General features: G+C 41.4%; 2 protein-coding genes across 9 annotated transcripts; one reads left to right on the top strand and one right to left on the bottom strand.

The window, feature by feature from the left end:
* Positions 1–14,333: 14,333 nt before the first annotated feature.
* Positions 14,334–92,959, bottom strand: LOC117660687 (E3 ubiquitin-protein ligase MARCHF8-like). 8 transcript variants are annotated; one of them, XM_034408824.3, is made up of 7 exons: positions 92,653–92,959; positions 67,868–68,045; positions 65,868–65,902; positions 63,842–64,111; positions 62,204–62,384; positions 45,317–45,464; positions 14,334–15,271 (listed from the first exon to the last, which is right to left on the bottom strand). In XM_034408824.3, the coding sequence occupies exons 2-7, from the start codon at positions 67,958–67,960 to the stop codon at positions 14,982–14,984; spliced, it is 1,017 nt and encodes a 338-aa protein (XP_034264715.1). In that variant the 5' UTR covers positions 67,961–68,045; positions 92,653–92,959; the 3' UTR covers positions 14,334–14,981. The 8 variants fall into 8 exon arrangements, with proteins under 8 accessions (XP_034264715.1, XP_034264717.1, XP_034264713.1 ...); XM_034408826.3 differs by having other exon boundaries at positions 92,699–92,789; XM_034408822.3 differs by having other exon boundaries at positions 92,507–92,704.
* On the top strand, positions 48,081–50,307 carry LOC148114787 (uncharacterized). Its single transcript, XM_087891204.1, has one exon. The coding sequence runs from the start codon at positions 48,141–48,143 to the stop codon at positions 49,386–49,388; it is 1,248 nt and encodes a 415-aa protein (XP_087747330.1). The 5' UTR covers positions 48,081–48,140; the 3' UTR covers positions 49,389–50,307.
* Positions 92,960–122,107: the final 29,148 nt, after the last annotated feature.

The raw sequence follows: 122,107 nt of genomic DNA, 5'->3' as shown, positions 1-122,107 counted from the left end.
TCGCCAGCCCAATCCGCATCGGCATAACATGTGAGGATGGGCTCTTTGACAGTATTAGGTTCTAATAACAAACAGAAGTCTAAACTATTCTTCAAGTATCTTAATATCCTTTTGACAGCTTCCCAATGGTATAGTGATGGTTTGCTAACATGTCTGGACAATAAGTTGAGAGGCAAGGCAATATCAGGTCTAGTCCAATTGGAGATATAAAGAAGTGAACCTATGACTGACCTATAAAATGTATTGTCTTTGAATTCAGGGGATGATTCATCTGTATTTTTCAAAAAATCAATTTGCATTGGAGTATTGCAAGGCTTAGCATTACTTAAATTACATTTATTCAAGAGCTCTATGATTTTGTCCTTTTGAGAAAGCTTAAATCCTCTTCTGGTTTTACTGATTTGAACACCAAGATACTTATTTACTTTACCCAAAGATTTCAATGAAAAATGTTCATTCAGTTTTGTTACAAATGCTTCTCTCCTTTCATTATGTTTACCTATGTACAAAATATCATCCACATAGATCAATACAAATTCTAGTGAATCATCCTCTTTTTTGACAAAGAAACAATTATCAGCAGTGGTAGCATTGAAATTCATAGTTTTGAGTACTTTTACTAAACAATCATACCATTGTTTACCAGATTGTTTCAACCCGTATAAACTTTTATTTAATAACCAAGTTTCATTTTTGTTTGTGTATTGACTGTGGGGTGCCCTCACATATATTTCTTTATCTAATTTTGCATGTAAATATGCAGTCTGTATGTCGTATTGGAATACATCGAGGTTGAGTGCTGATGCTATAACCAGAGCTGTTTTGACACACTCTGTTCTTACTGTGGGGGAGTATGTATCTGTATAATCCTCGGGATATTTCTGTGCATAACCTTGTGCAACTAATCTAGCTTTGTATAGGGTATTGCCTCCCTCTAAATTTTTAATTTTATATATCCACCTAGTGCCAATGATGGTTTTGTCCTTTGGTGCAATTGTAGGTGTGAATACATTTAGCTTTCGTAAACTATCCATCTCTTTACTCATGGCTGATTCCCATTTTTTCTTTTCTTCAGAGGGAAGTTTTAACACTTCCTCATATGTGTTAGGTGTTGGTGATTCTCTATCCATATGCATTACATAATCTTTGTATTTGTTTGGCACTTGGTTTCTGCTACTTCTGATTGCTCTTTCTGGTTTAGTATCATTGTCATGCATATACCTTGCTTCCTTTTTTGTTAATGAATCTGTTCTTATTTTATATTGACTATTTGTCCATGTTTTGACTTTATTTTTATGCGTGTCGTTATTATGTTCTTCTCTATTCTCTTTTTCTTGGAGTTTAGTGCCTGAGTTGGTGTTTGGGAATATTTCGTTAAGATGTATTCTAGACCAGTTGGCCTGTTCATGGAACACAGCTGTTCTGGAAACTATAAATTTGTTATTACTATCGATAAATCTGTATCCTTTTGTACCTGTCTCGTATCCCATAAATCTAAGTCTTCTGGATACGTTTTCACCTTTGCGCCTCAATTGTTTAGGTATGTGTACGTCTGCAGTGACTCCAAATATGTGCATGTGTGCTAGTTTTGGTTTTCTGTTATACATTGCTTCATATGGTGTCTTATTTATAATACTGGACCAGGTTCTGTTTTGTGTGTAATTAGAGTATTGTAGGGCTTCTGACCAGAATTGTTTACCTAAGCCAGCATCCTCTAATGTGCATCTAATCATGGTTTGTAATGTTGAGTTCTTTCTCTCTACCACTCCGTTCTGGAATGCAGAAAATGGGCTAGATGTGTAATGTAACATTCCTTTGTCTTTTAGCCATTGGGAGAATTCCTTAGACATGAATTCACATCCCCTATCTGTCATGATTTGTTTTATTTTAATATTGTGTTGTGTTTCTATACGTTTGTAAAACTCCTTAAATTTCTGAAAGGTTTCATCTTTATGTTTTAATGTGTAAATAAATCCATAACGACTATAGTCATCCACAATGGTTAGAAAGTAACGTTTTTTATAAGTAATTGATGGTGTTAATGGACCAACTAGATCCATGTGTACCAAATCAAAAATTTTGTTAGTTGATCTTGTTGACTTCCTAGGTCTGGGACTAGTTTTGAGTTTTGTAGATTTACATACTGAGCATTCCAAATAATTTTCACAATTTTTTATTTTAACACCTTCTGCATGTTCAGTCATCTTTTGCACCACAGGAAAACTGGCATGTCCTAGTTTCCTATGTAAAACATGAGCACACTCATCGTGAATTGGTTTACCTATTTTAGGTTTTTTTTTTATTGTGTGTATCTTTATGGTTATGAGTTACTTCATGTTCCTCATTGTCACTGTTACTATCATCCTCATTATCTATTTCATTGTCATCTTCCATATTTGAATCAATGTTGTTTAACCATTTCTCCTTTGTCATTAAATAAGGTAGACCTCCTTTGATTATTACTGTGCCTATGTTTGTTCTGTTTTTCTCTAATGTTGCCTTTCCTTTTGAGAACACAATGTTAATGTCAGAATCTCTGCTTAGTTTTATCGCACTAAGTATGTTATGAGGTATCTCAGGTATTAATAATACCCCCTCTACTTTTCCTAGACCTGGTAAGATTACATTCCCTCTACCTATTACTTGAACCTTTTCTTGATTAGCTACTTTGATTACAAATTTATCTTCTACAAAAGAAGATAATATATTTTTATTATTTGTAGTGTGATTGGTTGCTCCAGAATCAATAAGCCAATTGTTGTTCTCTGGTTGTTGTATGTTAATGTTGTCATGTTTGTCTAGTCCATTCAGTGAACCAGACTTTCTATCCTTTGAAGTGTTTCTGCCCCCTCTACGTTCTCTATAGTTGGGTGGACTTCTATACCTATGTCTATCAATGGAAGATTGTCTGTTGCTGTACTTGTTTCTATATTCTGACCTGTGTCTTTCTCTTAGAATTTTAGGACAATCCCTCCCATTATGTTCTCTGGACCCACAATCGTGGCATCTAAATGGTTCATAATATCTTTCTTGAAATGCTACCTTTTTATATTGTTTGTGTTCTATGTGGTTGTTATAACGACTCCTCCTTGAATTGTCTTCAGCTATTAACTTGTTAGATAGATTTTCTATGGATAAGTATCCTAGATTGATTGAGTCTAAATGTGACATATAATTATCCCATGATGGGTCAAGTGAGTTGATGATAACACTTTTCATCGTTTGATCTGAAATTACCTCCCCCCTTAAGTGCAGTTCTGCTCTAATTTTGTTTAAAGATATTAAATGTTCACTTATGGAAACCCCTGGCTTTATCCTAGAAGAGAAGAAATCTTTAGACATTCTTGTGGTAGTGGCTACACTTTCACTGTGGAATAAATTAAACATGCATTGAATAATTTCTGAGACAGTCAGATTTTGCTTAATACTGTGATACATGGTTGGGGATACACTGGAAATCAATAAGAAGAATGCTCTATGGTGTAGGCAATCTAACTTTAGAGTCCAAGGTCTTTTTGGGGGGTTAGTAATAAAGAAGAGTAAATTTTCTTTCATAAAGACAACCTGGAGCTGCTGATACCATTCTTGCAAATTAATGCCATCTATTCTCAGCTTTGGAAAGTCATTGGGTAAATTCCCAACATTGTTGGGTCCATTACTTACAACCGGAGGTAGTCCGTGGTCTTGCAAATGATGAAAGTTGCAAAACGGCGTGGGGATGCTTGCGACGAGTTTGCATGATTCTCTCCGCATCTCATGTCTCCCGAAGTTGTCTGCGTAGTCTTGCGCATGCGCGTTGCTCATTTCGTTTCTGGAGTCATCGTGAGAGGTTCTCGCTGCTGCAGCTCTCTCGCTCTGTTCTTCTCCCGATGAATCAGTCTCCGGCTCGATCTTTGGAGTCCTGGTGATAGCGGGCGTTCGTTTTCTTTCGCTGAAGGTGCTGGTCCTTGGATTAGTCTGCGGCGTGGGGCGGTATCTGCAGGGCTCTCTGGGCTCAGGCGTCGGTGCTCTCGCCATCTGGATAGGAGCGGGTAGATTTTGAGGCGTTGGCTCGCTCGCTTGTTTTTTTGTTGATCTTTTAGTGATCTTCAGTTTCGGTCCAAATGCTGCAAAAAGCGTTTTCATTGCTGATTTTACTTGCATGTCTATTGAATCTTCTTCGTTCTCTGTGTCTGATTCTTCTGAGGTATATATTTTTTTCTCTTTCATTTTTGCATCGGGTAAGGCTTTTCGCGCCAGATATTTTGAATCCTGCTTTCCGATTGGCTCTGCTTCGCTCATCTTAGGGGTCTGTTGAAACCAAGATGGCTGCCATTCGAAAATTTGTGTGGGATTGTTGGTTTTCTTCGTTGCGTTTTCATCTGCAATCATATTACTCACTATTTTTGAGTCTTTTGATTTTTCAGTAGCGATGTGCTTCTCTTTCGCTGCTCCGTTGTTTTTTAGTATATCTTGGAGATTCGCGACGAGACTTTCATTGCTCTTTTGGCTTTTTAAAAGTTTCAGTATCTCTGACCTGAGTTCGTTGTTTTCTATTTCGTTTTCTTCTTGGTCATCATCTTCATTTATTATTTCTTCGTCGTCTGTGGTGTATTCTTCGGATTCTCTCGAAATTGCATTCGTGGACTCATCGATTATTTCTTGATCCGCTTCCATTTCTTTGCTGTATGCCCTGGTGTTGGGCCTATCTCTTTTAGACATGTTTAAGTTTTTATTGAGTCAATTCAACCATCCTCTGCTACCAGATTGTTACGATATTTTCAGGATCAGATTCAATAAATAAGTTGAGAGTTATAAATTCAAATAAATCACTATTTATTTACATAAGGCATTCTATATTCACTGAATATTCACAGATAGAAGCACAAAATGGACGTATGCGGCTCCTTATATATACAATGGGTGGAGCTAGATATGGGAGTGGTGAAATATGAATACATTAAGAGGTGAAGAATAAGTTAACCCCTGATACCCTGTTCATGTACTATTTACATAATGGAGAATAAGGCATTTACTTGTGACATTGCATTTATTTCTTGTCTGCCTTCCTATAAACAATAAATTGATTCTACTCTCAAGCAGCTGACCTCCCAGCCGGGAGTTTTGAATTCAAGAAGGGAAAGCTCTGCCTTTCAGCAATCCTTAAAGGGAAAGGCTTCTTTTTCCTTCAACAATCCTTAAAGGGAAAGGCTTCTTTTTCCTTCAGCAATCCTTAAAGGGAAGGGCTTCTTTTTTCTTCTAACACTTTTATCTAAGCTGAAGTTATAACCTTGGGGCGTACTCGAGCCTGTCGAAGAAATGGAACTGACTTAATAAATATTGTTCTTTCTATCTTAAAATCTGACTTTCACTTTTATTTTCAGAATAATTTATTTCTTTAGTGTGCTTTAATTGACTATGTAGGATGTATTTCATATCATCTGCCTACAGATCCTGGGTTTACTTGCTTAATGATTTTTTCCTCTTCATCTATTGTTTTCCTTCTCCACTATCACAAGCTCTTTGTTTTTCTGATGGGGGAGGAATGAGAGGAGTGATTGCTTATAAAGATCCTCATGATGACATCTGGAAAGTTTCCTCTCAATGTTCAGAATTGTCTATTGTTATTTTAGCTTTCCACATTTTTTCTCAACAGATTTTTAATCTGATCTCTGACTCTCAGTATGTGTGTCAACTGATTTTTATGATGATCTTCTGTCCATCTTTTTAACGTTGCAACAGCTTTTGCACTTCAGAAAGAATCAAATTTATATTGCACATATTAGGAGTCATCAGTCTTTCCCAGGTATGTTATCAAAAGGAAATGCTGTTGCAAACAACGAAGCAGCATGTTTTATCTGTTACTCCATGGGAAAGTAATTCTATGTTTTATCAAAATGCCAAAGCTCTTGCAAAACAATTTCACATTCTTTTAGATCATGCTAGAGCGATTCTTTCAGAGAAGTATAGTAAAGAACACACATATTTGATAATACATGTAATAACGGCGGCGAGAAATGTATTTGCACAAAATTGGAAAGCAGAAAAAATTCCTACAAAGGGAGAGATAATTAAGAAAATATTGGAATGTGCGGAAATGAATAGATTGACATTGGCAATTAAAGGGAAAGAAGAGTCGGAGTATTATAACATGGGGAAAAATTTATTGATGGATAGAAAATGAGTAAAGACAATAAACATGGTAAACATAAGAACTTTGGGATGATTAAATTGTAGTATATTAAAATTAAATGAAAAAAAAAGACAAATGTATGTATTAAGAAATGATGATAAATTATGAAGAATGAGGGCACAAAAATGTTATACCCAGATGACACATGGATTGATTAATAATGTACAGGATATAATTATAAATATAAATTATAAATATAAATTATAAATATAAATTATAAATATAATTATAAAGTAAAAAAGGAATTTGAAATGAAGATGTATGTGAATAGAAATTGGGGCTGCTTGAATACCAACTCAAATTGAATTGAAAAAGGAAACAACAAGGGAGTAGAAAATGGGAGAGGAGTAAAGAGTGTGAGGGAGGAGAGTTGGGAGGTGAGAAGAGAAGAAAAGAAGAATGGGAAAAGGAGGGGAAGAAAGAAGGAAAGAGGAGGAAAGAGGGTAAGAAAGGGAGGAAGAAGAGAGGAGTGAGGAAAGAGGAGAAGAAGTAGAAAAGGGAAGGAGAGGAGGAATGAGGAAAGTAGAAAGAAACAGAAGAGGAGAGAGAAGGGAAGAAAAGGAAAGGTTGTATTAAATAAAGGAAGGAGATGGTAGAAAAGCAGACCCAAACAACTAATTAGCAAATGGAAATTAAAGAATAAGATGAATGAATAAAGATTAATAATGGACAAAAGACTGTACATTTGAATATGTTGATAAAAAATAAAAATAAAAAACTTTTTTTTAAAAAAACTATTAATTTACTTATTTGTATCTCTTTTCTAACCAATAGTAAAATTGATTCCATATCTTTAAAGTATTCTGAATCTTCTCTTTCTTTAATCATCAAAGTCAATCTATTCATTTCTGCACAATATATTTTTTTTAATTACTTCTCCTTACAAAGGTATTCTCTCTGCTTTCCAGTGTTGTGCATAAACAATCCTTGCAGCTGTTATTACATGTATAAACAAATAGATATTTTCTTTGCTAATTTTTTCTGGCAGGATACCCAATAGGAACAGTTATGGTTTTAAATCAATATGTCGTTGTATCAATTCTTCCAGCCATATCTTAATTGTATTCCAATAATTTTTTGCTTCTGGACATGTCCACCACATATGGTAATAAGAACCTGGTAACTTGTGACATTTCCAACATTTAGCTGATTTATCTTTAAACATTTTTGCCAGTTTCTCAGGGGGCATATGCCATCTATAAAACATTTTATATTGATTTTCCTTATATGCAGTGGACATTGTTAATTTATAATTCCTTTCCCATAGCTGTTGCCATTTATCTAGATCTATTGGATTCTATCAATTCTTTGCCCAGCCTATCATTGTTTCCTTTACTTGCTCCTCCTCCAGTTATATCCTATAAAAAATTATAGATTTTTTTTATTAATTTATCCACTGTTCCCATGAGTTAGATATAAGTCCTTATATCTAACAATAAAATTATTATTATTTACATCGGCCACCCCTTTCCGGACATCTCCGTTTTTCTCATTGATTTTCCCCCCCAACCATTACTTTCCCCAAGTCCTTCATTTGCTTTCAGCCTGCTTTTTTTTTGCCTGTGTGATTTAAAAACAAAGATTTAGAAACACTGGGCTTTAAAGGTTTGTCTTTGTATTAGATTGGTGGATAAATCCCAGGCATGAATATGCCTATGCATTTAAAATGGGAATAGTATAAATTCTTAAAAGAAATTTAGCATGAAGCAGGGGAACTGAGATTTGTTAGCTTTGCTTTCTTTGCTGCATTGCCTTTATTATGTTGTGCAAAAAATAATGGTGCACCAGTTAAGATTCTATGTTGATGCTGATTAAATTTAAAATAGGACAGATATGTACTGTAATGTAGGGAAGAAATGATAAAATGGAAAAAAGCTGTAGTGCTTCTTAGACGCAGTTTACTGCTCTAAGCCCCAAGCGGCAGGAGACAAGGGCTGCCTTGGCACCACTAGCTGGCGCAAATATATCGTGGTGAAGACGAAATGCTGGTGAGACGCAAATGCAAGTAGCGCTTTGCTCCCACACCTTCCAGCCACCGCCACCAATGCTTTAGCCCGCTTGTGCGCCGCCCCCCCGAGCTCAACAACACCATTACCTCATTCCGGCCAACGAGGGCTGCACTCCTTTTTTCACGTTGCACTACCTGCAAAGTTGCACATTGCATGTGCCACCTCCTATGCCAGAGGTTTCCAGCCCCACCACGGGCCTGTCCCATATTCCAGAGCTGTGGTAGTCACAGGCCTGGCCCTTTGGTCATCCCGGAGCAGCTCCTCCACCCCGGCCTGCCAGGGAGCGGGCTGGGGTTGCGCATGCTGATGCCATGTGGCCTATCCCCCCGCATCTGTAGCATTTCAGTGGAGTTCATGGGAAGGCTGGTTTTGGGGCCAGCTGTGGTGCGGTGGTTCCCCGTTGGCTGGGTGGTCTCTGGTCTGGTTGACCTCTCTCTTTAATGTCCGGTTTTTATCTCATGTCATTGGCCCACAATCTGCCATCGACTTTTATGGCTACTCGGAACAATCGGAGTTGGTTCGGGATGTCCCGGTAGATGGTTACCTGGGCAATTTGCTTGTCTAGGTTTGTTCTGAAAAAATGAACTAACAACTGCAAAGGGGGTAGTTTCCCAAAGACTCTCCTGAATTCACGGATGTGTTCCTTGAAGGTTTCTGAGCTCATCTTCCGTGTATGGGTCCCCCTCTGCCTCCTCAAATCTGGCCTCTAGTAGTCGTAAGAAGTCATCTACGTCTTGCAGGTGGGGGGCCATTTCCTTGCTTCTCCCTCTAGCCCCTCAGCTATTCACCATGGCTCTGGGGGATGGGTAGAGGTGTCCATAGCACTCTAGGTGGATCTCAGCCAAGTCAAGGAATAGAGCTAGCTTGTCTGAGTCCCCATCCAATTTTCCCCTGAAGCGGGGCGGTTCATTCAGCACTGCTCCTCCCTCCTCCTGTCAGCCCCTGTAAGCCTGCACTTGATGTGGCTGGCCATCTTCCTTGGCTCTAGTTTGGAGAGAGGGAGGGGGTTGTCTGCACTGGGCGGCTTGCCTGCTGCGTGGAAGAGGCACTGGCTGCAGCCCCTGGCTCCTTCTCCTTCTGGTGGGTGGAGAAGGGGGGCTGCATCTCCTCACTTCAAAGGGATCAGCTGCACCTCCCCTCTCTTTTGGGCAGCATGACAGCCCCTCATCACAAAGGGTGGCTCGGTCAAATTGCTCCCTCAACTGCTCCATGGAATTCCCCCGAGGCTCCATCAGGGGCTTTGGGAGCCTGGCCTGTGCCCAGTTCTACATCCAATCCACTCTTCCCAGCTCACTCAGGGGCCTTCCCCCTTTCTGGGCAATGGGGTGGGGGAACTCAACCTCAGCTGCTTTAGGGGTTATTTTCCACCAATAATCATTCCTTCTTACTGCGATTGCTGGGGCAGGCATCTCCGCTTTGATGTTCGGGGAGGGCTGCACTCCAGTTGCAATTAGGCTGCTGGGTCCTGTAATTGCCTGCTTGGAGGTGAGCTCTGCCTCCCTTTCAGTCATTTGGAGCAGGGTCTCTTCAGATAGTCCGCCCTCTGCCATGGTTACCTGAGTTTCTTTCCAAGTACCCCAGATGTCGGGGAGCAACTGGAGAGGTCGGCACCCAGGAAACCCGGTAATCTTGATTAGTTTAAAAAGAGAGCTGACTCGCTGTCAGGGTTCCGATGGATGCCACAATTAATTCATGAGCCTCGAGCCAAGTTTCAAAAGAAATCCAATTATCTATTAGGAGCAACATGTTGGCACATATCCAAGTGAAGTCAGCTCTACCCCATGTAATTTACGTCCTAACTATGACCCTGTTTCCTCCCTCCTCCGAGGGTGTGTCATAAAGCACTCTCCAATGGAGCACTTTGGCGGACTATAGAGAACACACTTCTCTGGCTGGCTCTGGTAACCTAGGATGCAACTTTGAGAAAGGTATGCGTGGAATATGCTTCTGGTTGCTGCCGTATTGCTCCATCAATTTTTTCCCCCTCCTGCCTATGGCAACTTGAGAGCAGGCCAGGAATGCTTTACGAGTTGACACTCGATTCTTACAGTCCTTGCAACCATCTAAAAAACTTGAACCAAAATTTGTAGGACCATTATTAACCCGGTCACAGTGGAACTGCAATTACCCAAGTCAAGATTGCGGCAAGTGCACCCAATCTTCCATTGCAGCCTATTAAAACCCAAAGTGACCTCGGTCTTACGACCCACATACCCCTCTTATCACAACCCATTATGGTAGAGGGCAAAAAACACTTCGAGATTAAACAGACCCTTGATTCAAGATGGCACCAGGGGTCCACCCAGTATTTAGTGGCCTGGAAAGACTTCCACACATCTCAAAATGCATTCACAAAAAACACAGAGCCCCTAGATTAATCAAGCGCTTCCACCAACTCTACCTTGACAAACATAATTCATTGTTCTTATTGTCTTTCCCTTTATTATTTTCTTTGTCTCCAGGGGGACATCTCCTTTTCTTAGGGGGGGTAGCATGTCAGGTCCCATTGATCTCTATCAAGACCTTGCCATTCTGGAGGATGGGGGGAGGATTCGGGCTATGCTTGCATGGGATTTTCCTTTGTTCCTGTTCTCTGCTTTGATGTACCTTTAGGATGTTGGGAGGGGGGAAAGAATGTGCCTTGGACCATCCGTTTTGTCTCACCACTGGAAGAGTGAGATCATGGCACCTGTTATCATCTTCTCAACCCAAAGTTCTCACAACATCTTCACACTTTGGGATTGGCTCAAAGGTGAACTGGATATTGAAAGTTTAATGGTTTGATGGTTTAACCTAACACTCCAGCATGCGAAATTCAGATTCTGCCTACACTCTCTCTACTATCAATGTCTTCCAATAAAAGATCCTTTTGAAATGCCATTCGTTTCAAGAGTTCTGCTTTCTTGAAAAGGCTGGTGAGGCAGGACTCTACAAGCACATTTAATTAAAATTGATAAAATGTACCAATTCTTCTTAAACCTGCTTTAAATTCTCGGATGGAAGTATGTCAGATAGAATGCATACAATCAGTATTGTATTTCAAATACATTACAAAACAGGTGTAATGCTAGAAAGAGAGCCAGGTAGTGATAAAGACTTGGAATTTTAGTCCTGCTTCAAGCCCAGAAACCAGCTGATGACTTTGGGTGAGACACAATCTTTCACCCTGAGGAATGAGGTAAGAGCAACCACTTCCAAAAATGCCAATGCAATCACCAGCAGCCAAGGCTGACTTGAATATATGTACACATATATAAAATATGCTAGAAATTGCAGCACTAAATTTTTTTGTTAAAATCACATCAATTAGCTTATTATAGTATATAGCAGTGTTGGTGAACCTTTTTCTCGTGGCGTGCCGGAAGTGTATATGTGCGCGCGCAACAGCTCACGCGTGCCAGCACCCATAATGCAATGCGAACCCTCCCACATGCGCATGCGCACATGACCCCCCCACACATGCACCCCACATTGCGCATGCGTGCCCCGCACATGCGCTTCGCCCCCCCGCCCCATTTTGGGCCTGGAAGGTCATTATTCTGAGGGCGGTCCGGGTCTTTCCTGTCTCCCCGCCTGAGCCGACTTCTGGCATAGCCCCGGGCCTCTAGGGGGAGGGAGGGAGGGAAGCCTTGGCCTGCTGCTCCTGCCGCTGCCACCCTCTTGCCCCCAGCAAGAGTGGTTCTTGTGCTGCCGCTTCTCCAGCAGCACCAGGAGCAACTGCCGGGGCAGAGAGGGCAGGGGCAGGCTGTGATGGCAGGCCGTTCTTGCCTGGTAACAAACAGGCTGCTCCTGGAGCAGCCAGGAGAAGGAGAAGCCCCAAGCAGGGAGGTGACCTGCCCCAGGAGGACCAGAGGAGAGCGCAGCTCCTCACTCATGGAGATCCACCAGTGGGGAAGTGATCGTGGAAAGCAGTAAGAGGTGCATAAGCCAGGAAGCAGTCATGCTCCCTGGCAGGAGAGGGCTGCACACCTGTCTCTTAGCTGGCGAGAACGGCCACAGTCTGCCCCCATCCTCTCTCTCCAAAGTTCTCACGGCAGAGGCAGTGTTGCTTACCCGCTGAAAGCACAGCCCTGGCTGCTGTTTCTGCCTCTTCTCCAACCACTCAGAGCCCTGTGTAATAGAGCTGCTGTGTAATAGCGCCTGCTTGAGGTAGCTGCAGTTTGGACTTCCCCCCCCTTCCTCCATCTTCTCCTTGAGGAGCCTCGCGGCATGACCGAGGCTGAGGAGGGGCAGGATAGTAGCTGCACGGATCCCCCGGCACCGCGTGTGTCCCCTGCGCTGCAACAATGAAGCGCTTTGCCAAGGAAAGCAGAGTCTCAGGCTGCTCCTGGAGCAGCCAGGAGGAGAAGCAACCAGTGGGGAGGTGAGCCGCCCCAGGAGGACTGGAGGACAGCGCAGCTCCTCACTCATGGAGATCTACCAGTGGGGAAGTGGTCGCGGTAAGAGGTGCGCTGGCCAGGAAGTGGTCATGCTCCCTGGCTGGAGAGGGTAGCACAAACCTTTACTGGCGTGAACGTGCAACCTTCTCCTGCCAGGGAGCATAACCATTTCCTGGCTTGCGCACCTCTTACTCTTTCTGCGACCACTTCCCCACTGGTGGATCTCCATGAGTGAGGAGCTGCGCTCTCCTCCGGTTCTCCTGGGACAGCTCGCCTCCCCACTGGGGGCTTCTCCTTCTCCTGGCTGCTCCAGGAGCAGCCTGTCTGTTACCAGGCAAGAACGGCCTGCCACCACAGCCTGCCCCCGCCCTCTCTGCCCTGGCAGTTGCTCCTGGTGCTGCCGGAGAAGTGGCAGCACGAGAACTGCTCTTGCTGGGGGTAAGGGGGTGGCGGTGGCAGGAGCAGCAGGCCGGGGCTTCCCTCCCTCCCCCCCGGAGGCCTGGGGCTATGCCAGAAGTCTGCTCGGGGAGAAAGGGAAGCCCCGGACTGCCCATCCTTGCCACCACCGCCTCCAGCGGCAGCGGTTCTCGCACAGCCGTTTCCCTGGCAGTGGCAGAAGCAGCTGACAGGGGAGAGGGGATGGTGGCAGGCTGCAGCAGCAGGCAGTTCAAGCCAGCTAAGAGGCAGCCGTGGTTCCTCTTCCTGCCCGCCTCGAGCTCAGCTCCGGGCAGCATCCAGCCAGCCATACCTGGCCTCCCCCTGTGGCAGCCCACGTGGATCCCAGGCAGCACAACTTTGGGGCCTTTCCTCATGGTGGCGGTGACGAGGCCGGCAGGCAGCCAGGCGCACGGGAGCGACTAGGTGCAGCGTTCCTGGCTGGCAAAGGGTGGAATCCTGGGGCTGCATGTGGACAATGACGGCATGGCCGGTGCACACGGGCACTAAGACGTTAAGGCCAGCTGATCGTCGCACACGCATGCGCACCAGTAACCAGTAGACTAGCTGGCTGGTGCGCATGCATGCCCTGGAAACCCAGAAGAGGAATGGGCGACTGCACGCATGCTGGGCGGCATGGCTCTGTGTGCCACTTCCGGCACGCGTGCCATAGGTTCACCAACACAGGTATATAGTATAGCCTTTATTGTCATTGTACATCATGTATACAACAAAATTGGTTTTAGCCTCACTAAAATCCATGACAAAAAATACAAACAACATAAATAGTATAAAGAATAATCCCTATGCAAGTAATTGGGGAGGGAAAAGAAAAAGAACGAAAAACTAGTCATACATTTCCACGTGTGCGTGGAGTGATTGTGGTTGCGTTTAAGAGTCTGACAGCCCAAGGATAGAAACTATTTTTAAACCTATTTGTTTGGCTGGCTATGCTTCAATGTCTTCTGCCCGATGGTAGAAGTGCAAAGAGACACTGACCAGGGTGTTAATCATCTCTGAGTATCTTTCTTAGTCTGCTAAAGCAGCAAGATCTGGCGATGTCATCCAGTGGTGTTAAGAGGGCAACCAATGGTTTCTTGTGCCAAATTGATCACTCTCTGTAATGCCTTCCTGTTCGCAGCAGTTAAACCAGTGTACCATACTGTAATGTAGTATGTGAGGACACTTTCTATAGTGGACCGATAGAAAGAGGTCATCAGCCGTTGTAATATTATTATTCTAATATCACAGAGAATACTGATAACATTTATCTCTGTCATTATTTTCTGTTCCACGATCAAAATATGCAGTATTTTTTAAAAAGGGCAAACAAACAAATGTCAAGAAAGTATTTATTATTAGACTTAAGAACATTTGAGGAAAATTTTAGTACAAACCTATTTGTTTTAAGGCAAATGGTCAGGCCTACATATCAATGTGCTTTCAGTAATTCAAAGGAACACACTGAACTGAGACTGTTTCAAATTTGTTATAATATAAAAACAATTAAAAGTGCTTCATGCTTTGACATACCCTACCCTAAATGTGATACAGTTCACAGACACAGTTTAGGCAAATTCTTTACAGCAATACTAGAACTACATACTATTTACAACATGTAAATGGGGTCCTGTACACTAGAGAGGTATGTTTAATAGTATGTTTATGTAAAAACATGTTTTTTCCTCCTTCGTATCTCATTTAATAGTTTCATATAGTAGAGAGAAGACACTTTAATTCTTAATGTAACCAAGACATATTTGAGAATGATTGATAGAAAAAAAGACACTAAAACTGAATTGTTTTAAAATGGAGAGAAAATAATGCTCAACTTCATTCATATTCATTTATGTTCAAGCAGACTTTCTTCGATTTATCTTCTGACTGATGCTCGGTTAAAGAAGAATATTTCTACCAACTCGGTCTTAAGTTAAATATCTGAAAATAGTAAATAATGCTGATCCAAGTCTTTAAGAAAAAAACATGTCAAATATGAAGAATGTTAGCATTCACATTTTCAGTTTCTGTGCAATTTGAATTGGTAGTCTCTGTATGATGGCTTCTAAGGATACTTGAATATTCAGCATTTGATTTTTCTAATCTGCTCTTTTTGCTTGTATCTGGGCAGTTCTGTACATATATCACACGGTTATAAGCTTTAAGTCTTTTCCACAGTTGTACATAAACTTTGCATTGAACATACATGAAAAGAATTCCACCGGTGAAACCAATAGCCACTACTACTAGCTTAGTCCAAAATGGCCATTCTAGAATACCTGGTGTGCAGAAGGATTCAAAATGCTCAGAATTAGAATTTAAAGTTAAATAAAGCTGTAAGTCACTAGAATATTCAGATACATGGCTGCTAAGATAGCAGCAAAAGATTTATGTCAAGATATAAAAGCGTTAAACAAGCATTTAAGAGAAATACATTGGAAAATGCACACACACACACACACACACATATATATATATATATATAATTAAATTTTTCTTTCTTTTTTGTAGGCTTTTATGTGCATATTCTTTCTAGCCAGGTTTTACCTACGTAAGCTATGATGTTAGGCAGCCCTGGTTCTGTGAAATCTCATTCACAAGTTTCTGGGCTTTTTGTTTCTTGCTGACAGACAGCAGACTCTGTGCTGCCCTTTGGGAGACTATATATATACACAGTGGGGCAAAAAGTATTTAGTCAGCCACCAATTGTGCAAGTTCTCCCACTTAAAAAGATGAGAGAGGCCTGTAATTAACATCATAGGTAGACCTCAACTATGAGAGACAAAATGAGAAAACAAATCCAGACAATCACATTGTCTGATTTGGAAAGAATTTATTTGCAAATTATGGTGGAAAATAAGTATTTGGTCACCTAGAAACAAGCAAGATTTCTGGCTCTCACAGACCTGTAACTTCTTCTTTAAGAGGCTCCTCTGTCCTCCACTCATTACCTGTATTAATGGCACCTGTTTGAACTTGTTATCAGTATAAAAGACACCTGTCCACAACCTCAAACAGTCACACTCCAAACTCTACTATGGTGAAGACCAAAGAGCTGTCGAAGGACACCAGAAACAAAATTGTAGACCTACACCAGGCTGGGAAGACTGAACCTGCAATAGGCAAGCAGCTTGGTGTGAAGAAATCAACTGTGGGAGCAATAATTAGAAAATGGAAGACATACAAGACCACTGATAATCTCCCTCGATCAGGGGCTCCACACAAAAGCTCACCGCGTGGGGTCAAAATGATCACAAGAACGGTGAGCAAAAATCCCAGAACCACACGGGGGGACCTAGTGAATGACCTGCAGAGAGCTGGGACCAACGTAACAAAGGCTACCATCAGTAACACACTACGACGCCAGGGACTCAGATCCTACAGTGCCAGACGTGTCCCCCTGCTTAAGCCAGTACATGTCCGGGCCCGTCTGAAGTTTGCTAGAGAGCATTTGGATGATCCAGAAGAGGATTGGGAGAATGTCATACGGTCAGATGAAACCAAAGTAGAATTGTTTGATAGAAACACAACTCGTCATGTTTGGAGGAGAGAGAATGCTGAGTTGCATCCAAAGAACACCATACCTACTGTGAAGCATGGGAGTGGCAACATCATGCTTTGGGGCTGTTTCTCTGCAAAGGGACCAGGACGACTGATCCGTGTACAGGAAAGAATGAATGGGGCCATGTATCGTGAGATTCTGAGTGCAAACCTCCTTCCATCAGCAAGGGCATTGAAGATGAAACAGGGCTGAGTCTTTCAGCATGACAATGATCCCAAACACACCGCCCGGGCAACGAAGGAGTGGCTTCGTAAGAAGCATTTCAAGGTCCTGGAGTGGCCTAGCCAGTCTCCAGATCTCAACCCCATAGAAAACCTTTGGAGGGAGTTGAAAGTCCGTGTTGCCCAGCGACAGCCCCAAAACATCACTGCTCTAGAGGAGATCTGCATGGAGGAATGGGCCAACATACCAGCAACAGTGTGTGCCAACCTTGTGAAGACTTACAGAAAATGTTTGACCTCTGTCATTGCCAACGAAGGATATATAACAAAGTATTGAGATGAACTTTTGATATTGACCAAATACTTATTTTCCACCATAATTTGCAAATAAATTCTTTCCGAATCAGACAATGTGATTGTCTGGATTTGTTTTCTCATTTTGTCTCTCATAATTGAGGTCTACCTATGATGACAATTACAGGCCTCTCTCATCTTTTTAAGTGGGAGAACTTGCACAATTGGTGGCTGACTAAATACTTTTTTGCCCCACTGTGTGTGTGTGTGTGTGTGTGTGTGTGTGTGTGTGTGTGTGTATACACACACACACACACAAACATACATACACACACACACACACATATACATATATCATATACATATATCATATACATATAGGTAGATTTTCACGGGTAGAGGTATACAAGTTTTGGTGTATTCGGGTCTTTTCCCATGTAAGATTGAGAGTATCTTGGTGACGTTTATAGAGAGACAGCAGCTCCGATCACGCTTTCCTCGCACAAGCACGAAGCCGAAGACACCAGCCTGAAGATGACGAGTGGGACCTCGTCAAAATGTTGCCAAGATACTCTCAATCTTACACGGGAAAAGACCCGAATACACCAAAACTTCCATAGATAGATAGATAGATAGATAGATAGATAGATAGATAGATAGATAGATAGATAGATGATAGATAGATAGATAGATAATAGATAGATGATAGATAGATAGCACTTAATTTGCAATAAATTCATTCAGCTTTCATTATTTGAAGAGAATGTTATGCTCATTTCTTTATGCATAGTTTTCAACAGAGGATGACACTGAATTAGGGCAGCTCAGTTCTTGTACACTGTGGTGATCATGAAATTAATCCAAATAAGTCAGCCTGACATATACCAAGATTTGGGGGTTTTTTTGAATCTTGGGGCAGCTGGGACATGATCTGGTTATAGAGGACATTACCGTCAGCCCATTACCATGGACAAATCACTGGCTGAAGCCTTTCAACTTACCAGTGCCACCTATTCTCAGAGGGAGACAAGACCTATTAGTCCAGTCTGCTCAAAACAGCTTGGGGTTCCAGAGGGAGTGAAAGCTTTGATGGGTGGTTTGGCTGCAGCTCTACTTGTTGCCAAAAATTGAGCACACTGATGAGTTCAGGGGTCCTTGGTGCTCTCTGAGCTTTGTTGTTTTCTTGCAGATGTTTCATTACCCTAACTAAATAACATCATCAGTACTAGTGACTAGCACTGATGTTGTTACCTAGTTTGGGTAATGAAACATCTGCAAGAAAACAACAAAGCTCAGAGAGCACCAAGGACCCCACATTTCAACCCTGAGCAACCTCCTTCATTGGTACAAGTGATGATAACACACATTGGATTGCTCCTATGTAGCCACTAGCTGTAAGTCAATCTCTGGCACTCCCTGGTTTTTTGAAGAACTCCAGGAAATGAAATACAGCAAAAGATGCCTATAGTACCAGGGGGAAGACAAGAGTGAACCCAAACAATCACAAGTAAGAGCTCATACTAAGGATTGCACTGTGGTGAAAAGAACAACAGTTACTTTTTGACGCCTAATGCCTAATAGTCTCGCACAGGCTGTCTTAACACATGGGCCTGATGGGCACTTGCCCATGGGCCCAAAGAGCATAGGGGCCGCATACCAATTTGTTGGAAGTGCCAATAAAATAAATATGTTTAATTTTATCAACCATTTACATTTTTATTCCTGTGAGTAGCTGTCATAGGGGCCCCAGTACACTGCTTTGCCCAGGGCCCATAATGCTGTTAAGACGGCAGCACAGAATATGGCACCACTTGCTCCCTCAAAATAATATTAATCAACCTAGCTATTGACTCTATTTATAGCTTCCTGAAAGAGCCAGGTGGGGCCATGATCCATCCTATAGGGGAAGAAACTCATGCTGCAAAGACCATGTCCATCTCATCAGAGTCAATAAGCTCATAAGCATCTCAGATCATTTCACAAAGTATCACTCCAGTTACTTCCTTTGGCTCTGCCAATGAAGCGTCAAGATTTGAACAAGTACAAGTGATGGAATCAGTAAATATTTCATAGCAGTTTGAATAAAAGCTCTTTTGAGCTAACTTTTCTTTGAATAGTATAGTATAAGTCATCTTAAACAGGGCTGCTAAATGACTTTCTGCTGGTGTAACAAGGTTGGTGAAATATAAATACTACACTGCTCTCATCACCACAAGTAGGCCCAAGGCTCCAACTTGCATTCAATCATGTTCATTTGCTATAAGAATCATTTTTGTTCCTGGAGATCCTGGGTAAACCATTACATTTCTTGGGAACTGTAAACAGGGAGACATCTCTTAGGGGCATTGCCCTTAAAGTTGCATATTTCAGAGTTCAATGAGTGATATAGCTATTACTCATACATATAGGCGTGAGTACATCTGTCTGGGAAATGCCCACACTTATTGAAAACTAAGCAGATCCATTCAATACCTCAGGTGCACAATCTTATTATCATATAGAGGTAAAAACTAAATGAAGGCTGATCAGAAAATGTTCTATGACCAATAAGATGTTCCCCTTTCTTTTCTTTTCTTTTTATTATTATTTTTTATTATGCAATTTCCTTTTGACAGTATGGTAGTGTACTGTTGGGGTACAATCTCTTTTAAACACAAATAATAAATCTTATACACATAATAGTTATAACCATTATGTTCACTTATCCTCATTAAACATTTTCTGTTATTTAATTAAACGCTCTGTTCAGTTTTGTCTACAATTAGTTAATATCGAACTTTATAAACATTATATAAACATCACATTTGTAACCCTTGTCCTCCAAGTCTATTAATCATGTTTACTTATCCTCATTATTCAATATTCATTATTTAATTACACACTTCATTTTTATTTACATATCCTCCTTAATTCTAAATGTCACGAGTGTTTCCAGGATTGCTGTGGCTACTTGCCTACTCACAAACAGTATGGTTTCAATCAAGCCATCTCCTGTTTGTAATTACCTGCAAGCCTTCCCCGCCCTAGTTAATTGCAGGTTAACTCCCCATATAAGCAAGGACCTTTTCGCTTGCTACTCGGGCCTAGACTCCTGGTTTAGGCCTAAATGCACAGCTCCTGCAGGAAGCTCAGTGCAACGCCGCAGATGGGAGAAGAATGCAGATAAGGTCTCCAGACGCCGTTGCAGAGAAACTCCCATGGATGCTTGCCTTTTGCTGTTTTGAAGCACGCAAGCTATCATCGGGACTGCTGCTGGACCTTTTTCCTCCCACAAGCTTCAAGCAATGTTTGCTGTTTGAACTGTTTTTACTTCAGGTGACTTTTAGCTGTGAAGTTTGTGCTGCCCCCATTTGGATTGCCTTGATGATGTATCGACGCCGAAGCTGCTTACCTTCATGCTAGCTTTATTCTCTTGTGAACTGTTTCGGTATTGTGGAGAGGGATCTAAGGTGATAGCCTTGCTTCACATACTCAGATAAGACTTTGTTTTTAATGTGCTTTCTTAAAGACATAGTGCTTTTTAAATGTTTTAAAGTAAATTATATTTTACACAAGACGCCTCTGTCAGAATTATTTCAGTCTCAGTGTGTTTGCTCATGAGCTGGTTCACGGTCCGGGGTACCCCTCAACCCCATTTCACAACACTAAATTTCTAAATTCTGCTTCTATTTTCTAACCATTGATAGAATAATTCCCAAGTTAAAAAGTATTATGTTTCCTCCTTATCCTTAATTTTCAATGTTAATCTATCCATTTCAGCACATTCTAGTATTTTCTTTATTACATTTTCCTCTATAGATATATTTTCATTTTTCCAATTTTGTGCGTACACAATTCTTGCTGCTGTTACCACATGTAAAATTAAATATGTATTTCTTTTATAATATTTCTCTGGTAGGATGCCCAACAAGAACATCTCTGGTTTTAAGTCTATTTGTTGTTTTGTCATTTCTTCTAGCCACATTTTTATTTTTAACCAATATATATTTGCTAAAGGACAAGTCCACCACATATGGTGATAAGAACCCGGTATCTGTTTACATTTCCAACATCTGGGAGATATGTTTTGGAATATCTTTGCCATTCTTGCTGGTGGCAGATGCCACCTATAAAACATTTTGTAAATATTTTCGGAGAAGGCGTGGCCAGTGTCACAGCGGTACGACAAGCTCTTTGAGGGCTCTCAAAGACCCGTCGATATCTCAGCTGTCTGGGGGTCCCCAGTGACCTAAGTCGTCCTGTAGGAACGACAAACAAGAGGAGCACAGACTAGTCAGCACAGGGAGATCGCAAACTCCCTGGCTGGACCGGAAGAAGCTCCTCAAACCGGGCAGTGCAGAAAGCGACTACAGAAGTCGCTAGGAAGCTGGGGCAGCCTCAACAGAAGAGGAAGAAAAGAGACAATGTGTGACATCGAGCCGAGAGTGATTTGGCTTTTTTTCTTGAGAGTTTCCCTTCAAATCCACCTGAAAGACCCATAAGGTGGAAAAAACTAGATGAGAGTGAGGGCGGGTGTGTATTCACTCTCACATCCGGTAATTTGGCGGCGAGGAAAGCAAAACTGGAAGCTTTTACTTTATTTTTATTGATTAAGAAGGACTTGGGGAATTTTTAACCTTTTTAAAATTAACAAGAATTTGGATAATGAATTGAAGATTGAATCCCATTTGAATGAAATGTTATAGAATGGTGGTGATTGATAAAAAGAAACTTTGAAACAACAAACTTTAAAGGAGTGAAAGTACTGTTTTTTTTTTGTTGTTGTTGAAAGTTAACCTGCAGTGCCATCTAGTGGCAGAAGAGAAAAAGATTTTGACCATGAAGAAATTCTAACTGCGATTGACCTTGGCATTTTGGCTGAATGATAATAGAACAGATGTGGAAGAGAGAAGACTAGACTTTGAACTTGCTTCTGAACTTTTTTGGGGGGGCTTTTAATCTTATATTATTTTTTTCTTCTGGGGTGACTAGTTTTCTGTATAACTTTTTGTGAACATTTTGAAGTACTCTGTTTTGAGATTTGCTGGTGGAAAAGTGAAAAGCTTTTTTTTTTTTTGAATTGCCTTTTATCTAGATGCTTTTTTATTACTGAATTTAACAGAATTAGAGTGCTAAGAATTTGGATTATGACTTGAAGAGTCAGAAGAAAAAACCTTTTTTGTTGTTGTTTGGATTTTTATTTTGAACTTCTACCTTTTGTAGTTTGCTTTTCTTCTTTTTTCTTCTCTTTTTTTTCTCTCCTCTTTTTCTTCTCTTTTTTTCTTTTTGATGGGAGATTTGGAGTTTTGAATTTTTGGAGGGAGGTGGTTGATTGGGATTTTTTTTTCTTTTATTTTTGCTAATCCAACCATCCGGTGGATTAGATATTTGGATTATAAACAAACCACAAGTGGATTATAAATTATTTGGAAAAGTGGAAATGAAGAAATTTACAGCTCATTTACATTCAACATCAAGTCCCTCAATAACAGAAACACAGAAAACTTTGGAGATGATGGAACTAAAAAATTTTATGCAGTCGCTTCATGATGATTTAAAACAGAAGTTAAAAGAAATGAAAGCTTGATTGGGAAAAACAGAGAATCCAGAAAGTAGAAGAAAAAGTGGAAATGACAGAGAAGGTGGTTGAGGAACTAGAAGAAAAATTGGTGTCAACTGACAAATTACAAGAAAAAACAATTATACTGTTGGAAATGGAGTGTTCTGAATTTTACTTAAGATTTCAAAATATAGAGGAAGAAAAAGGAGAAAATTTACCTGAGGTGATTGCTGAGATTTTGTCAGAAGTTTTGGGACAATCCAAGGAAAAGATTTTAAATGAGATTGATGAAGCTTTTAGAGTATATACAAGATATGCAATGAGGAATAAATTACCAAGAAAAGTATATGTAAGATTTACAAAGAAGGCAGTGAAAACAGAGATATTACAAGCAGCAAGAATTACAGCACTGAAACATAAAGAACTTGTGGTTTTAAGTCAAATACTTAAAAGAGTCAGGGATCCGAGGAGAGAATATCAGTTCTTAACAAAAATTTTAATATCCAAAGGTTTCAGATGGCTAATACCTGAAGGAATCTTGGTGACATGGCAAGAACAAAGACATAGACTTGATTCTATTGGAAAAGCAAAATTATTCTATCAACAATTTTGTGGACCATTAGAAGATTTGGGAACAGTGGGAAAGACAAAGCAGAAAGATGAAGAGAAAGACAAAGATGAAAAAGCAAAAGAAGAAAGAGCATTAAGAGAAAGGGCAAGATCCAAGGATCCAATGGAACTAGGGCGATGAAACTAAAAACTAGTAACAAGTAAAACATGGAAGACAAAATTAAAGCAATATCACTAAATGTAAATGGACTGAATGCGGCGATAAGAAGAAATAGAACTTTAACCAAATTAAATAGTTTGAAGATGGACATTATATGTTTACAAGAACTACATATTAGAAAACAACATTTAAAACTACTACAATATCCAAAGTTAGGAGTTTTATTTACATCATTGATACAACAAAGTAAAAGAGGAATGGTTTTATATATTAAAGAAAAATTAGAACCTAAATTACTTTTTGAAGACGAAGAAGGCAGGATTCTGATGCTGGAAATAAAAATGAACTTTAAACTAATACTTTTGATAGCAGTATATGCACTAAATGAAAAGCAAGAAGAATTTTATTGGAGATTACACAGGAAAATTTTAGAATTGGACTATGAATAAGTATGTATAATGGGTGATTTCAATGCTGTAACAGATGTAGATTTGGATTATAAAACAGTCAAGACAAATAAAAAATCTAGAAGAACATTGCCAAAATCCTTTTTTATAATGATAGAAGAATTGAGCATTCAAGATATTTGGAGACAAAAACATTTGAAAGAGAATCAATATACTTTCTATTCAAATAGACATTTATTTTGGTCGAGGATAGATATGATATGGATGTCAACAGAACTTATAGACAATGTTCAAGAAGTAAATATTGGTTCAAATATTTGGGTGGACCGTAGACAATAATATGGAAAGGACAAAAGAAAAAGACAAGATGGACTTTGAACGCAACAATATTAAATGAAAAGGACTTCCAGTAGTTTATGGAAAAAGAACTAGAATTTTTCTTTAAAATAAATAAAAAAGAGGACACATCACTTCAGAATGTATGGGATATAATGAAAGCTTATATTAGAGGTCTGGCAATAATGTATTTGGGGAAAAAAGAATAAAAATAAAGGGCAAAAACAGATAAGACTGGAAGACAATTATAAGAATTTAGAGAAAGAATTCCAAAAAGATATTCAAAATAAAAAAATTAAGAAGTTGATGGAATTGAAAAAACATGAAATAAATTTAAATGAACAGGAATCATTAGCAAATAAATTAAGAGCAACTAAACAGAACTTTTTTGAAAATGCAAACAAACCAGGAAGGAGCTAGCATATAAATTAAAAAAAGAGAAGAAGAAAGTTATAAAACACTTACAAGATGAAGAAGGGAAATTACATTATAGAAATGAAGAAAATAATTCAACAATATTATGAAAAACTTTACTTTCAAGAGAAAATTCCAGAGGAAGAGATAATAAATTATTTGGAAAAATCAGATTTACCTAAAATAACAGAACAATATAAGGGAATGTTAGAAGAAAGAATAACAATGATGGAATTAACAGAAGCACTAAAAAGACAAAAAAGTGGGAAAGCACCAGGACCAGACGGTTTACCAGCTAAATTATATAAAATATTACAAGAAGTGATGAGTAATGTAATGTTGGAATTATTTAATGAACTTTTAATGAAGGCAAGAATGCCAGACTCATGGAGGGAGGCCTATGTAACACTTATACCTAAAGAGGACACAAAATTATAGACCAATTTTGTTGTTAAATGTGGACTGTAAGATTTTTCTTTCAATAATGGCGAATAGGTTAAAAAAACTATTAAATGAATATATTCATATGGACCAAAATGGATTTTTACCAAAAAGGCAAATTAGAGACAATATGAGCATAATTTTGAATACTTTGGCGTATTATGAAACACACTCAGAAAAGTAAATGCCAATGATGTTTTTGGATGTGCAAAAAGCCTTTGATAATGTGAACTGGCAATTTATGATAAAACAATTGCAGAGAATGGATTTTGGGGAGAGATTTATAAATACTATAAAAATGATTTATGACAGACAATCCACTAAGATAATGATGGAGAAATGACAGAAAATGTCAGTATCACGAAGGGCACTAGACAAGGATGTCCTCTATCACCATTGTTGTTTATTTAGACCTTAGAATTTTTAAATAGAAACATTAGGCAAAATGAAGAGATAAAAGGGATGAAAATTAAAAAAGAAGAGTACAAACTACAAGCTTTTGCAGATGATTTAGTATTCATCATAGAGGAACCACAAATAACAGGCTCTAAATTACTAGAACAAATAGAGAGTTATGGAAAGGTGTCTGGCCTAAAAATAAATAAAGATAAAACAAAAATCTTGGTGAAAAATATTACAGAAAAACAAAAAAGAGAGATAAAAGAGAATTTAGAAAAGAGTTAAATACCTAGGAGTATACTTAACCTCAAGATGTGTAATGGTAAAAGAGGACAATTATTATAGATTAAAACAACAAATTGAGAAAGATTTGGAGAAGTGGAAGAATCTTCAACTATCACTTATGGGAAAGATTGCAATAATAAAGATGAATATATTACTAAGATTATTATTTTTATTTCAGACAGTACCGATAAAAATTGAAAAGACTTATCTTAATAAGGTAATTATATGGCAAGGGAAAAAAGCAAGAATAAGCATAAAAATGCTTCAAGACACGAGATTACGCGGTGGATTTGGACTGCAGAATTGGGAATTATATTACCAGGCAGCAGCATTGACGTGGTTGAAGGAATGGGTTGAATTAAGAAATAAAAAGACTACCGTATTTTCCGGCGTATAAGACGACTTTTTAACACATGAAAATCTTCTCAAAAGTCGGGGGTTGTCTTATACGCCGGGTGTCGTTCTCCTGTAACCAGGCAGACCAGCCCGAAAGGCTCTGACGAGCCTTAAATGGCTCTGATGAGCCAAGCTCTGACCATCCCAGCTGAGTTGCTAATCAGGCAACTCAGCTGGGATCGCCAGAGCCATTTAAAAGGAAAAAACTTTTTTTTTTACATGGCTCTGGCGATCCAAGCTCTGACGATCCCAGCTGAGTTGCCTGCTAATCAGGAAACTCAGCTTGGATCGCCAGAGCCATGTAAAAGGAAAAAAGTTTTCCCCCTCCAGCTTGCTTACCTTAGCTGCTAGTCGCAACGCTTGCCTTGCTTCGCTTGCCTGAATCCATTCCATCAGCAAGCAACTCTGGAGCCTGGATAGCTCAACAGACTAAAAGCCTGTTATTAACATTCAGCTGTCTGCAATTATTGCATGTTCGAATCTCCCCAGGCTCAAGGTTGACTTAGCCTTCCATCCTTTCTAAGGTAGGTAAATTGAAGACCCAGTTGTGGGGGCAATAAGCTGACTTTGTATAAAATATACAAAAGTATGAAGGCTATTGCTTAACGCATTGTAAGCCGCCCTGAGTCTCCGGAGAAGGGCGGCACATAAATCTAATTAAAAAAAAAAAAAAACTCCCTGCCTGCAATCAAGCAGGCAGGGAATTGTGGACTTCAACTCCCAGAATTCCTCAGCCAGCAAAGCAAAGCTGAGGAATTCTGGGAGTTGAAGTCTAAAAGTCTTAAAGTTGCCAAGGTTGGAGACCCCTGTTCTATTGGGTAAGGTTTTTTCCCCTTTGGGAGCTTTAAAAAAAATAGTTAATTGGGGGTTTTTTTTAGTTGTTCTTTTTTAGACCTAGCCATTTAAAGTTTAGGAAGTTTTAAATTTAGCTTTCATATAAAAATAAAAATAAAATAAAATAAAATAATATTTGTGCAGCTTTCTGAGATTTAGTGTGTTTCTGTAGTGTTTCACTCTAACTACACAAACACACAAAATCTCACAAAGCTGTATGTGGAATTTTGTGTGTGTAAAGTGTGAACGTTGGTTTTTTGAGCTTTTTGTGGCTGTGTGAGGTTCCTGCTTGTTGCAGGGGCCATTCTGGGTCTAGCACAGCTGCTTTTACATTGAGGGTGAGCCAGTTGAGGTTTTTTAATTTTTATTTGGTGTACGTTGGAAGAGGGGTAGTCTTATACGGCGAGTATAGCCCAAACCCTATATTTTAACAGGAAAAGTCGGGGGTCGTCTTATACGCCCAGTCATCTTATACGCCGGAAAATACGGTACTAACATTGGAAGGCAATGATTTACAACTGGGATGGCATGCATTTTTGTGGTATGGTAGAAATAAGATACATACGTACTTTCACAGACATTATATAAGGAATGCACTGTTATTGGTATGGGAGAAGGTTAGAGACAAATATTATGTGAAAATACCAATATGGTTATCAACAATGGAAGCTTTAATACACCCAAATGTTTTTAATTTTGGAAATATTGTTAGATACAAGGATTTATTAACAGTAAGGGGGAATTGAAAGGGAAACAAGAACTGGAAGAACAGGGGATTGAGACGGATTGATATATGTACATGCAGATACAAACAAGATATGAAAAAGATGCTAAATTATATGGTTTCTATTTAGAAAAGACAGAGCTGGATAGGATATTCACAGGAACAGAGGATAAATTAATTAAAAAATGATATAATTTCTTTGTCAGCTCCAGCACGCTGTCGGCATGGAGCTGCCATTCTTGTGGGGGAGGAACGCACAAACCTCATTTCAGCCCAGCATCTGCTTCATCGAGCCTCCCAGGAACTGATAGGATTGACGAAAGGGAATAGCTGGGAGATGACATCATCATGGCCAGCCGGAAATAACAATTGGATTAACTGTTTAGATGCTGGTTGCAAATACTCAAGAATTAAACATAAGCCAACTTCCGGGTTACATGGGAGGGAGCAGCATGCGTGATTGGGTGGGTGGTGATAACTAATGGATAAATGGTGGTGGGAAGTACAGGGCAGTAGCCCTAACAAGATGTTCATCTGCGATTGTGAGTGCCAGTAAAGTGATTAAACTAAGGTAGCAGCCATCCAGGTTTGTCTCCTTTTATTTCCTTCTGTTTGGAACCTGACAGATTTGTTACGGCTCATTTTTTTTCAATGGCTGAGGGTACGGTGCCAGGTTAGGGGCAGCTGACCTTGAAGAGTCAGTAGTTCCAACCAAAGCTACTGTGCTCGAGACCTCTTCTCCTACAGAGGAGTCTGTGGCCACGGTCAGGCCAAAGGACAGGTCAGGTGGGAAGAGCTCACTGGACAGAAGCTGCAAGTAGCAGTAGAGGCACAGCAAGGTGATTCCAGAGATTGGTGGATTGACACCAAGACAGCAGACCGTCGAGGGCGGCCACTTCCTGGACCACTACTCACACCTTCGGGACAACACTTCACTCAATGGAGAGAGAAACGAATCTCCGAGGACGATGACTGGAGTTACTCCACAGCGCTGGGAAACCAGACTATTGAAGTGCTCCAGGAGATGTATGGAGTGAACGTTGGACTGCCTTGAACGTTCCTTCTATGTGCGCTGCAGGAGAGTCCAAGCATGGGTTAATTCAGTCTGACTTGTCATCACTGAGTTGGAATTTCTTTGGCCATGCCTTCCTCTTCCAGCTGAGTCTCAGTTTTTCCCAACGAAACTGGAAACAGAGAAGACACAGTCCAAATCGAAGAACGACCACTCCTGGACCCCGGACCAGCACAAACCAGGGTGGGATTGGACTCTCCTACAGTGCACATAGAAGGAACGTTCATGGCAACTCCAACGTTCATTCTCCTGAGCGCTGCTTGGAGAGTCCAAGCATGGGATATACCCAAGCTAAATTGATGTTGGGCAGGAAGCAGATTAGTCCAGGGTCCCCTCGGCCGGCAGGATTCTCTGTAAGACGCGCCTCCCAAACGCTGCTTCAGCAGATGCGTACTGATCCAGTTTGTAATTCCTCACGAACGGAGAAGGGGAAGCCCAAGTGGCAGCCCTGCAAATTTCCAAAATCGATGCCTGCGTAGCCCAGGCCGCTGTGGTGGCAGCACTTCGAGTAGAGTGCGCCGTGATGTGACGGGGCACAGGATGAGCTTGTTGTTCATAAGCTAATGCAATACACGCCTTGAGCCAACATCCAATGGTAGATGGTGATACCTTTTTCCCCATTGAAGTGGGCTGGAATGACACAAATAAGGCCTCCGTCTGCCTAAAAGGTGCTGTCCGCTTAATGTATCTTTTCAAAGCCTGGCGAACATCTGACGTATGCCAGCGCTTTTCCCTCAGATGTCTTGGATTGGGACAAAAGCAGGGGTGAAATGCTCCCGGTTCAGACTGGATCGCCCAATCCGGTAGCGATGGCGGCGGGTGGTTCAGAGAACCGGTAGCAAAAATCCCTGCGCCCCCCACCCCATGCTCAGCTGAGTCGCATAATCATCAGAAGCTTTTTTTTTTTTTACTTTTAAAAGCATTTTTTCTACAACCTCTTCTGATGAAAAAATGCTTTTAAAAGTAAAAAAAAAAAGCCTCTGATGATCGCGCGGCTCAGATGGGATCCTCAGAGCCTTTTCAAAGCATTTTTTTCTGCAACCTCTTGGCCGAAGAGATGGTAAAAAAATGCTTTGAAAAGTCTCTGACGATCCCAGCTGAGTTGCCTGATCGTCAGAGAGGCTTTTCAAAGCATTTTTTAAAATGCCTCTCTGATGATCCCAGCTGAGTTGCTTTGAAAAGTTTAAAAAAAAAAAAAAGTTGGCCACGCCCACCCAGTCACATTACACCCCTCCACCAAGCCACGCCCACATAACCGGTAGTAACACATTTTACATTTCACCCTTGGACAAAAGTCCAGTAGAATGACTTCCTGTGCCCTGTGGAACCAGGAATTTATTTTTGGCACAAAGGTAGGGTTCAAACGAAGAATGACATGGTCTGGGTGAAAAACGCGTAAATCCTGGCACATTGAAAGCGCCGCCAGCTCAGATATCCTATGTGCAGATGTAATTGCCACTAAGAAGGCAACTTTAAAGGTAAATAGTCTAATTGTAGTAGTCCACAAGGGCTCGAAAGGAGGTAAGGTGAGCGCTTGCAAAACCAATGACAGGTCCCAGGTCGGGTACCTATGGACTATTGACGGTAACAAGTTGGCAGCTCCTTTTAAAAAGCTGCAGATCTTTGGATGATGGAAGAGCGGAACAGGCCCCTCACCTGGTAAAATGGTCGCCAGAGCTGCAACCTGTCGGTGAAGCGTATTAGTGGACAGTCTCTTTTTCAGGCCTCATTGCAGGAAATCCAGGACCTGTGGGACGGTCGCGGATGTCGGTACCAGATTGACCCTAGTGCACCAGCGACAAAACGACGCCCAGGTGGCATCATAAATCCTGACTGTGGAGCTTTCCTAGATGCCAGAATGGTGGAGATCACCTCAGAAGAGTAAAGCTCCTTCTGGAGAGTCTCCCGCTCAAGTGCCAAACAGCCAACTTGAACCACTGAGGGTCTGGATGTTGAAGGGCCCCCTGACTGAGGGCGACCTTGTGCGGTGGTAATATCCAGGAGCGAGATATCAATAGCGACATCAGGTCAGCGAACCATGGACATCTCGGCCAATACGGAGCGACTAACAACACTTCCGCTTCTTCCTCCAAGATTTTCCTGATCACCTTCTGGAGTAAGGGGATGGGAGGAAAGGCGTACAGCAGTTCGGTTGGCCACGGGCAACAAAGGGCGTTGATCCCCTCGGCCGCCGGAGTCCAAAACCTGGCGAAAAAACGAGGCAGTTGAGTGTTTTGGGGAGTGGTGAACAAGTCCAGAGTCGGGGTCCCAAAACGAACTGTGATGAGGTGGAATAAATCTGGGTGAAGACGCCATTCGGACTGGTCTATTGTTGTTCAGCTCAACCAATCCGCCGTTGAGTTGGACGTCCCGGCGATGTGTTACACCCGCAAGGACAGTAGATGCCATTCTGCCCAGAGACACAACTTCCTCGCCTCGCACATGAGGAGCTTGGAGCGAGTGCCCTCTTGACGGTTGACATGTGCCTTGGCAGTGACATTGTCCATTAACAGAAGAACATGCTGATTCGACAACTCGGTTTGAAAATGTTGGAGCATCAGATGGGCCACCCTCAGCTCCACCAGTTGATATCATTGCATAGATCTTGTTGAGACCACCGCCCTTGTGTCACATGGGCCTTCAGGTGTGCCCCCCAGCCGAAGAGACTGGCATCTGATGTTAGGACCAGTCTGGGAGGATCCCGGAATAGGCAACCTTTCTCCATGGCCTTCGACTTCCACCAATCCAAGGAAGCACCTGTTGAGGAACCCTAATCCTGCACAGTGAGTTGCTGCGCCCTGACCTCTGACTGGGGAGAAGGAGCCACTATAAAGCTCTGGTATGCAAACGAGCCCAGGGAACTATTGCTAAGCAAGAAATCATTTTCCCTAATAGTTCGGAAAGAAGCAGTAGGGGTACTGAGTCTGACGCCTGAACCTGCATTACCATCTCTCTTATACTGCCCCTTTGTTCTTGAGACAGGAACACCTGAAACAACTGAGTGTTGATCACCGCCCCCAAATGGATAAGCCTGGTGGACAGAATCAGATGGCTTTTCTCCCAGTTTACTGAGAAGCCGTGATCCTGAAGAGTCTGGATCGTGAGTTGCAGATCCAGCTCTGCCTGCCTGAAAGACGATGACTGGATCAGAACATCGTCGAGATAACACTGTAGGCAGATGGGATGGGTCCTCAGATGCACCGCTACCATGACCAGTAATTTGGTGAAGGCGCGCGGTGCTGAGAAGAGGCCAAAGGGAAGGGCCCGGTACTGCTAGTGGCGGCCTGCGAAAGCAAACCTGAGAAACCTCCTGTGGGATATCCTTATGGGCACATGGAGGTAAGCCTCCTTGAGATCTATTGATGTCAAAAGATCTCCTTGCCCGAGGCCACCCAGGATCGAATGAAGGGATTACATTTTGAATCTCTTGTATTTTATGTGAACAGTGAGGTCCTTTAAATTCAAGATTGCCCTTTGGTCACCCGAGCTCTTAGGAACTAGAAAGAGTACAGAGTAAAACCCCAAACCTCTTTGCCCAATTGGTACCAGTTCTATGTCCAGCAAGTGCTGAATTTTGGCCTCCACCATGGCTTTCTTGGAGGCCTCCCTGGGTACCGGACATTGAATGAAGCGACGAGGGGGTCTGGAACAAAATTCTAAGGTTAGTCCGAGAGTTACTGTTTGTAAAGCCCACGCGTCCGTAGTGGTATCCCTCCACTGGTCAGCAAACATCTTTAACCTGCCAATAGGGATTTGAGTCCATGAGTCATTTGGAACGGCGGTAGGGGCATCCCCCAGAACCCCTGTAAGACCCCCTGGACTGTGGCTGCCGAGATCTGTCTCGAAATCCTGACCTGTTCTGAGATCTGTCCACCCCGTGGGAATATTGCCTATGGAATTGGGAGGCGGGGAATCCCGCCTCAGTATTCCGAAAGGGCTGCCTACGGTAATAAGGAGTAGGTCTTCTATCATATCTCCTATTCAGCTGAGGCAGAACCTTCCATTTATCTTTCCCTTCCACAAGGATGGGGTCTAACACTTCTCCAAATAGCTGACGTCCCTTAAAGGGGGCTGCGGCCAGGCACCACTTGGACCTGGTATCCGCCTGCCATTGGCGTAGCCAATAACAAGGGTCTGGATGCTACATTAGACACCAGAGCTCTAGAGGCAAGTTTAGCAGCATTAATAGTTGCATCGGCTGTGTATTCCATTGCGGCTATCAGCTTGCTGAGATCTTGTTGGAGGCGGACGTCCTTTGGGGAGATCCTGGCCTGCATCTGCTTTAACCATAGGAGTTATGTTCTAGAAAGGAATGAAGCCGCTGTAGCAGACCTGATTGCCCAAGCTGCAGCCTGGTGAGTTTTGCGTGCAGCCAAATTCACCTTCCTATCCTCAGGCTTCATCAGAAGGAAGAATGGCAGCAGAAGCCAAATTAGCCAAGGGAGAATCCACTGTGGGAATTTGGAGGAGCTCCTCAAGCTCCTTTTCCACTGTGTACATCTTTTTATCCATGCCACTAGGCACTGGAATAGAGACAGGATGTTCCCATTGTCTTTGAATTACATCTACAACAAATTTTGGATAGGGAATAACTTCCTGAGTAGAAACCTGCTCTGTAAAGAGACTGGCAGAAAGATCCTGAGAGTCCTTAGGATCTGCAGTAGATCTGTCCCTCTGACCCATATTAGCAGTCATTTTAACTTTAAGCAATAATGTCTTAAAAAGATGAGGACGGAACAAGCCAGTGTATCCTGGCAAAGTCCCTCATCACCAGACATTTCAAATTCGCCCAATTCCTCCTCTCCTTCCAGTGAAGCCTCACTGCGAAGAGATGGAGAATCATGACATGAGTCTTCCCTATAGTCCCTATGCCTATGTGCATGTTGATGCATAGAATCCGGTCTTGAAGGGCCTGGATATAAGGGAGCCAACAATCCCGTTTGTGCCAGCGCCTCATCAATGCCCTGGGTAATGGTTTGCACAATGGCATAACGTAATTCTGAGGATAAACCTTTTTGTGCTGGCTCCAGAGGGCGAAGCACCGCTGCTGTGGGCGTAAAGGTGGCAGATGGCGCTGAACGCTTCCTGCCAGGCACCTGAGAAGAATCAGAAGAAGGCTGAGCTGTGGCTAAGGCAAAGCCTTCCTGATAGGGGACTGCATGAAATCCATGTGACTCCTGAGGTATAGTGGGAGACCAATTAGGATGATCCTCCTGTACCTCCTGTGTCTGTAAATCTGCAGATAAGGCATTAGTCGGCTCACACTGATCCCTAGAAACTTCAGGGGATTTAGGAGCTGCAGCCTGTTTCTGGGCTTTTGCAAAATGTTTCTCTAAGGCTTTTTGTCTTCTCAGGGCATCCTTTTCAGCTGCTGCAGATGAAGATTTAGAACAGTGGTTCTCAACCATCCTAATGCCACGACCCTTTAATACAGTTCTTCATGTTGTGGTGACCCCCAACCAGGGGTGGGTTCTAAGTTTTTTTACTACCGATTCTGTGGGCGTGGCTTATTTTGTGGGCGTGGCTTGGAGGTCATGTGACTGGGTGGGCGTGGCTAGCTGGTCATGTGACCGGATGGCCATGGCTATGTGTATAGGGACTATTCAGAGGGCCGAAAAAAGTCATTTCTGACAGGTCCTCGCACTTTTGACCGGTCCTCACACTTATGACCATCCTCACATTTATGCCCGTGCAGCATTCTTAACAACCATGTCACTCATTTCACAACTGCTTCTTTTCACCATGGTGATAAGATAGGGCAAAAAACGTAAAATGTGAGGATAGTCGTAAATTCGAGATCTGGTCAAAAGTGCAAGGACCAGTCAAAAATAACTTTTTCAGCCCTCTGAGTAGTCCATGTGCACAAAAGGACTACTCAGAGGGCTGAAAAAAGTCATTTCTGACAGGTCCTCGCACTTTTGACTGGTCCTCACACTTAGGACCATCCTCACATTTATGCCCGTGCAGCATTCTTAACAACCATGTCACTCATTTCACAACTGCTTCTCTTCACCATGGTGACAAGATAGGGCAAAAACGTAAAATGTGAGGACAGTCGTAAGTTTGAGGACTGGTCAAAAGTGCGAGGACCAGTCAAAAATAACTTTTTCAGCCCTCTGAGTAGTCCATATGCACAAAAGGACTACCCAGAGGGCTGAAAAAAGTCATTTCTGACAGGTCCTCACACTTTTGACCGGTCTTCGCACTTATGACTGGTCATCATTTATGCCCATTGTAGCATTCTTAACAACCGTGTCACTCATTTCACAACTGCTTCTCTTCACCATGGTGACAAGATAGGGGAAAAACGTAAAATGTGAGGACAGTCGTAAGTGCGAGGAGTAGTCAAAAGTGCGAGGAACAGTCAAAAATAACTTTTTCAGCCCTCTGAGTAGTCCATATGCATAAAAGGATACAGCAATAGAGAGGGATGAAGGAAGGGAAAGGAAATTAGATTAGGAGTGAGGGTAAGAGAGGGAAGAAGAGAGGAGAAGAAGGAGAAAGGAAGAGGAAGTAGGGAGGAGAAGAAGAGGGGGAGGAAGAGAAAGTAAGAAGGGAAGAAAAGAGAGAGGTGGTAGGTTTGAGGAGAAAAATTGCTGTATAATAAAAAAGATGAAAGGGAAGAAAGCCAACCCCAAACAAATATAAAGATATTAAGATAAGAATGAAGTTAAACTTTAAAGAATAAAAGAAAACAAATATCAAGTACCAGTCGGGCTTCAGGCAGGGGTACAGCACAGAAACAGCATTGGTCGCGTTGGTGGATGATCTCTGGAGGGCTCGGGACAGGGGTTGTTCCTCTGTCCTAGTCCTATTAGACCTCTCAGCGGCTTTTGATACCATCGACCATGGTATCATGCTGCAGCGGTTGAGGGGGTTAGGAATAGGGGGCACCGTTTTGCGGTGGTTCTCCTCCTTCCTCTCCGACCGCTCGCAGTTTGTGTTGGCAGGAGGACAGAGGTCGACCTCGAGGCATCTCGCATGGGGAGTGCTGCAAGGGTCGGTCCTCTCGCCTCTCCTGTTCAACATTTATGTGAAGCCGCTGGGTGAGATCATCCGTGGTTTTGGGGTGAAGTGTCATCTGTACGCTGACGATACGCAGCTGTACATCTCCACTCCAGACCACCCCAACGATGCCCTTGATGTGATGTCCCGCTGCCTGGAGGCCGTGCGGGCCTGGATGGGAGGAACAGGCTCAGACTCAACCCCTCCAAGACCGAGTGGCTGTGGCTTCCGGCGCCCCGATATAGTCAGCAGGTGCCATCGCTGACTATTGGGGGTGAATCTTTGCCCCCCACAGAGAGGGCTCGCAATCTGGGTGTCCTCCTGGACGCACGGCTGTCTTTAGAAGAGCACATGACGGCCGTGGCCAGGAGGGCCTTTTATCAGGTTCGCCTGATTCGCCAGTTGCAGCCCTTTCTGGATCGGGACGCCTTGCGCACGGTCACTCATGCCCTTGTCACCTCCCGGTTGGACTACTGTAATGCTCTCTACATGGGGCTCCCCTTGAAGAGCATTCGGAGGCTCCAACTGGTCCAGAATGCGGCCGCGCGGGTGGTTATGGGTGCAACTCGTTGCGCCCACGTGACACCCCTCCTGCGCGAGCTGCACTGGCTCCCAGTGGCCTTCCGGGTGTGATTCAAGGTGTTGGTTACCACCTTTAAAGCGCTCCATGGCATAGGACCCGGGTACCTTCGAGACCGACTTCTGCCACCAATAGCCTCCCACCGACCAGTCCGCTCCCACAGAGAGGGTCTCCTCAGGGTGCCATCGGCCAAGTTATGTCGGCTGGCGACACCCAGGGGGAGGGCCTTCTCTGTGGGAGCCCCAGCCCTGTGGAATGAACTGCCCCCGGAAATACGTAAGATCTCCGACCTCCGGGTGTTTCGCTGCGCTCTGAAAACCCTGTTGTTCCGCCAGGCCGGGCTATTAACATAACGTTTTAAATTGGGGTATTTTAAATTTCTGGGATTTTAATTGGAGCCTAATTATTTAATGATTTTAAATTTTAATTGTTGTTTTGTTTCTGTGTTTTTAAATAGGCTGTACACCGCCCTGGGTCCTTCGGGAGAAGGGTGGTATAGAAATAGAAATAATAAATAAATAAATAAACAAATAAATAAATAAATATGAATAAATAACAATAATTAGAAACACACATACAAACATACAATGTATTTTCTTTGAACAGAGTATTTGGCCGGTTCACAAATTTAAACAGTGTTTAGTCATTTCAATTAAATTTACAATTTCTATATTTCCTTTTTGCCATATTTATTCCTCATCTATTTTTGTAAAAAACCAATATTACCCTTCATCCTCATCTCTAATCTTAATCAAATTCAATTTTTCCCTTCTATTCTATATTATACCCCTTCGCATTGTCATCTATTTTTATATCCATCCTCACATTGGTTAATTATGTAATATTACAGTTGTTTAATATAAATTCAACATTTTAATATAAATCAATTAGTTATATAACTACCTTTTTTGTATATTAATCAATATGAACATGAATATTCCAATTATTTCCATGCAATCCAATTTCTTACAAATCAGTTAATTATATTTACCAATAATAATAAACCAAATAATTTCCCCCATATATTCCTCCAAACCACAACTTAACCATTTCTGCTTTCAACACAATATACAATTAATAGTATCTCAATTATTACAATTCCCTAGTTAAATAGAGCTTTTTTTCTTTTGTGTTTTAAAATCTTGAACTCTCCTCTTTTTCCCTAAATTTCCCATTGTTTGCACCTACCTTTTTTGTTGAGGAAAAAGAAATCTGCCTGCCTAATTTTCCAATGTTGCAGCAACAGCAAAGCCAACAGCCTGCTTTACTTTCAGTTTCGTTTTTCAGTATAGCTAGGGGGGGAAAAATCTGCTCCAGGATTTTTTGCAAGGAAGCAGCAGAGCCCTCCGCAAAACAGCTGAGACCAAATCAGCTGAGAGTCGGGAGCCGATCTAATCAAGGGCTAATTAGCCAATGCTGAAGCTCCGCGGGCCAATAAAATTACAAAAAAACACCAAACCTTTTGTTAAATTGCTGGCTCGCCCACCCCTCGCCCACCACTATTTATTGGCAATAAATAGTGGTGCGGAGGGGCGGGGCAAGTCAGCAATTTAACAAACGGTTGGGCTGAATCTCCTAGAACTGGCAGAATCCCACCACTGGCTATAGGGCGGCCCTTTGAAGCCCCGCAGCAAAAATTTAAACAGTTTTTTTTCCTCTAGCCATCAGCTGGGACTCAGGAGGCAGCAATAGATTGGGAGTGGGCAGGGTAAGCGAACAGCCGGCGATCCAACAGAGCAGAGAGTGAGGGTGAGTGAAGGCATGGGGGGGGGCGAGAGAGGGCTTTGGCGACCCCTGTGAAATGGCCATTCGACCCCCAAAGGGATCGCGACCCCCAGGTTGAGAACCGCTGATTTAGAATGTTTGGCTTGGGTGCTAGTAGAAGGCTTACTAGATCTTAATTTTGGTTTTTTAAGAATAGAACATTCAGCTTGAGGCTGAAATGGTGAAGACCCCTCACAATCACTGCTATTTGCCATAACTAACACACAATGTTAGATTCAGAAAAACAATTGTAAGACAAACTGAAAAAATGTACTCACTGCGCAGTTCAAGGCTCTAATTACGCCAAACCGGCAAAACGATTTGTTTGCAAATAATATTAGGCAGCAGCAGCAATAATCTGAGCACCCTAGGAATTAAAGGGCGTAAGGCCTGTAACACTGTCTCCAAAGGCCACAAAATGTTTACAAAACCGACAATACGGTTTACTTGTGTGATAAGTAGATGCTCAGGCTTCCGAAATGCAGATCTCTTCCAATTTTCGCCCAGCTGCTTCAATTGTAAATATTTTGCTGCATTGTATGCCCCAACAAAATGGCCACCGCCAGCAAAATGGCAGCTATTGGCCGCACGGTCAGCGCGCTCTCTCCCTGCGATCCACGGCTCTCCAGCAGCAATAAGGGAGGAAATCCGAAGCCTCGGTCCTCCCTGAGGCCAACGATGTCTGCCTGACGATCCTTGCTGCAATCCAATTCCACGTGGCAATGGCCACCGCCGCAGCGATCTTATTGCTGCCTCGCAGAGTGCACAGCACTGACTCACGCTCTGCGCTCTGTTTTTCAGTCACACCAAGCCAATTTCCAAGAGGCTCTTTTTTTTTTTTTTTTTGTATTTAACCAATTTATTCTTTGAAAAATAGCTAATTTTCCTAATTTAATATAATTTAAATTGAAGAGCCAACTCAAACAAGTCTTTCCTGTCAGACTGAGTTGGAAAAACTGAGGCTTGGCTGGAAAAGGAAGGCGTGGCCAAAGAAATTCCAACTCAGTGATGACAAGTCAGACTGAATTAACCCATGCTTGGACTCTCCAAGCAGCGCACAGGAGAATGGCTGGGTTCCGAGAACCGACCCGAGTTAATGTGTGGCAGAGGCCAGGAGTGGGACTGCCTCCTTTGCCTAGGACCCAAGGAATAGAAGGTCCTCCGCTTCGATCCAGGGTGCCTGGGAAGGGCAGGCCATATGACCTCCCAGGGGCTTTAGGAGTCCCACGAAAACCCGTCCCAGAGGATGCTGGGCTGACAGGACATCAATATGAACCGCAAGTGCCAGGGGTACAGGAATACATGGGCCAACTGCCCTACCTCCCAGCTGACCAACCAGCCCATCAAGGCCCTGTATATATGGGCAGGTGGGACCCGCCGCCTTTGCGAGTGTCATTTGATGGCAGCCCTGAGAAGGTGCCTTTGTTTCTAGGCCAGGTCCTCAATCACTTTGACTGCTACGGCAGACTGTACACCTCCCAGTGGGACATGATTATTGCAATAACAACAGTCATGGAAGGGGAGGCGACAGACTTGGTGGCGGATCTATATAGAGACCATGCGGCTGAGTTGGGTGATTTAGGCCTGTTTCTATCTGGCCTCCAGGAGAGGTTTGAAGACTGTACTGGAGCACAACAGGCTGAGGGAGATCTACTGAAGATAAAACAGAGGAGGAGGCCTGTGGCAGAGTACATCAGGGAATTGAGAAGGCTGGCTGGTAAAGCGCAGGGGTGGCCTGAGAGACTGGTTGTACACCATTTCAAGGTGGGCCTAGATAAGACCTTACGTCAAGCTTGTGCATGCCGGGGCCTGGCTCCACATTGACAGCTTGGTTCCAAGAGGCCACTGAACTGGACGCATGGTCTCTATACAGATCCGGGGCTGCCATCAAATGACGCTCCTAAAGGCGGCGGGTCCCACCTGCCCATATATACAGGGCCTTGCTGGGCTGGTTGGTCAGCCGGGAGGTTGGGCCGTTGGCCCATGTACTCCTGGGTACATGTCTGTCAGATTCCAAACAGAAGGAAATAAAAGGAGACAAACCTGGATGGCTGCTACCTTAGTTTAATCACGCGCGTGATTGGGTGGGTGGTGATAACTAATGGATAAATGGTGGTGGGAAGCACAGGGCAGTAGCCCTAACAAGATTTTCATCTGCGATTGTTAGTGAATGCCAGGAAGTGATTAAACTAAGGTAGCAGCCATCCAGGTTTGTCTCCTTTTATTTCCTTCTGTTTGGAACCTGACATTCTTACTTGGTATTGAATTGGAGGAGGAGCAAGTAAAGGAAACAATGATAGCCTGGGCAAAGAATTTTGGATATTCAATTGACCTAGAGAAATGGCAACAATTATGGGAAAGGAATTATAAATTAACAATGTCCACTGCATATAAGGAAAATCAATATAAAATGTTTTATAGATGGCACATGCCACGTGAGAAACTGGCAAAAATGTTTAAAGATAAATCAGCCAAATGTTGGAAATGTCACCAGTTACCAGGTTCATATTACTGGGTATCCTCCCTGAAAAAGTTAGTAAAGAAAATATTTACTTGATTATACATGTAATAACAGCTGCAAGGATTGTTTATGCACAAAACTGGAAAGCAGAGAAAATATCTTTGAAAGAAGAATTTAAAAAAAATTAGACTGTGCAGAAATGAATAGATTGACTTTGATGATTAAAAAAAGAGAAGAGTCAGAATACTTTAAGATATGGAATCAATTTTACCATTGGTTAGAAAAGAGATACAAATAACTAAATTAATAGTTATGTATAAAAAGTGCTACGATTAGAATATTGTACAAGAATGGGCAAGAATGAAGACAGAAGAAACAACAAAAAGAAGAATTTTTGGAGACAACACCGAGATGTCACATGGAAGGAATGACTGATGTATTAAATGTTTATTTGTCTAAAAAATAAAAAAACTTTTTTTAAAAAAAAAATTGTAAATATTTTCTTTGTAAGCTGTTGACATGGTCAATTTATAGTTTCTTTCCCAGAATTTTTGCCATTTATCTAATTCTATAATATATCCAAAATTTTTGGACCATACTATCATAGTTTCTTTTACTTGATCTTCTTCCATTTTGAAATTCAATAGATAACTATATTTTTTTTTTATTTGTCAGCCCTCCCTAAAAATATCTGATCTAATTCTGAAGGTTCTTTGTAAAATCTGTACATTTCTGCATCTTTCTTGTATCTTGATTAAGATGTTCCCCTTTCAAATCACATGACATTTGTTCGAATTAGGCTCACCGTGTCCTCCCCTCTATATGGGTTGAATCCAATACTATTGTGAAAAGTTCTGGTTATCTTTCAGGGTATGAATTCTGAAGCCATTCCAAATTATACCCCTAGGCTTGGAGACCAAAGTCCACTGTTTCACAAAATCCAACAACATCTTTACAATGAGATCAGGAAGCTAAGGTAAAGCTATTACTGTGGTGAGTATATCACTCCACTTATCCCTGGAGAGCGTATATGATGACTCACTGCCGCCAGGTAGGCGTTGCTCAGTGGGCATGGCTATCTGAGTGCCACCAGGTAGGCGTGGATGGGTGGGCATGGCCATGTTGATGTGAAGAATTAGGTACAGCCGGCTCAGCGCAGATGACTCTTGGAGGCTGAGTTGGTGCGGCTGGGTGGGCATAGCCTGGTGGACACGACCGTGCGGGTATGGCCAAGTGAACAAAAATCGTGCTGGCAAATAGGAAGTAGGGAAGCTGCAAAATTTGAAAGGCAAAGGGTAGATTCCCCCCCCTCCCCCCAATTTGGTAAAACACTCCCTTTTTCTTTCTGCTTCCCAGGAGAAGTTCCTCTGCTAAGTTGATTCACAACATGGAGTATATCAGGATGATGAGTGCTGGATGTAACTTCTACATTTCTTTAGAGTTATAAATTCTCATAAAGTACATCAATTTGCAGAAATCTCACTGAATCAGAAAAGGGATTCATCATTCCCCATTGGTCAAATCCACACAAATGGGGAAGGGGAGGATGGAAAATGAGAAGGAGGGAATAAACAGGAGGGGAGGGTGGATGTTTTATATTTTCAGTACAGTTTGACATAATTCTTGCTGTGCCTCTTCCCCCACCCAAAAAAAATACCCCGACAATTTGATTTTGGATACCACTGTCCATCTCTACATTCTGATATTCTTTTTGGAATATGAGGCAAACTACTTTTACAGTTATATACCATGTGTTATGCTTTATCCGGGTACTAAATTTTTAGATTACCACGATGCATTTAATAAAAGCCAAACATTTTTTCCTAGTTCTTATTCCAGCCATTTATTTCTCTTGCCCTGCACATGTAGTGTTGGGAAATACAGTGCATAGAACATGTACCAGTTTGTTTTCTTTGATTTCCAGACTTTATTGGTCTATGTCTTCCTTATCGGTGTTTCCCACAGTTAAGGCAAAAAGGTCATAAAAAATCCCAACTAAATGTAGTATCCTGATTTCCCTGTTTTTAATCTACCTGACCATAAACTAGGCAAATGTCTCTTTTGTTTATGGGTATGCACATCATTCCTTTGGACCTATCAGGCAAGAGATCCTTATCTGGCCATCCTGCCACAATTACAAGCAAGAGTAGCATAAGAACATAAATCATAAGAATATGAAAAACTACAGTGATAACCCAAGCCTTGTGTTATCCTGCATGGACAGTCACTTGTCTTAAATGGTATAGGGCACGGGTGCCAAACTCAATCACATCACGTGATGTATCATGACTCTTTTGCCTTTGTGGAGCCGAGGTAGGCGTGGCCTGTGTGTGATGCATCCGGCCTGCAAGCCGCCAGTTTGACACTATAGGATAATATAATTGATATTATAGGGTCTCCTGCTGGAGCAGGGGTTTAGACTAGAAGACCTCCAAGATCCCTTCCAGCTCTATTCTAATTGATCAATAAAGTGAGAACTTGATATCTATGAGAAGGCCATCCCAATTTGCCTTTCCAGTGGCTGGATGGCTGAATTTTTAACCATCCTTACTAACAAATATAGATAAACAAAACCTAGCTTAGATGAAGTTGGCTAGCCCCTTTTAAGGCTATTTGCTGATGGCTTTAGCCACATTTTATGTTACCAGATTTCATTGTCTATGCACAGTATGTGACAAACTATGCACAGTATGTGACGATGTACTTGAGCCTCTCCCTTGCCAGCCAAACTTAGTAGAGGAACCTGGGAAGCAGAAAGAAAAAGGAAGGGTTTTACCTAATTGGTGGGGGAGGGGGGAATCCACCCTTTGCCTTTCAAATTTTGCAGTGTCCGTACTTCATGTTTGCAAGCACATCTTTGGGTGATTTTTGTTCTGGCGGGGTGCTGAGTTGGCTCAAGTTGCCCTGGGCGACTTGTTCTGAGTCCACCTGGCCATGCCCAACAGGCAATCCCCTGGTCACACCCAAATGTTTGCGTCCACCTGGCCATGCCCACCCAGCCGCCCCAAGTCAGCCACCCCAAGTCAGCTGCACTGAGCCGGCTGCATCTAATCCTTCACATTGACCTGGTCACACCCACCCATGCCCACCTAGTGGCACTCATATGGCCATGCCCACCTGGCTGCTGTCAGTCATCCCATTCCCCCTGGAGACAGATCTCAATAATATTCAGTTATCTTCAGAGCAGAGTACATGATAACAGACAAAATCTCTCAAGGGATCTCTGCCAACCCCCCTTATTTTCCTTCCTTTCCTTTTTATCTTTTCCTTTCCTTTTATTTTTGCTTATTACTCCTTATAATGCAGATAATTTTATGCTTTGTTTCTGACTCTGAACCGCGGTGATCAAACAGTAAGTTTAAATCCAAGTGCCAATCTTATAAGTAGGCAAAGTGGCCCACAGACTAGATTAAGTTGGACAGCTCCAATTAAACTTTATCCAGATATGTATGTTTTACACCAATAATAGAAGCTGCAAAAAACATTTTCCCTGCCATCCCCTCATATTTTGGCACAGATTTTGCATGTCTGATCAGAAAATCAGACTTAACTGTTGGATTCTTTTTGAGGTAAACATACTCAAGTCCTGAGAAATAACTTGGCCTTTAATTGCCACATGAGTCAGAAAACAACTATGCAGAGAACAAGAGGGATGGGATCTTTTTACTATTTTGGGGGCACGTGTGCTGTAGCTTTAGGTTTTTCTCTTCTTCCAAATTATTAGTTGAGTGGGAAGAAAAAGGTTCAGTCTGAATGGTGAGAGGAAGAATTAGCCTTTCTCACTGAGGAAGAGAATATACCATACCAAACCATACTACGTTAATCAAGCAACTTCAGACTTAGTGACAAATTATGTGACAAAATAGCTTGTAACTGCCGTGTTTCTCCAAAAAGATGACACACCCTGAAAAGCAGCACTATCACGTTTTTGAGTGCATGTGATCAAATTAAGCCCCACCTACAAAATTAGCCCCAGATGCAGGGGGTGGGGTGAGGTACACAGGTAAAAAATAAGCTAGGGTGGAGATGAGAGGTGGTGGAGCTGCCCTACTTACCAGGCCTCGCACACCCTGCCTCGCCTTTTTCTGCAGCCGCTTGCCACCACTTGCACCCATCGCCCTGGCCTCGGTTTTGCCTTCAGATGCCTGTTGGCATCTGTTATCTGCAGCTGATAACAGAGCTCCAGATCAGTCCAGAGCTCTTATTATCGGCTGCAGAGAGCTTTTCAGAAGGTATCTGCAGTCGATAACAGAGCTCCAGATCGATCCGGAGCTCTGTTATCAGCTGCGGATGCTTTCCGGCAGGGATCTGAAGGTGAAACAGAGGCCGGGGCAATACGTGCAAGTGGTGGCAAGCGGCTGCAGAAGAAGTGGGCCAGCAGCGGGCTCCTGCTGGGCAGGGCTGTTGGTGCTACCACTGCGAGGTGAGTCAATAATTAGAACCCTCCAAAAAGAAGGCCTGGCTGTTTTTCCGGGGGTCAAAAGAAAATAAGACCCGGCATTCTTTTTGTAGAAACACAGTACTATTTTTTGTCAATAGAACTGAAAGTATTGGTGAACATTCTCTTATGATCTGCTGTTCCTTAATCTGTCTTAATCTGCTCCAAAGTTGAGTAAATTCAGTGTGTGTCCAAATTGCCATGGCAAAGGGGGAGAAGAGCAAGTCCTACTGTAGTTTGATAATTAGCACTGAAAGTAATATTACATAATTTCAAAACGAAAGAACCAAGTGGCAAAATAAAAATAGTAACAGCAAGAAAAAACAGAGATACATCATTTTCATTAAAGGAATACCATATAATCCACATAAAGCAATTTTGATAAAAGCAAGCATAACATGTAAAAAATGTTTCCCTGATTTTGGGCAATTTGTCATGATGCAAGCATCCCCTTTTGTTAGAAAGAAAATAAAGTAACATACCCGTGGATTCTCCATGTTTAATTTCTTCAGCAGTCCGGTCTATGAGGACATAGAGTGACCACACCACACAAGTGATAGCAATGATATGGAAAGTTACAGAGCATATGATCTTTCTTTGCTCACTGCCTGTCATCTGCAGTTTCTCCCACTAAGAAGAAATCCAGAAAATAGAAGTGTTCAGTTTTGTTGTCAAAGAATAAAGTGATATTTGCTGTCTAGTCAGAAACCTTTATTTTATTGAATTTGACCCTGATGGCAGATGATCAAGCAAGCACACACAGCTTACATATGGATATGATACACTGTTCTGTATTATGTTAAGTCCTTCATCAACCAACGGCATCTGAGGGCACTCTGGTAGCATGCGTTCTCTGTCATAATGCCTGTCATTTGCATTTCTTCAAAGATTTAAAAGACGCTGATTATAAGGTCTTGCCTCTCCGATCTTCCCAAGAAAGCAGGACTCTTGAAACTGCAATGGTTCCAAAAGGAGCTTTTATTGGAAGGTTTGTGATAACAAGAGATCTAGGCAAGAACTGAAACTTCTCATTTAAAACCAGCTATTTAAAACAATGCTAACCAAACCCCTCCCACACTACATCATTGCAGGGAAATAGAAACAGAGACTTCATATAAAGATTAATACAGTAATGCAAGAAACAGAAACAGAAACTTCATATACAGACCACTCCATTCTTCCCCCCTTACTCCCCCCAAGATGCAAGCATCCCTGTAGAAATATCTGGGACCTGGATGGCATGCCTTCTTATGGGACAGAGAGAATAAATCTCATTTATATTTTTTTCAACATAAAATATGAGAAGCTCTAATGCAAGTATGGCAAGAAATTAAGAAAAAACATTATATGAAAATTCCTAGCTGGGTCTCAACGATGGAAGCAATGATTCATCCCAATACCTTAGATATAAGCAAAATGGCCAAATACAATTAAATTCTGGACAGGCAGGGAAATTTAAAAAAATAGGCAAGAATTGGAAGAACAGGGAATAAAAATAGACTGGTGGCCATATTTGCAATCAATATCACGATATTCAAAAGATAAAGATTAATATGGAATTGAAATGCAGCCACAACAACTGGATAAAATATTGATTGGCCCGGATGAAAAATTAATAACCAAAATTTATAACTATTTACTAGAATTTGATAGAGCCGAAGACATAGTAAAGGGAACTATGATAGCCTGGGCAAAAAATGTTGGGCACAATATTGAATTAGAGGATTGGGAATACAAATTATAAACTAACTAGGTCGGCAAAATATAAAGAAAATCAATATAAAATGCTTTACCGTTGGTATTTGGCACCTTCTAGATTGGCAAAAATATATCCAAATTTAAATCCCAATTTTTGGAAATGTGGACAAAAGCAAGATACCTTCTTTCATACATGGTGGTTATGCTCCGAAACAAAAAAATATTGGATGAAAATACATAGTTGGATACAAGAAGTAAAAGGCTTCCAGATAGAATACTGTTCTAGGAATAATGAAAAGATAATACGAAAAAACCCCCAACATATATTATTCTACACATGATAACTGCAGCAAGATTGGCCTTTGCGCAATGTTGGAGAAGCTCAAATATACCCTCTGAAGATTTAATAATTAGAAAGATATTGGATTGTGCCAAGATGGACCAAATGACACTTGAATTGAAAGGATTGATGGACTCGGATTTTTACGTAATATGGGAGAAATGGTATAATTGGATCGAAAATAGAAAAAAAGGAAAACAATAGAATGTAGATTTAATAAAAATATATAGAGTATAGATGAATACTAGTGTGATGATATGTAAATGGTCACAGTCATGCACAAGAGTTGAATAATGATTGTTTAATTGTAAAAATTCAATAAAATGGGGGGCAGAGGTCACCTATGAGGTTCCTCACTTGTGGGGTGCCCCAAGAGTCGGTCCTCTCACCTCTCTTGTTCAACATCTATATGAGGCCGCTTGGGAAGATCATCCGTGGTTTTGGGGTGCGGTATCATCAGTACGCTGATGATACCCAGCTTTTTATATGCACCCCAAACCAGCCCAGTGATGCCCTTGATGTGATGTCCCGCTGCCTGGAAGCGGTACGGACCTGGATGGGGAGGAACAGGCTCCGACTCAACCCCGCCAAGACTGAGTGGCTGTGGGTACTGGCATCTTGGTCTGATCGAGATATTCCGGTTGGCTCCGCGCGTGTCGCAGACGCTCTTCCATGAGCTCCCGATCCCCGGCATCATAAAAGCCGCCAGAATAGCCGAAAAACAGCTGTCTGGCGGCTTGGAAACTTTCTTCCCGGGCAAAGGGGAGAGAGAAGAGCCGACAGGTGAAGGTAGAGCTCCCCAAGTGCCCTAGGAAAAGTTCTGGGGCGCGAAGGGTGAGAGCTCCCTAGAAGCCTGTCAATCTGCTCCGGACCTGGGACAACTCTGCTATTTAGCGGAGCAAGACGCCGCGACCAATTCTGCCAATAACAAATGAAGGGATTTCCAACATCCTAAATTGCTACAGGCAGAACAAGCCAGGAGAAGTCAGACTGCAAGTATCTAAACTTAACTCCAATGTTTCTTACCTCCTTTGGAAATAACAACTTAGCAAATTTGTAACAAGATGGCGATTGAGGCTTGAAAGGGCGTGGAAAGTGAAAGTTAAAGGAAAGTTTCGTTTCGCTGGTAGCCTCTTGCTTGAAAGAACTTTTGTACTGAGAGAAGGAGGATTTTAAGACACTAATTTAAGACTGGGAAAATTTTTGACTTTGTTGAACTCTTCTTTTTGGCTTCTGATTAAAATACAAAAATTAACTTAAACTGAAAAATGGCCTCAAAACCTGTAAAGACTGTTCCTATTAAAGGAACTGGGAGTGCCGGAAGCTCTCCAGCCCACACTTCTAGAATGCAAGCCTCTGTTCCCCCAACAGATCCACAGATTTTAACGTTTGAAATGATACAAGAAGCCCTAAAAGCTACACAGGATAAAATTGCTACTGTGATTAATCAAAAAATTAATGAAACTAATGAAAAAATACAGTCTGTTCCAGATGAGATTGCAGTTCGGAATCAGGAAATTAAGGATGATATAATACTGGCATTTAAAGGTTTGGCAGGTCACATTGAAATTTTGGATGATAAAGTTGAAGAAATTAAGCAATCTACAGAAATTTTGGATAATAAATTAGGAGAGACTCAGAATAAAATTGAAAGGGCTGAAGCTGATGTAACAGTGATTCAATACAGAGATATGGAATTTGCTCTAAGAATAAGAGGGGTGAAGGAGAACAAACAAGAGAATTTGAAAGAGATGATGTCAGAGGCATTGGCACAGATGTTGGGGGAGCAGAAAGTGGAGTTAGGCTGGCAGATTGACAAGATATATCGTGTCAATTCGTGGGTGGCTAGACAGAAAAATTTACCAAGAGACATTGTAATATATTTTACCACAAGGAGACTACGCAATGAAATTTTACAGGCTACCTTTAAAAATAAGCTTCAAGTGGAAGGCCAGGAGGTGAAGACAATGAAAGAAATCCCCCCCAAAATGTTGAGAGCCAGAAGGGAGTATGCTTTTCTGGTGGATGAACTGAGAAAACGCCAAATACAGTATAGATGGGAAGTGCCAGCCGGCCTAGTGGTGAACTATTCGGGTGAGAGATATCGGCTTAATACAGTATGGAAAGCAAGAGATTTTTATGCCAATGTGTTAAAGGCTGGACCACCAAAATCACCAGAAGTTAAAAGAAAGAAGGAAGTAATGGAAGGAGAAAGAGAAGAGCTGATGACAATAGTTCAGGGGGGAGCCTCGACCAGTCAAGAAGATTTGCTACAAATTCAGATTGCTGTTCAAGATTTGGAATTAATTGATATATCAGAAGAACCAAAGGATCAAAGACAGACCAGAGCAGCAACAGCTAAACGTAAGGAAGAATTAAGACTGCAACAACTCCAGATGGCAACTCAAGGAACTACAAAAACAGAAGCAGTGGGAGGAGCCAGACCTAAAGGTCAAATGAGGCAAGATCATCAGCGAATGCTCCAAATGCTTCAGAGGCCCAAAGATGGGAACTAGATTTCTAACTTGGAATGTCAATGGTTTGAATTCTCCACAGAAGAGGAGAAAAATATTTCATTATCTTAAACAATTTAAAAATGATGTAATTTGTTTACAAGAGACTCATATTAGGATACAAGATCAAAAATATTTAACAAACACAAGACTAGGAACACATTATGTAGCGGCAGCACCAGAAAAGAAAAACGGTATAGTTATATATTTGAAGAGAGACTTAATTACCAAATTAATTGAAGCAGATGATCAAGGAAGATTTTTAGCAATTGAACTTTTAATAAAAGGAGAAAAATTACTTTTAGTTGGAGTATATGCCCCGAACCAACAACAAGAAAAGTTTTATAATCTTTTACACTCAAAGTTGACACAATGGGGATACAAAACTTGTATCCTACTGGGTGATTGGAATGGTATTTTAGATGTTAAAAAGGACAAGAAGGGACCTAAGCAAAATGTTTTAACAAGAGCAAGATTGCCCAAATCGTTTTTGGAGATGATGGATGATTGGGAGTTGAGGGATATTTGGCGTGAAAGAAACCCAGAAGAAAAAGACTTTACTTTCTTTTCGGATAGACATCAATCCTTTTCAAGGATTGATTTTATACTAATTACTAACGACCTCTTTTCTAGGGTGAAGAGTACGAAGATTTGTTCGAGAACATTGACAGACCATAGTCCAGTCTGGATGGAACTGGAGTATGGAAAGGGGCTTAGGAGGTCCTGGAGGTTAAATGATAATTTGTTTAGATATGAAGAAAATGTAAAAGAGTGTAAAAAAATTATGAAAGAATTTTTTGTTATGAATATGCAAAAGGGTACATCTATGGAAATGGTGTGGGATGCAAGTAAAGCATATATGCGAGGTATTTTGATATATTTGAATAATAAATATAGAAAGAAACGGGGAAAAAGAAAGGAATTAGAAGAAGAGATTAAAAAACAAGAAAGAGCTTTGATAGTTAATCAAACAGATACGAAAATTAAAGAGGTAATTAATTTACTGAAAGGTCAATTTAATATGTTAATAGCAGATCAAGTGGCAACTAATTTAAAATATGCTAAACATAATACTTTTTGTAATGCTAATAAACCTGGCAGGTGGTTAGCATATTTGTTAAGGAAAAAGCAGAAATCAAGGACTATAGAGAAAATAAAATACAAGGGTAAAGAGGTTTATGAACAAGAATTGATTAAAAAATCTTTTTTAGAGTTCTACTCAAAGCTGTATACTGGTGATAAAATTCAAGACACAGATATAGATAGATATTTGCAAAAAGAGAACATTTATACGACTTCAAAAGAGCAGAGGAATAGTTTAAATCAATTGATAACTTCCGAGGAAATTCTGTTTGCAATTAAGCAGTTGAAAGTGGGTAAAGCTCCTGGGACGGACGGTTTGACAGCTGTTTATTATAAAAGTTTACAGGAGGAAATGGTGGAACCACTAAAGGAATTATTTAACAATATACAACAGGGAGGAGAGGTACCTCCAACTTGGAAGACAGCTTTTATTTCTTTGATCCCAAAAGAGGGTCAAGATCATACAGATCCAAAAAACTATAGGCCAATTTCACTTTTAAATACAGATTACAAGATTTTTGCTAAAATATTAGCAAATAGATTAATGACAGTTATGCAGCAAATGATTCACCATGATCAAACTGGTTTTATAAATGGTAGACAAATGAAAAGCAATGTAAGGCAAATTGTCAACTTACTAGAGTATTTGGGGAGGAACAACCAGGTCCCCGCAGTGCTAGTATTTTTGGACACTGAGAAAGCCTTTGATAGATTGAATTGGCATTTTTTATTGAAATTAACAGAAAGGATGCAACTTGGAGAATATTTTATACAATCTATTAAGGCAATATATCAGAAACAAACAGCGCAAATAATAATTAATGGTGGTTTAACAGATATTTTTAATATAGAAAAAGGAACAAGGCAAGGTTGTCCCTTGTCTCCATTATTGTTTATTTTGACGCTGGAAATCTTACTGAGTAAAATACATGGGACAGATACAATAAAGGGAATTAAAATTAGACAGTATGAGTATAAGCTACGAGCATTTGCGGATGACCTGGTTGTTACCCTAGCCCAACCAGCACAATCGATTACAGCCTTGATGGATATAATTAATCTATATGGACAAGTATCTGGTTTTAAAATAAATACAGCCAAAACAAAGATAATAGCTAAAAATATGACTAGAAGCCAAAGAGAAGAGATAGAAAGGCTAACAGGATTTGAAATAGTAAAGAAGGTTAAATATTTAGGGGTCTATATTATGACTACAAATATGAAACTATATCAGCATAATTATGAACCGTTGTGGCAAAAAATACAGAAAGAGATGGAAAACTGGAGAAAATTATAACTGTCTTTGCTGGGAAGGATAGCTGCAGTAAAAATGAATGTTTTACCAAGGTTTTTATTTCTTTTTCAAATAAGAATAAGAATAAGAATAATTTTATTTCTATACCGCCCTTCTCCCAAAGGACTCAGGGCGGTGTACAGCCTATTAAAAACACAAGACAACATCAGTTAAAATAATTTAAAATTATTAAATGAATTCGGCTCAATTTAAAACCCCAGGAATTTAAAACCCAATTTAAAATTGTTATGTTGATAGCCCAGCCTGGCAGAACAACAGGGTTTATTGTTCCGCCATTGTTGTTTATCATTCATAAAATGATACCTATACTTAAAAAAGATGAAAACTTGAAGGAATGGCAGAAGGGCATAAATAAGTTTGTTTGGGCAGGGAAGAAACCGCGAGTAAATCAAAAGATAATGCAAGATACACGAGAAAGAGGTCTTAAAATGCCCAATTTAAGATTGTATTACGAAGCCGCTGCCCTCTCAGCAGTTACTGACTGGATAAATTTAACGGAGGAAAGGATATTAAATATTGAAGGATATGGTCTGGTCTACGGCTGGCATGCTTATTTATTGTATGATAAGAAAGTAGGTAAGACTTTTAAAAGTCATATATTTAGGAATGCTTTATTGCGTGTCTAGAAAAAGTATCAATACAAATTAAACGATAAGTTACCAATATGGACAGTACCCAGACACGCGATAGAGAATATAAATGTGGAGCAGAAACAAGATAGGATTACATACAAGGAACTCCTCTATAAAGAAGGAGTGAGATTACAATTAAAATCTATGGAACAATTAAGAGAGGAAGGAATAATTAGAACTTGGTTTCAATATGGACAGCTGCAGGCCAGATGGAGAGAAGATCAAAAACCTGGTATTTTGCAACAGGATGAGAATTTGATAAAACAAATAAGAGACAAAAGTCAAATGCATATAAAAAGGTTGTACAATGCATTAGTGGAAATAGATTCAGAAACAGAGCTAGTCAAGGATTGTATGATAAAGTGGGCACAAAATATAGGAGAATCAATAATGATGGAAACATGGGAAAAGATATGGGTTAGAAATGTAAGATTTACACAAAACCAAAAATTTAAGAGAGAACTTTTATAAAATGTTTTATAGATGGCATTTAGATCCAAAAACACTAGCCTGTATGTATCCAAATTTACAACCTAAATGTTGGCGATGTGAGTGAAGATGCTACGTATTTTCATATATGGTGGACATGTAAAAAAATTAAGGCTTTTTGGATAAAAATATGGTGGATTATTCAAAATATTTTAAAGAAAAAAATTTAATTTACACCACAGTTTTTTTTGTTGGGAATAGTTACGGATTGTACTGTAATAGAGACTAAGTTGGTTTTAAATTTAATAACAGCAGCCAGGTTACTGGTGGCACAGTATTGGAAGAAGGAAGATCCACCTACTATTGAGGAATGGACATTAAAAGTCGCGCCTCTGGCAGAGATGGCAAAAATTTCATCATACCTCAAAGACCACTCAAACGAAAGATATATATCGGAATGGAAAAGATGGATTGACTATATTCAAAACAAATATCAGACTAAGAAGTTTCATATAGCTTATGAATGAAACATTCTTAATTTTTTAGTTTATGTTTATAGTGTTTCGAATTATAAGGAGTTAAAGACCTAGGGAGAATTTGAAGTCAACAAATTGTTAGCATATTTTAGTTTTATGTTTGTGAATGCTATACCCTGTGCTTGTTCTGGGAAGTCTAGGGAGGGGGGTAGGGGGAAGGGGGAGAGGGAAAGGGTGGATGGGTGGGCAAGGGGGGTGGGAGGGGGGAGGGGTGGGGGGGAGAAAATGTTTGTATCTTTTATAAAACTTTTCAATAAAAAAAAAAGAGATATTCCATCATTGACCATCGGGGGTGAGGTGTTACCCCCTATGGATAGGGCTCGCAACTTGGGTGTCCTCCTGGATTCACGGTTGTCTCTGGAAGATCATGTAACGACCGTGACCATGGGGGCATTTGCCCAGGTCTGCCTTGTGCGCCAGTTGCGCCCTTACTTGGACCAAGATGCCCTACGCACCGTTACTCATGCGCTGGTCACCTCCCGTCTTGACTACTGCAACGCTCTCTACCTAGGGCTGCCCTTGAAAACCACTCGAAGGCTTCAGCTGGTGCAGAATGCAGCCGTGCGGGTTGTGATGGGAGCATCCCGACACTCCCATGTTACACCCCTCCTGCGCGACTTGCATTGGTTACCGGTTGCCCTTCGGGTGAGGTTTAAAGTGCTGGTTATTACCTACAAAGCCCTTCATGGCCTAGGCCCGGGATATTTGTCGGACCCCCTGCAGCCAGTGACAATTCCCAATTGCCCGGTGCGTTCCCACAGACAGAGCCTCCTCAGGGTGCCGTCGGCCAGACAGTGTCAGCTGGCGACCCCCAGAGGGAGAGCTTTCTCTGTGGGCACACCCACCCTCTGGAACCAACTTCCTTTGGAGCTCCGGATGGCCCCTGACCTTCGCTCGTTCTGCCGCGATTTGAAGACCTGGTTGTTCCGCAGCCTGGACTGATGGGGGGGGGGGTTCTTAATGAATTTTAAATTGTTTTAAATTGGAATTTTAATTTTATATTGTCTTTTAATGAGGAACTGTGCATCTTCACCATTGTGAGCCATCCTGAGTCCTTGGAGATAGGGCAGCATATAAATTGCATTATAAATAAATTAATAAATAAATTGCATTATAAAAACAATTTTTTTAAAAAATAAATATCTGGGAGCTGACATGCCAACCCCACCCCCCCAAAAAACAGGAAGTCCACCTGAAAGAAAACAAAATAGGGAAGGGGAGACAAAGGAAACATAAAATCAACTAAATTTGTCAGGGTACAATTGATGAAATATACGTACTAATTTAGGGGCATGCACATGTTTTTTGTGAACTCATTCATTGTGTGAGAAGGGGAGGTGTTTCCAAGCCACCAGGTACTGAGTGGTCCCGTGGAATTTCCTAGAGTCAAGAATTTCCTGAACCTCAAAATGTTGTTCACCCTCTACCATAATAGATGGCAGAACAGGGGTAATAGCCGGACGAAGATCAGAGGTGACTTCAGGCTTCAATAAGCTACAATGGAAAACGGGGTGGACTTGCCGTAATGACTTAGGGAGTTGTAATTCCACCGTGACAGTGTTAATAAGATGAATGATGGGAAAAGGCCCAATATATTTAGGACCCAACTTTTTAGACTGCTGCAAAGATTTTAGAAACTTGGTGGAAAGGTAAACTTTCTTCCCCACTTTATAAGGTTTAGGTTCAGTTTCTTTGTCTGCTTGTGCTTTATAGGCAGCCTTGGCTTCATTCAAGGCTTTGTGGACCACTGGCCAAATGATCCACTGTTTCAAGGAGGGTATATCTGGTTTATGTGAGGGTAACTCAGGCATAGCATTAAATTTTTGCCCTGTGGCCACTCTGAAAGGGGTAAAACCTGTGCCAGTGTGAACTGCTTTATTATAGGCTACTTTTGCAAAAGGCAGTATTTCGGTCCAGTTGTCCTGCTGGTAATTAATAAAACACTGCAGATATTGTTCCAGAACTGAGTTCGTTCATTCCGTGGTCTCATTCGTGTGTGGATGATGACTAGAACTAAGTCCCTGCTCGCTCTCAAGTAGATTCCAAAATGCTTTCCAGAACTTGGACGTGAATTGGACCCCCCTGTACGAAATAATACGCTGTGGGGTCCCATGCAAGCAGTAAATGTGGACCAAAAACAGTTTAGCCAAGGCTTTAGCTGTAGGTATCTTTTGGCATGGGATGAAATGAGCCTGTTTTGAGAAAAGATCTGTGACAACCCAGATCACTGTATTTCCAGAACTCTCAGGCAATTCAACAATGAAATCTATGGATAACTCTCACCATGGTCCTGAAGGGTCGGCCACCAGGTGCAGTAGACCAGGGGTTTTCCCCTGCCTGCATTTAGCGGCAGCGCAAATTGGGCAGTTTGCTACATAACTTTCTATGTCCTTTTTTTAATAAGGGCCACCAGAATTGCCGTTTCAGTAAATGAAGCCTTGGTAGTACAGTGGTTTAATGCACCCTGTAATTAACACAGCTGCCTGCAATTTCTGCAGGTTCGAATCTTACCAGGCTCAAGGTTGACTCAGCCTTCCATCCTTTCTAAGGTAGGTTAAATGAGGACCCAGTTTGTGGGGGCAATAAGTTGACTTTGTATAAATATACAAAAGTATGAAGGCTATTGCTTAACGCATTGTAAGCCGCCCTGAGTCTCCGGAGAAGGGCGGCATATAAATCAAATTTTTTTAAAAAAAATGTAATATTTTTACAAAACCAAAGTGATCAGCTAATTTGGAGTCATGGCAAGCTTGTATATTTATTTATTAAATTTATTTATTTATTTATTTATTTATTTATTTATTATTAAATTTATATGCTGCCCCGCTCCAGAGACTCAGGGCAGCTCACAATACATTTAAAAAAAAACCATTCTAAAAATATTTAAAAGATTAAAAAACATTAAAAACCTTAGAACGCATTCACACCAATCGCCCCAGGCCTGCCAGAAAAGCCAGGTCTTCACAGCTTTTCAGAAGGCCAGTAGGGTGGGGATGGTCCGGACCTCAGGAAGTAACTGGTTCCAGAGAGCTGGGGCAGCCACAGAGAAGGCCCTCCCCCACGGCCCGCCAGCCAGCATTGTTTAGCTGATGGGACCCGGGGGAGACCAACTCTGTGGGATCTTACCGGTCGCTGGGAGCTATGCGGTAGAAGGCGGTCTCGAAGATAACTTGGCCCTGAGCCATGTAGGGCTTTAAAGGTAATAACCAACACCTTGAATTGTGCCCGGAGACCAATAGGGAGCCAGTGCAGCTCGCGGAGAATTGGTGTAATGTGGGTGTATCTAGGTGCACCCACAGCTCGTGCGGCTGCGTTCTGGACCAGCTGCAGTCTCCGAACACTTTTCAAGGGTAGCCCCATGTAGAGCGCGTTGCAATAATCTAACCGTGAGGTGATAAGGGCATGAGTGACTGTGAGGAGTGCCTCCTGATCCAAGTAGGGTCGCAATTGGTGCACCAGGCGAACTGTGCAAAGGTCCCCCTAGCCACAGCTGTCAGAGGTTGCTCTAATCTTAGCTGTGAGTCTAGGACGACACCCAAATTGCGAGCCCGTTCTGAGGGGGACAATTTCTCCCCCCCCAGAACCAAGGATGGACAAGCAACATAGTCTTTAGGAGGCAGTACCCACAGCCACTCGGTCTTGTCTGGGTTAAGTCTGAACCTGTTGACTCCCATCCAGACCCTCACAGCCTCCAGGCACCGGCACATCACATCCACTGTATCACTGAATTGACACGGGGTAGAGATATACAGCTGGGTATCATCAGCGTATTGCTGATATCTCACCCCATATCGTCAGATGATCTCACCCAGCGGTTATAGTTCTCAGCCTTTTCCTAGCTGGACATATAGCTTATTTCCCACCCAAGTTAACCCCTCTTTTATTATGCAAGTATGTTTATTGGCACTCAACCAACTCATCCATTTCTAAGGCTTTTTTGAAATCTGTGGTAGTGGCATTGTCTAAAATGGAAGGGTCGTTCTTCACCTGAGAGGGTGTAACGACCTTAGCTGCTAATTGGAAGGTTGGGATCATGGGCTTAATTACTTCCACCTTGACACTGTTGTATTGTGGTAGTCTGGATGAGGCATCTGCCAAAAAGTTTTTCCCTCCCGGTAAATACTTCAAAGTGAAATTAAACCGTTGGAAGTACTGTGCCCACCGGACTTGTTTTGGAGATGTTTTCTGTGGGATTTTGAGTGCTTCCAAATTCTTGTGGTCAGTCCATACTTGGAAAGGCATTTTACTTCCTTCTAAGAAATGTCTCCAAGTTAGGAGTGCCCACCTAACTGCAACTCCTTTTCCCATATTGCCCATCTCTGTTCAGTTTCAGTTAACTTCCTAAAGGTGTATGCACATGGTTGTAATTTGCCTTCTTCATTCTCTTGGAGTAAAACAGCACCAACTGCCACATCGCTGGCATCAGCCTGCATTACAAATGGTTTTTCTGGGACTGGGTGTTTTAATACAGATTCAGCTGAATAGTTTTTTCAGTTTTTCAAATGCTGCTTGGCAGTATATAGTCCGATTCAGTGGTTGGCTATGTTTTGGTTTATCTACCCCCTTGGTTTTTAACAGATTTGTAATTGGCAATGCTATTTGGGCAAAAGAGGGGATAAACTGCCTATAAAAGTTAGTGAACCCCAGGAAGCTCTGCAATTGTTTGCGAGTTCGGGGGATTTCCCACTCGAGGATTGCTCTGACTTCTGTGGAGTCCATTTCCACCCCATGGTGAGAGATTCTGCATCCTAGGTAATCTATCTTGGTGAAAATAACATTTGGAGAGTTTGGCAAACAACTTAGCTGCCCTTAATTTCTTCAAAACCTCCTGCACCAATTTAACATGTTGTGTGTTAGTTTCAATATAAATCAAGATATCATCAAGATAAACCAAAACTCCCTTATACAAGTGTCCCTGCAGCACCTTGTTAATTAGCTGCATGAAAACGGTGGGAGCTCTTTGGAGTCCAAATGGCAAAACCTTGAACTGAAAACATCCAAGTGGACAATTAAACGTTGTTTTCCATTTTTCCCCTTCTCGGATCCTGATCCAGTAATAAGTCTCCCACAAGTCTAGTTTAGAAAAAAATCTCCCCTTCGTCAGATGGGCCAGCATGTCCTTCATTAAGGGTAGGGGATAAAGATTTTCCTTGCAAATAGCATTTAAATTCCTATAATCTACACATAAACGTAACAAGCCGTCCTTCTCCCAGAACAGGACAGGGGCAATCACCTTGGGTCTTGCCGATTCAATGAACCCATGCTCAAGGTTTTTGTCAATGAATTGCTACAATTCATCCAGTTCCCAGGGAGTCATAGCGTAAAATTTTGGCTTAGGTAGTTTGGCCCCCAGTAAAATCTTGATGGCACAATCCGTAGACCTATAGGGGGAAGTTCATCTGAGGCCACTTCGTTGAAAATATCCATCAAATCCCAGTATTCCCTGGAGACTTCTGGTAGGGACTCCATTTGCCGCAGCCGCAGCTACCTCCTCACTCTGGTATTTCAGTCTGGTGGGGTTCCTCATTCCAAATTAATTCATCATTAGGGAATTGGAGGGTCCTCTCTGTCCAATCCACCCTTGGATTCCACGTCTATAACCAGGTTAGTCCCAGAACTAGGGATCAGTCCATCCCTGGTGTCACAATGAAAGCAATGGTTTCCAAGTAATTTACCATCGTTAGTTCGAGTGATTCAGTGGTAAACGTGGCCAGGACATTTGGACCCATCAAGTTGGCAGAACAAGATGGGTTTTTAGTGGCTTTAGTTGAATGCCCAGTTCCCTGACCAGAGTGGGGCTTATTAGGTTTCCCGTGCACCCCGAATGTAGCAATGCCTTAAGTCTCACTTTTCTCCCCATTAAGGGTTCTCTGGGGGTTGTAAAGGGTTCAGCAACCCCACTCACCAATGGGTCTTCGTAGTCACTCTCCGACTGACTAGCTTTCACCACTGGAGGGGTCAGAGTTCCTCGCACCGTAATTGATTCCGGCGGGAACTCAATGACCGCATGGGTCTTCAGGGCGGTATCTTTGGCACATGGTGGTGGCTTTGAGGATTTCCCTCCAACCTGCTTCTCTCCCTTTCAGGTGGACATTCTCACATACCACTTTGCGTGGTGATTTCCTTCCCGCAATGGAAGCAGGTGACTGAGCGTGGCGGGGCAGAGCGAGGTTTGGTTTCCTTCCTTCTCCCTTCTGGCGGGGATTTCTTCCAGAAATGGTTTGAGCGGTACTGGTTTTGAGCTTGGTTGATTTCTGCTTCCTCAGCCAAGACACACCAGTTTGCAGGCAGACTGGGACTCCACGGGCAATGCAGGCATTGTACAGGTTATCGTTTAAGCCATCTTTGAACCAACTCATGAGTATTTCCTCTGGCCAATCTATGTGGCAAGTCAGATCATGAAACTCTTCGATGTACTCGGTGACTGGATGGCGTCCCTGTCTGATGTGCCTTATGTGGTCTCTAGCCTTGCAGTCAGCTAGGGGGTCCTCAAATCTCCATTTCAGGGCTGTCATGAAATGGTTGAAGTTGCAGAGCTCCGATGCATCTGCATCATGGAGGCTCACCATCCAATGTGCAGCTGATCCTTCTCGAGCCAAGGTGACAACCCTGACTTTGGCACCTTCTGTAGGGAGATCCCTCCCATACTCCTGCATGTAGGTACTACGTGTGTGAGGAAAAATCCCAGTTGCTAGGGATTCTCGTCGAATTTGATGCCAAGAGGGGGTGCCTTCCATTCTAAGTTTGGAAGCCTCATCTCGTCGTGTTGCAAACCTTGCTTTGTGTTGAGATGTTTCCTAGGCGGATCTTCCATGGTGGAAATGGGTTCATCAGTAGCCCCACGGTTTCAGCCAATGCACCTGGGATTGAGGATCTCTTTCGTTCATCGGTAGTCCCCTTTTGTACTCCTAACTGGCTTGCAGTGCAAGCCTGGACATCCTGGATCCGCATGCCATGGATGGCCTCCCTCATGAGGTTGATGGCTTCCCTCAGGAGTTGGTTGGGCCGATCTGGGGCTCCTTCCAGTTTATCATTGTCATAAAGGTCTCCTATCTCCTGCTTCCAACCAGGTTGTTGGCTTCCATGGGTGAGGGTGACATCTTTGGTTCTGCAATCCCAGCCTTCCCTCTTCCCAAACTGATAGACCACTTCAGCTTGACAGCAGTGCTTGAGGCAATGCTCAACCCAGGCATTGAGGGCCTCAACTGAGATTTTGAAGGGGTGGGGTTCTCCCCCAGTCTTCAGCCTCTTCGTGGTCACTGCCCTGGGCAGACATGGTGTGCACAGTCCCCATGGTAGGGCTGAGTCCAGGTTGACCAGTTTGCATTTGTTGCCTAATGCCTAATGTAAGGTCTTGCCTCTCCAATCTTCCCAAGAAAGCAGGACTCGCGAAACTGCAGTGGTTCCAAAAGGAGCTTTTATTGGAAGGTTTGTGATAACAAGAGATCTAGGCAAGAACTGAAGCTTCTGATTTAAAACCAGCTATTTAAAGCACTGCTAACCAAACCCCTCCCACAATACATCATTGCAGGGAAACAGAAACAGAAACTTCATATACAGACCACTCCATTCCTCCCCACCCTTCCTCACACCAAAATGTCAGCGTCCCTGTAGAAATATCTGGGACCTGACACTGATTCTGCTGTCTTTTAAATGTGCTTTGAAAAGCTGGGTCTTTCCCCAGATTGTGGACTAAGATGGGATGGCAGTTGCCTACGCAAGGTTGTTATAGTGGATGTTTTGTTCTACTGGGATGATCTTCTTTCTTTTGTTTTGGAGCTTGTTTAAAGCTTTATTTTTAATTTATTAGGCAAAGTCACCAATGATTTGTGGCAACTTTAGAAATGCAAATTAGAAATAAATAACAATCTAGCAATGCAGAATTCACATAATATGTGCATACATTTATTAATATACCTTAAAGCTATCATGAAAGGCTAATTGTGAGAGTAAAAGCTCTATTAATCATAGTTAATATTCATCTGGTATGATTGTTTCTTATCAATCATAGTCTTGGAAAAAGAAGTTGTGAAAAAATAACTTCATTCATATGCAGAGAAATGATGACACATATAAATGATTTAGTAATTATCCTTTTTCATTCCTGCCTCAGGACGTGAAATAAAAGATTTTCACTACAAGCAGAAAACTCTGACACTGAGAAAAACATTTTAGCTATTATAACTGTCTGTTAACAACTACTGTAAAAAACAGTGGGTGCTCTCTCTGTTGCTCTAGCAAGGGCTAGAAGATTATCTCTCAGATATTATCTACGCTAGGCAGAGGCTGGACCTGATGCCCAAATAGCTCCTTCCAATTTACAAACTGCTGCAACTGTGATGTGGCCAGTCATAAAATAGCTAGTACCCAGATTGCTGGGGGCAATATGCTGACTCTATAAAACTATAAAGTACTGTGAAGTGGTATATAAGTCTAAGTGCTATTGCTATTTATCGGAGGCAATAGATACAACTACTCCCAAAACTCTGTTTACTTTTCCCCCAGTCACTGTCACCTCAGCTTGCTTCTTTCTTCTGGGCAGATGGTCACCTTTTCAAATGAACAGAGATAATTATTATCTCTCATTTATGCTTTTAAAAAAGAATATCCTTAGGACTCAAAAGCATTAGTTTAACACAGAGATCCTCTTAATGTTCTACTTTGCTTCACAATACAATGGTTTATTCTTTTTTAAATGTGAAGATTCACAACAGCACCTTCTTCTATTGTAATCCAAATTTTAAATGTATAAATAGCAGTAATCTGTGCTAAAGAGGAAATTCATGATTATATTTGACTCTCTAGTATCATTCCAGGACCTACTTTTCTGAAAGGTTTCAATTTGGTCTCCATGATGAATTCATATTTGCAGAGTTCACAGCAACGGGTGTCTGAGCTCTTGATCCACTGCTGCAGACAAGCTTGATGGACAAAATTAAGGCTTCCTGTACAATGACAGGGAGTAATTAATGGGCTCTCATCATCTCCTTCACAATGGCATATCCTATGACAAGAACATAGCAATTTATTAGGGGAAAGAAAAGAACTATGGTCTAAACTAGAAAAATGTCTTTTTGAAAAAAGGCACAATATCAAAGAATAATAAATTATCTGAGATCATATGTGACCATATTTCAGAGTCTGAAATAACTATTCAAGTAGACTAAAGTAAAATGTTGATTTCTTGCTTCTAATTATAAGACCAAAACAATCAAACAAAAATTTGTAAAAAAGAGAAAGGACAAAGAAGGACATTGCTATTAGCTTTTCAACAAGGCTAACGGGGCTTTACTTACTGCTGCACTTCATCAATGACAATTATGTGCTTAAGTTATGGAAAATTAGTTATTTTAAATCACTATTATAATCTATAATAACATGAAAATTGAATTTTCACATTTTAAAATGTTGATGGAAGTGTGTTTAAAATATTTTCCTTGGAATTTCTGGGATAATCATTTATAAACTTCCTGCCACAAAAGCAACTAAAAAGCAGCAATCTCAGCTTGCTTTGCCCAAGACTTTTTGCACAAAATTCTGGCACAGGTTTTGTATAGCTATGATTCCATAGTGAACCACAAATCCCCACGACCAGAAGTTTCAGAGGAAGTTAAATGGGTATTCAAAATTGTGGGATAGCACTTCTCACTATCGTATCAAATGTCCTTAATTACAGTACCCTGTTCCCCCCAAAATAAGACATTCCCTGATAATAAGCCCAATCGGGCTTTTGAGCACATGGCAATAAGGCCAAGCACTTATTTCAGGGTTCAAAAACATATAAGACGGGGTCTTATTTTCGTGGAAACACGAAAATTTGAGTAGTAACATTGTAGAAAATTCTGTGAGATGCATGGATGACCTCTGAAAGATTATGGGTACAAGGGAAGTCCTTTTCAGTGGAAACGTTTATATCAGTGCCACTCTCTTTCTCAAGAGCCCCAGAATTCTGGGAGATGATGCAGACAAGCAGGGTACCTGTTCTGGTTGAGTATTAACCTGAAACAGGAGAGGCTGTTTCCTGAGGCAGGTTCTGTTTTGGAAAAGAAAGAGATGTGCACAAAGATGAAAAGGCAATTATGCACTGAAGAGTGCTTGGAACCAGGGAAGTTGAAATCTGTTTCAGGGGCAAGCAACTCGGTTGTTCCAAGATGTGAAGCACTACATATTTCTCAGAGATAGGTATTTTAAAAAAGCTTGCAGGAAGAAAGAAAAAACTTCTTCATTCTAGATATCCTTTTTTCCTATACATACAATAAATGGAACATATGTAAGAAAATACATGATTAGCATGGCATTAGGAAAAAAAACCAAAATGCTTTGCACATTCAAAAAAGTTGACAAGTTCAGAAGAAAATAAAGCTCAGTGTGAACTGGTGAATGGTTGAGAAAATGAAAAGAGTAGAGCAAGTTACCATAGACCTGGGAGGGGACAGAGAAAGTGGTTTGTCATAAACCAACCTGCAGACATCTCCAGACACAGAAACAGGGGAAAGTGGAGGGAAATTTTCTGACAATTGGGAAGGGCAGTCTAGATCACTATCCTTTTCAGATGAGCAGAGTGGTGCCCGCAGTGCTGTAATTTTCAGCCTCACAGAATTGTCCTCAAAGACATCATCATCTCCCATATCATCTGAACAGAAACCTGTGCTCTCTACCATACCACTGGATGATTTCTCTGGCCGGAGACAGCTTGACTTGTTATCCAGTTCATGACTGCTTGATTTGGAACTATGAGAGAAAGAGAAAAGGTACTGCAACAAATCTTTACTCTGGGAGATTTCGTTGCTATACTTGTCCTCCATGAGAGGAATACGTACAGCATTATGAGAATCAGTAGCCAGAGAAGTGCTTGAGTAATTGGTCGAGAGTGACCAGAAATATGAAAGTCTGTAATTGCTAACAGTGAAGGGCCTGAAGCTGAATGGCTTCTTCTCCTTATGACATATGTTAAGTCTTAAACACTGCTGTTGCATTTTGGTAAGTCTGCCTTCTGAACATGTTCTTTCCATGCAGCTATATCTGTCAATTGTATTCTGATCCATATCACTAAGAGACTTGGAGAATTTCAGAGCATGGCTGAATTTTTCATTCTTAGACTTGAGAGAATAGACACGTTCATGCCCATGGGAGTTTGCCTTGGAAGCCTGCACCGTATTCTGACAGGTTACTGTCACAGTGGCCCCTGGAGTCAGAGCATTTTGGCAGACAAGATTTTTCAAGATAACAGCAGATTGTACTGGACTGGGATGCCAACATTCAGAACACACTGCACTGGAACTGCATGCAGAACAATGGAATAAAAGCACAAAAAAATTAAAAAGAGTACATACAATTTGTTGAAGAAATGACATTTTCAGCCAGTATGAAGAAGGCAAATAACAAACATACAAAAGGCAGAATTAAATAGGCCAGTCAATATGGTGGCATAATCCATGTGCTACAATGCATTACATGCCAAGATCATTTAAACATGTGCATACAGCATAGCATGGCTGGACAGGATTTGTTGAACTCTGCCCTATGTGCAGAGGTGAAATTCACTTACCTTCCTTACTGGTTTGCAAATGTGCTCACGCGCGCTGTTGTCCGCACATGTGCAAAGCCTTCTGCGCATGCACAGAGGCTTAAAATGTCGCAAAAAAGCGACATCATGATGTCCGCACAGGTGGGCAGAGCCTCTCATAGCCACTGCTACCAGTTCGCCCCAGCCGGATAGAACTGGCTGAATTTCACACCTGCCTATATGCTTTTTTCTAGGTATTATGGACTCTTGAGAAAAAAGACAAGCTTATGAGAACCAGTTCTCACCACCATAGAATATGCTCCATGCACCTCTGCCCCATTCCACCTCTATATTGGAAACCTGCACAATGTGCATTAAAGTAATGTATGTGTAGTCATTTGGTTTATTTTTAATTCTTGTAATATCAAGTATTCCGACCAAAAACGTCTTATATTTGTTGATTTTTATGTATGCTTATAGTAATGTGTAAAATAAGTACACTTGAAACATGTTTCAAGCTCCAAATTAGTTGTTCCAACTTTGTGAGAAATGTTCTGGTGATATTTCTCTCTATTTTGAGCTCAAAACACTTCTGCTATAGTTGGAACAGCTATGTAGAATCCAAAATGTTTTGTGGTGCAGTGATACAAGTGTTGGACTCAGATTGTGGAGATCCACATTCTAGTCCACTGTGGAAGTTTCCAAGGTGACCCTAGGTTAGGCACTCTCTCTCAGCTCATCTTACAGAGCTATTGTTATGGGAAAAACTAGTTATTGTACAAAAATATAATATTATGTTACCAATGATTTCTAATACATTTTAATATGGCAATTTGAAAACATAAGAGAAGTGGCTACTTATTGGAAGACCAACTGTTATTCGCCCTGCAAGATTTCCTGGATCATCAGCGGTAAGATAGCATAACTTCGGACACCGTGACTATCATCAGTTTTAGTGCAATGACACAGTTAATATTTCACCTGCAAATGTCCTGATTGGTTGGTGTAGCAGATGCCTGAGAAAAACCACAAAGAGCAGGAAAAGAGTTGAGTTAGCAGGCTACAAAAACAATAACAAAAATACATTTGTTTTTATCAGTTAAGTTGATTTCATACCAGGGAATCTGTAGTTAGCCCTCCCAATTTCAATAAAAACAAACTATTTCTCAAAAACATTTAAACTGGGGATGCTTATTTTGAACAGAATTCTGCCTGGGAGGCAAAGCAATGATCTGCAGAGGAAACAAGTTTGTGGGGTTTCCCTAGGCAGTTTTAAAGTCCTGAAATAGCCCCTCTCCTGATCTGCTTAAGCTTCCATATAATAATCATGCACAAAATACATCTTTGACAAGGAAACTACTTTTAACAACTTAAACCAATTTACTCTGCAGATTAGCTCCTTTGGACTCAATTGATCTCTCATCTTACTTAAGAATTATATGAAATAATTAAGTAGGTTATCCAGGAACCAAAAAGTCATTTACAGGCAGATTTACCTCTCCACTTCAATGTACTTTAATTGCATTTTTTAATTTTTAGTACTTGAGTTTTTAAAAACTGTTAGCATCTTAGAACACTTATTCAAGTTAAATACCCTCAACCATCTGCAACTTTTCTTTCTATTGCCTCTACAGGCTGCTACTTGTGACATGTGCTTGAATGTGTAAGGAACTCAGGTGACCTCACCACTGTAGTGGCAAGAGCATCACTAGAATGGTACATAGCACAACAGAAATTGCAATCAGATTAAAATGAATCAGCCCATTTTCCTGTTTCTGAATGAAGATTGTCAGCAGCTAATTATCACTGCCTATATAATCCCACCCCCTCCCAATCAATCATGGACGGAAATACATGAATTGTTAATATGCATTACTCAAAAACTGTCTTACTGACTCAAAAATTTCATGTTATGAATTTTTACACATTCTATATTATTTTTGCATTAAATTATCATTTACTTAATTATCATTGAGGCAAAAGTGATTGCTTTATGTCTGGGAAAAAGAACTGCCACTCCTTATAAATAACTGTTGTTTAGAATAGGAGGAACACCTAGCAGAGTTATGAAAATTCCAACACTGGATTTCTGGACATGTATTGATTCTAAATTGACCCCAATCCAATGAAGCAACGTAGCTGGTGACAAGAACACAGTGGAACCAGCAGAGGAGCAGAACCAATCAAAAATAAAGAGGTCTATGTGAACAGATTAATATTTATATATGTGATATAGATATGTAAAAAATGGATATTTTTCAAGAATATTCTACAAGATAGCAAGTTAGATTTATAAAGTTTCCTGAGCAATAGAAAAAAATGAGAAGAAGCCATGTGCAACCTTGACTAGACTGCACAGTCTCTATTTCTCTAATCTTTGATGTTTCAGCACACATAACCTGGATACTCAAGTAAAAACTGGTCATAAACTAAACAATAAGAATACGGTAACTTCTAAAGGCACTTAATGTTTCTTTTTTTCTGTTAGCAATCAATAAAATCATATAAAAGGTGATTCATCATCATAAACTTTTGTAGTCTACACAGTTCTTTTTATAACTGCTAAACATTTAATATATCTATTTTCCTAACCCTCCATTCCCAAAAGAGCTGTTGCATACAAAAATAGGCTGAAAAACTCAGTCTTCACCTTCCAGTGATTTCACCAGCATTCCCCCTGAGATTCTCAGAGGACAAAAAAATACAGAACTCCTGACAATAAATATACTGGTTATTACTGATCAACTATTAGCTGAGAAGTTTCAGGTTCCCCCCCCCTCCCCAATAATAGCTTAAATATTTTCAGAACTTCCACTTGCAATAGCTTCTTGAAGACTATAGAAAGTGTTTCTTTAAAAAGTCAAAACTGTTGAGGAAAAATACAGGCAGTTCCATATGGAAACTTTGATCAAAAAGTTATGCTTCTCCAATTCTCTTCAGATAAAGCTGTGCTTCCTAATTGGAGAAAGAAATTACCATACCTGTTCTTTCCTCTTGGCTTTCTTCTTAGAAACTCTGGAAAAAGTAATATCTCGAGCTGGAATTACAGAGATTTGGTGCAATGGTATATTCATTACACCATAAATATAAGATTGGACCTCCTATATATGGACAATTCTTGATATGAGGTCCATTATCTATCTTTGCCAGGCCACACACCTAAAAATAATTAGAGCAGTAAAAAGTAGAAAATAATCAGAAAATGTATAGCTTCATGTATATTAGGTTACAGTAATACACATTAATAATAAACAAATGGAATATTTAGCAAAATGCTGCAATGTGGAATGTTCATATTCCAGTTTTGCCACTCTATACTACTCCTTTTCTCTATAGATTTTTATTCTTCTCCAGTACACCAAAGAACATCTTATATCCACTAAGAAGATTAGTTTTTTTACAGGCAGAGGCCTTAGTTGTTTCTTCCTTTGCAAAATAAGCATACTGGTACCTTTCGTTGTGCACAATGGTTTATATCAGGGGTTTGCAACCTTAAACACTCAAAGAGCCATTTGGACCAGTTTCCCATAGAAAACACCGGGAGCTACAAAACCTGGGTGGGCATGGCCAACTCAACATCACTCATTCCCATCCAGTCACATGACACCCCCCAGCCACGCCTACTCAGGTTTTGTGGATCCCCATGTCTTCTTTTCTGTGGGAAACAGGTATCTCTCTCTCTCTCTCTCTCTCTCATCTCTCTCCGTCTCTCTCTCATCTCTCCCTCTCCCTCTCTCTCTCTGTCTCTCTCTCTCCATCTCTCTCTCTCTCTTGTGTGTGTGTGTGTGTTCCCTCTTGAACCATTTCCAAAAACAGGCAAGGGTTGGTGGGGTTTTTTGCTGATATTGTTCTTTGGGTGCTTTTTACCATATGATTTAAATTAAGAATCATTTCAGGTTCCCAGATAAATGAAACTCTTTCGTCCCCCTGCTGTAGCTCCCTGTCAGCTGAACCCACCACTGGCTGGCCCCGCCCCTCGCCCTCACCTCCCAGTCACTCCTTGCCTGGCCTGAGAAGGTAAGGGCGATGGTGGGGGATGGAGACTTGCTCCATATTCCAGAGCAGGAGCGAAGTGCCCCTGTACTTGCCTCATCTCGCGAATGCTTCTTCTGGCCCTTGCTGGTGCTGCGAGCACCTCAGTCGCCCAGGGAGACTCGTGACTTGCTCTCCGCCCCGAGAGACTGGCCTGGCCTGGCTGCAGCCGATGCTCCGCATCATAATGTGCTCCAGGAGGAGGAGTGGACACCATCTCCCCCATTGTGAAGCGCACTAAATTTAACTGTGGTGCACAAGGCGTTGCAAGAGCAGCAGGCAGGCCATGGAGGCGAGAGCAGTGGCGTTAGCCACAGCGGGGCCAGTTTCTAGGGCGGAGAGCAAGTTGTGTGTGTCCCTGAGCAACCGAGGTGCATGGAGCACCAACAAGGGCCAGAAGAAGTGCCCGTGAGACCCAGCAAGTACAGGGATGCTTCATGCCTGCTCTGGAATATGGCGCTCTCCATCCCTCGCCATCACCCTTATCTTCTCAGGCCAGGCGAGGAGTGACTTGGAGGGGAGGGTGAGGGGCAGGGCCAGCCAGTGGTGGGTTCAGCCGACAGGGAGCCACAGCAGGGGGACGAAAGAGCCGCATGCGGGTCTGGAGCCACGGGTTGCTGACACCCGGTGTATACATTGGGATTAGTGGTAGCAATAATTTTCCTGACTTATAAACAAGATCTAGCTTCATTTAGCAAACTGACATCATATTTATTTATTTATTTATTTATTATTGAATTTCTATACCGCCCTACTCCCGAAGGACTCAGGGCGGTGCACAGCCATGAAATAAAACACATAGATATACAAAATTTAAAATCGAATAAAATGAATTAAATAAATTTGGCTGAATTAATACCCATAATTTAAAATACCCATATTTTAAAATCCATTAAAAATTTAGAATTTACACTTAAAAGGGAGAAGATTTAGGCGAGGCCAGCTTGATGAAATAAAAACGTCTTCAACTCGCGGCGGAAGGTGCGCAGATCCGGAATCCTCCGTATCTCTGGGGGGAGCTCATTCCAGATCGTCGGTGCCCCCACAGAGAAGGCTCTCCCCCTAGGGGCCGACAGCCGACATTGTTTGGCCGACGGCACCTGGAGGAGCCCCTCTCTGTGGGAGCGTACTGGTCGGTGGGAGGTTGTTGATGGTAGTAGGCGGTCCCGTAAGTAACCAGGTCCCAAGCCATGGAGCGCTTTAAAGGTGGTAACCAAAACCTTGAAGCGCACCCGGAAGACCACCGGGAGCCAGTGCAGCTCGCGCAGGAGAGGTGTTACATGGGAGCTCCATGTTGCTCCCATAACCACCCGCGCGGCCGCACTCTGCGCCAGTTGGAGCCTCCGGGTGCACCTCAAGGGGAGCCCCATGTAGAGAGCATTACAATAGTCCAGACGAGAGGTGACGAGGGCATGAGTGACTGTGCGTAACGAGTCCCGATCTAGAAAGGGACGCAATTGGCGAATCAGGCGAACCTGATGAAAAATCCTCCCGGTCACGGCCGTCAGGTGCTCTTCTAAAGACAGCCGTGAGTCCAGGAGGACGCCCAAGTTACGAGCCCTTTCCGTGGGGGCCAATGATTCGCCCCCAATAGCCAGCGATGGCGCCAGCTGACTATATCGGGACGTCGGAAACCACAGCCACTCGGTCTTGGATGGGTTGAGCCTGAGCCCGTTTCTCCCCATCCAGATCCGTACGGCCTCCAGGCACTGGGACATCACTTCAAGGGCATCGTTGGGGTGGTCCGGGGTGGAGATGTACAGCTGGGTGTCATCAGCGTACAGATGGTACTTCACCCCGAAACCACGGATGATCTCGCCCAGCGGCTTTACATAAATGTTGAACAGAAGGGGCGAGAGAACCGATCCCTGCGGCACCCCACATATAAGGGGCCTCGGGGTCGATCTCTGCCCCCCTGTCAACACAGACTGCGACCGGTCAGAGAGAAAGGAGGAGAACCACCGTAAAACGGTGCCTCCCACCCCCAACCCTTCCAGCCGGTGCAGCATGATACCATGGTCGATGGTATCAAAAGCCGCTGAGAGGTCTAACAGGACCAGGACAGAGGAACAATCCCTGTCCCGAGCCCTCCAGAGATCATCAACCAACGCGACCAATGCCGTTTCCGTGCTGTACCCAGGCCTGAAGCCCGACTGGAACGGATCTAGATACGACGTTTCATCCAGGTACTGGGGTAGCTGTCGCGCAACCACACTCTCAACAACCTTCGCAACGAAGCAAAGGTTGGAGACTGGACGATAATTAGCCAATACTGCCGGGTCCAGGGAAGGCTTCTTGAGGAGAGGCCTTACCACCGCCTCTTTCAAGGCGGCGGGAAAGATACCCTCACCCAACGAAGCATTTATAATCTCCTGGAGCCAGCCTCGCGTCACCTCCCGGGAAGCCAGAACTAACCAGGAGGGACACGGGTCCAACAAACATGTGGTCGCGTTCAATCTACCCAGAATCCTGTCCACGTCATCTGGGGTCACAGGATCAAACTCATCCCAGATAACAGTCTCAAGACCTGTCTCCGTCACCCTCGCTGGATCTATCCCGTCAGAGTCCAGACCTGCCCGAATCTGAGTGATTTTGTCATACAGATACTGAACAAAATCCTCGGCTCTTCCCTCCAAGGGGTCCTCCCGCGCTTCCTGGTGGAGCAGGGAGCGGGTCACTCTAAACAGGGTGGCCGGGCAATTATCTGATGACGCAATAAGAGCAGCAAAATGAGTACATTTTGCTGCTTTTATCGCCACTAGGTAACTCCTAATATGGGATCTTACCAGTGTTCGGTCAGATTCAGAAAAACTAGCCCTCCAACAGCTCTCTAGGCGTCTTTTCCGGCGCTTCATCTCCCTCAGCTCCTCGGTGAACCAAGGAGCCAGGCGAGATCGGCGCCGGGTCAGAGGCCGCAAAGGCACGACTCGATCCAGGGCTCCAGCAGCCGCCCTATCCCAGGCGGCCACTAGGTCCCCAGATGAGGCGTGAGCCAGAACCTCCGGGATTGGCCCAAGCTCCATCTGGAACCTATCAGGTTCCATCAGGCGCCTGGGGCGGTACCATCTTACCGGTTCCGCCTCCCTGCGGCGGGGTGCTGCGGTTCAAAGGTCAAGGCGAAGGAGCGAGTGATCTGACCATGACAAGGGCTCGATGACTATATCCCCTATCTCGAGATCACTCAACCACTGTCCAGAGACAAAAACCAAGTCCAGTGTGTTTCCCCCAGTGTGCGTAGGGCCATGAATTAATTGGGTCAGGTCCATGGCCGTCATGGAAGCCATGAACTCCCGAGCCACCTCAGACGCCTCACCCACGGATGGCAGGTTGAAATCCCCCATGACCATAAGTCTGGGGGTATCAACCGCCACCGCGGCAATAACGTTGAGTAGCTCGGGCAGGGCTGCCGCCACGTGGCAGGGAGCCAGGTACGTGATCAGCAAACCCATCTGAACCCCGTGGCCCCACTTCACAAGGAGGGACTCACAACCAGCTGTCTGAGGTACAGTGGTCTCCCTCGGCCTAAGGCCTTCTCTAATAATAACCGCTACTCCCCCGCCCCTCCCCTGTGACCTTGGCTGATGGAATGCGTGGAAACCTGGTGGGCACATTTCTACCAGAGGGACCCCTCCCTCTGGGCCCAACCAGGTCTCCGTAATACCCGCCAGGTCCGCTCCCCCCTCGTAAACAAGATCACAGATGAGGGGGGCTTTATTTACTACAGACCTGGCGTTGCACAACATCAGACGAAGGCCCGGGCCCTGAAGGTCTGTACTACCTGGAGAACGGGTGGAGCCTTGGGGGCTGGAGCACTCTACTGCTTGAAGACAGCGGGTGCGTGCTCCCTTAACATGATATGGCCCCCTGCTCCCGCCATATCTACCCCTCCCACACACAGTACCGATGGTGAAAGCATAGTCTGGACCAGCTCGACCCCCTCCGGATCCCCCACCACCCCCGCCGAACGTCCTGGCCAAGCCCGACTCTCCCCCTAGTGGGTTATCCCCCAAACCCACAATCCTAATTCCAATCCCACCCCCCTCCCCCCTCCCAGAACCCCTTAAAAGTTTAAACAAGGACAATTTTAAAAAACCCTGCAGCCCCCTCTTTGCGGCATGCCACCTCTCGGGACTCCAGAGCCCGTCATCGAGGTAGGCCCTCGATAGAATGGAGGGCCAAGCCTGCGAGAGGGGGGAGTCTCGCAGACCAAGAAGCTCCGCTGCTGAGTACATTAATCATAATGGGTAACACGGCCATATCCTGAGGGTGTATATAAAGGACCGAGGAGAAGACAAAGGAATGGGGGATCTCAGAGACATATTTGCAGGACCAAGTCCCCTGTCCCCTCACAACAGAGGACATAGTCCAAAGCCAGGACGACCACAGTTCCAAGGGGGAAATAGATCTAACCGCCCTCTCACGGTGGTTAGGTCAGCTGGACAACCCCCTCTTGTGGTGGGGTGGCAGCAATGAACCGATGCATATAGACAGCGTCCGGGGGTCAGGTCCAAAAATCGCCCTCTCACGGCGTTTTGTCCGGTGGTAAAGACTGATGGTAAAGTCCCCTCGCTGGTAAAGTCCCCTCGCTGGTAAAGTGCATATGTGTAGAAAGCTGGTAAAGTGCATATATGTAGAAAGCGTCCCGGTTCAGCCCCCAGGGGCTCTGACACCTGGCCACCCTCTCACGGTGGTCAGGCAATGTCTAGCCCCCTCAGCCGACGGGATGCAGCCATGTACCGGTCTCCCATTCAGGTGGAAATAGCCCTCTCCAGTCAGGGGGATTCAGAATAGTAATAATAATAGGGCATAGCGCCAATGAGTCCCACAGGCTGACAGTTGGTCCAGGTGGGCCCAGTTCTAAAAGGGAACGCTGGAGGAGAGAGAAATGGGGCAGAAATGGGGCGGCTTTCTCAAGCCCCCCGCCCCCCGCACAACCACAAATTGAGGCCTCCCGAGGCCCAGAAAATCGCTCCGGGTCTTTTCCGCCCAACCGTGGTTGCAGGTCTCCCAGACCTGTTGGTTTGTTGCCCCCCCAGCTCCTACTCCAAAAGGGGGGGGTCCCCAGCGCCGTCTGACCGCCAGCTAGCCTCCACAGCAACCGCCATCGCCGCCACCACCGCGCCATCGTTGCCAGCCCCCAAAGAGCCTGGCGACGTCCCAGAGGTCTTCAGGGGGTGCCCGACACATCGTGTAGCACTTCGGGCAACCCCCCCGGGCTTCGAAACTTGCCGCGCGGCGGGCGCCCCCCGGCTCAGCGCCGCTCCCACTAATTGATGGCTCCGGCTGTGAAAAAACGCTGCTGACGCTGCCGACGCCCAGCTGATCAGCCTGGCGCTCCACGCATCGCCCCTTCCCCTCGGCTCAGTCACGGAGGGAAAGAAAACCCTCTCCGTGTTGGCCGGGAGCTCCCCTGACAGGTCCTGGGGTCGAGGATCTTCAAAACGACCCCCAAAGGACCCAAAGGGTAGGTCGGCGCCCCATCCTCAGATCGTGATCCCAGCGGGCGCCGCCATCTTGGACATGCGCAAAAGTGCATATCTGAAATTATCCTATTCAAGTATGAATAATCCATGTTCCATACTCCTGAAAAGGAAAGTACTTGGCAAACTGAGGACATCAAAACACATTAAATACTATTTTATATATATATAGAAAATGTACGCAGTCATCCATATTAAATATATAACTCCGGGTAGCTAATATCACATTCACAACCAAGAATATAAAACCACTTTAACAGAACGAAGATATAATTAAAAATAATAAATAGAAAAAGAACAGTGTTTTAAATAAAGCCATTTTGGTAGTGAGAGCTACCAAATGTACAACTTTCTCAAAAGTACCCATCATTCATCACTGTATGATTCATGAGGATCTTAATTTTAACCCAAGTAGAATACTGGGATTCCACTCATTACTTGGGGCATCTTATCTGTAACAAAAATAATAGAACTTGCACATCTTTAGCATCTTAAAATCCTTTTAAGTACTGGAATATTCAAAAGACTGGGGTCATGGTATAGTATTTTAATACTTAGCTGAGTAATTTTGTAGCTACTACATGGGCACATTTGTTTATTCTTGGGATCTCCAATACTGCATACTTTGGTGAATAAACCACATTCATTGTTTTCCCTTACAATTTTATATTACCCCCAAATTCAATTGGCCTTTTATCAGTAACGGTACTTTAAAATATCAGGTAAGCTGTCTGAAAAAATAATTAAGAAACTACCAACTTTATTTGGATTTTTAATGGACATATATATATGGAATCATAGAAATGGTTAATTAGTCTAATCCTCTGCTCTATGCAGAATATGCTAATCAAATCTGAGTGGGCATCTTATAATAAAATAAATAATAAAACATTACTATCAAATTATAAGCCCAATTAAAATCTCTAAAAGATTTCAGAAACAATCAGAAATATTTTAAGGCCCTCCTAAACTGTAACAAAAGAACCAGCTGGAGCTCTGATGGTAAGTGATTCCATAGACTAGGAAAAAAAAACATGTAATTAGAAGTTGATAAGAGTCAAACAGGTCATTTGCAAGACATGAAAGGTTTCTTACGCATATGGTAAACTTCTTGAATTAGGCCTCGAAAATACCTAATACCAGGTCTAGCTGTTTAAACACAGAATGATAGTAGCATCTCTTGGAACACTCACCATTTATTCTGCCTGCACAGTGCGACAGAACCAGATTTAAATATAAACTGGAAATCTTTTTCCAAACAGCAGCACCTATCAGACTCAAATCCAAGGATGACACAGTAAAACCAACCCTTTATTTGCTTTCACCTAATGGACTTCAGAATCTTGCCACACTGAAGTTATAACCTTCTAATTTACTCAAGATTCTAGAGTGTGATTACCCTAAACCTGTTCATCCCTCCCCCCTCCAGATCAGGACTGCAAAGTCTCTTAATTTGGGCTTCTCTCTGATTAAATTTACTGCCTCCTCCTAGGGAAAGCTCTGTACTGCCAAAATTCCTCTCCATTGTTTCTCTAGATGCCCATTCCCTTTTATTTGACAACGTTCAACTATCCAGAATACTTACTGTACTTTTCGGTATGGTATAAGACACACTTTTTCCCCCCTAAGAGAGGGTGAAAATTTCGGTGTGTCTTATACACTGAATGTGGCCCCACCCACCTGCTGGTCCCCACCCTTCGGCCGTTTTCGGCCTCTGGGCATCGCGTTGTCAGCCTCCACTGTTCCAGGCTGCGAGGATCGCCATAGCACATTGCCGCCTCCGTGCCTTGCGTTTTTGGCCTCCATGCTTTGTGTTTTTGCCTCCATGTGTCATGTTTTCAGCCTCCACACGCCCCATTTTTGGCCTCTGTATGTCGTGTTTTCAGGCAGTTACAGGCTGCAGGGATCACCACGGCACATTATCGCTGATCGCCACTTCTGGCATCGCATTTTCAGCCTCCACACGTCGCATTATCAGCCTCCACATGCCCCATTTTTGGCCTCCGCACGTCACATTTTCCGGTGGTTCCAAGCGGCAGGGATTGGCAGCCGCCTGGAACCACCCAAAAACGCGATGCACAGAGGCCAAAAACAGGGCATGTGCGGGCTGAAAACGTGACATGCGGAGGCCAAAAAAACGATGCACAGAGGCAGCAATCGGCGGCAATGTGCATGGCGATCCCCGCAGCCTGGAACGGGTCTAAAACGGAGCATTCGGAGGCCAAAAATGCGAGGCATGAAGGCCAAAAACGCGAGGCACAGAGGCAGCGATGGTCTGTGGCAATCCCTGCAGCCTGGAACAGTTGATTGGGGGTGTTCTGGTAGGCCGATCTACCCACCAATCAGCTGCTCGTGCTGAATCAGGCTGCAATAATGTGCTGAAGCTGACCAGGCTGTTTGCTATTTCCTGCAAGGACACTAGCCAGATAAATACCGATGGATGCTGGTAGGCAGAGGCAGAATTTTTTTTTCTTGTTTTCCTCCCCAAAAACTAATGTGCGTTTTATACTCCGAAAATATGGTAATAAGAATCTATATTACTATGCTTTGTTTTTAGATTTTGTTTTTTTAACATAACCTATGGGTTGGGATATTGCCTGCTCAGCGTCATTTGCAACTGAAGCTCCCTTTAAATCCAATGATTATGCATATATACATACATACATACATACATACATAAATACATAAAGTGACTGAGATATATCCTCCATTCCAAATAATTTTATCTCTTTAAGACAGCTTCTTTATGTTTTATAAGTTCTATTCACAATGGTATTACATGGATGGAAAGAACTCTTTAAACTATTGAGCCCAGCACCCTATTATGCACAAAATCCAAATTAAACTATTCATGACAGATGTCTTCTTAACATCTATCTGAAAAGATCGAACAAAGGGATTCCCACTACCTTCCTAGTAATTGTTTGCATTGTCAAACTGATCTTATTGTTAGAGGTGTTTCAGCATTCAGTTGGAACTCTTCCCTTCTGTAACTTAAAACTTTTCCCATACCCTGATATCTGAGTGAATATAAAACAGAGCTTGCCTTCTTTTTAAAATGAAGAATCCTATCACATCCCCCTTTTGTCTTCTCTTCTTCAACCCTATTTTCACATACTTTACTTTCTTTTTCCTTCATCATTATACACTCTGAGCTGTACTCAATGGAGATTGTGAATGTCTTGTCTTATTGGTTTCTGCCATGTGTACCAGGGGTGAAATGCTACTGGTACGGACCGGTTCAGGAGGACTGGTAACGGAGATTGGGGCTGGTTCACCAAACCGGTGGCAATCGTTGGCTGGCCACACCCCCAAACCGGTCCAAGGCCCACAGCCCTGCCATGCTTGCCTGCCTTCCACACTGCCAAACTCATTGTTGTGACCGTCAGCGATCTAAGGAAACGTGTTCCAGCTCTTCAAGATCGACTTTAAGAGCGCCAACAGGAAAGTAGCGGCAGCGGGGCAACAGGGGCGTGTGTGTGTGTGTGTTCCTCCACGGTCCTCCTCTCCCTGGTGACAGCCAGGGTTTCGCCGCCTCTTTTCCTCAGAGAAGCGGTGTCTGCCTCCAAGTACTTGCGGAGGGGGACACACACACACACACCTGTCGCCCCCACTGCCACTACTTTTGCTGTCGGTTTCTCAGTGCTCTTAAAGTCGATATTGAAGAGCTGGAACATGTTTCCTTAGATCACCGCCAAACTCATTGTTGGGAGTGTCAGCGATCTAAGGAAACATGTTCAGGCTCTTCAAGATTGACTTTAAGAGCGCTGAGTAGCTGACAGCAAAAGTAGCGGCGATGAGGGCGACAGCCGTGTGATGTTTCCCTCCGCGGTCCTCTCCCAGGTGACAGGGCTTCATCGCTGCCTCTTTTCCTCACACACATACACACACGCCCATTGCATTATGGCCGCATAGAAGACCTCTCTGGCGCAGCGCAGTTCCGGGATGGCGGGAGAGCCCAAGCAAGCTCTGCCCCCACCACCATTGCTGCCCACCTTCGCCAGGCAGAGCTGCAGCACCACAGAGCCCGCTGGGCTTTCCCTTCAGCCTAGGCCACAGCATGGGCGGATGCAGCCCCAGCCAAGGCCGCTCTGACTGAGCGATCACCACGCCTCTGCAGCAACAGGCGTGCTGGGGCCACCTTACCAGCCTTCATCGCCTCCATGCGCTGCGTGTGGAAGGGGCTGTCGCCACCGCTCTCGCCACCATCCCATCCCGCCTGGCTGCAGAGTGCAGACATCCGCCTGCCTGAAGCAACCCCACCGCCGTTCGCTTTTGTTTCGCGGTGGGAGAAGGAAGAAAGCAAAAGGCAGCAGCGTTTTGCTTTCTTCCTTCTCCTGCCGTGAAACAAAAGCAAATGGTGGCGGGGTTGCTTCGGGCGGGCGGACATCTGCACTCTGCAGCCAGGCGGGATGGGAGTGTGGCGAGAGCGGTGGCGATGGCCCCTTCTGTGTGCAACGCATGGAGGCGATGAAGGCAGGCAAGGCGGCCCCGGTGTGCCTGTTGCTGCAGAGGCGCGGTGTCGCTCAGCCAGGGCGGCCTTGGCTGGGGCTGCATCCGCCCGTGCCACTGCCAAGCCATAGAGAAAGTGCCGCGGGCTCCACGGTGGCGTGGCCAGGCCTGGCCCACTCCCTGTGCGGGGGGCTGCCACCCCACCAGCGGCTTCCACCCCTTTCAAATGCCCTACATGGGGAGGGCTCTGCCTTTGCAGAAACGGGGCGGGCGGTTTGTACAGAGGATTGGTGGGGGGGATGCACGGCCCTCTGGGATGGAGAGTAGGGCAAGAGAAGGCTCCGATGTTCGCTTGGGTGGCAGAGGGAAAGACAAAGCGTTGGGGGCTTCAGAAGGGCAGAATGTCCTTCAAAATGTGCAGCTCCTGGCTCCTGGCACATTTTGTCACAGTGAGTGACGTCAAGTTGGCCACACCCACCAGGTCACATGACCATCAAGCCATGCCCATCAAGCCACGCCCACAGAACTGGTAGCAAACATTTTTACATTTCACCCCTGATGTGTACCATACCTCTTCCGTTGCCATATACAGTGGGAAGCAATTAGCAAGCACTGCAAAACTAGAAATTGGTTAGTTTTAGATTTGTCCACCATTAAGGCCAGCCTGCTCTTACACTAAGATCTTTTCAGATATTTTCAATCCCAGATTGTCCAACAAAGATACCTTTCACATAACAACAACAAGGTGCTCAGCCAATCTACTTTATCTTTTTTTATATAGTATTATCATTAATCCCACCTTTTTATATATAACTTAATAGCAATGGGGCCCTCTAGGGGAATTTTCAATGCAGGTAAAGAACACTGTGAAATCAGGTCCCAAATTTTCTGATCTACCAGGAAATATATTTAGAATTTAGAAAATTCTAAATATAGAGTGGAAAAATTTAGAATTTTTCCACTCTATGAGCCAATCAATGCAACAGCACATCCCATTTATTCTCCTCAGAAACTGTTTATAGTGTAGGTCACCACAAATTTTTGATATATAAAGGAGATGGAAGAAGGTGGGCCTCTTCAATCTCTCACTCATTTGTCTCTCCTGACAAACCTAGCAGACAACTTCGTTTCCCAAAAAATAGAGAAGGGAACAAGGGGATCAGCCATATTGGACTTAATTCTCACTAACATAGATTAAATGATAGAAGGTGTTGAAGCTACAAGAACCTTGTTGGGGGGGGGGTTGCAGTGATCATGCAATATTGGAATTCAACATTATGCAAGCACAAGCAATAGAACAAAGTCAAACGTCTTGGACTTTAAGAGAGCTAATTTCAATAAACTTAGAGAAAGCTTGGGAAGGATTCCATGGATGAGAATCCTGAAGGGGAAAACAACTCAAGAAGCTTGGGAAATTTTGAAAAGTGAGATTATAAAAGCCCAATCTAGCACAATACCAATGAAGAAGAAAAATAACTGCTCTCGGAGGACTTCTGGGGTGGCGCCACGCTGGTGCGGTGCAGGGAAACTAGACTCTGTTCTCCCTGCCCGATTTTCTGCATTTTGGAAGTCAGTAACGACAAAGCAGGTCCTTGGAGGGGACAGCTATAGTGAGGGGAACATCCAGAGGTGACAGGGAGAGGAGCGATCCCCTGTTTCAAAAGGTGAGAGCCCTGAAAACAGGCACAGAAAAGACCAGCTATCAAGGTGAGGTCCAGAGATGTGGCGGCCCAACAAAGATATGAGAGGAAGCAGAAAGTGAGAAGCGGCAGAAGTATTGACGGATAGGAAAAAGAAAAAACTTGGAACACCAAACTATCTCTCTGCTGGATGGGATTTACAAAAATTACTGAATAAAAATGAGTCTCCGAGGTGGAGGTGGCAGCGCCTTAGCGGTGGAAGCGGAGAAGGAAGAAGATAGAATCATTGTTGATTAGCAAGGAGGGAAAGTGATTGCGAGTGTGGATTGAACGCTTGATATATTGGAAAAAGTGTTTTGAGAGACAAAATTCTGTGGAGGAACGTGGCAGGAAGAAAGAAAAGGCTGCCTTTCTGGGACAGTGGTGATAGACGTGGAAGAAAGTAAAGAAAGTGAACAGAAAGACAGTGACAGTGACAGTGCAAATTGAAGGTAGCCACCATTCAGAAAGCAGAGAACAAGGAAGCTGTGGAGTGAGCAGAGAGACCGAAGACAAAGAACTGTGGTAATTTAAATGACTTTGAAGGAGACCTACTTTTAAACAGTTGTATATTGTGATCACCCTAGATATTTCAAATTTTTATTGTATACTTTAAATACTTAAGATAAATCCCAGAGACTTATTACTGAGATATTCCTTTGAATTACAAGCTTCAAACTTTAACAGTTCATAGAAACATATTGATTCTCCTGTCTTCAAACTTTGTATTTAAATATTATCAAACAAATTAATTAATATCAAACACCTATTTATTGATTAATAATTTGTATATATAGAGATCCTCATATTTAAAATACTTTTTTCTTTCATATTCAATATAGTTAACGATAAGAATAATATAAGAAGCTATAACTGAGATTCATATATATAATAGTTTAAGAAATTGGATGTTAACACTGTATTATTATTGTAAGGAAGGTTTAGAGTGAAAAAGGTGACAATTGATGGCATTGTGGAATAATTTTTTCAAAAATTTAAAAATGTCAAATACATCCACAGTAACTAAAGTGGCAAAAAAACCAATGTCAATGACAGCGTCTCCAGCAGGGCAAAAGTTAATTACAGATATGGTGTGCAGTGAAAAACCAGGGCCGACACCAACCCTGCAAAGTTTACAATCTTCACTAAATATGATTCAGGAGTTCATGATAAAAATGCAGGAATCAATAACAAGCAATCATGAGGAAATGAAGGGTGGATTAGGAGAGGTAAAAGAAGACATAAAGAAATTGGACAATAGAATGGGAAAAATTCAAGATACAATAGCGAAAAACAAACAGAAAATAAAAGAGATAGAAGCAAGAACAGAACAAACCGAAAAAAAATTAGAAGAAACCGAAGAGAGATTGATAGCGGCAAACAGTGACTTGGAAGAGGCAATTACCCATTTGGAATTAGAGAGATCTGCCTTCTACCTGAGGTTTCAAAGTATCACAGAGACAAGAGAAGAAGATTTATACAAATTGATCATGGATATTCTAGTTGAACCACTACAAATGGATAAAAGTGAATTAAGAAACAACATTGATGAAGTATACAGGGTGCAAACAAAGTACACTAGGAGACACAGATTACCACAGGAAATACATATAAGGTTTGCGAAAAGAGCGGTCAGGGATGAAGTTTATAGAAGAACGAGGGACAACCAGTTGATTTACAAAGGAAGAGAGGTTATAACCCTCAAACAGATACCAAAGAGAATTAGATAGAAACGAAGAGACTACCAGTTCCTTATTACACAATTAATAAAAAACAAAATAATGTTTCGCTGGCTGATACCAAAAGGATTGCTAATAACATGGCAGGATAAGAAAATAAGGATAGACACAATAGAAAAAGCCCAGGAATTCTATACATGATATATAGAGGAAGAATCGGACAGCAGAGAAGAACTGGAAACTCGAAGTCAAGACGAACAACAGCTAGAGGAAAAGATACAAGACAGAGAAGCGATATTGAGACTCAGAAAAGAGAAAGAACAAGAACAAGAAAGCAAAGGGAAACAAGACAAAGGAGGGAAGTAAGGGCAACAAATACGTAGTGGAATGGAGCAAGAAGTGACATTACTTTCGGTCAACATAAATGGATTAAATTCACTGATAAAAAGAAGACAAGTAATTGCTAAACTCCAAAAACAAAACACAGACATTATATGTTTACAGGAGGTCCATATGAAAAAAGGGGAAGGTGCTTTGGAAGCCCCCAAATTAGGTAAATTATTTCTGGCTCTATCTGAAGTAAGAAAAAGAGGAATCGCAGTTTATATAAAAGACCCGTTAAAACCCAAACAAATATATGCGAAGAGGGAAGAACGTTATTGATTGAGTTATTAATAAAACAAAAAAGAACAGGAATTATTTATTAATATATTATAATATATTAATTAATTAATAATTAATTAATAAAAAAACATGAAAGGAGAACATTATCAAAGACTTTCTTTGAAATGACTCGAGAGCTAAATTTGAAAGATATTTGGAGAGAAATTAATCCACAAAAAACTCAATATACATTCCAAACCACACAATTCATGGTCCCGGATAGACATGGTCTGGATGGATCCAGAAACAGGAAAAAATGTAGAGGAAATAGAAAGGGGAAGAAAAAAGAGATGGATCATGAATCAAAGGATAATAAAAGAAAAAAATTACGTTCAATACATCAAAAAAGAATTAGTATTTTTCCTATAGGAAAATTGGGAATGAACAGACAACTATTCAAAATCTGTGGGACACAACTAAAGCTTACGCCCAGGCCCTTACAAAGGCATACACTATACAAAGAAATAAAAACAAAAAGAAGCAATATACAGAATTGCAAGAGAAATTGGGAAAATTAGAAGACAAAATGCAGAAAGAACCCCAAAACCAGGAAATTAGAGACAAAAAAGAGATAATTAAACATTAATCACACAAGAACAAATAGCGCAAAAAATTAGAGCAACCAAATAAAACTACTTTGAAAATGCGAACAAACCAGGGAGATGGTTGGCCTATAAATTAAAAAAAAGAAAAAGAAAAGAAACTAATACAACAACTAGAAGATGAAAATGGACGTTGGACTTACCTGATACGTCCGTTCTCAGTGTGGGGAAAAACGTCCGTCAGGATGGGGAAACGCCAAGTCTAGCCAATGACCAAGTCCTTCCAAAGCTAAGGCACCGCCCTCCTTAGGTGCCCCAGTTCTTCGGCGAGGCGAAGCTATGGACTCAAGCGACGTGTCCTCCTGTAACGATAGACGGTTAATCTCACCCCCCACAACTGCACCGGATCTTATCCCAGGGTGGGACTGACGGACGTTTTTCCCCACACTGAGAACGGACGTATCAGGTAAGTCCAACGTCCATTCTCCAGCTAGAGGGAAAAACGTCCGTCAGGATGGGGACATACCAAAGACTGATGTCACCAGGGAGAGAAGGAAGGATCCGGCATACGTCAAACGAGATGAACCGACTGCAGGACCCTCCTGCAAAAAGCAGCATCCGAAGACGCGAAGGAATCCACTCTGTAATGTTTGATGAAAGGAGTGATAGTCGTCCATGTGGCCGCCCGGCAAACTTCCTCCAGCGACGCTTGAGTGGCCCAGGCCGCGGAAGTAGAGGCGCTCCTTGTTGAGTGCGCCGTGATGCGTTGAGGGAGTGGAGAGCCAGATTGCCGATAGACCAGAGCAATAGTGGCCCTAATCCAGCGACCCAGAGTACAACTGGAGACTTGAGCGCCCATCGATGAAGGATGGAAAGCCACAAAAAGGGCTTCTGTCTTTCGGAGAGGTGCTGTTCGAGCGATTTAAATCTTTAAAGCCCGGCGTACATCCAATGTGTGCCACGACCTCTTTGTTGATGCTTAGGATGAGGACAAAAGTCCAGGAGAACGAGTTCTAGTGCTCTATGAAAGGTAGAGTTTATTTTGGGCACAAACGAAGGGTCCAGTCTGAGAACTACCCTGTCGTTATGGAAGATGCATAAGTCCGCTCGCACCGACAAAGCAGCCAGCTCCGAAATTTGGCGGGAGGAAGTTATTGCGACTAAGAATGTCACCTTCAAAGAGAGGAAGCGTAAGGGAACTGAGCGAAGAGGTTCGAATGGAGCAGACATGAGAGCCTGGAGAACCTTATTCAGGTTCCATGTAGGAAACCGATGTACTGTAGGAGGATGTAAATTCGTAGCTCCTCGAAGGAAAGTCGTACTTATTGGATGATGGGAAATGGAATCTTTCGATCCGCAAGACAGAACGGAAGCCAGGGCGGCGACCTGGCGACATAACGTGTTTGGCCGTAGTCCTTTTTGAAGACCAGTCTGGAGGAAGGACAACCCGTGTAAAATCGAGGCCGAGGGAGGCAACACCAGAACGGAAAAACACCAAGCAACAAAGGACCTCCAAGTGGACTCGTAAATGCGAACCGTAGATGGACGGCGAGCAGCTTGTATAATGGACACGACCTCCGGTGGAATCTTGGCCCCCGTTAGGAGGAGCCGCTCAACCGCCAGACGGTCAAGCGTAGCCAGGCCGGATTCGGGTGGGAGAGCGGACCCTGCGACAAGTGAACTTTGGAGGCAGGGATCTGCCAAGGAGGAGCCACCGAAAGGCTCATCAAATCTGCGAACCAGGGTCGCATAGGCCAGAAGGGAGCCACCAGAAGAAGTTGAGCCCGCTCCTCCAGCAACTTCCGAATTACTTTGGGAATTACAGGTAAGGGAGGGAAGGCATAGAGGAGTCCCGAGGGCCATGGGCTGCGGAGGGCATCCGTGGCTTCCGCTTGAAGGTCCAGGAACCTGGAAAAATAACGGGGAAGATGACGATTCGAACGAGAAGCAAATAAATCCAGAACTGGGCGGCCAAATCGGGAAACGATGTCCTGAAACAGATCCGACGAGATCGACCACTCGCCTTGATCAACTTGCAAATGGCTGAGAGCGTCAGCCTGAACATTCTCCAAACCTGAAATGTGTTCTGCCCTAATGGAAGCCAGGTGCTCCTCCGCCCAGGAGCAGAGCAGAAAAGCCTCGTCCATTAAAGCCCAAGATCTCGTGCCTCCTAAACGATTAACGTGTGCTTTAGCTGTAGTGTTATCAGTCAGGACCAGAATGTGTTTACCTTCCACTAAGACTTGGAAATGCCCTAAGGCGAGCCGAATGGCCCTCAATTCCAACAAATTGATGCTGAGCTGAGATTCTTGTAGGGACCACCGACCCTGAGCCATGTGATGGAGGAGGTGGGCTCCCCATCCGGATAGACTCGCATCAGTAGTAAGTTGAAGACGGAGAGGTTCCCTGAAGCTGGATCCCAGGGACAAAGCAGGGGAAATCCACCATTGGAGGGAACGGGTAACCGGAACTGGAATGTGAATATGCCGGGAAGAACTTTCCAGTCGTGCCCGTTGAAAGGGCAGCAAAAGCCACTGTAACTGTCTACTATGCAGACGAGCCCAAGGGGTGATACCGAAAGTGGACACCATCATACCCAATAACTGGGAGAGAACTATGACCATGGCCGAACCAGAAGATAAACACTTGCGAGCCAAAGACCGCAGGTTGGACTGGCATTCTGGAGAAAGGCTGACTGTAGAAGAAGCCGTATCAATGGAAGCCCCTAAATGCAGGATACTGGTGGAAGGTGTCAGATGGCTCTTGGACCAATTTATAGAAAAGCCATGGGCTTGTAGGGAGGATAAAACAAAGGACAAGTCCCTTTGGGCAGATTGCAGAGACGAGGACATGACCAAAATGTCATCTAAATAAAATTGAAGCCGAATTGGATGGGAACGAATGACGCCAATCAAAGCGGCCATAATTTTCGTAAATACCCTAGGGCGGAAGACAATCCGAAGGGTAAGGCCCTATACTGGTAGTGAGCCCCCTTGAAGGCAAAACAGAGGAATTGGCGATGGGAGGGCAAGATGGGTACATGCAGATACGCCTCCGTTAGGTTGATGGAAGACAGGAAGTCGTGAGGATGAATCGATTCAAGAATCGACGTCAGAGACTGCATCTTGAACCGGCGATATTTGATGTGCCGGTTCAACGATTTCAAGTCTAAAATCGGACGCCAACCCCCTGAAGCCTTCTGGACTACGAAAAGACGGGAGTAGAACCCACGGCCTTGTTGTGAAATTGGAACCGGTTCAATGGCAGTAATTTCTAAAAGGTGATCAATTGCTGTTGAAACCCTCCCCGACTTAACTGGGTCCCGTGAAACAGGGCATGCAATAAATCTAGAGGGAGGAGGGGATGAAAACTCCAAGGCTAAGCCCAGAGAGATAGTATTCAAAACCCATGAGTCTGAAACGGAGGAAGCCCACTGATCTCGGAAAAACTCGAGGCGAACCCCGATAGGAAAGTGAAACCCCTCCTTATCTAGCTCTACGGGACCAACGGCCCCCTCTACCTCCCCGACTTGCCCTACGCGGGGGAAATCTGGACCCCTGTCTAACCTGGGAGTCCGGTTGAGGTCTGGAGGAAAAGGAACGCTGGCCCCGGGACTGGAAATTGGAAGAACCAGAGGATCGAAAGGACTGAAATCTTGCAGATGAAAAACAAGCCTCATAGCGACGAGAAGCTGGAGGGAGAATTTTACGACGATCCCTAGTCTCCACGAGTAGAGGGTCTAAGGAGGATCCAAAGAGGGCCCCGCTGGCATAGGGCGCCGAAGCCAGTTGCCACTTACTACGCATATCGGCCTGCCAGTTCCTAAGCCATAAGAGACGGCGTGAGGTTACATTTGACCCTAGAGCCCTGGCCGAGAAACGTGCCGAATTCAGAGTGGCGTCCACTGAATATTCAAGAGCTGCGGCAATCTTATTTAGGTCTTGGTGAGACTGTGTATCTGAAAGAGGAAGTTTGGCCTGAAGTTGTTTGAGCCACAGCAAGGCCGCCCTGTTAAAAAATGAGGTCGATGTGGAAGCTCGTATAGCCCAGGCCCTGGCATGGTGCCCTTTTAAGAGGGTCTTTTCTGCTCTTTTGTCCTCAGGGCGCAGGGATTCTTCCGGAGGACCTGTGGGATGAGCAGAATCAGTCAAAGCCACTATGGGGGGATCCACCGGGGGCACTTGTAAAATATCCACCAGAGGAGACGCGGAATTGTATAGTCGTTTGTCCAAACCATTGGGACTAGGACCGGCCCCAGGTAAAGCCCATTGGCGCTGAAGGACATCGGTGAATAATTTAGGAGCCGGGATGGTTTCCGGATCAGTGGTGGGTTCAGCAAACATGGCCACCGCGGGGTCCGATTCCGATGAAGTAGATGTTACCGAAGGTGGAGATCCCAAATGAGTGACTGCAATGGCCTTGAACAGTAGAGAGCGAAAGAGATGGGGCTTGAATGAAACCAACGAAGGAAGGCTGGTCAGGTCCTAAGACTTCGTCATCCGACCAGGCCTGGTCTTGAAATTCATCACCCTCAGAGACCGAAGCTTGGTCTAGGGGAACCTATAATTCAGAATGTCCTTGATCCAGTACTTCCTCTCCCCGGAGCCCTGAATAGGCGTGAGGCCAAGCCCCTGAAGAAGGCGGAGCCGGGTTCTGAGCCAGGCAGTCAGTGATAGATTGGCGTATTGCCCTGGCAATAAAGGCCTCTAATGAATCAGTCATCGGGTTCGGAAGAACAGCGGGAGGCGGAGGGGGAGGAGGAGGAGCCGCCATTGAACCCAGAGTATGAGATGAATTAGCCTCTGGAAGGGACTGGAAAAGCCTTTGGGGCTCAGAAGGCGAAATTCCCTGAGAAGTTCCCAGAATATCTGGTGAGAGTTCCCTCACCGAGCGAGAAGACTGTGCCAGAGGTTGGGACTGGGAAACAGGCCTCTCTGGACCCAAAGCCTGGTTCTGAGCCCTTTGAAAAGCCTTCTCGAAGGCTTTATGCCGCCTTTGTTCTTCACGCGACCCCCCAGGAGCAGATGGCTGTGTATTATTGCGCTTAGATCTGGACTTCTTGCTGGGAGGAGGTATGGAGGCCGAAGATCCCTCGAGGGGATCGCTAAATGGCGCCGGCGGGAATCCGCTGAGGGAGACTGTCCTCGAGAGGTCTATCTGGCGTCCGCCATTTTAGGGAGCGTATTAAGACGCAGCCAAGGCTTGATTTCCAACGGAAGAAACAAGAGCGCTAAAAAGAGAGTCTTATCCCCCTCCGATCTGTTGATAATTAGGTAAGCTTCCCCGCTGCTGAAATTAGCCCTAATTAGTCGTTTGATGAAGCGCACAACCGTCCGGCTTAAAACGCGACTGCAGGGACTGTAACGGCAGAGGAATTCGCTGCTAGGCAAAGGCCTTTGAAACGCAGCCAGGCTAAACAGCGCTAATCTCGCTCCTCGCTCCCAGCTGACAGGCGCGAAGCCTGCCGCTCGCTAGTACTTGCCGATACGAAGAGGGAATCAGGCGTTCTTTTCCCTTTCTTTGTTTAAGCAAGCTGAGAATTGCTGAGGAGAAAACGTTCTTCAGATGAGGACACGTCCTGTCAGGCGAAGACCGAGACGAAGAACTGGGGCACCTAAGGAGGGCGGTGCCTTAGCTTTGGAAGGACTCGGTCATTGGCTAGACTGGGCGTTTCCCCATCCTGACGGACGTTTTTCCCTCTAGTTGGAGAAAGGGATAGCACACCTTCAGAAGGAATAAAAAGAAAATATAGCAGTAAGATACTACCAAAATTTATATAGTTGGGAGAACATAGAGGAAGATGACATTAAAAGATATCTACAGCAGAGAAACCTCCCAACCTTACCAGAAACCGCAAAAGAAACATTAGATAGAAAAATAATGATGTTAGAATTACAAAGGGCAATTCAAAAACAAAAAAGCAATAAAATACCAGGTCCAGATGGAATTCCAATGGAATTTTACAATGAATTACAAAAACCACTGGAGAAGTTACTATTATAAACATATAATGAAGTACTAGAGCAAGCAATGATACCAAAATCTTGGATGGAGGCACTGATAACCTTAATTCCCAAAGATAATGTGGAAAGGAAAATAATCCAAAATGATAGGCCAATCTCGCTGCTGAATGCTGATTATAAGATACAATAATGGCAGAAAGGATGAAAAACATATTAAATGAAACAGTAAAAGCAATATACTAAACCAGAAAGCAAAAATAGTATTAAATGGAGAAACAACAGAAGGCTTCAACATAACAAAAGGAGTCAGACAGGGATGCTCTCTATCTCCTCTGCTATTTATTTTTTCAATAGAAACACTATTGCAACAAATTAGACAGAATCGGGAAATCAAAGGATTAAAAATTAAAGAACAAGAATATAAAGTACAGGCCTTCGCTGATGACTTGGTATTTATCATAGAAGAACTCTTAGAGACGGGATTAATATTACTACAGGATATAAACCAATTTGGCAAAGTGACAGGGCTTAAAATAAATAAAGAGAAAACTAAAATAATAACCAAAAATCTAACTAAAAGACAAAACGAAGAATTAGAGGAGAAAATGGGAATTTTAAGAGTAAAAAAAATTAAATATCTGGGAATATGGCTATCAGCAAAATGTAGTACGATAAAAGAGTATAATTATAATGCACTGATAAAACAAATACGAAAAGATTTGAAAAATTGGAATAAATTACAGATATCACTAATTGGCAGAATTTCAACAATCAAAATGAACGTATTACCCAAATTGCTATACCTTTTTCAAACAATACCGGTAAAATTAGAGAAGAAATTTTTCGAACAAATAAATAAAATAACATCCAAATTTATATGGGCAGGTAAAAAACTCCGCATCAAACTTAAATTCTTACAAGACAGTAGGAATCATGGGGGCTTTGGCCTCCCGGATTGGGAGCTCTACTACCAGGCAGCAGCCCTGACATGATTAAGATATTGGATTCAACTTAAAAACAAAAGAATATTAGCATTAGAAGGACACGATCTCCAAATAGGTTGGCACTGGTTTCTATGGGAAGATAAAAATAAAACACATTCATATTTTCAGAGGCATATAATAAGAAATTCCATACCCAACGTCTGGGTAAAGTTAAAAAAAAAATCACTATATGAAAATCCCAAACTGGTTATCGACAATGGAGGCAATGACACACCAAAATACAATAGACCTCAATAAAATGGTAAAATACTCAGAAATTTTAGATGAGAAAGGAGAATTAAAATCAATGCAAATGTTGAAAATACAAGGAATAAACATAGAATGGTGGCCCTACTTACAAATCAAAACAAGACTAAAAAGGATCAAGAACAATTAGGCATATAGAACAATGCAGAAGAGCTGAAGGCCGCTATTGAAGTATCCTGGTCTTCCATAACACCTCAGCAGTGCCACAGGCTGATAGCATCCATGCCACGCCGCATTGAGGCAGTAATTGATGCAAAAGGGGCCCAAACCAAGTACTGAGTACATATGCGTGTTTATACTTTTCAGAGGTCCAATATTGTTCTAGGTACAATCCTTGTTTTATTGATTTCATGTAATATTCTAATTTTCTGAGATTGTGAATTTCTGTAAGCTGTAAGCCATAATCATCAAAATTATGACAAATCAAGGCTTGAACTATCTCGCTTTGCATGTAATGAGTCTATCTCATATATTAGTTTTACCTTTTAAGTTGCATTACTGAAATAAATGAACTTTTGCACGATATTCTAATTTTTCAAATTTCACCTGTACATCAACTAGACCTAAATCTAGTTGGGCAAGAATGTTGGGCTGATGGGATGGACTGCAACATTTCAGTTTGCAGTGAGTAGAGATTCTTCAAATATTTTTTCTTATGAAGACAAAACAAATCTGCAGGAGCAAAAAAGGAGCTGAGATTGTGGTGCCAATGGAATGCAGACAGATATGTGGATAATAGTTGGTACACAATGGATAGCATTCCCTTGTAAGAAAAAGATGAAAAGTAATAGTTATGGTAGTAGCCAACAAAGGAGCTGTGCCATTTCCCAACTTTTTTCAATATCCTCTTCCCCTTATTTGCCCTCTTCCAGTCATCTTGTACCTTCTGTGAAACAAATATATTGGCCTAGGTGCAGGATCTTACTTAACATATATAACATTTCCATAACATTTATTATATTACATTTCTATAATATAAACAAAAATATTGTGTTCAATTCAAATCAATAGATACAAGCAGATACAATTTTCTCAAGGTTCTCATATTGATATTTTGCATTTGTTTACTAATTTTTTAATGTTCAGATAGCATTTTAGAATTCTACCATTGGAAATTATTCATATTTCTCATTCTGCCATTTTCATGCTAATTTAAAGAAAATCTGCTTCACAAGATCATTTTGCTTACAATGCTGGGGTTGAAGTTAAAAGAAGAATGCTAGCCCCTGGGACTAAAACCATTGTTCACCCTAGTAGTATTATATAGTACATCACAAAATAGATAAATCTGGTTCAATAACAGCTACTTCAGACCCAATAACATCCAGTGGGACATGAACCATTGATGTTAGAAATATATAAACAACACTCATGCTAAAATAATGGTTCCCAAACATGCAAAGGATAACTCTGGAGATGCAAGGATCCAAGAGTAGAATAACGGCCCTGCTAAGATCTCTTTCTGTCTTATGCACAAATATTGGATATTACCATATGCCGAAAAGTTCAAAATTTAGTTATTTTTCTACTGTGATTCCAAATCTTGGAAGAAATATTTTCCGGTTCTTCGCTGTGAAAGGAACAGAAGCTACCACTCCCTTTGCTAACTTTCTAATACTGATTAGCCTTCCTGGAGTAGCAAACCTTCCGTTCCAGCAAGATCATTCCGGAGCGGTTTGGAAGATAGACTCCGGCAACAGCAAGACTCCTTCCAAAGATCCTCCTAGATCCCGGCGACAATGCTATTTGCCGGGTACACCCAAACTGCTCCCACTGTTCTTTTTAGCATCGGGGGAGTGGGCATCGCTACTTTCCTTGCCCAATGTTTCCCTGTCGTCTTCCCGCAGCTCCTCCCAATAATTCCCTTCCCCCAGGCTTACCCTGTAATTACATAAGGTCCTGGGCAGTTGTAAATATCATGACAGATAGCCAGGAGGTGAGCGAGAGGTGGAAAACGAACGCCCCCCTCCCCCGCCCCGTCTCCAAAGCCAAGGAGCCGCCCTCCCTAACCAGAACGCGCAGCCACCTGTGGAATCCCGGGAGTTCGCAACGGAAGAGAAGGAAGGCGCCACCTCTTTGGGTGTCACTGGGTCCTGATTTGTCCATCAGACACAGGAAATTGATCACTGTTCTACTTCCATCGCTGTCCTGAAGCCGGGAATCGTAGGAAAAGGTTCCCTTTATTTTGTTTATCCGAAGCGGAAATGAAAGTGGATGGCCTTTGGGACGTTGCTTGAGATTTGGACAGTGGAGCTCGTGCTCAAAATTACAGACAATTATGCCTTTCTTCAAAGACATGACAAGCTGCCCCAATTCCAGGAACTTCTTTAGACTGAATTACTTGGTTGCCGAGAATGTTTTGCGTCACAATGCGGTGGTTTTTGTTGCAGGGAAGAACGGAGAGAGCGTTTGCCGAAATGGAGGTTGGAATTCATGATGCCATCAAGCAGACTGCTGGAAACAGGGTTATACAGTACGATCAAATGTTTTACTGTTCCTATCTCTTAAGGAATTCAAGAAGAAAAATAACGGGTCGCACTTGTGGACCAAGGAGCACATACAGTCATAGAACATATGCTCTCCAAGATGATAAAAATTGTACCTTCAAATGCAAAATTCAGGATAGAAAGAAGAATGATTAATACTTTCCAGATTGGCTATTAGAATGTTCTGAAATAGGTGATTGAACTGCTGGTTGGTACATTAGCTACTATACCACACTGTTCTCATAGGTAATATTGTGCATTTCTCTGAAATAAAATACAAAATAAGAAATGCAGAATTGTATTTCTGCAAACTAATGAAAAACATCAAGGCTAAACATAGCCCCAACAATTTGTAGATTCCATTTCTTTGAGCTGTGGTCTCATCAGTCTTGAGGATGCAATAGTGCCAGAGATGCCTCCCTGAGAAACAAAGGGAAGTAGAAATAAATTTGCTTTTCTAACTTATCAATGCCTGTAGGTTGTCTAAGCAGAGTGGGAATTAGTACATCTTCATTAAAAGTTTGATGTGAACATTGGATAGCTCTTTCATCAATCATGTACATAAAAACCTGTTAATATTTTGAAACCTGTTCAACTATCACATTCTAATACTTCATACATATAGTTGCATAGTTTGTTTTGTCCCATAAGCATAATGAACGTCAAGCATACTAGAAGAATATTCTCTGGTGAGTAACTAGGTAGTTCCCCAATATTACAGGTTGAAGGATATTTTATATGTATAACGTATGAAGATGAAATTACTATTTCATGAAATGTGTAATTTTATAGAAAATTATGTCTTCAAACAAAAGACATTTTCAGTTTAATATTTCAAAACATGCTTACTTTGAAGTAGTCTTCTCCAACCAGATGCATTCCCATGTTTTGCCTATCCTCACTGGGAATACCAGGAGTGGCAATTCAAACACAAATGGAGAATGCCCGGTTAGAAAAGGCTACTATACTCCATGTATAGTACACTTTCCATCTATCTGTCATTTTCTCATTACTAATCAACTCTGACTTATTTCTCATATTCTCAGCAGTTTTTCACTGCTAGTCGGCACCAATTTTGAAACCCTTCAAGTATTCTTAATAAATTTTATGAATCAAGTATATAAAAAATATAAAGTCAATTCTGTCTCTGTAAAATTTTCTGTTATAGAACTGTGACATCTGTCACCCCATGATTTCCTTCTAAACAGATCTATTTAATAAGTAACTGAGAAAGATCAAAGCAGATGTACATGAAGCCCATTTATAATGAAAGGTAGTGCAATGGCAGTAGTTAACGGAAGGTAATCACTGCTCTGTAGGTACCTAACTAACAGGCTTTTATTTACCCAGTATTTTATTTACCCAAAAAAGATATTTTTTTCTCCTCAGATAATTATTTCTGAATTGAAGATATTAATGAGTGCTATTGCAAAAGCATAAATTAGTAAGTAAGGCAAGAAATGAAAGAAAGTAGCTATAAAGGACAAAAGAAGCTATTCTTCACAGAAATAGAGTTTGCCATGGGAAACTCGTTTTATCCATGGGAGAATCCTTACACAAATAAAGAAATCAGGATACTCAGCCTACTCTAGAGAGATAGAGATTAAGAAATGTTTTAATACAGACTTCCGGCAGTGACGTCATCGTGCCAGGAATAAAGGGGACTGAGCTCCGTTCCCTGAGTTCCAAAATTTTTGATCTGGAAGCCGATTTCTGGCGCTATTGACCATGAAGAGGTCAATAGATTAAAGGGGAAATCTCGAGGACTTCGGAGGCAACAGCAATCGCCCCTAAGGTTCAGGGAAAATCCCTTAATTCCGATCGAAAAAAACCAGCCATCTCCAGCTGGCCTGGATTTAAATAATCATATTAGGGCATTTACCCTGAAACAACTAAGTGATATTTGGGCTTTTTGATATTGCGAAACTAACACTATTGGAACTTAAACTGAAGGACATGTGCAACAATTTCTATGAGAGACAAGTTTGAATGATGCAAGACTAACTGAGAATTACAAAGATCACGATTTCGGAAGCGGAATCCAGCTATTAAGATCTGTATATTAATTACAACTTAAGTTGATTTAGTGATATATTTAATTAATCAATTAAATCTCCTCTATCTTCTTCTAATTTTCTATGATTATATTTTATTGTATTATAAGTTACAAGTTTAAATTTACAGTATAAGCAAATTGAATTGGTAAATACAGAGAATAAGAAAAGAGTACATATTTACTCAGATATATAACGAGGAAAGATAGAATAATATTCAATAATATCCAATTGTAGCAATAGATTGATAATATTTTAGGAATTGAATAGATAACAGTATTATAACAAATACCTTATCTTCTTTCCTGTCTTTCCCCTTTTCTTTCTGATAGAATTTAATATAAACCTGAGTCATTGATATATTATTATATTGATAAATTAAAATAGTGTGAAGCAGATTCTTTAAAATATACATAGTGTGTTTAACATATATATAATTTATAGTAATCATATATATACCATTGTTTAAGATAAGAATTGACATTTAATACTGATAAGATTTAATAAAAAGGCAAGAATTTAATAGTATATTTAAGTTAGAATAGATACATGATTTGCTGAAATACCTGATTTTTTTCCCTGCTCCCCAATAAATACTTCTCGGCCCTCATATAACGATATTGAAAAGTGAACTTCAGAAGAATTGATCTGAAAGTTAAATAACTATATCCTGTTCCCACAATTAATATAAACCATATGTAAAATTTATCAGCAATAAATCCTAACGAATTGATTTCATAAGGCAAATTGTGTATGAAAATTTGGGAAGCGGTAAAACAGAAAATTAAGATGACAACTACAGGACCATCTGCGACAACTAAAACAAGTAAAAGGATAATTCCCAACCAGACATCGATCATTGCATCACGAATACAACAAAAAACGATAGACACAATGCTATCCATAGAAAAAGAGAACCCCCCCCCAACACTCAATATTCAAAATATACATTCAGTCTTGGCGATGATACAAGAGGGGATGAATAAAACACAAGAATCAATAGCCAATAATCACGAGGAAACCAGGAAGAATCATAAAGAACTGAAATCAGATGTAGGAGAAATAATGGACAATATTTAAAAAATGGACGATAAGATCGAAAAGATACAACAAAACACTGCAAAAAATGGGCGGGTTCCGGTGGCTCCGCGTTCCCTGAATGGACGCTCCTTTAGGAGCTCCAGCCCCGTGATTCTGTTTGCCACTAGAACAGCGAAAATCAGCTGTTCTAGCGGCTCAAAACTCTCCCCCAGGGAAAAAGGGGGAGAGAAAAGCAGAAGGGTCTGGGTAGAGCTCCCCTAGACCCCCAGGCTTTCTTTTTTAAGCCTGGGGTTTGCAGGGTGAGAGCTCCCTGAAAGCCCTTCAGTGCTACAGATCCGGAACGATTCTGCTTTATGCAGAACAAGGGGTCGCGACCACACCAGCAGAGCAATTTTAAGGATTATAAGAAAATTTGAACCTGGACGCTGGCAGAGCAAATCAGGAGAACAGAAAATGTAAGTACTAAACTTTAACTCCGTTTAAAAGAAAAGGAAAAAAGATGGCGCTTAAGGGCGTCAAAACGAAACTTACTAGTGAAAGTGATCGTTAAAGCTGCAACATTGTAAAAGCTACTGGATTACGCAGCAAGAAGAAGATTTAAAGTGCTAGTGGAATGAAAATGACTATGGTACTGATCCCAACTACTTTATACTTCTAAATTCTGTGGAAAATTATTGGATTTACTGACCTAACAGCTGAATAAATTTAAAGTGGAAATTGAAATATGGCTGACATTAAGGATGGAGGATCATTATTATATGAGCCAGCAAATTCACAAGTTGTGACTGTAAAGGCTTTACAAGAACTTTTAAATTTTTATACTTCTGTTATATTGGAATCAATTGAAAGGACTATTCAAAATTATAATTGGGAGAACAACAATGATTTGCTGGCTGGAAAAGAGGAAGAAAATCAACTTATTTCGACTCTGGAGCAGGGAAAAGAGGCTGTCAGGAATATGATGGAAGTTAGCACACAGAAAACAAAGGTTTCGGCAGGAGCTTTTATGCAGTTAATTGAAAAGCAGCAAATAGACTCTTTCCTGCAGATTGATAAACTTTATCGTGACAATTTTTGGCTTGATAGACAGAATCAATTTTCAAGGAAGGAAGTGATTGATTATATAAGCAGGAAGAATCAAAATGGAGATTTCAAATTGAAGGAGATAATTTTTAGAAGAGAAGGATTTCCAAAGAAGCATCAGCCTCAAATCTATATTCAAAAATTTTCAAAAATAAAAGCAGGGGGAGGAGCAATGTTGAAGAAGAAAGTATTGAAGAAGAAGGACCGGAAAAAATATAGAAAGAAAGGAAGAATTGAAGATTAGTTTCTTTTGGGGAGGATTTTAATAATAAATTTGAAAAGTTTACCGAAATTAGTATCTTTTAAGTTTAAGTAAAAATGTTTAACTATTTTTTTTAAGTTTAAGTAAAAATGTTTAATTAAAAATGAATAGCTTTTTTAAAATTACTGAGGTATTAAAATGGTTAACTTTAAAGTTAATGGATAGCTTTCTGAAACTTTTGAAATTGAATTCAATGGATTAATAGTATTTTTAAGGTTATATTCTGAAGAATATTTTATTGAAGTGTCTTTTTAAAAAAAACTTACTGAAGTACTAAAACGGTTAATTTTAAAGTTGAATGGATATAAAATAATAATTTTTTTTCTTCTAAAAAGATATGCTTTAAAGGAAGTTTTATAATGCTTAAATCAGAATTCCAAAAGGGGAGGCTGATGAACAATTTTTAAAAGAGGAGTTAAAGAGTGTGAGGGAGTTTTGAATCTTGTAGTAAGTTAGTATATTTTAGCTTATGTTTGTTTACTGCTTTACCCTGTTTTTGCTCTGGGAAGTCGAGGGTAGGGGTGGGGAAGGGGGGGTTGAAGGTTGCGTGGGGATAAAATGGTTGTCTAATTTTCAATAAAATTAAAAGATAGATAAATGTATTAACAGTGAAGTAAGAAAAGTGGGGGAAATGTCATATTAAAGGAAATGACAATATTAAGATATGATAAATATTGGAGGAGCAAAAAGAAGACATAAAAGATATATTCAGAAGATATATTGACTGATTGATTATGTATTGTTTATTTGTTTATAAAATAAAAAACCTTTTTGAATTAAAAAAAAACATTGCAAAAAATGAACAACGGATCCAAAATATTGAAACAAAAATGGACCAAGCAGAAAAGAAATTGGATAATATGGAAAGTAATCAAATAACATTGAATAAAGAACTAGAAGATTCTATATCGTACTTAGAAATGGAGAAGGCATACTTCTACTTAAAATTTCAAAACATCGCTGAAAATAGAGAAGAGAATGTGAGAGATTTGATGGTGGGGATTTTAGCAAAGGCGACCCAAAAAGATAAGGAGGAAATTAATAAAGAAATCAACGAAGTCTATAGAGTATATACAAATTACGCTCGAAGAAACAAATTACCTAAAGAAATTCATATTAGATTCGCAAGGAAATCGGTGAAAGAAGAAGTATATAAAATAATGAGAGAGGAAGTAATTACTTACAAAGATAAATTATAACCTTAAAACGAATTCCGAGAAGAATAAGAGAAACAAGAAAATATTATAACTTTCTAACAACAGGATTGAACAAACACAAAATAATGTTCCGGTGGTTGACACCCAAGGGAATTCTGGTTTCATGGTAGGACAAAAAACACAGGATTGACACCTTAGAAAAAGCACAACAATTTTTTGATAGGTATTTTGTACTAGAAGAGGAACAAGAATCAGAAGTTCAACAAGATTCTATTATAAAAGAGGGCCTCTGAAATACAGAGAGAACGAGAAGGAAGAACGAGAATGGAGAAAGAGAAGATGGAAAGAGAGGGAGCAAGGGAAAAAACACATTATTGCAAAAAACACAAGAAGACTCAGGACAGTAAGGAAATAGAGGATTGGAATGGAGAAGGAACTAAAACTGATATCAATTAATATAAATGGCTTAAATATTCCATCTAAGAGAACTCGTATATTTAAAAACTTACAGAAATTGAAGACAGATATCATAACATTACAAGAAGTCCACATTAAAAAACAACATCAAAAATTGTTAGAAAATAAACAACTGGGAACACTCTATACTGCATTAACAGAACAAAAAAGAAAGGCATTGCAATATATATATCAAAAATCACATACAAGCAAAACAAATATTTGCAGATGAGGAGGGTAGGACCCTGATGATTGAGATTAAAACAGGAACAAAAAACATACTATTAGTGTTACTCTATGCGCCGAATGGAAGCCAAACTGATTACTTCAAAAAATACATAATATAATTAAAGAATTGGACTATGAAAATATATGTCTCATCGGAGTCTATAATGCAATAGTAGATATAGAGAAGGATTATCAAAGTAGTAAAAAAAAATAAATTCAGGAAAAAAATACTACTGGACACATTTCAGGATATGGTACAAGAACTCCAATGAAGTTGTTACAAGGTGCTAAAATGAGAGGTGGTTTTGGTTTACCTAATTTTGAACTTTATTATCAAGCAGCTAGCTTAATGTGGACTAAAGAATGGATATCATTAAAAAATACTAGATTGTTAAATTTGGAGGGACATGATTTGTTGTTGGGATGGCATGCTTTTTTGTGGTATAAAGGAACTAAAATACAGGGGTATTTTAGAAGACATAAAATACGTGAAGCCTTATGGTTGAATTGGGAGAAGGTTAAAAAAAAATCACTACTTGAAAATACCAGTCTGGGTATCTACAATTGAAGCATTTTCGTATCCAGTGGTGTTTAAAGGGAAACAAATTATAAGATATAAGGAATTATTGGATGAAAAGGATGAACTTAAGTTAAAGCAAGACATGGAAGATCAAGGGTATAAGATGGATTGGTTTTCATACATGCAAATACTCTCTAGATATCGAGAAGACCTTAAACAAGAAGGCTTTTATAATGTATTGACTAATCTAGACAAGATCTTGATGGGTTCTGATGATGTAATTAAAAGGCTATATGGTTATTTACTAGAGGTTAAATTGGAAGAAGAACAAGTTAAAGAATCAATGATAGCATGGGGGAAGAATTTTGGTTATGGTATTGATTTAGAGAAATGGCAAAAATTGTGGTCACATAATTGTAAAATGACAATCTCTACAGCATATAAGGAGAATTTGTATAAGATGTTTTACAGGTGGCATTTATCCCTGTCAAGAATAGCCAGAATGGACTTCCTGTTTGCTGCTGGCCGCCGCCAGACGTTCCTTTGGGATCGTCAGCTTCCACTGCCTGTCAGAGCCGCCTTCACAACGGAACGGCGGCTCGAAAAAACTCCGTTCCCATGAGGAAACGGAGATAGAGCCGGCAGGGGTGGGTAGAACTCTCTGCAGAGTCCCAAAAGTTTTTCTTTTACTTTTGGGATGGAGCGGATGAGATGCCCCATATCCCCAGCCGCTGCTCCGGGCTTTGGGAGACCTCTGCTAATGCAGAGCCAGGCGTCAAAAGCAAGCCTGCGAATTTGACAGATTACTCAAAGAAAATGTGAGCTGGACCTGTAATACTGAAGCGCAAGTATTTTACTTATCTTTTAAAAATTACTTAAGAGAATAGAGGAAGAGAAAGAGGAAAAAAGTTTCTTTTTAAAATGGCGTCTGCCGCGGCTGGAGAAGAGTTTGAGAGGGAAAGTTCTTCCGTTTTTTATTATTACAATGTAGCGGAATAAATACCACTGGCTACATTTGTAGACAAAACTCCGCTCCTGTTTTTGTTTTTCTCTTTTTCCCCTGGAGGCATTGTTGCTGGCTGGAAGTCTTTTGTCTTGTTTTTTTTTTTTTTTTCTTCTAACAAAGCCTGCTTAGGCGGAAACATGGCACTGAGGCTTGTGAAGTCAGACAAACAAATAGGTGGGGGGGATTCCCCCACTAAGAATTTAAAGGAACAAGTTTTAACTCTTCAGTCCCAGAAACCTGATTTTAATATAATAGAATTTCTCTTAGAGGAGATTGAAAGAAGGGATGAGATTGTGAATCAGCAACTTGAAAAATTTAAGCAGGAAACTAAGGAATTGGTGAAATCCAAGTTTGACTTTTTGCAGCAAAAAATTTTAAAAGTGTCAGAATTCATGATTCGGTTGGATACAAATACTAATTTACTAGAGTCAAAAATGGATGAAATTCAAGATAAATTGGACAATAGAATTCAAAAAATTGAAAATGATTTGTTAAATATTCAGGATTATAGTTCAGAAGAAAAATTTAAAATGGATGCTGACCAAAAGTCTGGTAATGTAGAAAATCTGCAACAGAGGATTGAAAAAGAGGTTCTAAAGATACAATATAATTTCACAGAATATGCAATAAGACTTAGAGGTTTGCAGGAAAATAACAGAGATGACTTAAGGAAAATATCTTCTGAATTTCTAGCTGGGATTTTAAAGATTCAACCTGAGGAAGTGTTTTGTAGGATTGACAGAGCTTATCGAATAAACTCCTGGACTGCCAAGCAAAGGCAATTGCCTAGAGATGTGGTAATCTATTTTTCAGATAAAGAAATTAGGAATAAAATTGTGCAAAATTCCTTCAATTCTAATTTGCAATTGTATGGAAGAAAGATTTGGATTTACAAGGAACTCCCACCTAAGATATTAATGGAAAGGAAGAAATTTGGCTTTCTGGTGTCTGAGTTAAAAAGGAGAAATATTCAATTCCGGTGGGACGTCCCAGTTGGTATTATATTGAGATATCAAGGAGAAAGATACCAGTTAAATACTGTTGAAAGAGCGGAAGAATTTTATCAAAATAGGTTGAAAATGAATTTAACGTCTTCAGATATAATACAGGATAAGCAGAAGGAGCTGGAACTAAAGACAGAGACTGTACCAGATAAATTGCCTTTGGATTTATCGGATACCCCAGCTGGATTATCTACAAATTTGAGAGAAGTGCCATCTGATTTTAATGTGATGACTTATCAAGGCAAGGACAAGCATGGAAACCAATTAGAGGATATACAAGGGATAAAAAAGAAATGCGAGACACAAAAAATTAGGATGGAAGTCAAACCCACAAAAAGAAAACAAAAAAAGAAATAGGTTGTACAAAAATAGAAATTTCTAACCCAAGCAACAGTGAAGCCAGTGATTTTAAAATATGAATGATTATGTGAAAACATAGAGGAGGCGACATATTGGTCAATATCATCCTGAGGATAGTGGCAGATCTCTGCATTGCCGTAATTTTGGGACATGGAAAGAGCCTCAAATTGATGGTTTTGAATTATCTACTTTGAAACTTCTTTTTGTGTTGATAAATATATTATAATTATCTTGAATTATAAGGCAAGAGAATCACATTGGGACATGCAGAAGATCGGGTTGTTACCCAATACGATGATGGAAATTAATAATCCTGATGAAACCCACAATTATTATTATATGGAATATAATTATAATGTCACTCGGGTGGTTGTTTTTACTTTTATATATATAAGAAGATGTTTACTACTGATGGGGGCAGATATGATTGGAGATCTTGAATAAACTGTTGCATCAGCAAGCTATGTTACCCTATTATGGATGTTGGTTTTAACAATCCAGTGGAAAGACTTCAAGAAGATATTATATGGACTATAAATTTAAAGTTATTGTCTTTTCTTTTTTTATTTAGATATAATGGAATATATATATATATATATATTTTTAAGTAGTGTGGGCAGTGAATTAAAGATATCAAGAATTGTTGTGTATGGTAAATTTGTAAGACAGTGGGTGAATAAGCTAGCTACAGACTGATTAGTTTAAGAAAAGGGATTTTTAAGTGATACATTTAGGGGAGTGGAGGAAATGGATAGAGTGGAATAAATGTTAAATTAGATTTTATGGGGAGCCCGCTTTGAAATGTTATTAAAGTAGGACTTATCGTATAGTTTTAAAGTGGAAGGTGGTTTTGAATTGTTGCAATAATGTATAGATATAAAACACTATTATGCTAAATTAGAAGTTATTTTATAATAGTTATAGTATAATGTGTTTGTTTTTTTTTTGTTTTTTTTCTCTTCTTCTTTTCTGAAATGTATGGATAAAGGGGGATTTATAATACTTTTAGTAAGTAAAGGTCAGTATTTTGAGGAGGGAGTAAGTAATCTGTTATGAATTAGGGTTTTTTTTTGTTACGAAGAAGTCACAGGGGGGGAAGGGTGGGGAGGGGGGGTTAGGGAGGGGGGAAGGGGGGGGAAAAAGGGGGAAAAATTTGTATTTGAAAACCTTTTCAATAAAAAAAAAAAAAAAAGAATAGCCAGAATGTTCCAGAATAAATCGGAGAAATGTTGGAAATGTCATCAGACCCCAGGATCCTATTACCACATATGGTGGACATGTGTAGAAGCAAGGAGATATTGGACTAAGATACACACGTGGTTGGAAAAAATGATAAAGAGACATATTGACTTTAAACCAGAGATATTTTATTAGGGATTATACCGGAGACATATAGTAAAGAACTGCAATATTTAATTGTGAATCTTTTGACAGCAGCTAGAATTGTATTTGCTAAAAATTGGAAAGGAGAAAAGTTACCTAATGATGAAGAAATTATAAAGAAAATGATGGAATGTGCTGAAATGAATAAACTGACATTTGAAATAAGAGAGCAGGAAGATAGACAATATTACTTGATATGGGATCTATTTTACCAATGGATAGAGAATAAGAATTGGAAATAATTATGATATAAATGGATGTTGAAACTTTTGGAAATAAGCTAGCATGTTTAATGATAAATTGAAGAGAAGAGAAGCACAAAAATGCCACCGACTGATGCACTGTCTAAAATTGTATGGAATGGTAATGCTTTTATGTTTTGTTTTGTTTGTGTTTTTGAAAATAAAAACAAAATTCTATTAAAAAAAAAGAACTCCAATACAAGACCCTTGGAGGGAAATCAACCAAAACAAAAAACAATTTACATTTTATTCGAATCCGCATCAATCATGGTCCAGAATCGACATGGCTTGGATGACAGCAGAGCTCAGGTTAGATATCAAACAAATAGAAATTGCAACAAATACATGGGCAGATCATAGTCCGATTGTAATAACATGGAAGGGTCATCAAGCACAGAGAAGATGGATGATGGACAGAGACATCATAAAGGACAAACAATACGTGGAAATGATCCAAAGAGAATTAAAAATATTTTTCCAAATTAATGTAAAAGAACATACTAGTCTTCAAAATCTATGGGATACAACCAAAGCTTATATAAGAGGTCTAACAATCGCCTACATAGCAAAAAAAAAAAAATTAAAGACAAACAACAAACAAAAGAGAATTTATTGACGCACCTGCAACAATCTGAATTAGACTTACAGGAAGAGCCATATAATAAAGAAATTAAAGAGAGAATTAACCTTATAAGACATAAAATAAATCTAATTACAACAGAGATAGCAAGAAAAATTAAAATGGCTAAACAAAATAAATTTGAACATGCAAATAAAACTGGCCGGTGGCTGGCCTACAAACTGAAAAAAGAAAAAGAGAAGAAAATGATACAACAATTAAAAGACGAAGACGGACAAATATACTATAATAGGATAAAAAACGAATCGCAAGGGACTTCTTCCAAAACCTATATGCAAAAGAAGAAATTTGAGAGGAAGACACTAGAATATTTAAGCAAAATAAATATTCAGGAATTAAAACCACACTGAATCATTGAATAGACCGATTTCCATGTTAGAATTAATAGAAGCAAGGAAGAAACAAAAACAACAACAAAACACCGGGACCAGATGGCATACCATCCGAATTTTATAAGACATTCCAGCAATCACTAGATGACATTCTAATACAGGTATTTAACGACGCACTCCTAGAAGCTGAAATTCCACAATCATGGAATGAAACAATAATTACGTTAATACCAAAACAAGATTCGGATCCTGCTGAAATTAAGAATTATAGACCAATATCCCTTCTTAATGTAGACTACAAACTATTTACATCTATTATAACACAGAGATTGAAAAATTTAATTAATCACTATATACATCCAGACCAAAACAGCTTTATTCCCAGACGACAAATCAAAAATAATACAAGGACAATTATCGATACCCTGGAATACTATGAACAACGATTAGATAAGCAAGTAGCATTAATTTTCCTGGACGCACAAAAAGCGTTTGATAATCTTAATTGGACATTTTTAATAACGCAATTGGGAATGATGAAATTTGGAGGAAGATTCTTAAATATGATCAAAAGTAAGAGCCTTGGTAGTACAGTGGTCTAAAGCACCCTGCTATTAAGCTGTTATTAAGAACAGCTGCCTGCAATTACTGCAGGTTCGAATCTCGCCAAGGCTCAAGGTTGACTCAGCCTTCCATCCTTTCTAAGGTAGGTAAATTGAGGACCCAGTTGTGGGGGCAATAAGCTGACTTTGTATAAACATACAAAAGAATGAAGGCTATTGCTTAGCGCATTGTAAGCCGCCCTGAGTCTCTGGAGAAGGGCGGCATATAAATAAAAAAAAATAAAATAAAAAAGGATATACAATAACCAAACAGCAAAAATATTGATTAATGGAGAGACAATGGAACAATTTGATATAAAGAAAGGAGTGAGGCAAGGATGCCCACTATCCTCCATACTGTTTATACTAACATTGGAAATATTATTGAAAGAAATTAGGGAAGATAAACAAATAACGGGATTAAGGATAAAGAACCAGGAATACAAACTGCAAGCATTTGTGGATGATATAGTACTCATCCTAGAACAACCATTACAATCAGGATCCAAATTATTGACAAAAATAGAACAATATGGGGAAGTAGCGGGCCTGAAAATCAATAAATCAATAAACAAAAAACAAAAATGCTAACGAAGAACCTCACCAAAAACCAAAGGGAAGAATTGGAAAATATACTAGGAATACAAATAGTAAAGAAAGTGAAATACCTAGGGATTTGGCTTACCAATAGAATATCAACACTCAAAGAAGATAATTATAATAAATTGGCCAAACAAATAGAAAAAGATTTAAAATTCTGGACTAAATTACAGCTATCATTTCTAGGTAAAATAGCCTCCATTAAAATGAATATTCTGCCAAGGATGCTGTATTTATTCCAGGTAATACCAATACATCCAGGAAAAACTTACTTCAAAGAAGTAAGGAGAGAGGAGGAGAGGGTAGGAAGAGGGAAGGGAGGGAGAGGAATGGAAGAAAGGAGAGGAGGAAGGGAAGGGGATAGGAGTAGGAGAGAAGGTGAGAAGGGGGAAAAGAAGAGAGAAGTGGGGGAAAGGAAAAGGAAGTAGGATGAGGTAGGAGAAGAGGAAGGAGAAAGTAGGAGAGAAGAGGGAGGGAAGGGAAAGTAAGGAGGAGAAGAAGAAGGTTTGTTGTGGAATGAGGGAAGAAAGAGAAGAAGAGCAACTCCGAATGTAATTAAAATGCCTTATTCTTCCAAACTACTGTATTTTTCGGAGTATAAAACGCACCTTAGTTTTTGGGGAGGAAAATAAGAAAAATGCCTTATTTTAATGCTTTCTTTAAGGAAAACATGTATATGTAGGATTTACTATGTATAAGAAAGTGTACATTTTCTATTATGTGGGGAGGGGGAAAGGGTGGGGGGAGAAAATTGTATCTCTTATAAAACTTTTCAAAAAAAAGATTTTGATAAGATGATACTAAAATACATCTGACAGGGGAAAAAGGCAAGAATCAAATTAAAACACCTACAGGACAAATGAGAAAGAGGAGGAATGGGGCTTCCAGATTGGCAAATTTATCACAAAGCATCATCATTAACATGGATTAAAGAGTGGATCGAACTCAAAAACAAATGCATATTAACATTAGAAGGTTTGATCTGGCAAAAGGATGGCATGCATATTTATGGGAAGAGAAACCTAAAAAACATGAACAATTCCGAAGACATATTGTGAGAGACACATTGCTAAAGATTTGGACTGAAATTAGGAAAAACCAGTACGATAGAATCCCACGGTGGATTTCAACAATGGAAGCACAAATTTACCCAAATACAACGGATATAAATAAAATGAAAACATATCAAGAACTCCTAAATGATGAAGGAAAATTAAAAACAAGAGAAGAATTAAAAGAACAAGGTGTGGAAATCAACTGGTGGCCATACCTAAATTAAAATCCAGATACAAAACAGACATGGAGAATTATGGAATTCAACAACAACCAAATGAATTGGATAAAATACTACTGGGCCCAAATGAGAAATTAATAATCAAAATTTACAATTTTTTACTTGCATATAAATTAGAAGAGGAAATAGTAAAAGAGAATATGATTACATGGGCGAAGAACTTTGGATATAGCATTGAACTAAGCAAATGGGAAAAATTTATTTATTTATTTATTTATTATTTAAATTTCTATACCGCCCTTCTCCTTTCGGACTCAGGGCGGTGAACAGCCAAAAATAAAACATTTGTAACACAAAAGTTAAAATAGTTTTAAAATAATTAAATAAAGTTTGGCCCATAATTTAAAAACATTTCTATTTAAAATCAGTATCAAATTTTAAAAACCAATATAAAATCAGGCCAGCCCGGCTAACTGAAAGAAATAGGTTTTAAGGGCCCGACGAAAAGTCCAGAGGTCTGGGATCACTCGTATCTCTGGGGGTAGATTGTTCCAGAGGGTAGGCGCCATCACAGAGAAGGCTCTCCCCCGGGGGTCGCCAGCCGACATTGTCTGGCTGACGGCACCCTGAGGAGGCCTCCTCTGTGGGAGCGAACTGGCCAGTGGGAGGCAATTGGTGGCAGAAGGCGGTCCCGTAATTATGGAAATTATGGAAAGTTAATAGTAAATTGACATTATCAGTACCATATAAAGAAAATGCTTATAAGATGTTTTACAGATGGCATCTCCCCCCAGCACGGATCTCAAAAATGTTTCCCAACACTTCCCCTCTTTGCTGGAAATGCAAAATAAAAAAAGGGACATACTATCACATGTGGTGGTTATGCCCAAAAGCAAAACAATTTTGGAACAAAATTAAAATCCAACTGGAAGAAATAACAGCACAAAAAATACCATTAAAACCGGAAACATATTTACTGGGTATATTCACAAATAGCTACGAAAAAGAAACAATATTTAACTACACATATTCTGACTGCAGCAAGAATCATCTTTGCACAAAATTGGAAATCGGAAGAAATCCCAACACAAGATAAAATAATATCGAAAGTAATGGAATGTGCTGAGATGGACAAACTCACTAAAGAAATCCAAGAAAAGGGGACTTCCAGTTGGCTCCGCTAGCCTCGAAGACGCTCTTTTACGAGCGCCCGATCCCCGGTTCCGTTAAAGCCCCAGAACAGCCGAAAAACAGCTGTCTGGAGGCTTGGAACCCTCTCCCCGGGCAAAGGGGAGAGAGAAGAACTGACAGGTGGAGGTTGAGCCCCCCCAAATGCCCTAGGAAGGATCCTGGGGCGCGAAGGGTGTGCGCTCCCTAAAAGCCTGTCAAGCCGCTCCGGACCAGGGACGAATCCGCTAATTAGCGGACCTAGAAGCCGCGAACAATTCTGCCGATGGAAATGAGGGGACTTTAACATTTTGAACCAGCAGCAGGCAGAACAAGCAAGGAGAAATCAGACTGCAAGTATCTTTACCTAACTCCGACATTTGTAGCCTCCTTCGGAACTAATAATTAGCACTTTGCAACAAAATGGCGATTGAAGCCTGAAGGGGCGGGGGAAAGTGAAAGTCAAAGAAAGCTTCGTTTTGCTGGCAGCCCTTTGCCTGGAAAGAACTCTGTATTGATAGAAGGAGGATTTTAAAATGCTAATTAAGTTTGGAATTTTTCTTGAGGAATTTTTCTTTTTTGGCTTCTGATTAAAATATAAAGAATTTTAAATTGGAGATGGCCTCAAAACCTGTAAAGACTGTTCCTATTAAAGGAACGGGAAGTGCTGGCAGCTCCCCAGCTCATATTCCTAGATTGCAAGCCTCTGCCCCTCCAGCAGATCCACAGACTTTAACGTTGGAGATGTTACAACAAGCCCTCCAAGTTACACAAGAGAAACTTGGTATTGTGATTAATGAAAAAATTAATGAAACCAATGAAAAAATACAGGCTGTGTCAGATGAGATTGGAACTTGGAATTAGCAAATTAGGGATGATATCATAAAGACATTTAAATGTTTGGCAGGCAATATTGAAATGGTGGATGATAAAGTTGAAGAAGTTAAACAATCTACGGTAATCTTGGATAATAAATTAGGAGAAGCTCAGAACAGAATTCAGAGGGCTGAAGATGATGTAGCTATGATACAATACAGAGAATTGGAATTTGCTTTAAGATTTAGAGGGGTGAAGGAGAACAAACAAGAGAACTTGAGAGAAATGATGTCTGAGGTATTGGCACCGTTGGTGGGGGAGTCAAAAAATGATCTGGGCTGGCAGATTGACAAGCTGTATTGCGTTAATTCTTGGGTTGCTAGACAGAAACATTTACCAAGAGACATTGTGATATATTTTACTACAAGGAGAGTACGTAATGAAATTCTACAGGCCACTTTTACAAACAAATTTCGGGTTGAAGGCCAGGAAGTGATGACAATGAAAGAAATCCCCCCTAAGATCTTGAGAGCCAGAAGGGAGTATGCTTTTCTGGTGGATGAACTGAAAAAATGCCAGATACAGTACAGATGGGAGGTGCCAGCTGAATTAATGGTGACTTACTCAGGAGAGAGGTATCGGCTTAACACAATATGGAAAGCAAGAGATTTTTATATTAATGTATTAAAGGCTGGCACACCCAAATCACCCAAATCACCAGAAGGCAAAAGAAAGAAGGATGTGATGGAAGGTGAAAAAGAAGAGCTCCTGACAGTAGTCCAAGGGGGAGTTTTGACAGGCCAAGGAGAAGAACCATTACAAATTCAGATGGCTGTTCAAGAGTTGGAGTTAATTGATTTAGCGCAACCCAAGGATCAAAGACAGACCAGATCGGGGACAGCTAGACTCAAAGAAGTATCAAGACAGCAACAATTCCAGATGGCAACTCAAGAAACAATTCAAGAATCTACCAAAACAGAAGCAGTGGGAGGAGCAAGACCTAAAGGTCAATTGAGACAAGACCACCAGAATCTGCTCCAGTTGCTTCAAGGGCCCAGAGATGGGAACTACATTTTTGACTTGGAATGTTAATGGTTTGAATTCTCCACAGAAAAGAAGAAAAATATTTCTTTATCTTAAACAATTTAAAAATGATGTGATTTGTTTACAAGAGACTCATATAAGAGTACAAGACCAAAAATACCTGATAAATGCAAGACTTGGTACACACTACGTAGCAGCAGCACCAGAAAAGAAAAATGGTATAGTTATATATCTGAAAAGAGACTTTGTTGCTAAATTAATTGAAGCAGATGACCAAGGAAGATTCTTAGCGATAGAACTTTTAATTAAAGGAGAAAAAATACTTGTAATTGGAGTCTATGCCCCGAATCAACAACAAGAAAATTTCTACAATTTGCTACACTCGAAGTTGACACAATGGGCATATAAAACTTGTATCCTGTTGGGGGATTGGAATGGGGTCTTGGATATTAAAAAAGATAAGAAGGGACCTAAACAAAATGTTTTAACAAGAGCAAAATTGCCCAAAGCGTTTTGGGAGATGATGGATGATTGGGAACTGAGGGATATTTGGCGTGAAAGAAATCCGGAAGAAAAAGATTTTACTTTTTTCTCAGACATCAATCCTTTTCAAGGATTGATTTTATACTAATTACTAATGATCTCTTATCTAGGGTGAAGAACACGAAGATTTGCTCAAGAATATTGACAGACCATAGTCCAGTTTGGTTGGAATTGGAGTGTGGAAAAGGGTCTAGGAGGTCCTGGAGGTTAAATGATAATTTGTTTAGGTATGAAGAAAATGTAAAAGAGTGTAAAAAATTTATGAAACAATTTTTTGTTATGAATATGCAAAAGGGTACATCTGTGGAAATGGTATGGGATGCAAGTAAAGCATATATGCGAGGAATTTTGATATATTTGAATAATAAACATAGAAAGAAACGGGGCAAAAAGAAAAGAATTAGAAGATGAGATTAGTAAACAGGAACAGGCTTTAGTAGTCAATCCAACAGATAAGAAAATTAAAGAGGCAATCAATTTATTGAAAGGTCAATTTAACATGTTAATAGCAGATCAAGTGGCAACTAATTTACGATATGCAAAACATAATACTTTTTATAATGCCAATAAACCAGGCAGGTGGTTAGCATACCTGTTAAGGAAAAAGCAAAAATCAAGGACAATAGAGAAAATAAGATATAAGGGTAAGGAGGTTTATGAGCAACAATTGATTAAAATATCTTTCTTAGAGTTTTATTCGAGGCTGTATACTGGTGATAAAATTAAAGATATAGATATAGATAGATATTTGCGGAAAGAGAATATTTATACAATCTCAAATGAGCAGAGGGATAGTTTAAACCAAATGATAACTTCCGAGGAAATTGTGTTAGCAATTAAGCAGTTGAAAGTGGGTAAAGCTCCTGGGACGGACGGTCTGACAGCTATCTATTATAAAACTTTACAGGAGGAAATGGTGGAACCATTGAAAGAATTATTTAACAATATACAACACGGAGGAAAGGTGCCTCCAACTTGGAAGACAGCATTTATCTCGTTGATCCCAAAAGAAGGGTATGACGATACAGATCCTAAAAATTATAGGCCGATTTCATTATTGAACACAGACTATAAGATTTTTGCTAACATTTTAGCAAATAGATTAATGACAGTTATGCAGCAAATAATTAACCATGATCAAATTGGTTTTATAAATGGCAAACAAATGAAGAGTAATGTAAGGCAAATTGTTAATTTATTAGAGTATCTGGGAAGGAACAACCAGGTCTCCTCAGTGCTAGTGTTTTTGGATGCTGAAAAAGCCTTTGACAGATTGAATTGGCAATTTTTATTAAAATTAATAGAAAGGATGCAACTTGGAGAACAATTTGTACAATCTATTAAGGCAATATATCAAAAACAAACAGCGCAAATAATAGTTAATGGTGGCTTAACAGATCCTTTTAATATAGAACAAGGCAAGGTTGTCCCTTGTCTCCGTTATTGTTTGTGTTGACGCTGGAAGTTTTACTAAGTAAAATACGTGAGATGGATACAATAAAGGGAATTAAAATTAGGCAGCATGAGTATAAGTTACAAGCATTTGCGGATGACCTGGTTGTTACCTTAACCCAACCGGTACAATCGATTACAGCCCTGATGGATATAACCTGCTTATATGGACAAGTATCTGGTTTTAAAATAAATGCAGCTAAAACAAAAATAATAGCTAAAAATATGGTTAGAAGCCAGAAAGAAGAGATAGAAAGGTTAACAGGATTTGAAGTAGTTAAGAAGGTTAAAATACTTAGGGGTTTATATTATGACTGCAAATATGAAATTATATCAGCACAATTATGAACCATTATGGCACAAAATACAAAAAGAGATGGAAAATTGGAAAAAAATTCAATTGTCTTTGCTGGGAAGGATAGCCGCTGTAAAAATGAATATTTTACCAAAATTTTTATTTCTTTTTCAAATGATACCTATACTAAAAAAAGATGAAAATTTGAAGGAATGGCAGAAGGGCATAAATAAGTTTGTGTGGGCAGGGAAGAAACCTCGAGTTAAACAAAAGATAATGCAAGATATCTGAGAAAGAGGCGGTCTTAAAATGCCCAACTTAAGTGTACTATGAAGCCGCTGCCCTCTCAGCAATCACAGACTGGATAAATTTAACGGAGGGAAAGATATTGAATATTGAAGGATATGGTTTGGTCTACGGCTGGCATGCTTATTTAGTCTATGACAAGAAAGTAGATAAGGCTTTTAAAAGTCATATATTAAGAAATTCTCTATTGCGGGTCTGGAAAAAGTATAAATATAAATTAAGTGATAAGTTACCAATATGGACAGTACCCAGACACGCGATAGAGAATATAAACTTAGAGCAAAAGCAAGATAAGATTACATATAAGGAACTTCTTTATAAGGAAGGAGTCAGATTACAATTAAAATCAATGGAGCAATTAAGAGAAGAAGGAATTATTAGGACTTGGTTTCAGTATGGACAGCTGCAGGCCAGATGGAGAGAAGATCAAAAACTTGGTATTTTGCAGCAGGATGAGAATTTGATAAAGCAAACAAGAGATAAAGGTCAAATGCATATAAAAAGGTTGTATAATGCACTAGTGGAAATAGATTCAGAAACAGAGTTAGTCAAGGACTGTATGATAAAATGGGCACAAAACGTAGGTGAACCAATAATGATGGAAACATGGGAAAAGATATGGGTCAGAAATGTAAGATTTACACAAGCTCAAAATCTAAGAATTTTTATAAAATGTTTTATAGATTTTTATAAAATGTTTTAGACCCCCAAAAATTAGCCTGTATGTATCCAAATTTACAACCTAAGTGTTGGCGATGTGAGTGTAAAGATGCTACATATTTTCATATATGGTGGACATGTAAAAAAATTAAGGCTTTTTGGATAAAAATATGGTGGATTATTCAAAACATTTTAAAGAAAAAAATTAAATTTACACCACAGTTCTTTTTGTTGGGAATAGTCATGGATTGTACTGTAATAGAGACTAAGTTAGTTTTGAACTTAATAACGGCTGCCAGGTTACTGGTGGCACAGTACTGGAAGAAGGAAGATCCACCCACCATTGAGGAATGGACATTAAAAGTTGTGCATTTGGCAGAAATGGCGAAAATTTCATCATATCTTAAAGACCATTCAAATGAAAGATACATATCGGAATGGAGAAGATGGATCGATTACATACAGAAGAAGTATCCGAATAAGAAGATTCATATAGCATATGAATGAAGTAATTTTAAGTAGTTTATGTTTGTTTTTTGAATTATAAGGAGTTAAGGATCTAGGGAGAATATGAAATGTAATAATTTGTTAGCATATTTTAGCTTTTGATTTGTGAATACTATACCCTGTGCTTGTTCTGGGAAGTCTAGGGAGGGGAGTGGGGGGGAAGGGGGGGTGGGAAAGGGGAGGGAGGGGTTGAGGGGGGAAGGGTGGGTGGGGTGAAAATGTTTGTATTTTCTACAAAACTTTTTAATAATAATAAAAAAAAGAAATCCAAGAAAAGGAAGAATCTGAATACTATCTGGTTTGGCAAAAGTGGTATCAATGGCTAGAGAAAAGGAAAACCAAATAAAAAGACAATCCTAACAGATTTGAATCAAATCATGTACCAAGGAAATACAATAGAGTTATAACAAAACTTCAAAAAATATCGTTATATAAGGTGAGATGTGAGAATATACATAGAGAAATACAATTTACCGATGTATTTTCTTAAGAAATAAGATATTATGTTTAAATGTCGTATATGTTGTGTATTGTTTTATTTTGTATTTGTTTTATTTTGTACTTGTTTGTGTTCTTTTTTGTTCTATTGTATGTGTATGTTTTTTAATTCAATAAAAAAAATTTTTAAAAAAGAAATGTTTTAATGCAGATAATCTCCCTTTACATAGAGAAGGAAATAAGATATTGGCTGAACAGATTTTACAAAAGAAACACTCACTGTATTTATAGACTTTTTTTAATTTTTATTTCTTTTGAGAATAGTTTCTGGTCACTATTGTCTTATTTATTTCCCTTTGCAGTAAATACCAGTAAGTGTGTACTTTAGAAATATAAAAAACATTTACGTCTGATAAAGTGCACATCCTGGATTCTTGATCTGTCAAACAGATGTACCTTCCTTGACAATGTCTTCATTTTCTTCCAGAAACAGAATGAAAATTAGCAGCCTATCAAAAGCAGTACTGTAAAAGAACAGGAATACAAGTCAAAATAAACAGAGAAACCAGAAGACCAGGTGGCCAGTGCGCATCCGCGTGCTAGAAACTGGAAGATCATCTTCCCATATGCACACCAGATGGCTGCTCTATCGATTTCTGGCACTCCTGCACATGTGAAGACCAGCTGGCTGTCGTGTCGGAACCCAGAAGAGCAAAGGGCGATGGCTCGCGCCCGGAGAGATGGCTCTGCATGCCACTTCCGGCATGCGTGCCATAGGTTCACCATCATGGGTATAGGGTCTCCTGTTTGACCAAGGGATTTGACTAAAAATGCCTCCAAGGTCCCTTTCAACTTCTTATTCTGATGATGTTCTGAAACCTAGACTACATTTTTGTTGTCTAATGACACAATAATAGATTGAGAAGTAGCTGGTACTAGGCAGACAAAGGGATAATTTTAAAAAGTTGTTTAAAACTTGAAATAGCAAACACAATCAAGTATTTTTGATACAATGCCCAAACTGTTTTCCTGCCTAAACAACAACCACTGCACTGGTCTATCAAACAAATAACTGCAATTAATTCACTTTAACACAGCTCACAAGTGATACAACAAGAGCAAAAAATCATTTATCCATCTGCAAAATAGTACAAACATTTCTCTATTTGTAAGCTCAACAGCATCTATAAGGTACATGTATTATATATACAGTGTATGCTTGATTAATCAGCTTGCAAACATCTTGACCTTGCAGTCTGAATTTGCAGCTAACATAAATTAGATTGTCACTTGTCATCTTCATCAGTATCTGTATCAGAATAAATAAGTATTTATAAAATTATAAGTACATCTCCCCATTCCAAAATGAAACAACAGGATGCTTCTAGTTATCACTATTTTAGGATTCCACAGAAGGGACGGCTGGTTTCACAGTGATTTCTAGCATTCTCCTGTAAGGAAATGCCCCAATTAGTAACTGAATAACAGAATTGGAAGGGACCTTGGAGGTTTTCTAATCCAACCCCTTACTCAGGCAGGAAACCCATTTCTGACAAATGGTTGCCCAATCTCTTCTTAAAAACTTTCAGTGTTCATGCATCCACCACTTCTCTAGGCAATTCGTTCCACAGATAAATTGTTCTCACTGTCAAGAAATTTCTCCTTATTTTTAGGTTGCTTCTCTCCTTGATTAGTTTCCACCCATTGCTTCTTGTCCTGCCCTCAGGTGCTTTGGAGAATAGGCTGACTCCCTCTTCTTTATGGCAGCCCCTGAGATATTGGAACATTGCTATCATGTCACTCAAGTCCTTTTCATTAAACTAGACATATCCAATTAGGCAATCATTCTTTATATGTTTTAGCCTCCAGTCCCCTAATTATCTTTGTTCCTCCTTTCTTTACTCTTTCTAGAGTCTCAACATCTTTTTTACATTGTGGAGACTAAAACTGGATGTAGTATTCAAAGTGTGGTCTTACCAAGGCATTATAGAGTGGTATTAACACTTCATGTGATCTTGATTCTATCCTTCTGATAATGTAGCCTAGGATTGCATTGGCTTTTTTGGCAGCTGCAGCACACTGCTGACTCATATTTAAATGATTGTCCGCTAGGACTCAAAAGATCCTTCTCACAATTACTTCTATTGAGCCAAGTACCCTCTGTATTATACCTTCATCACAGCCCCAAAAACAGGGACCCGAGGGACTTTTCAAGCCCTAATAGACTCAGGCTGCACTAGATGCTTGATCAACCTAACCACAGTCCTGAAACTCGGGATTAGAGTGAAAAGACTGGCCCACCTGATCAGGTTCGAACAGATCGATGGGTCCCTATTACCTACGCCACCCACTTGACCGAACCAGTGAAGCTAGAGCTAGTGAATCACTGGGAAGTAATTTGATTCGTAATAGCCCCCCAAATGACGGATGCGGTTATACTGGGGCCCTCCTGGCTAGACAAGTGGGGCCCAACCATCTGGTGGCAAGGGGGCAGCTGCAGACTGAGGATAGCAAGGGGACCCCAACTCCCTCCACACCAGCAAATAGAAGCACTGCTCACGCAGGGAACCCTCCCAAAGGGCCCACAAGAACAACTGACAGCCACCTCCGACAAGATCCCAGGGGCCGAACAGATCCCAAAAGATTATCGGCCTCATGGAAGTATTCAGTGAAGCTGAGTGTGACATCCTATCCCCCCCCCCCGCTTCCCACCGTGAGATGGACTGTGCTATCGAAATCATTCCTGGGGCAAAACTACCCAAACCCAAACTGTATGCCATGACAACTTGGGAAATGGAAGAAATGCGCAAATACATAGACATAAACCTAGCAAGGGGGTTCATCGAGCCAGCCAAACCACAGATTGCAGCCCCAGTCCTGTTGAAAGAAAAAAAAGATGGAACTATGAGATTATGCGTTGACTTTAGAGATATAAACTGTGTGCATGTATACAACCTATACCCCCTCCCTCTCATGAAGGACATGCTATCTTACCTAGCCAAGGGAAGTCTTTACCAAATTAGACCTCAGAGAAGCATACTACCAAGTCTGCATCAGGGAGGGAGATGAATGGAAAATAGCCTTCAACTGCACCATAGGGGAGCTTCCAATTCAAAGTGATGCCTTTCAGACTGCAGGGGCCCCTGGTGGTGTTCATGCAGTTAATAAACGAGGTGCTGCACGAGCACCTCTATAAGGAGGTCCTTGTCTACTTGAACAATATCCTCATCTACACTGAGACCATGAACAACCACATACCCCTAGTTCGCCAGTTACTGGAAAAACTTCTGGCAGCAAACCTGTATGTCAAGCTGTCAAAATGTGAATTTCTCTGAGCATGGCTAGACTACCTGGGCTACCATCAAATGAGGGCATAAAGATGGATCCAGCCAAAGTACAAGCCATCCTGGGCTGGCAACCCCCTCGCACTCGCAGACAGTTACAAAGCTTCCTAGGATTCGCAAATTTCTACAGGCAATTCATCCCCTCCTTTGCAAAGATTGCCAAACCCATGACAGACCTCCTAAAGACACGGGTCCCAGGGATGAAGCCCCACCCAGGACAACCCCTACAGTGGGACCTAACCTGCCAAAAGGCATTCAAAACACTAAAAGAACTTTTTGCAAAGGAACCAGTGCTGAAGCATCCTAACCCCAAACCACTCTTTGTTATCCAAACAGACGCCAGCAACGTGGCAGTGGGAGCAGTGCTACTCCAAAGAAATAGCCAAGGAAAACTACCGCCCTGTGCCTACACCTCCTGCAAACTCACAGACACAGAGAGGCAATAGGCCGTATGGGAAAAAGAGGCTTTTGTGGCAAGATGGGCACTGTTGACCTGGTGCCACCTGCTGGAAGGGGGGAAGAAACTGTTTGAAGTCTGGATTGACCACAAAAACTTGGAGGCCCTGAGGCTCCCGCAAAAACTATTGCCCAAACAAGTTTGCTGGGCTCAATACTTCAACCAGTTCTACTTCATGCTAAAACACATTACAGGGGGGAGGAACTTCCTAGCTGACACCCTCTCCCACATGTCCCAGTACAAATGAGAATGGGAGGAGGTAGTAGACGCCATCATCCCCCCTATCTAAACAGCTGTCCAAGTGACCACCAGACGACAATGCTGCGACTGGCAAGATCGACCAGCAAATGATCTAACCATGAAACTCAAAACTGAACTGCTGGCAGACCCCTGGTTCTGTGACAACCAACACATCTTGAGAAATAGGGATGACCTAGCATGGAAGGGAATGAAACTCTACATCCCAGAGTCCCTACGCACCTTAATCCTCCAGAGGAGCCACAATGTCAAATCGGCAGGCCACTTCGGTTTCCTAAGACTTTACACTTAGCAAGGAAGCAATTCTGGTGGCCTGGCATAAAGAAAGACATGGACAGTTATGTGAAAAGTTGCACCATCTGTGCCACAATGAAAAAGTAACCAGGAAAAAACCCCGGACTGCTGCAACCAGTGACAGAGCCAACGAGGCCATGGGAGGAAATCACAATGGACTTTATAGTGGAATTGCCAAACAGTGGGGGGAACACAGTGATCTGGACTGTGATAGACTTATTATCCAAGCAGGCACACTTCATACCCTGCAGCGGACTGCCCTCAGCCCACCAGCTAGCCAAACTGTTCCTGAAGCACATCTACTGCCTGTATGGAGTGCCATGAAGAATTATCTCAGACAGAGGAGTCCAGTTCACGGCTACATTCTGGAGAGAGTTCCTGCACTCCATTAGCTCATCCCAAGGTCTTAGCTCGGCCTTTCATCTGAGCACCAATGGAGGGGGGACAGAGAGACTGAACGCCATGGTAGAACAGTACCTAAGGTGTTACATGAACTATTAGCAGTCCAATTGGGTGGACCTCCTGCCTTTCGCTGAGGTCACGTACAATAATGCTGTTCACAGTAGCATGGGACTAACTCCATTCAAAGTAGTGAGCGGCATGAACTTCGTCCCAATGCCAGAATATTCAAGGGATCCTCCCTCCTCAGCCAGCTTGACAGACTGACTGTCAATGCTGAAAGCAGCATGGGAAAATGTCAAGAAAGTTCTAGCTAAAGCAGCACAGACCTATAAGAAACAAGCAGACAAATACTGAGCCCTGCAACTGCCATTCCAGCTAGGGGGAAAGGTCACCATTCCACAAAATATTTGAGGTTGAAACTCCCCAGTAAGAAGCTGGGACCCAAGTTCATGGAGCCATTCCCCATAGTGCAATTAAAATTGCCCCAACTGCTAGAGAAGATACACCCGGTATTCCATAACAGCCTCTTAAAACCCATGGTCGTATTGACCCTGCAGCCACTTCACCATGAGCCCCTGGACCCAATGGTCATAGGGGGCCAAACCCATTATGAGGTGCTACGAATCCTTGACTTGAGGTGGCACAGGAGACAGCTCCAATACCTAATAAAGTGGAAGGCCTACCCCTTATTTGAAGCATCTTGGATAAAGAGTAGGAACATCCAGGCTGACTGCCTCATAGCTAAATTCCATGCAGACAACCCAAACAAGCCTGGGGGGGAGGGGTGGAATCGCAACTCTAAAATCTATACCTGTACTCAAACTGTCTTTGCTTTGCACAGGTCGCCTTCAGGAAGTGCGGGGAGTCAAATGTCAATTCGCAAAGCATCCCTGGCCTGCTCTCACCTTGCCATAGGCAATGGCATGGGGGATGGGAAAACAAACTTTGCAGCTGCAGCGAGGGAGCACTTTAGTCAAAACAAAAGCACATTCCAGCCTCCTCTCTGTCAAGGCCATCTCTGTGGTTACCCACAGTGGCTGGAGGGGAATGATCTCTACAACCCACGAAATTGCTTTGTTAGAGAATGTGACTGATGACACATCTTGGGGGGAGGGGGGAAACAGGGTCAGAGCCGGGACCAGTGGTGGGTTGCTACCGGTTCATCCCGGATAAGGCAAACCAGTAGCGGCGGCAGCGGAAGGCTCTGCCCACCCACCCGGATACTTCTGAGCATGTGCAGAAGCATTGTGTGCGTACGTGAACATGTACACACCCACGAGTGAACCAGTACCAATGGTTTTGAAGCCCGCCCCTGGCCGGGACATAAATTAAGTGGGGTCAGAGTTGGCTTCACTTGGAATGTGCCAACATGAAGCTCCTAATAAATAACTGGATTTCTTTTGAAGCTTTGCTCGAGGCTCATAATTAATTAGGGCATTGGTCAGAACCATGACTGCAGGCTGATTGTAATTGTTTTTTCTGCAGTTCTAACTTTCGGTTGAAGTCTATACCTGTCCTGTTTAGTTTCTTGCCACACCAGATAGTTATTGAGGTACAAATGACAGATTCAATAATTCCTCTATAAAACTGTATCAGCAGATCCTTGGGTAATCTGAGCTTTTTGGGTTGATACAGCAAGAACATTCTTTGTTGTACCTTTTTAATGATGGTTCTAATATTAGGAGTCCATTTCAAGTCTTAGGAGAAAATAGAACCTAGAAACTTGAAGGTTTCTATTGTTGATACTGTGTTGCCTAATATTGCAAAAGGTGATAGAATAGAAAACCTTGTCCTAAAATCTGCTCTCATCTCTACAGTTTTAAGAGTGTTCAGCTCCAGATTGTTCCAGTTGCACCACAGGGCCAGTTGATCTATCTCCCATTTATATGCAGACTCATCATTGTCTCAAATGAGACCAGGGACTATTGTATCATCTGCAAACCTCAGTATTTTAACAGAGGGATCCTTCGAGATGCAGTCATTGGTGTATAGAGAAAAGCATAATGGGGAGAGCACACAGCTCTGGGAGGCTCCTGTGCTAATTGAATGAGTATTCAATGTAATTTTACCTAGCTTCACCCACTGCTTCCTATCTGTTAGAAAGCATATAATCCATCTGCAAGTGTGGTCAGGCACAGCTAGTTGAGTCAATTTAGAAAGGAGGATAATAGAATGTACTATCATGTGATGGCCATGTGCAATAGCAAAAAAATATTGGATTAGAATAAGAAAGTGGTTTGAGGAGATAAACAGCAAATAGAATTGAAACCGGAACTGTTTCTATTAGGCATACTTACAGGAAATTATGATAAAAAAACATAATACTTAATATTACATGTCATAACCGCAGCCAGGATAGTGTATGTACAAAACTGGAAAAATAATACTATACCATCAGAGGAAAGTGTGATAAGGAAAGTGCTGGAGTGCACTGAGATGGACGATTGACAAAAGAAATAAAAGAGAAAGGAGAAAGGGAGTACTATTTGGTATGGAATGCATGGTACAAATGGTTAGAGGATAGATGCAAAAGATATTAAAGAAAGAAGACTTAGGAGTTAGAAAATAGTATTAAATCTGTACAAATATAGATGACACAAAATGTATGTTTATAAAATGTATGTTTATATTAATATATTAGTATGTATAAAGGAGAATGGAACCGCGTGTAGATGTAAAGGAGAAAATGGATATATAACAGATGTATACCAATGCGGAAATGTTGCAAAGAGGAAAATTGTTAAAAACTATTAAAAAATGTTCAATAAAAATATTTTTTTTAAAAATTATAAATGTAGCATATATCAA

Source organism: Pantherophis guttatus, chromosome 3, assembly GCF_059756535.1.
Source record: "Pantherophis guttatus breed Tessera chromosome 3, ASM5975653v1, whole genome shotgun sequence".
In the NCBI taxonomy this organism is placed as follows: domain Eukaryota; kingdom Metazoa; phylum Chordata; class Lepidosauria; order Squamata; family Colubridae; genus Pantherophis; species Pantherophis guttatus.
Note: the sequence above shows the minus strand (reverse complement) of the source record. Positions and strands in the feature narration are given on the sequence as shown.

Coding starts and splice junctions, on each gene's coding strand:
- LOC148114787 (XM_087891204.1), top strand. CDS start 48,141: ATGGCCTCAAAACCTGTAAAGACTGTTCCTATTAAAGGAACTGGGAGT.
- LOC117660687 (XM_034408824.3), bottom strand. CDS start 67,960: ATGAATATACCATTGCACCAAATCTCTGTAATTCCAGCTCGAGATATT. Junction 62,385..63,841: donor GTGTCTGGAGATGTCTGCAG/GTTGGTTTATGA, acceptor TTCTTGTCATAG/GATATGCCATTGTGAAGGAG. Junction 45,465..62,203: donor AATTGAAACCTTTCAGAAAA/GTAGGTCCTGGA, acceptor ATTTCTTCTTAG/TGGGAGAAACTGCAGATGAC.